The sequence below is a fragment of the Oncorhynchus keta genome, chromosome 22, assembly GCF_023373465.1.
Source record: "Oncorhynchus keta strain PuntledgeMale-10-30-2019 chromosome 22, Oket_V2, whole genome shotgun sequence".
Classification (NCBI taxonomy): Eukaryota; Metazoa; Chordata; class Actinopteri; order Salmoniformes; family Salmonidae; genus Oncorhynchus; species Oncorhynchus keta.
In genome coordinates, this window is record NC_068442.1 from 34422653 (window position 1) to 34552007 (window position 129355).

The 129355-nt window shown below is 43.4% G+C and overlaps 3 protein-coding genes and 1 pseudogene across 5 annotated transcripts; 2 read left to right on the top strand and 2 right to left on the bottom strand.

Moving 5' to 3' along the window:
• Positions 1-5260: 5260 nt before the first annotated feature.
• LOC118401383 (follistatin-related protein 3-like) lies at positions 5261-12332 on the bottom strand. Of its 2 annotated transcripts, none has more exons than XM_035798844.2 (5): positions 12036-12332; positions 11079-11264; positions 7292-7507; positions 6853-7124; positions 5261-6749 (listed from the first exon to the last, which is right to left on the bottom strand). In XM_035798844.2, exons 1-4 carry the CDS (start codon positions 12106-12108, stop codon positions 6853-6855), a joined length of 747 nt encoding a protein of 248 aa, XP_035654737.1. In that variant the 5' UTR covers positions 12109-12332; the 3' UTR covers positions 5261-6749. The 2 variants fall into 2 exon arrangements, with proteins under 2 accessions (XP_035654737.1, XP_035654736.1); XM_035798843.2 differs by having other exon boundaries at positions 6897-7124; positions 12036-12331.
• Positions 12333-13873: 1541 nt separating this feature from the next.
• Positions 13874-72108, top strand: LOC118401384 (serine/threonine-protein kinase STK11-like; annotated as a pseudogene).
• A 3548-nt stretch (positions 72109-75656) lies between these two features.
• Positions 75657-103413, bottom strand: LOC118401385 (voltage-dependent calcium channel beta subunit-associated regulatory protein-like). 2 transcript variants are annotated; one of them, XM_035798845.2, is made up of 11 exons: positions 103220-103413; positions 102044-102214; positions 101313-101385; positions 99404-99552; positions 96377-96438; positions 92643-92814; positions 86746-86917; positions 86199-86369; positions 85147-85375; positions 84226-84427; positions 75657-83132 (listed from the first exon to the last, which is right to left on the bottom strand). In XM_035798845.2, the coding sequence occupies exons 3-11, from the start codon at positions 101358-101360 to the stop codon at positions 81938-81940; spliced, it is 2400 nt and encodes a 799-aa protein (XP_035654738.2). In that variant the 5' UTR covers positions 101361-101385; positions 102044-102214; positions 103220-103413; the 3' UTR covers positions 75657-81937. The 2 variants fall into 2 exon arrangements, with proteins under 2 accessions (XP_035654738.2, XP_035654740.2); XM_035798847.2 differs by lacking the exon at positions 102044-102214.
• Positions 103414-104072: 659 nt separating this feature from the next.
• Positions 104073-120369, top strand: LOC118401386 (ATP synthase subunit delta, mitochondrial-like). The gene is made up of 5 exons (XM_035798849.2): positions 104073-104299; positions 105264-105417; positions 114689-114777; positions 118713-118856; positions 120230-120369. Exons 1-4 carry the CDS (start codon positions 104183-104185, stop codon positions 118833-118835), a joined length of 483 nt encoding a protein of 160 aa, XP_035654742.1. The 5' UTR covers positions 104073-104182; the 3' UTR covers positions 118836-118856; positions 120230-120369.
• The last annotated feature ends 8986 nt before the right edge of the window (positions 120370-129355 follow it).

Below are 129355 nucleotides of genomic sequence, written 5' to 3' on the forward strand. Positions count from 1 at the left end.
GCCAGGTGCTGGGGGCTACAGGGTCTGGGTTAACCTCTACATCACCAGAGCAACAGAGGAGGAGGTTAAGGGTACGGCTCCAGGCTATAAGAACTGGTTGTCTAGTGCGTTCGGAACAGAGAGTAAAAGGAGCAGATTTCTGGGCGCGGAAGGATAGATTCAAGGCATAATGTACAGACAAGGGTATTGTAGGATGTGAGTACAGTGGAGGTACACCTAGGCATTGAATGACGATGAGAGTAGTATTGTCTCTAGAGGCACCATTTAAGCCAGTGCATGTGTGGGGGTGGAACAAACGGGCTAGCTAAGGCATATTGAGCAGGGCAGGAGGCTCTACAGTGAAATAAGACAATAATCACTAACCAAAACAGTAATAGACAAGGCATATGGACGTTAGGCAGAGGCATGTGTAGCCGAGTGATCATAGGGTCCAGTGAGTAGCTTGGCAAGCTGGAGACACAACGATTCAGACAGCTAGCGGAGCCGGGGCAAGCAGACTAGCAGTTGGGCCTTTGGGGTACGTCGCAACGGAAGAGCCTGTTGAAACCCCCTCGGACGGTTAGCAGACCAGTCGTGATGGATCGGCGGGGCTCTGTGTCAACAGTAAAAGGGTCTAGGCCAATTGGCAAAATAGGTATTGTAGCCCAAGAATTGGTTGAAGGACCTCTTCGGCTAGCTGGGAAATGGGCCTAGCTCAAGGCTAGCTCCAGGCTAACTGGTGCTTGCTTTGGGACAGAGACATTAGCCAGGGGTAGCCACTCAGACAGCAGCAAGCTAGCTGCGATGATCCGGTGTAAAGGTTCAGAGCTTGGGGTAGAAATCCGGAGATGTGGTAGAGAAAAAGCAGTCCGATATGCTCTTGGTTGATATAGCGCTGTGCAGACTGGCAGGAGGCTGGCTGATGTCCGAGTTAACGGTGATGTCCACTAGCAGTGGCTAACTGACTAATAGCTAGTAGCTAGTTAGCTGGCTCGCTGCTGATGGGGGTTCTGGTTCCAAAGTGTAAAAAATTGCAGATCCATACCACATTGTGTGAGACGGGTTGCAGGAGAGTATGTTCAGTCCGAAGATGAAAATTGAGATTAAAAATATATACGAAATATATACGAAGAAAACAATACTGCATATACATGGGACGGGACATGACAAAACAAAACAGACTGCTACGCCGTCTTGGATTTTTGAGTAGTCAGAGGAAATGGATCCAATATGGCTCCAGGAGATCACTGGGGGTGTATTGTTCCTTTGGAATGAAAATGGAATTCTCTGCAGTTGCTTTTGCGATCAGTGTTCTTATTGTTAAGCTATCAAGTTGTTATAAATTGGCACCTTTTACTTGCATTTTCTAAATGTTGATTTGGGATGCTGAATGTTCACTTGTCAAAAGGTTATGCAAAAAATACAACCAACTTTCGGTGGTAAATAGGCAGGCATTTTGGCCATTTCTTGCTTATAAAATAGTTACTGCATGTGTCTTAGTTAGCCCACCTGAAAGTAGGGCAGTGATGTTGCTGATGGTGTGAGCAACAACCTTGCCAGGTATGTACAGATCTACTCAGTTACGTAAGTTGACTTTGGGTAAGACTGGGAATATTCAGTTAACATACTGTACTTCCCCCAATGATGCATTCAACCTGTGCCCACACATTGGTTCAATCAGTGACCTTGTCATCACAGGGTGCAGAGGTCAACAGTAATCCTATGCCATTCCTAGACCAAACAAATGGTTTTCAGTCGCAGCTGTAATGTATTGCTAAGAATCTGTGTACATTATATCACACACTATATCACACTCCAGCTACCGTCTTCACTGACTCCATCAAGCCACACACACACACACACAGCCAGGCTGTCCCAGTAGACGCATCCAGGAAAAAACAAGTTGCATAATTGGGGACAATTTTATTTTGCGCAACTTCCTTGTCTTGATGGTCTGATTTCCCCCTCAAAATCGAAAGCATGGCCCTCAATTGCTAATATGTTATTTTTTGTCACTGTGGATGACAAGTTTATGTTGACCACTTATTGAGAGATCTCAAGGCCCAGTGATCTATATATATATATATTTTTTTTATTGTTTAATTTCACCTTTATTTAACCAGGTAGGCTAGTTGAGAACAAGTTCTCATTTACAACTGAATTGGCCAAGATAACGCAAAGCAGTGCGACACAAACAACAACACAGAGTTACACATGGAATAAACAAGCTTACAGTCAATAACACAATAGCAAAAAAGAAAGTCTATATACAGTGTGTGCAAATGGCATGAGGAGGTAAGGCAATAAATAGGCCATAGTAGCGAAGTAATTACAATTTAGCAAATTAACACTGGAATGATAGATGTGTAGATGATGATGTGCAAGTAGAAATACTGGTGAGCAAAAAGAGCAGAAAAGTAAATAAAAACAATATGGGGATGAGGTAGGTAGATTGGATGGGCGATTTACAGATAGGCTTGTTGATGGAATCAAAGGGATACATCCCTTGCTGTACTTGAAGTCAATTGCAAACAGACTCAAAGTTAGGTGCATACTCCTCATTATATAAAACAGCTATCTGCTATGCTACTAATGCAAAAAAGGTAATATTCTAAATGTATTGGGCCACAAATTATATTAGGCTAATTTATTTGAATCCATAAATCATTTTTCGAAGGAGATTTTTGCATATAATATCTATACACTTTGGAGACCTATATGGAAAGGAAATAAATTGGAAGGAAGTCACATCGATCAGTTTCAGATGTGGGGTTGGGACTGTTTAAATCAAGGCGTGATGTGGAGAGTGGGTGGTCTCTGGGAGCACCCCAGCATGTTTTCGTCAGGACGTCTACGCTGATCAAACTGTTGGGCATAACTTACTGGAAGTTGTCAGTCAACTGCAGCACCAAGACGACAAGAAATGGACAAAAAGAGGCATGGAGAGTGAGCAATGAAGACTTTTTCTGATCAAAATAGATGGACCCAACATCTCTCAAACTTGAGTGTTTGAGTTGCTTCAAGTGTTTGTTTGAAAGTCTAAACATCTTACTTGGAGCTCATGAGTCATGACAGAGAGGTTTGTGCAGTGTGCATCTGTTGGATTCAGAGCAACAAATCAGTGTGTTCTGGTCAAATCCACGGCAGTGCATGACACAATCTACAGCAGGATTGCAGACTCCTTCCATTCAGGAAGTGAAGGGAATACTTAATGGCCTTCAGAACTGCCCCCTTACATGTAGAAAACAGATGACACTGTGGACCTCCTGATCATGGTGTGCTACGAATCTCAGAGATCTCACGCTAAACCTAATTACAATTGCTTTGAAATGCCTCATATGGTCTGTGCACTCTGAAGTTATACCTCCACTTTGGGATTGGGGAACATCATTTCCGTTGTGACTCAGAAGACATTAGCTGTAATAATACACTGTGTTTGGGATTAGGTTGTTCTTCCTGAATGTATATTACAAAACAGGTGGATGGCTGTTATGGTGGCCCACGTTGGTTTATGAAGACTTACACATGAACCCGATAAAGAGCTTCATTGCCAAAATCTCAAACTATCCCTTTAAAGCTGTTCCTGGGGGACCAGGGATGGCAGTAGACTTGAGGTTAGAGAGCCAGACCATGGTTCAAGCCCCGGGCTGGGCAACAGAAAAATGGGAATGGACATGAACTGGCATTTGGAAGGCTGCTGATCTCTGATCCCATGTAACATTTCCTGCCTTCGTGACCTTGAGCAAGGCACTCAACCCCCCACAATTGCTCTCCATCCAGGGGGTGCTGTACTGCTGCTGACCCTGTGCCTCTCAATGTGTGTGTATGTGTTTGTTTGTATCTAGGGGTGTTGAGAAAGGAAGGCAGAATTAACATTTAAGTTCTAACCAAGTTACAATGAAATTGTATTCTATACTACTATTGGGTCACAGATACTCCTTTGGGTCACAGTTTAGTCTAGAATGGTTAAACATCGGTTTTGTTTATTGGGTGGGTCACAAGACAATTGAAATGGCTTTACATGGGTTACTCATATCCCAAAAATGGTCTGGGAACCATGCCTTAAACATTTCATTTTCTCAGGCATTCTCCATAATGAAACTTTAATTGAAATTCCTTACATTTTAGGGAGGATCTTTCATATATTGTACTTTTATATGCTGATTATCACTATATGAAAAACTGAGCTGGCATGAGAGCTCCTTCTTCCTAAGAATTGGAGCGTTTAGATAGAAAAAAAGAGTAGTGCATGCCATTGGACCACATTGAGGTCAGGTCTGACAAGATCATCAGACCATTACAGTTTGTACCAGAACTCTATAAACTAGGGAATGGGTGGGTTCCCTCTATGCCATCTGATAGTGTAGCATTTAATTACAAAACAGAAAACAAAAGAACAGCATTTACAATAGAGAAACGGTAGAATAAAAAAGCAGAAATAAGATGCATGCAAATCAGAAAAACAAACACTTTTCCATAACATTGTTATTGCCTGTTCGAGCAAACCTTTCATTCCATTATCAATGTATTAAAAGGGTGCTTGGATCACAATATAACATATCGCAAAGTTAAACCAGATGCTGGCCCAGTCAGGCCAGATGTTGGCCCAGTCAGTCTAGGAGTGGTTTTCAGTCAGAGCAGAGAAAACAAGGACAATATTTCATATAGGAAAGTGAGTCAGTCAGTGGCCCTCTGTCACTTACCTCACCCACCTCCTCTCCTCCAGAGGAGGCTCCTCAGGAACAGGAGATGGGATGCCTGTGCCCTTGCTTTAATGCTCCACCGCCCCTCTTCACTGGTCTCCTCTCCCATCCTCTGAGGCTTGTCAGTGGGATGTCAGTTGCCAGGGCCATTGCACGCACAGAGGTTGCAGCATAGTAAAAGCCGTCCAACATTCTAGCCCACCTGCTGCTCCTCTATGTGGGTAGTTAAGGTAGACGGTTCATAACCATGGCCATGATCTTCTTTAGGCAGTAAGGGATAGACGATGTGCATATAAGCTTGTCACGACCGCCCCACGGGGCTTGAAATGACTCCATTGATAAATGCCTTTACTATTGTGTGTATTTTTAGACTGACAAAAGTCTAGAATCTAGAATGGCAATTACTGTGCATACAGTATGTTTTTACTGTAAGTGATATTTTGTATGATAGAGAATTAATAACAGAGGGTAGGACAAAGCCTATCTGGAATTATGCACTAGACTAGAGAGATTATTCTGACTAGTATAACATGAATTTAATGACTGTCGAAGTTGCACCAGAAATGAAAGAGGCATCATGACAAATACTATAGTTTATGTTGAGATAAAATGGCAGTACAAAAATACAAAAATAAGTAGATACATTTGTCATTCAAATTTCACAGTAGGAACACAGGTACATGAAATTGAGTTCTATTTTCAAGAAACTAGTGTAAATTGTTCAAAAACAGTATTTGTTTTAATTAAAAATCTATTACATCATCTAGAATAAATGGGTGGGCAGCACTATTCATTCATATCACAATAACCAATAGCTATTTGCAAATAGCTATCTGCCCATTTGGTTCAAATAGCCATGAGTACTTAAACGTTGAACAGGTACATTCGGCTGTGAGTTAACTTTGAGTGAATTAATGTAATTTGGCATTATCATGTTTTCAATTTGATAAGGCTAACAACATTTGTCAGATTTTGCAGTTACACTATATTACAGTGTATTCAACAACCGGAATGGCATTATATTGGTCTCATATTACCCACAAACATACAAAATAAACAAAGCCAAGACTTCAACAGTGGGGGTATTGTAAAGGCTTGGGGTTCAACCAACAGTCTAATAAAATTGCTGCACACTGAACTAAACTGTTCATTTGAGTGATCAGTGGGAGGCTTATACATTTTATTGGGCTCCAGCATAAACAGTTTCATACTCTGTGCAAGCAGAGTTAGAGGAGACATACTGTGCACTTTTGTTTTGGCTAAGTCTCTCATCACCTCCAAACAAACACTGAAGTACAGACAGCAGTTACCCTGTTTTGCTTCAAGTGACTTGAAACAAAATATGTTGTCATCCTCTAAATGTGGTATCCAGTATCCAAACAAATTTAGTTTTTTTTGTCATGCTGCTTTTAAGGGGACAATGCACTTTATTTAGGGATATGAAAAATACACAAAAATAAAAATAACTTGCCAAAATAAAATAATTCCAGTGGCCATTCAAATACATGTACCTTAAAACCAAATACAATAAATACAGCTGACCTATTGATATATGGATTTGTATACAGGGTCAAAACATAAATAGAACAGATTTGATACCTTCTTCAATAAATAGTAGCAGTATTTACTTACAATATACACATATTTTCCTATACTTAAAGCCCCCTACATATTTCTCCACAGTTTCATGAGCAAATTATCCTATTTAACATACATTGCATGCATCAACAAATACAGTATTGGTTTCCTTTTGGAAGAACAAACGGCTACTTCCAACGGGTTCCCCCACATCAAATGTATCATTGTTCTATGTACAGGGGGGTAGGGATGGAGGGGATAAGTGATTGTAAAAAAAAGTAGTCAACATAAATCAGAACTTGGTGAGTGAACATCGGGACAATTTTGGTTCACGTATCGAAGGTGATCTCTTGGAAATCTTCGTACCGGGTGGACTAAGCTAAGTCTAGTGCCAGGTGGACTGAAGTACCAGTTGGACCACACAAGAACTGTCCCTTTAGAGTGAATTCTCCTCACTGCCCTCCAAAGCCAGGGTGTTTCTTGGAACACCTGAGAGAGAGAACACAAGACAAAACACATCCAACACATGCCAAAATCTCTAAAGTGAGAAAATCCATTCAATTTAGGTTGTTTATTAATTTATTGATTATACTTAGGCTATGTGTTGACAGATCAGGAACGGTGAAGGGGATTTACTAGTGCAGTTGCCATAGTGACGCACTCCTATGGAGCGCCCCAGGAAGCAGGTGGCTCTACGGAGGTGGCAGGCGCTGGGGTAGGTGATGTTGTCGTTGCCACATATAGGCATCTCGGACTTCAGCGGTATTGGGCAGGGGGTTGTGCGGCACATGACACAGTGGGCACTGTTAGTCTGATCTGTCACACAGGTGTGGGTACCTGGGCACACCACATTGGAGCAAGACTCTGGACAGAACATGAACATAGAGCATTAGTAATATAGTTTCGCTACAAAGGAATACTGATTTGAATCCAAGAATGTGTGTAATATTGCTGCAGTAGCACAATTAGTATTTGAAATAACCAAACTGCTGACATGCAAGATAACTCTTGAAGTACAGGCGTGTCCTCACTTTTGCATTCTCCCTGGTACATGACCTCCAGATCAGGGTGTCCCTTACAGCGGGCCATCAGGAGGACACACTCGTCACGATAGGAGTTCCCATCGCTGCCACACACAGCATGCTTTTTGGAGATGTTAGTGCAGTCGGGAGAGCATGCACACTGAGGACGTCCAGCATTCAACGTACACACCTTCCCTGGGCCGCAGTTCACACCATCACAAGTCTCTGCAAAACATAGAGTAAAAAGTCAGTATTACTGTCGAAGCATTTACTCATCTTAAATGGCTGTCGTTAAGTGATCCATTTCCACCGCTGCTTAAGATTCATTGTCAACAAAACAGAACACATTTCTGAAAACTTTTGTCTTTAACCGCAGCATGATTTAGCCAGAAAAACATTTACAATAAACGCATATTTTGTTTATGGTCATACACAAGGATGTCAAGTCTGTAAGAATGTGTCTGAGGTTGTGCCTGTTTCCACGACTGTAGGATCCCTGTAATGATGAAAGCAGGGCTAAGTCTTAGATGGATGGAAGGGTGTTTGAGCAGACCAACCAGTTCAAAGGCCTGTCACTGGGTATTACAGGCTGAGAGATGTTGCAGGAGGAACCGTTGACTCTCCAAGGCCCAGCCTGGTCAATAGGAAGTCACCCAGTACTGTAACCCTAAAACAACACAGGCATACCATCGCCACCTTTCAACAGGCTTCTCAGGACCTGTTTGATCCTAATAGAGAGTGATATTCAGACCCGATCCTGTAAAACGCAGCACTTTATTGCCTTTCTCTGCGAGCGCTTGCTTTAATATCCTGCTATTCTCCATCTCCAAAGAGGCCAACTCTGATACCTCTGGATTTCTCACACGAGTATCAGATTCATCCCCATTCCTCCCAGGGAAATCCTCAAAAATCCCTTTTTCTGTTATGTTTTGCTCCGGTTCACTGGCAGCTCGTTGCAATTCATATACGTTTTCACAAATCAATGCAGATTTAAATATAGGTCAGACATGGAGCACTAGTCAACACCCAGGAATGCTTTGAAGCACTGTAAATCAGTAGCCCCAATGGGGAGGATCAACTGTTGGGCCCAGTCTGACTCTGACAGGCAGTACTATGATAATAGACCAGCACTTCCCCGCAGTATCACATGTACATTGATGCTGTAGTTTTGTTCTTTCAGTCTACTTAATGATCCAGATAGTGCTCCACATTATGAAAAACAGACGTCTGGGCATGTGGCAAACATTTCTCCTGTGGTAAACAGAAATTCATTTTTTTTATTTTCTGAGGGGAGGCAGCCAGGCCTGCGTCTCAGCCAGCATTGGGAAATAATTTATGCAGAGTGAAAAAGAAGAGGGAGGAGGAGAAAGAGGTGGGTTATTGTCCATTTATTTGATTATTTCGATTTTATTCAATTGCACTGCAACTTGCAGGGACATTTTGTGGACCAGTTCCAAGGTGGGATGGACACACCTCTCGATATATGCCATACAGTGCCTTCAGAATGTATTCATACCCCTTGACATTTTTCACATTTTTTTTACTTTACAGCCTTATTCTAAAATTGATTAAATAGTTTTTCCCCCTCATCAATCTACACACAATACCCCATAATGACAAAGCAACATTTTTGTTATTTTATTAAAAATAAAAAACTGACATATCACATTTACATAAGTATTCAGACCCTTTACTCAGTACTTTATTGAAGCACCTTTGGCAGTGATTACAGCATTGAGTCTTCTTGGGTATGACGCTACAAGCTTGGCACACCTATATTTGGGATGATTCTCCCATTCTTCTCTGCAGATCCTCTCAAGCTCTGTCAGGTTGATGCACAGCTATTTCCAGGTCTCTCCAGAGATTTTCGATTGGGTTCAAGTCCGGACTCTGGCTGGGTTTACTCAAGGACATTCAGAGACTTGTCCCGAAGCCACTACTGCGTTGTCTTGGCTGTGTGCTTAGGGTCATTGTCCTGTTGAAAGGTGAACCTGCTCTGGTTCATCTTTCCCTCAAACCTGAGGGAAAGTCTCCCAGTCTCTGCCGCTGAAATACATCCCCACAGCATGATGCTGCCACCACCATGCTTCACCGTAGGGATGGTGCCAAGTTTCCTGCAGATGTGATGCTCGGCATTCAAGCCAAAGAGTTCAATCTTGGTTTCATCAGACCAGAGAATCTTGTTTCCCATGGTCTGAGTGTCTTTAGGTGCCTTTTACTGAGGAGTGGCTTCTGTCTGGCCACTCTACCATAAATGTCTGATTGGTGGTGCTGCAGAGATGGTTGTCCTTCTGGAAGGTTCTCCCATCTCCACAGAGGAACTCTAGAGCTCTGTCAGAGTGACCATTGGGTTCTCAGTCACCTCCCTGACCAGGGCCCTTCTCCCCCGATTGCTCAATTTGGCCGGGTCGGCCAGCTCTAGGAAGAGTCTTGGTGGTTCCAAACTTCTTCCATTTAAGAATGATGGAGGCCACTGTGTTCTTTGGGACCTTAAATGCTGCAGACATTTTTTGGTACCCTTCCCCAGATCTGTGCCTCAACACAATCCTGTCTCGGAGCTCTATGGACAATTCCTTCGACCTCATGGCTTGGTTTTTGCTCTGACATGCACTGTCAACTGTAGACCTTATATAGACAGGTGTGTGCCTTTTCAAATCATGTCCAATCAATTGAATTTACCACAGGTGGACTCCAATTAAATTATAGAAACATCTCAAGGATGATCAATGGAAACAGGATGCACTTGAGTGAAATTTTGAGTCTCATAGCAAAGGGTCTGAATACTTATGTAAATAAGGTATTTCTGTTTTTTTATTTTTTATTTTATAAAATTTCTACAAACCTGTTCTTGCTTTGTAATTATGTGGTATTGTGTGTAGATTACTGAGATGTGTATTTATTTAGTCCATTTTAGAATACGGCTGTAACGTAACAAAACGTGGGAAAAGTCTAGGGGTCTGAATACTTTCCGAATGCACTGTAGCTAAATCATTGACGTTTATAGCTTGTCTTTTACAACTTGTCTTGTTACTTTTGTCATTCTAGATCACTTGAGGATATCCAGTTATCATTTAAGCACATAATTGATGAGAACATTTCATTATTTACTTTTGCTGTTATCATATAATTATGCTTGTTAATTCAACTAGGATTATATTGCTATTTGGTACATGCTGGCTTCAGCCTTGCTGACACTAATCATCCTCACATGGTTTAAAATAATCCACTACCCTGGCAAGAGATCACAAGGACTTGTTAAAGTGCCACCGCAACCTTAGTTTATAAAAAAGGAATATATCCTTGAGTGAGCCTGAATACTCATGGTGAAGGCTTCCAATAGTGGAAGCCACTCAAAACAGCTGTACAGAGTTAGATGGAATGACTGATCCACATTTCACAAAATTTAGAAACCTCTGGAAACTAACTTGACTTGGAAATTCCATATGGGTCAAAGTTATCCCAAGAAGAAGACAGGTGGTCTAGTTATAGCCAAATTACCTGCCATTTGGAACTATGATCAAAATGTGACCCCTTAACGTCTTTGCTTCATTCATTGCCAGTTATGAGGGGACCAAGTGGACAACCTAAAACCATCTAACTTGTCTGAGGCACCTTTGGTACACTACCAGTGATGGTGGTTTGCCATAACAAGAGTCAAGAAATCAGCATCTACTTCTGTTAGTCAAATGGTTTGAGAAATAGCAAAACACCCGTATATTAATGATAGGGATATGATACTGTAATTTTGTTAGTTGGTTCACAGCAAGTAACTCTGCAAGTTCTACTGCGTTGTTACCTTTGCAGGGTTTGCAGGACACGATTCCCAGGAAGCCCAGTAGGCTGACCTCATTGATAGGCAGACTAGTGTTGGACCAGGCCGTGTCCAGACGGCCCCCGGAGCAGCATTCCTCCCTGCTGACCCCACGCATCAGCACCATGTCACAGCGCTGCTCTTGGCTCTGCTGCAGCCAACACATCCCCGCTGAACACACCACAACAAACACAACAACGGATCTAGTTGGAGTTTTTCTACATAATTTATATACATGATTGACATATTTAAAGTATATATACTTTGATGTATACAATGGCCTACTGGAAATACAAATAGCCCACTTCAGAGCCATAATATAGATTTATGGCTCTGGCCCACTTGTACAATAGCCAGGACTCTGTTTACTTTACATCAAACTGGACTGAATGGACCAGACGAGTCCCTAGCCAGACCTGGCTGACCTCACTGTCCACACGCAAATACACTTTAGCAGCATATAATCCACCAATTCATACAGGAGAATAGAGACCTTTTGCACAATCGTGGAGTTTTGTTTAAAGGTTTTAGGACTCATCACTGCCACAATCCATAAACTCTCACGTATCACTTTGTAATATATAAGGTATTCCAACGTCCCTAAATGAGAGAATAAAGTTACTTTGGAATAAACATGCAGTTCTGCATACTAATGCAAACCAGTGATTACGGTAAGTAACTGTTTGCACGTTACAAAGTAGTAACACAATGCGCACCTGCACTCTGTAATTCTCAGTATCAAGCAAGCAAAACTATGGTTTAACTTGGTTTAATGGTCATTATTCACAAATCATGTCAATCAAGTATCTTCGAATGTTTTAAGCGTTTTAAATTAAGATATCAAAGCTAGACTTCTTAAAGCAAAAATTGTTCCAGAATTATTTCATAATTAGTCTACATATCAAACGTAATTTTTGATAAATAAAATAATACTTTACTCACCATTTACAGTATATCTTCCAAACATTTGACTCAAAGCAACTGTCACACCGAAAAGAGCAATCAAAAAGCCCATGGTGATAAAAAAATATATAATAATAATTGTAAAATAAAACTTTGGTCAAAACTTTCAAAATGTCTGTTTGTTCTTTTCCAAACGTTTTCAAATAATGTTAACTTGGCAATGGAGAAGTTCGCAGTGTTCTCTGACGTGAATGAATGTGTTGTAAATGAAGGTCGTTCCCCTCTATATAAATATTTAGCCCAGACGAAATTATGCTGCTGGGATGGGCGATGCTCTCAGCCAGTTATAATGCTGGAACAGGGCTGGAATTGACAGTGTTCTACGTGTTCTGCGTGTTCTGCGTTCTGACTCAATTTCCAGACAAGAGACGTCCCCTCACCAGAGTGCATCAGACGCAACTGGACCACGCGTCTTCTGATTACGGTGGTGTTGTGAACGTAGAGTAGGCCTAGCATATTTCGAATAGGTTTTACATATTTTCAAAGTATTATATGCGAATAGATAATTTTTAAAAAATCATTAAAATATTTCAAATAATGTAGAAAAACTTCAGAACTTTTCAGTCCATATCATATAGCTTTCAATTGTATTACAAGGAAATAATTATCAGTCTCAATACCACTAAGTTAGATGTGGTTAGATAAATACCAACATGTTAGAGATGGGGTATAAGCCTTTAGCCTTTTTCAATTTTTATGAGAGGACACATTAAAGCTAATAAGTGATAAAATACATGTGTGGCCCCAAGTCAGTCTTCAACAGCAGCAGGGACACCAACACAGAAGAAGCAGATGCAAAGCATCAGTGAGAGCGATGGCAGGTGATTGTGATGGTTAGGAGGCACTCATTTCACTGATAGAACCCCTACGTGAGAATGTCAGAGTGAGCCTGAGTGTTATTTCATCCACATGTAGACCTCCATCTATCTTCCATCCCCTGTCTTTCTCTTGTCCCCTATCACCGCCTCTCTTCTGTGGCGTATGATATTGACTGGGAGCCAAAATTGTGCCAATCTTCCCATCTGTCTGTCTCCGGCTTGTAGTCCCTTTGGTGGTGGAGAAAATGAAAGTATCATATGCTGTTTCTGTAAGTCGTGGTGAATGATGTTGCCTTCTGTTGCTGTACAGAGATCCCCAGGGCACAGCTGGAATGCTGACCCTGCAGAGTGGTGCAGTGGGTGGGCTCGAGAACTGGGTCACTGCAGCAGCTCACATGGTTTGGATCATTGGGCCACACAGATGAATAGGCTACGGTTTGGCAACCCAGACTAACCACTTCTTATCGCTATTATTTATGTATCTATGGCAATGCAATACTGGTGTGACATTTCAAGTTGAAGAAATGTTGTAAAACGACATGACTATGAAGCATGTGTAGAATCTAGGGTTTTCTAAAAGTTATATGACTATAGTTTAAGGACATATTCCATCAATCATAATTCTGTTTGTATTTGTCTGTCTTTCTCTGTTTAATGTGCCACTGTATCATTGCTGTGACTATGCATTTGGTCCAGAAAAATATAATTTACCAGTGCTGCCATCAACTGGGGAGTGTTAAACATCACATCCACATAAGGGAAAGCTGAATAAAATATGTTTTTATAACTATTAGCATAATCCAATAATTTGTTCACACAGCCTCAGAAACAATAATCACCTGTGATAGTGACATGACAGGGCCCATCTCCCCCTAATAAACAACGTTTGAAATATGTTCTACCCTTTTGTGGCTGTGAGACACTGACTTTAATCACAGAGTGAAATTTTAACCCCAATGGTCCTGTGGTCATAGACAGAAGTTTGCATTGAGGTCAACTCACTGAAACCGTCCTGTTTCTACAAGAAACTACACATTTTGTAAAAATACAGTTTTTAAATCTTGTTTTTTTTTGTACCATAACCAACCTTAGTAGCAGGCAGCCTGCATCGTATGACTTCGTATGATATCGAAAATTGTAACCTCTCGGAGGATCGCATGTATTCCTGTACCACAATTCTTAGCTGTTGCTATAGATTTTCGCATTGTGAATTTCTATAGATAATGTAAACAAGATGGAGGCGTTTCTGACAGCCAACACTTCTTCATAGGCAATCGATGACACCGGTAAATGAGCATACAAGGTAAAGTTGACCTCTTTCAACATACAGACAATATACCCCATACCTGAAAATGTAATGCAAAATGACAGGACAGGAAATTAATGTAGCGTTAGCTAACTTAATAGCTTACTAAGAGACAGCTAAATACTAAATCTATAACATTGCTTGGTTTGTGGATGTAACTGCAGTAGATAAGATAGTTATCTGGCAAGCAGGCTCGTTGGGGAGATGTTTATTGCACAAGAGTCGGCTGCTACAATGAGTCTTCTCGGATTTGTTATTGTTCCTTTATACGTGTGCCCTTATAGCAAAACAATGAACGATATCTAGCTAACGTTTGCTAGCCTTGCTGTTTCAATATGCTTTGTATTGTAACTCTAGCCGACTAAACTTACCGATTTACAATGGAGTTGAGCGGCAACTAGTGTGGGCGGACTGGTGCTCCGACATCACATCTACAATGAAAGTTTTATTCCAAACTATTGATTAAAACACCCAAATAATAGCCAGCAATTACACAGAACAATGTCGTGTGTAATTGCGGGCTAATCTTTGGGTGCTGAAATCACTAGTTTGGGATAAAAACTAGATTGTTTGGGACGCGGGAACTCCAGTCTTAACTGTTGTCGCCGCTCAAATCGTGAAATTGGGTTTATTCAGCTATGTTGTAGCTAGTCACGACAGACAGAGACCGCTGGTTTGCACTTTCTGACCTCACTCACTGACACTGATTATGCTATTCATGGCCTGCTCAGGGGCGAAAATCTGATATCAACTTTGGAGGGACAATTACATGAACATTTCTCAAGAGCAATTCCCGGAAACCAAAAGTAGTGCTGTAACACATAGCCTACGTTGTAATATGTCAAATGTATATTGAGGAACCATAATTACTACTACTGGATAATTGATAGGTACAGTAGTTAACTGAAGGGTTGTCCCAACTTGTTAACATTTTTAAATCATTATAATACTACTAATAATAATAGTTATAGCAGTGTTGCTTATCACTCCAGTATGCAAGCAAGTGTTTGTATTTACAACCAGCAATACCAAGCAAGGCCAGTAGGTGGTAATGGCACTGTACACTGACTGTATGGGTGCAGGTTTCATAAATGCAATGAACATGGTGCGATCTCATCTCAAATAATCTCCATTGAGAACCATCACAAAGTTGGTCTCCGCACTGAACGGACCTTTTTATGGAACTTTTTCTGATTCATTTATATAGTCATTAAATATGTGCCACTGGTTTGAGACTATTACAACATCTTTCTTTACAAGAACAAAACGCTCAGAATAAGTACAGTTCTAAAAGCAAAATAAAAGCAAAATAACTACTTCAATGGAAAAACCCAAACAAATCAACCAAAATATCCTTCAGAAATACTTAGTTATTGTTCAGTCAGTGTCACAACTCTTCAAAACAACAGCTATGGACAAGTATGTCACACAAAGTATGCAATTTTAAATAAAATACATAATTTGTAAGTGTACTTTCATACTAAAAATGACTAAACAAAATAACAAATAACATACTATACACCAGGGGTTCTCAAACAGGGTAGGTGGACCTCTAGGGGTCCCTGGTGTAATGGCAAGGGGTCCATGAAATAAAAAAGTGTAATGAACGTATTCAGCAGCACAAGGATTCCACTAACTTTACATATAATATAGAGGGGGTGGAGTGAGGACCACTCAAAACCTTGCCTGCCTTTCCTCAAAATATGCAGGGGTTCCAGTACTCAAAAAAGGTTGAGAACCACTGCTATACACACTACTGAACAAAAGAACCGAACATATGTTTGAGGGTTTCAATGGATCCAACAAATTGCTGGCAGATATTTTCCCTCAAGACTGTCCAGCCTGTCTTTATGTACATTACAGACATAATTCTGATCAGCACCTCAACTTGGTGAACCAACCCCCGCACCTCCACAACAAGGTTGACACCTGGTCCTGCCATGGCTGTGCCACTGTCCCCTATACTGGTGCAGCTGGCAACAAGGTTGAAACCTGGTCCTGCCGTGGCTGTGCCACTGTCCCCTATACTGGTGCAGCTGGCAGCAAGGTTGACACCTGGTCCTGCCATGGCTGTGCCACTGTCCCCTATACTGGTGCAGCTGGCAACAAGGTTGACACCTGGTCCTGCCGTGGCTGTGCCACTGTTCCCTATACTGGTGCAGTGCAAGGTAGCTTTCTTCATTTCTGCTGTTTACCCCACGCGCTGGATAACTGGACACTGATTGGATTTAGCTGGTGTGCTGTTACAGTTACACAGTGGCGGTGGGTTTGGCAGTTTTGATGTGCTGTGAATTTTACAATGGCTTTTCTCCAGTTCCTAAATCCTGCACTAATGAAGGCAGCATCTGCTATTTGGCCAAAATATGGCTGGCTTGAAAACCCTTGGCTACAGTGAAAACACAAAACTCCTTTTATTGATGGATTATAATGTAGCCAGGGGAAATCGCCAAACCATCTCTCTTGAAAGGACAACACTGTTAGCAAGAGTTTGGGGTTCTATAAATTGTGGGTGTGGCTGATATAGTTTTGTGCCATCACTGAGGTAACTGGACAATGCTGTGCCACTGTCCCCTATACTGGTGCTGCCGGCAACAAGGTTGAAACCTGGTCCTGCCGTGGCTGTGCCACTGTTCCCTATACTGGTGCTGCTGGCAACAAGGTTGAAACCTGGTCCTGCCGTGGCTGTGCCACTGTTCTCTATACTGGTGCAGCTGGCAACAAGGTTGACACCTGGTCCTGCCATGGCTGTGCCACTGTCCCCTATACTGGTGCAGCTGGCAACAAGGTTGAAACCTGGTCCTGCCGTGGCTGTGCCACTGTTCTCTATACTGGTGCAGCTGGCAACAAGGTTGAAACCTGGTCCTGCCGTGGCTGTGCCACTGTTCTCTATACTGGTGCAGCTGGCAACAAGGTTGAAACCTGGTCCTGTCATGGCTGTGCCACTGTCCCCTATACTGGTGCTTCTCGCAACAAGGTTGACACCTGGTCCTGTCATGGCTGTGCCACTGTCCCCTATACTGGTGCTTCTCGCAACAAGGTTGACACCTGGTCCTGCCGTGGCTGTGCCACTGTTCCCTATACTGGTGCTGCTGGCAACAAGGTTGAAACCTGGTCCTGCCGTGGCTGTGCCACTGTTCTCTATACTGGTGCAGCTGGCAACAAGGTTGACACCTGGTCCTGCCGTGGCTGTGCCACTGTTCCCTATACTGGTGCAGCTGGCAACAAGGTTGAAACCTGGTCCTGCCGTGGCTGTGCCACTGTTCCCTATACTGGTGCAGCTGGCAACAAGGTTGACACCTGGTCCTGCCATGGCTGTGCCACTGTCCCCTATACTGGTGCAGCTGGCAACAAGGTTGAAACCTGGTCCTGTCATGGCTGTGCCACTGTTCCCTATACTGGTGCTTCTCGCAACAAGGTTGACACCTGGTCCTGCCATGGCTGTGCCACTGTCCCCTATACTGGTGCAGCTGGCAGCAAGGTTGACACCTGGTCCTGCCATGGCTGTGCCACTGTCCCCTATACTGGTGCAGCTGGCAGCAAGGTTGACACCTGGTCCTGCCATGGCTGTGCCACTGTCCCCTATACTGGTGCAGCTGGCAGCAAGGTTGAAACCTGGTCCTGCCATGGCTGTGCCACTGTCCCCTATACTGGTGCAGCTGGCAACAAGGTTGACACCTGGTCCTGCCATGGCTGTGCCACTGTTCCCTATACTGGTGCAGCTGGCAACAAGGTTGAAACCTGGGTCTGCCATGGCTGTGCCACTGTTCCCTATACTGGTGCAGCTGGCAACAAGTTCGAAACCTGGGTCTGCCATGGCTGTGCCACTGTTCCCTATACTGGTGCTGCTGGCAACAAGGTTGAAACCTGGGTCTGCCATGGCTGTGCCACTGTTCCCTATACTGGTGCTGCTGGCAACAAGGTTGGAACCTGGGTCTGCCATGGCTGTGTCACTGTTCCCTATACTGGTGCAGCTGGCAACAAGTTCGAAACCTGGGTCTGCCATGGCTGTGCCACTGTTCCCTATACTGGTGCTGCTGGCAACAAGGTTGAAACCTGGGTCTGCCATGGCTGTGCCACTGTTCCCTATACTGGTGCTGCTGGCAACAAGGTTGAAACCTGGGTCTGCCATGGCTGTGTCACTGTTCCCTATACTGGTGCAGCTGGCAACAAGGTTGAAACCTGGTCCTGCCGTGGCTGTGCCACTGTTCCCTATACTGGTGCAGCTGGCAACAAGTTCGAAACCTGGGTCTGCCATGGCTGTGCCACTGTTCCCTATACTGGTGCTGCTGGCAACAAGGTTGAAACCTGGGTCTGCCATGGCTGTGCCACTGTTCCCTATACTGGTGCTGCTGGCAACAAGGTTGAAACCTGGGTCTGCCATGGCTGTGCCACTGTTCCCTATACTGGTGCTGCTGGCAACAAGGTTGAAACCTGGGTCTGCCATGGCTGTGTCACTGTTCCCTATACTGGTGCAGCTGGCAACAAGGTTGAAACCTGGTCCTGCCGTGGCTGTGCCACTGTTCTCTATACTGGTGCAGCTGGCAACAAGGTTGAAACCTGGTCCTGCCGTGGCTGTGCCACTGTTCCCTATACTGGTGCAGCTGGCAACAAGGTTGAAACCTGGTCCTGCCGTGGCTGTGCCACTGTTCCCTATACTGGTGCAGCTGGCAACAAGGTTGAAACCTGGTCCTGCCGTGGCTGTGCCACTGTTCTCTATACTGGTGCAGCTGGCAACAAGGTTGAAACCTGGTCCTGCCGTGGCTGTGCCACTGTTCCCTATACTGGTGCAGCTGGCAACAAGTTCGAAACCTGGGTCTGCCATGGCTGTGCCACTGTTCCCTATACTGGTGCTGCTGGCAACAAGGTTGAAACCTGGGTCTGCCATGGCTGTGCCACTGTTCCCTATACTGGTGCTGCTGGCAACAAGGTTGAAACCTGGGTCTGCCATGGCTGTGTCACTGTTCCCTATACTGGTGCAGCTGGCAACAAGTTCGAAACCTGGGTCTGCCATGGCTGTGCCACTGTTCCCTATACTGGTGCTGCTGGCAACAAGGTTGAAACCTGGGTCTGCCATGGCTGTGCCACTGTTCCCTATACTGGTGCTGCTGGCAACAAGGTTGAAACCTGGGTCTGCCATGGCTGTGCCACTGTTCCCTATACTGGTGCTGCTGGCAACAAGGTTGAAACCTGGGTCTGCCATGGCTGTGCCACTGTTCCCTATACTGGTGCTGCTGGCAACAAGGTTGAAACCTGGGTCTGCCATGGCTGTGTCACTGTTCCCTATACTGGTGCAGCTGGCAACAAGGTTGAAACCTGGGTCTGCCATGGCTGTGCCACTGTTCCCTATACTGGTGCTGCTGGCAACAAGGTTGAAACCTGGGTCTGCCATGGCTGTGCCACTGTTCCCTATACTGGTGCAGCTGGCAACAAGGTTGAAACCTGGTCCTGCCGTGGCTGTGCCACTGTTCTCTATACTGGTGCTGCTGGCAACAAGGTTGAAACCTGGGTCTGCCATGGCTGTGCCACTGTTCCCTATACTGGTGCAGCTGGCAACAAGGTTGAAACCTGGGTCTGCCATGGCTGTGCCACTGTTCCCTATACTGGTGCAGCTGGCAACAAGGTTGAAACCTGGGTCTGCCATGGCTGTGCCACTGTTCCCTATACTGGTGCAGCTGGCAACAAGGTTGAAACCTGGGTCTGCCATGGCTGTGCCACTGTTCCCTATACTGGTGCAGCTGGCAACAAGGTTGAAACCTGGGTCTGCCATGGCTGTGCCACTGTTCCCTATACTGGTGCAGCTGGCAACAAGGTTGAAACCTGGGTCTGCCATGGCTGTGCCACTGTTCCCTATACTGGTGCAGCTGGCAACAAGGTTGAAACCTGGGTCTGCCATGGCTGTGCCACTGTTCCCTATACTGGTGCTGCTGGCAACAAGGTTGAAACCTGGTCCTGCCATGGCTGTGTCACTGTCCCCTATACTGGTGCAGCTGGCAACAAGGTTGAAACCTGGTCCTGCCGTGGCTGTGCCACTGTTCTCTATACTGGTGCAGCTGGCAACAAGGTTGAAACCTGGTCCTGCCGTGGCTGTGTCACTGTCCCCTATACTGGTGCAGCTGGCAACAAGGTTGAAACCTGGTCCTGCCGTGGCTGTGTCACTGTTCCCTATACTGGTGCAGCTGGCAACAAGGTTGAAACCTGGTCCTGCCGTGGCTGTGTCACTGTCCCCTATACTGGTGCAGCTGGCAACAAGGTTGAAACCTGGTCCTGCCATGGCTGTGCCACTGTCCCCTATACTGGTGCAGCTGGCAACAAGGTTGAAACCTGGTCCTGCCGTGGCTGTGCCACTGTTCCCTATAATGGTGCAGCTGGCAACAAGGTTGAAACCTGGTCCTGCCATGGCTGTGTCACTGTCCCCTATACTGGTGCAGCTGGCAACAAGGTTGAAACCTGGTCCTGCCGTGGCTGTGCCACTGTTCCCTATACTGGTGCAGCTGGCAACAAGGTTGAAACCTGGTCCTGCCGTGGCTGTGCCACTGTTCCCTATACTGGTGCAGCTGGCAACAAGGTTGACACCTGGTCCTGCCGTGGCTGTGCCACTGTTCCCTATACTGGTGCAGCTGGCAACAAGTTCGAAACCTGGGTCTGCCATGGCTGTGCCACTGTTCCCTATACTGGTGCAGCTGGCAACAAGGTTGAAACCTGGTCCTGCCGTGGCTGTGTCACTGTCCCCTATACTGGTGCAGCTGGCAACAAGGTTGAAACCTGGTCCTGCCATGGCTGTGTCACTGTTCCCTATACTGGTGCAGCTGGCAACAAGTTCGAAACCTGGGTCTGCCATGGCTGTGCCACTGTTCCCTATACTGGTGCAGCTGGCAACAAGGTTGAAACCTGGTCCTGCCGTGGCTGTGTCACTGTCCCCTATACTGGTGCAGCTGGCAACAAGGTTGAAACCTGGTCCTGCCATGGCTGTGTCACTGTTCCCTATACTGGTGCAGCTGGCAACAAGTTCGAAACCTGGGTCTGCCATGGCTGTGCCACTGTTCCCTATACTGGTGCAGCTGGCAACAAGGTTGAAACCTGGTCCTGCCGTGGCTGTGCCACTGTTCCCTATACTGGTGCAGCTGGCAACAAGGTTGAAACCTGGTCCTGCCGTGGCTGTGCCACTGTTCCCTATACTGGTGCAGCTGGCAACAAGGTTGAAACCTGGTCCTGCCGTGGCTGTGTCACTGTCCCCTATACTGGTGCAGCTGGCAACAAGGTTGAAACCTGGTCCTGCCGTGGCTGTGCCACTGTCCCCTATACTGGTGCAGCTGGCAACAAGGTTGAAACCTGGTCCTGCCGTGGCTGTGCCACTGTTCCCTATACTGGTGCAGCTGGCAACAAGGTTGAAACCTGGGTCTGCCATGGCTGTGTCACTGTCCCCTATACTGGTGCAGCTGGCAACAAGGTTGACACCTGGTCCTGCCGTGGCTGTGCCACTGTTCCCTATACTGGTGCAGCTGGCAACAAGGTTGAAACCTGGTCCTGTCATGGCTGTGCCACTGTTCCCTATACTGGTGCAGCTGGCAACAAGGTTGACACCTGGTCCTGCCGTGGCTGTGCCACTGTTCCCTATACTGGTGCAGCTGGCAACAAGGTTGAAACCTGGTCCTGCCATGGCTGTGCCACTGTTCCCTATACTGGTGCAGCTGGCAACAAGGTTGAAACCTGGTCCTGCCGTGGCTGTGTCACTGTCCCCTATACTGGTGCAGCTGGCAACAAGGTTGAAACCTGGTCCTGCCGTGGCTGTGCCACTGTCCCCTATACTGGTGCAGCTGGCAACAAGGTTGAAACCTGGTCCTGCCGTGGCTGTGCCACTGTTCCCTATACTGGTGCAGCTGGCAACAAGGTTGAAACCTGGGTCTGCCATGGCTGTGTCACTGTCCCCTATACTGGTGCAGCTGGCAACAAGGTTGACACCTGGTCCTGCCGTGGCTGTGCCACTGTTCCCTATACTGGTGCAGCTGGCAACAAGGTTGAAACCTGGTCCTGTCATGGCTGTGCCACTGTTCCCTATACTGGTGCTGCTGGCAACAAGGTTGAAACCTGGTCCTGTCATGGCTGTGCCACTGTTCCCTATACTGGTGCAGCTGGCAACAAGGTTGACACCTGGTCCTGCCGTGGCTGTGCCACTGTTCCCTATACTGGTGCTGCTGGCAACAAGGTTGAAACCTGGTCCTGTCATGGCTGTGCCACTGTCCCCTATACTGGTGCAGCTGGCAACAAGTTCGAAACCTGGGTCTGCCATGGCTGTGCCACTGTTCCCTATACTGGTGCAGCTGGCAACAAGGTTGACACCTGGTCCTGCCATGGCTGTGCCACTGTCCCCTATACTGGTGCAGCTGGCAGCAAGGTTGAAACCTGGTCCTGTCATGGCTGTGCCACTGTCCCCTATACTGGTGCAGCTGGCAACAAGGTTGACACCTGGTCCTGCCATGGCTGTGCCACTGTTCCCTATACTGGTGCAGCTGGCAACAAGGTTGACACCTGGTCCTGCCGTGGCTGTGCCACTGTTCCCTATACTGGTGCAGCTGGCAACAAGGTTGAAACCTGGTCCTGTCATGGCTGTGCCACTGTTCCCTATACTGGTGCTGCTGGCAACAAGGTTGAAACCTGGTCCTGTCATGGCTGTGCCACTGTTCTCTATACTGGTGCAGCTGGCAACAAGGTTGAAACCTGGTCCTGCCGTGGCTGTGCCACTGTTCCCTATACTGGTGCAGCTGGCAACAAGTTCGAAACCTGGGTCTGCCATGGCTGTGCCACTGTTCCCTATACTGGTGCTGCTGGCAACAAGGTTGAAACCTGGTCCTGCCGTGGCTGTGCCACTGTTCTCTATACTGGTGCAGCTGGCAACAAGGTTGAAACCTGGTCCTGCCGTGGCTGTGCCACTGTTCCCTATACTGGTGCAGCTGGCAACAAGGTTGACACCTGGTCCTGCCGTGGCTGTGCCACTGTTCCCTATACTGGTGCTGCTGGCAACAAGGTTGAAACCTGGTCCTGTCATGGCTGTGCCACTGTTCCCTATACTGGTGCTGCTGGCAACAAGGTTGACACCTGGTCCTGCCATGGCTGTGCCACTGTTCCCTATACTGGTGCTGCTGGCAACGAGGTTGACACCTGGTCCTGCCGTGGCTGTGCCACTGTTCCCTATACTGGTGCTGCTGGCAACGAGGTTGACACCTGGTCCTGCCGTGGCTGTGCCACTTTTCCTATACTGGTGCAGCTCGCAACAAGGTTGACACCTGGTCCTGCCGTGGCTGTGTCACTGTTCCCTATACTGGTGCAGCTGGCAGCAAGGTTGAAACCTGGTCCTGCCGTGGCTGTGCCACTTTTCCTATACTGGTGCAGCTCGCAACAAGGTTGACACCTGGTCCTGCCGTGGCTGTGACACTGTCCTCTGAAGTCTCTCTCCCTGGCTCTTTCTCTTTCACCACCCTCACTACCTAACAGCCTGTCTCTAGAAAATAAATAAAGGTGTTTGCCGTACTCCTAACTATCTGTACCAAAAACTACACAATTAATCACAACAGCAATACCATTGCCTTAAACACATCTTAGTTCAGTCACCAGTTTAAGTTGAGAGTGGGGTTATCCATGGCATTTTCCTATTATGTCCCTATTATGTCCCTATGTTGCCAAACAAAGACTCAACAAACTTACCTGAGACTCCCTGTCTCTGCCAGTCTGTCCCTGCCCATCTGCCCCCAGCTCTGCTGTCTGTGTGCCCTCTGTTGCCTGATCTGCCTAATGACATCATTGTGAAACATTTCCATGAGCATTTCACTTCTTTCTTATGAAATATGATCAACTACTCTAAGGCTACTAGGGTTCTTGCTTTGCGTTTACTGAAAAATGTACTGAAAAATATATATATATATATTTTTTTAAAGAATACATTTTTCTACCTGGCAGGCTGGCTAGCTGCACAAATTAGGAGATGTGCTTCTATCATCTTATCTTCTATCATTCTATATGGGCTTCGATCTAAAAGGTAGCTAGCAAATGTGAAACGGATTGCAGCGACAAGAGTTGACAGCTGTATGAGTTCACCATTTACACAACATATGCTGCAACCTTTTGTAATTTGAATAGTTTGTTTCATATTGGCTGGCTTCCAACAATAGCTGAATTTGCAAAGCTAGCATGCACCAATTCCGTTTCTGTGGTGTTTGCTATAATCTTTGCTATCGTCAGTTTACTCTAAGATCGGCACATATGTGCTTCAAAGTCCCATAGCGACATTTGAGCTTTTGCAACGAGACCATTAAAGATATTTAAGAATATGGTAGAAGAGAGTGTAGTTCAGTTGGGAGTTCAGTTTATCGCTAACCTTATCACAGGGACTTTGAAGCACTACAGCTGTATGCTGATCTTGGAATAAACTGACGATAGTGCATGCTCTTCAACCGATCGCTACCTGCACCTGCCCGCCTGTCCAACATCACTACTCTGGACGGCTCTGACTTAGAATACGTGGACAACTACAAATACTTAGGTGTCTGGTTAGACTGTAAACGCTCCTTCCAGACCCATATCAAACATCTCCAATCCAAAGTTAAATCTAGAATTGGCTTCCTTTTTCGCAACAAAGCATCCTTCACTCATGCTGCCAAACATACTCTTGTAAAACTGACCATCCTACCAATCCTCGACTTCGGCGATCTCATTTACAAAATAGCTTCCAATACCCTACTCAACAAATTGGATGCAGTCTATCACAGTGCAATCCGTTTTGTCACCAAAGCCCCATATGCTACCCACCATTGCGACCTGTACGCTCTCGTTGGCTGGCCCTCGCTTCATACCCACTGGCTCCAGGTCATCTACAAGAACCTGCTTGGTAAAGTCCCCCCTTATCTCAGCTCGCTGGTCACCATAGCATCTCCCACCTGTAGCACACGCTCCAGCAGATATATCTCTCTAGTCACCCCCAAAACCAATTCTTTCTTTGGCCGCCTCTCCTTCCAGTTCTCTGCTGCCAATGACTGGAATGAACTACAAAAATCTCTGAAACTGGAAACACTTATCTCCCTCACTAGCTTTAGCACCAACTGTCAGAGCAGCTCCAAGATTACTGCACCTGTACATAGCCCACATATAATTTAGCCCAAACAACTACCTCTTTCCCTACTGTATTTATTTTTCTCCTTTGCACCCCATTATTTTTTATTTCTCCTTTGCACATTCTTCCACTGCAAATCTACCATTCCAGTGTTTTACTTGCTATTTTGTATTTACTTTGCCACCATGGCCTTTTTTTGCTTTTACCTCCCTTCTCACCTCATTTGCTCACATCGTATATAGACTTGTTTATACTGTATTATTGACTGTATGTTTGTTTTACTCCATATGTAACTGTGTCGTTGTTTGTGTCGAACTGCTTTGCTTCATCTTGGCCAGGTCGCAATTGTAAATGAGAACTTGTTCTCAACTTGCCTACCTGGTTAAATAAATGTGAAATAAATCAATATAAATAAATAGTGCAGATTCCATCTTTAACGACGCCACATAAATGGAATAGGTACTAGCAAGCTTAATAGTTAATGTTTGCCTGCTAGCTCTGCAAATTCAGCTAGTGTGTGTGTAAACCCTGCCAACATAAAAAAAACATTGCTATGGCGCGATTGACTGGATTAACCTCACGTCAATTACGTGTATTGAGTGCCTGCCAGATAAGGAACTGGCAGTGGATCAAACCATTGTGAGGCAAAGGGCGGGGGTCGCAATCTTTTGAAACTTTAAAACCTCACTATTAAGTGTCTATAATTAGCACAAGTGCTTTCATTGTATATTATTAATATGATTGAAATTACATAGTTATGTTTACAGTGATATATTGGGGGGGACAAATCATATTTTTCCCAGGATAGGGGGGTTGCGTCCCCCCTGGGATTTCCGCCTATGGGCCTGCTATGTTGTTGAGTGGATGTGATGTTCATAAAAATATTCAGCATTGTTTGTTGTAATGATAGGAGCTAGTGAACTAGTATTGAAATGTATACCGTTATGATAGCACATCCGCATCATTGGTCATGTGTATTGACATGGTAGTATCGTAGTGTGTATAGACATGGTAGTGTACAAATGCATTTGCACTTTCCATGCATTTCAGTCTCGTGAATTTCATCAAAATGCATATGCATGTGATTGTGCATTTGTATTGCAGATCTGAGGATCCCTACAATGATTCATTGAAACTGGATGGACAGTTGTGCAGGCTTGGCAAGTACCCAGGATTTATTCAGAACATGGATGGAAGTAGAACATTCGATTACCCAAGCTTTGTAAATACCTCGTTGAAAATCTATCATCATACACCACATTCACAATTCATTATTACACTTGAATAATAGCAATTATGCAAACAGAACGTAATTACATGGTTTGTCCAAAACATGATTACATTAACCAACAACCAAAGCACTCATCAAAGCAGTTTCCAGGTGTCACAAGGACATGGCTAAGAAGGATGGAATAAGCCTGTATCATCTGAGCACATAGACAGAGAACCAAACATTCCCTCTTATCAGAGCCAAACTCTGTAGACCTGTAATATTGGACACCAGGTCCACTCACCTCTCTGGTCACCATACTCAAGCAGTGCTACATTGTCAGCAGGTTAAGGCGAATCTTCTGTTGCATTTCTGCAGTTGCAGCATCCCACATTTCAATACATTAGTCTGCATTCGTATTCATTGTAGGAGTATTGTCCGACCCAGGATATCCAGAAACATACAACACATAAGTATTAAAAACAATCACGTCGCTCAAAGGGGAAACTATGAGTGACGGGGACTTCCATGAACACATGGACTATTTGGAGAATCACCTGACCATGGACACCTTCGTCCATCGCATCGACTCCACAGAAGTCATCTACGAGCCGCGGAGGAAGAGGACCAAGCTGATTGGGAAGTACCTGATGGGAGACCTCCCTGATGGGAGACCTGCTCCTATGGGAAGGTGAAGGAGATGCTGGACTCTGAGACACTCTGTAGGAGGGCTGTCAAGATCCTTAAGAAGAAGAAACTGAGACGCATCCAAAATGGGGAGCAAAATGTCAAAAAGTATGTGAGACGCTTTGCAATGGTCTTCACAATAATTTTAGTGTTGATAGATGCATAATAGACTATTCTTGTTTGTTTGGTGTGTGAATGTGCTTCTAATCAGTGCATGTACCTCAGGTGTTACTGTGCCTTTTAAGAATCACTGAGAGTAATAGTAACCACTATTAGTTGAAGTGATTCAATTTAGCTTTTTAAGAGTAATTATGGTTTTCTCACTAAATCCTGCCTTTAGAAGGTCAGAAGATAAAACAGCGTTGAGGTTGTTCAAATTACTTTGGCCCTCTGTGTTTTTTGTTGTTATCAGTGCTGATGAAACTGCATAATTATTTCGTAGTGAAATTAATTCACTTTTCCCAATGCCATATATCTAAACAGTTTAAAAAAACATTTTCCTTACAGAGAGATTCAGCTGTTAAGAAGATTGAGGCACAATCATATTATCCAGTTGGTCGAGGTTTTGTATAATGAGGAGAAGCAAAAGATATGTCCTTTAAAAATGATGATTGTGTTTTTATTCTTTAGCAGGAGTCTATCTAAATCATAGTGATGTCTCATTAGTTGTACAAATCGTACTAACGAAGACTTCAAAGCACTGCATAAGATTTGTCCAAGCATTATAATGTGTGGATAGTGGGATATGCGAGTCTATTTTGCGGCTACTTTTCTCACAGTATGGGAATTATTGTTTTCCCATGGAACAGTAGAGTAAGCTATGCATATCAACTGTAAAGACAAGTGTGCACTGTCCTTCAAATGAGTTTCAATGCACCAATAGTCACTTTCACCGGAAATGTCATGTTGCTGTAATTCAGTGGTATGACCAGACGAGGTCTCTGTTGTCCTGTTGGGGGAATACAGCAACATGACCCTCAGTATTAGATGGACTAACTAACTTCACAAGGCCTTTACCTTCTGCTCTCTTCCTCCCCCCAACTCACTCACTCTTTGATTCTAATAATCTCTGGCTTGTCCTTAGAAGTCTGCCGCTCTACACCACATAAAACACTCATTACCCTTTGTTGTCGGACATTAAAAGGCTCTCCCCAATTGATTTAGTACAGTTTAGACCATGAATGATTCAGCCAATGTTCAGTCAAGTAAAAAAATAAATCCCAATTTACATTTTAGACCACGTAATTGTTGAGGTGAGAACATATTATAGGAAGTTATGACATGGTTTTCATTTTAGTTGCTGAGTCATACTAGCTAGATTGACTTAATGGAATGGCTCCGCTTTGTCTAGCGACACGTGTTTGTGTTTATAATTTAGTGTCAAGGGGTCTGTTCTTTTCATCTGCAGCATGCTCTGTTGGAACATTGTGGCTCACAGGTCACTTTGCATTGCGGCTGTAAAAGAGCAGTGATGAAAAACGTGACTGAGTTATTTGTCTGGAACACAAATCTGTTAAGGGCGTGAGAGCTCTGGCTTCTGCTTCTAAAAAAACTCTGAGAATAGTTGCAAAAAAGTTTCTAAAAGCAACACGGAACCATATGTTTTTGTTACCTGTCTTTTTGCACAGAGCCAGAAGTGTGAATACGTAGAATTCTACCTTTAAAAACACAAATCATTTGCCTCTCAAAAATGTTCTTTCCGCCCGCCCGGCCAACCCCTGTCTGAAAGCCCATGGCTCCTACGTCAGATGGGCCCAGCAGTGGTGAGTGCTCCTTCAGCCCCGTCTGACTGCAGCCCAGCTGCATCATCTATTCACTCAATTTACTCCTAATGTGTGTTACTGATTGAACCGGCAATGAGGGCAGCCCCCCTCTCCCTTCCCTTTTCCTCTCTCCCGCTCCTTCCTGTGCCTTTCTCACCGGTCATGTGAAGTCCCTCCAGCGGTTAGTTAATGGGGGTTCTAATATGGGTGTGAAGCGCATACTGTGGGCTGACTGGGCCCCCCCTCCCCCTCCTTGGGAGAGAGGAACACTGACGCAGTCGTGACTAACTGCCTCCTACTGTCATAGACCTGCCTGTTTACCCAACCAACCAGCCCTCCCCAATCCAACAGGATGGAAATATCCCCACCTTTCATGTCTCTCTCCTCCCTGCTCTTCTTCCTCTCTGGCTGGGGCTGCTGGTTAGATAAGTGCCTTCTATAAGTGACCCTGAGAATTGTGAATACAGAATTTAGTATTGTTTTGACATTCAATTTCACAATCCATTTGTACACTTTCATTGTCTCATCTTCGGTCCATTCAGGAAGATCAATTTATTCTCAGGGCAAATATTTTTCCAGAGTTATCTTGGATTGACAATATTTTGTGTGTCTAGCTAGTTTGATGGATTAGTAACTAGTCAGTCAACCACATATTGATCAGTAATGTAGACAGGATTCAAGGTCATTTGTGTTGAATTAATACAAATCCTTTGGTGATGAAGATATAGCACTTTCGTTTTGATACCTTGCTAGGTTACCAGTATGAAACAATTGCCACCTTGTCTCTTTTCCTTGACTCTGCTTACGTATATGGTGATGGAAAATTGTGTATGTGGAATGCAGGAGATGTTGGACAGTGTTGATGAGAAAAGGTTTCTAGTTTTTCAAGCTCATGGGTATGTTTATCTTTCATCTCAATTCAATAATTGTAGATATGTGGCTTGAAGATATCTGACCAAACACCAAAGTTAATACAGACACAGTTGAAGACAGAAGTTTACATACACTTAGGTTGGAGTCATTAAAACTCCACAAATTTGTTGTTAACAAGTCGGTTAGGACATCTACTTTGTGCATGACACAAGTCATTTTTCCAACAATTGTTTACAGACAGATTATTTCACTTATAATTCACTGTATCACAATTCCAGTGGGTCAGAAGTTTACATACACTAAGTTGACTGTGCATTTAAACAGCTTTGAAAATTCCAGAAAATAATGTCATGGCTTTAGAAGCTTCTGATAGGCTAATTGACATAATGTGAGTCAATTGGAGGTGTACCTTTGGATGTATTTCAAGGCCTACCTTCACACTCAGTGCTTCTTTGCTGACATCATGGGGAAATCAGCCAAGACCTCAGAAAAAAAATTGTAGACCACAAGTCCTTGGGAGCAATTTCCAAATGCCTGAAGTTACCACGTTCATCTGTACATGGAATAGCACGCAAGTATAAACACCATGGGACCACGCAGCCATCATACCTCTCAAGAAGGAGACGTGTTCTGTCTCCTAGAGATGAACGTACTTTAGTGCAAAAAGTGCAAATCAATCCCAGAACAACAGCAGAGGACCTTGTGAAGATGCTGGAGGAAACGGGGACAGAAGTATCTATATCCACAGTAAAAATTAGTCCTATATCGACATCACCTGTAAGGTCACTCAGCAAGGAAGAAGCCGCTTCTCCAAAACCACCATAAAAAAAGCCAGACTACAGTTTGCAACTGTACATGGGGACGAAGATTGTACTTTTTGGAGAAATGTCCTCTGGTCCGATGAAACAAAAATATAACTTTTTGGCCATAATGACCATAGTTATGTTCGGAGGAAAAAGGGGAAGGCTTGCAAGCCGAAGAACACCGTCCCAACAGTGAAGCACGGGGGTGGCAGCATTATGTTGTGGGGGTGCTTTTCTGCAGGAGGGACTGGTGCACTTCACAAAATAGATGGCATCATGAGGAGGATAAATTATGTGGATATATTGAAGCAACATCTCAAGACATCAGTCAGGAAGTTAAAGCTTGGTCGCAAATGGGTCTTCCAAATGGACAATTTTATCATTTTTAATTTTTATTTATTTTACCTTTATTTAACTAGGCAAGTCAGTTAAGAACAAATTCTTATTTTCAATGACGGCCTAGGAACAGTGGGTTAACTGCCTGTTCAGGGGCCGCCAGCATACTTCCAAAATTGTGGCAAAATGGCTTAAGGAAAAATAGGTCAAGGTATTGGAGTGGCCATCACAAAGCCCTGACCTCAATTCTATAGAAAATTTGTGGGCAGAACTGAAAAAGTGTGTGCGAGCAAGGAGGCCTACAAACCTGACTCAGTTACACCAGCTCTGTCAGGATGAATAGGCCAAAATTCACCCAATTTATTGTGGGAAGCTTGTGGAAGGCTACCCAAAACGTTTGACCCAAGTTAAACAATTTAAAGGCATTGCTACCAAATACTAATTGAGTGTATGTAAACTTCTGACCCACTAGGAATATGATGAAAGAAATAAAAGCTGAAATGAATCATTCTCTCTACTAGTATTCTGACATTTCACATTCTTAAAATAAAGTGGTGATCCTAACTAACCTAAAACATGATTTTTACTTGGATTAAATGTCAGGAATTGTGAAAACTGAGGTTAAATGTATTTGGCTAAGATGTATGTGAACTTCCGACTTCAACTGTATACATTTCTCTTTTTACCCAGGTACTTTTGTCAGCTGCTAGATGGCTTGGAATATTTGCGTCTGCTAAATGGCATATATTATTATTATATATTATTATTATTATTATATTATTTGCACAGCCAGGGAATAGTTCATAAAGATATTAAACCAGGGAATCTACTGCTGACGACGGACGGTGCACTAAAGATCTCTGACCTGGGTGTAGTAGAGGTAATTATATTCTCTAATAGTTTTTGATGTCAACTTTATTGCATTTCAATTTGGGCATAGTTCAACATCAGTGGGCTACATTTGCAAACCCCAAAACAAGAGACTTGCCCAAGAAAAGCTCTGAGCCCTTCTGATGATGTCTGTGTCCCCCTGGTGTTCTCCCTCTCAAGCGCTGCACCCGTTTACGGAGGACGACACATGTACGAGCCAGGGCTCTCCTGCCTTCCAGCCCCCAGAGATTGCCAATGGCCTGGACACTTTCTCAGGGTTCAAAGTGGACATCTGGTCTGCTGGTGTCACACTGTGAGTGGCCACTCGCAGATTAATGGTTTCAGATGGCATATTTATTTCATGCCTGATTTTATTTTAATTTTATTTTTGGAATATATTGAATTTTTACTTTCAGATATAACATAACAACCAGCCTGTAACCTTTTGAAGGGGATAACATATATAAGCTGTTTGAGAACATTGGAAAGGGACACTACAGAGTTCCAGAGGAGTGTGGCCCTCTGCTCTCTGGCCTGCTAAGAAGTAAAAGACTGACTAACACTACTGCTGGCACTCCCGATATTCTATTTCATGGTATTAAACCTTATTAGAGATGAAAGCATTAGTTCCAGTAGTAAGAGTATTACAAGAAGGGTATGACCACAGAATTATAGATTTTCCTCTTTATTGGACTTAATTCGTCCACTCAAATGTACTTTATAGTAAGTAGCGGTGATTCAATCTTGGAGGTTTTTCTTTAGGAGCTGTAGATGGCACTGTGGTGATTTTACATTAGCACAACAATTATCATTTTGATGTATCATGAATATGCAGTTGATAGAAAATGCATTTCTAAGGTTAAGATGGGTTTAATTGACACCCTTTTTTCCTTGATGGAAATGGTCATTATGCACAATTGTCTTTTTCATTGTTTTCAAGAAGCCCTGATTTGAACACAGCACAAAAATAAGGAAATAATGAAAGGAATAAATGCATCTCATCAAATGGTTACAAAGCGGTCAATAATTTATTTTGTATTTTTCTTCCAGGAATGCTTGAGTATGACCCTGAGAAGAGGTTCTCAATACAACACATTAGACTACACAAGTAAGTCATCGTACTCCCTTTGTCTTTGAAGCAGAATATGTGCTGAAGAGAGTGCTAGAAGTAATTGAAATTGAAAAGGAGATGAACTGGGGAAAACAGCAGTCCGGTGATGAGCGGTGTCCAATCCATTTATTTTCAACACACGAGGATGAATGTAATATGAATCTCTTATGTGATAGATTTGTTGTCATTTGCATCTGAGCTCCGCTGAATGCCAATTTGTCTCATTTTGATAATGGTGGGTAACAGGGTACTGGAGGAGAAAAAAGAAAATGCACCTCCTCACTCTATCATTTGCAGCTCTTATGGGAGGCCCATTGTGTTGGAACAGGCTTTTATGATCATTTAGCGCATATCTGTTTGTTTTCTGTCTCTTTTATCTGCATATGTGTGTGCGCTTGACCAAGCCTTCAGCTCAGTGTGGAGGCAGACTCCTGTCCAGTGGTAAAGAGGAGCTACAGAAGGTCAACAACCTTCCCCTCTCTGAATCTCAGTCACGACATGCTGCTGCTTACAGATTCACATATTCATCTCTTTTCATGATGTTGACCTTACTTTTCTTTGGCCTTGCCCAAGGAATGCACTTTCTAGTCTGGAACACCAAGTAGACAATAGTTTGGCAAATTTATTAGGCTTTACTGTGATGTTGTGGGGACAAATGGGGAATGACGTGGTGTTAATTTACACACCAAAAGGAAATATTCACATTTGCTAGTTAGCACAAATGCTGTAGTTTGTTATAGCCAATTCATCTTCCAATCTTTTGTACGCCTCTATCTAACATCAGAACATCAGAGAACTCATGTAGTAGTATTTGTTGGGAAGTGAGGGCCTCTGATGAGCTGTAGTTAAAGGCCCAGTGCAGTAAAAACAGGATTTCCTGTGTTTAAAAAAATACATCTATATCTATATCCACACACACACACACACACACACACACACACACACACACACACACACACACACACACACACACACACACACACACACACACACACACACACACACACACACACACATTCTTCAAAGTAGCCACCCTTCGCCTTGATGACAGCTTTGCACACCTGGAATGCATTTCAATTAACAGGTGTGCCTTGTTAAGTTAATTTGTGGAATTTATTTTCCTTCGTATTGCGTTTGAGCTAATTAGTTGTGTTGGTAGGGGTGGTATACAGAAGATAGCCCTATTTGGTAAAAGACCAAGTCTATATTATGGCAAGAACAGCTCAAATAAGCAAAGAAAAATGACACTCCATCATTACTTAAAAACATGAAGGTAAATCAATCTGGAAAATTTCAAGAACTCTGAAAGTTTCTTCAAGTGCAGTCGCAAAAACCATCAAGAGCGATGATGAAACTGGCTCTCATGACATGAGGCCTTCCACAGGAAAGGAAGACCAAGAGTTACCTCTGCTGCAGAGGATAAGTTCATTAAAGTTAATTGCAACCAAAATAAATGCTTCACAGAGTTCAAGTAACAGACACATCTCAACATCAACTGTTCAGAGGAAATTGTGTGAATCAGGCCTTCATGGTCGGATTGCTGCAAAGACACCACTACTAAAGGACACCAATAAGAAGAAGAGACTTGCTTGGGCCAAGAAACACGAGCAATAGACATTAGACCGGTGTAAATCTGTCCTTTGGTCTGTTGAGTCTTCATTTGAGATTTTTGGTTGCAACCGCCATGTCTTTGTGAGATGCAGAGTAGGTGAATGGAGCTCCACATGTGTGGTTCCCACCGTGAAGCATGGAGGAGGAGGTGTCACGAATCCCGCTTCCTGAGTCTGTGTTTGCCTGTGTTTCTGTCCTGGAGTGTGTTTCCGGTGTCCTGGAACGCACCCTGTCTGGTTGCCGGGCGAATTAGCTTGTTGGGAGATCGATGTTCACCCGCACCTGTATCCCATCAGTAATCTGCACACCTGTCCTGATCATCACCTCTCCCCTTCAAAAGCTCTGACCTGACATCCATTCCCTGCAGGATCGTTAGCCATGAACAGTATGTTGTGCCCACGAACCAGCCTCCAGTTTATAGAGTTTGTTTTGTTTTGTTTTATTGTTTTGTACGTCTTGCTTGCCTTTAACTTACCACCGTTTGTTTTGTCTACAGCCATTCACCCGGAACCCATACCCCATCCCTGTCATACCCCATCCCTGTCATACCCCATCCCTGTCTGCTCGTCGCCAGTGTGTTGTTATCCATTGGATCTGCCTATCCACTCCCATCAACCCACCTCCGCTGCCCGCTCCTCCACCCGGAACTATCTACCTCCACGTTCTCATTGATTAATAAATACTCACCATCTTTATACTCACCTTGTCCTGGTCTGCTTCTGGGTCCAATTCTGGTAAACCCTGACAGGAGGTGTAATGGCATGGGGTGCTTTGCACAATCACCCGACCTCAACCCAATTGAGATGGTTTAGGATGAGTTGGACCGCAGAGTGAAGGAAAAGCAGCCAGCAAGTGCTCAGCATATGTGGGAACGCATTCCAGGTGAAGCTGGTTGAGAGAATGCCAAGAGTGTGCAAAAGTGGCTAATTTGAAGAATCTCAAATATAAAATGAATTTTAATTTTTTTGTTGGTTACTACATGATTCCATGTGTTATTTCATAGTTTTGATGTCTTCACTATCATTCTACAATGCTGAAAAAAGTAAAAAATAAAAACCCTTGAATGAGTAGGTGTGTCCAAAATTTTGACCGTGTGAGTGTGTAATAGAGGTCGACCGATTAATCGTAATGGCCGATAAATGAGGTAATTGTGGACGCCGATTTTTATTTTTTATTTATATATTTTTTACAGGCAAGTCAGATTCTTATTTTCAATGACGGCCTAGGAACGGTGGGTTAACTGCCTTGTTCAGAGGCAGAACGACAGATTTTTACCTTGTCAGCTCAGGGATTCAATCTTGCAACCTTACGGTTAACTAGTCCAACACTCTAACCACCTGCCTCATTAGGAGCCCACCTGTTACGCGAATGCAGTAAGAAGCCAAGGTAAGTTGCTAGCTAGCATTAAACTTAATCAATCATAATCACTAGTTATAACTACACATGGTTGATGATATTACTAGTTACTAGCGTGTCCTGCGTTGCATATAATCAATGCAGTGCGCATTCGCAAAAAAGGACTGTCGTTGCTCCAACATGTACCTAACCATAAACATCAATGCCTTTCTTAAAATCAATACACACAAGTATATATTTTTAAACGTGCATATTTAGCTAAAAGAAATCCAGGTTAGCAGGCAATATTAACCAGGTGAAATTGTGTCACTTCTCTTGCGTTCATTGCACGCAGAGTCAGGGTAATGCAACAGTTTGGGCCACCTGGCTCATTGCGAACTAATTTGCCACAATTTTACGTAATTATGACATAACATTGAAGGTTATGCAATGTAACAGGAATATTTAGACTGATGGATGCCACCCGTTAGATAAAATACGGAACGGTTCCGTATTTCACTGAAAGAATAAATGTTTTGTTTTCGAGATGATAGTTTTTGGATTTGACCATATTAATGACCTAAGGCCTGTATTTCTGTGTGTTATTATGTTATAATTAAGTCTTTGATTTGATAGAGCAGTCTGACTGAGCGATGGTGGGCACCAGCAGGCTCATAAGGATTCATTCAAACAGCACTTTCGTGCGTTTTGCCAGCAGCTTTGCTGTTTATGAATTCAAGCCTATCAACTCCCGAGATTAGGTTGGTGTAACAATGTGATGTGAAATGGCTAGCTAGTTGGCGGTGTGCGTGCTAATAGCGTTTCAAACGTCACTCACTCTGAGACTTGGAGTAGAGACTTGCTCTGCATGGGTTACTCTCACTACACCTGGAGTGGTGGGTGCGGAGTCAAACGCAGAGAGCAGAGGATACTGGGGAAGCCAGACTTTATTTCAGTTTCCAATGCTAACCCCCAAAACAACAGGTGAAATAATCACAAAAATGTCCAACCCAACACAGGGCACAAACGGACAGGAACACTACACGCACAACCTGACTAACAGAAAACAAGCCCGCACAAAAACAGGCGGGCCTAACAGGCGCTAATAGTCCTGAATCAAAAACAAAATAAGAGACAGGTGCAACCAATAAGATAAAACATAAAACAAACAGAAAAGGAAAAGGGGATCGGTGGCAGCTAGTAGACCGGCGATGCCGAGCGCTGCCCGAACAGGCAGGGGAACCACCTTTGGTGGGAGTTGTGACAGTAACGCTGCTATGAGGGTGGCTGTTGTCGATGTGTTCCTGGTTCGAGCCCATTTAGGAGCGAGGAGAAGGACGGAAACTATACTGTTACACTGGCAATACTAAAGTGCCTATAAGAACATCCAATAGTCAAAGGTATATGAAATACAAATGGTATAGAGAGAAATATAATTTTTGCCTATTTATCGCTGCCTCTCTCTCTCCTAACTTTCCAGTCTTTTTTACAGCCCTTAAAGACTCTTGACTACATGAGCTGTTGCTTTGGCGAATGTCGGCTGCAGTTACCATGGCAACAAATGACTGAAGCATATCTGTGTGCTGGTGTGATGATAGACCACTGAAAGAGAATAGAGAGGGAGGGGCCGTGGGCGTCTCGAAACTGCTTTAAAATCATATTTCATTTTGGCTCACTGTATTGGGTGCTAAAAGGAATTAGAAAAAAATTATGAAAACCGGCAGATTCTTGTAGAGTGTAGTCACACACACACTTGTAATGAACTACACTAGCGTTCAAAAGTTTGGGGTCACTTAGAAATGTCCTTGTTTTTTACAATAATGTTTTGTCCATTAAAATAACATAAAATTGATCAGAAATGCAGTGTAGACATTAATGTTGTAAATTACTATTGTTTCTGAAAACAGCATTTTCATTTTCTTTTTAATGGAATATCTATATAGGAGTACAGAGGCGCATTATCAGCAACCATCACTCCTGTGGCACGTTGTGTTAGATTATCCAAGTTTATCATTTTAAAAGGCTAATTGATCATTAGAAAACCATTTCGCAATTATGTTAGCACAGCCGAAAACTGTTGTGTGTCACGTTGGCATGAAGGATCGGGAGACAGAAGCAGGAATGCGTTTTATTTATTTTTTATTACACCCAAAATGACGGCGTGCCGTGTAAAGGCACGGGGACAAAGACCAAACAAACATGTTCACAAAATACAGGGTTGAAACCCAAACAAAAGAGCGAGGAGTACCTCGAATAAATAACACATGCACACGATGATTAACTCACGGGATGAGACCTGTAATCATCTGTGCAATCCACAAGGGCACGAAAGCCCAAAACGCACAGGACAGGTACTCACACGCACAAACAGACATTGTAACAATAATCGACAGCACCACGGTGAACAAAGGGCACATACAGTGGGGAGACCAAGTATTTGATACACTGCCGATTTTGCAGGTTTTCCTACTTACAAAGCATGTAGAGGTCTGTCATTTTTATCATGTGTACACAAAAATCCAGAAAAACACATTGTATGATTTTTACGTAATTAATTTTTATTTTATTGCATGACATAAGTATTTGATCACCTACCAACCAGTAAGAATTCCGGCTCTCACAGAGTTAGTTTAGTTTTTCTTTAAGAATCCCTCCTGTTCTCCACTAATTACCTGTATTAACTGCACATGTTTGAACTCGTTACCTGTATAAAAGACACCTGTCCACACACTCAATCAAACAGACTCCAACCTCTCCTCAATGGCCAAGACCAGGGAGCCGTGTAAGGACATCAGGGATAAAATTGTAGACCTGCACAAGGCTGGGATGGGCTACAGGACAATAGGCAAGCAGCTTGGTGAGAAGGCAACGACTGTTGGCGCAATTATTAGAAAATGGAAGAAGTTCAAGATGACGGTCAATCACCTTCGGTCCAGGGCTCCATGCAAGATCTCACCTCGTGGGGCATCAAATATCATGAGGAAGGTGAGGGATCAGCCCAGAACTACACGGCAGGACCTGGTCAATGACCTGAAGAGAGCTGGGACCACAGTCTCAAAGAAACCCATTAGTAACACACTACGCCGTCATGGATTAAAATCCTGCAGCGCAGTCAAGGTCCACCTGCTCAAGCCAACGCATGTCCAGGCCCGTCTAAAGTTTGCCAATGACCATCTGGATGATCCAGAGGAGGAATGGGAGGTCATGTAGTCTGATGAGACAAAAATAGAGCTCTTTGGTCTAAACTCCACTCGCCGTGTTTGGAGGAAGAAGAAGGATTAGTACAACCACAAGAACACCATCCCAACCGTGAAGCATGGAGATGGAAACATCATTCTTTGGGGATGCTTTTCTGCAAAGGGGACAGGACGACTGCACCGTATTGAGGGGAGGATGGATGGGGCCATATATTGCGAGATCTTGGCCAACAACCTCCTTCCCTCAGTAAGAGCATTGAAGATGGGTCGTGGCTGGGTCTTCCAGCATGACAATGACCCGAAACACACAGCCAGGGCAACTAAGGAGTGGCTCCGTAAGAAGCATCTCAAGGTCCTGGAGTGGCCTAGCCAGTCTCCAGACCTGAACCCAATAGAAAATCTTTGGAGGGAGCTGAAAGTCCGTATTGCCCAGCGACAGCCCCGAAACTTGAAGGATCTGGAGAAGGTCTGTATGGAGGAGTCGGCCAAAATCCCTGCTGCAGTGTGTGCAAACCTAGTCAAGAACTACAGCAAACCTATCATCTCTGTAATGTAACTAAATATTAAGTTCTGCTTTTCTGATGTATCAAATACTTATGTCATGCAATAAAATGCAAATTAATTACTTAAAAATCACACAATGTGATTTTCTGGATTTTTGTTTTAGATTCCGTCTCTCACAGTTGAAGTGTACCTATGATAAAAATTACAGACCTCTACATGCTTTGTAAGTGGGAAAACCTGAAAAATCGTCAGTGTATCAGATACTTGTTCTCCCCACTGTATATATACAAATACAATCAGTGGAAATAGGGGCCAGGTGCGTGCAATGAAAGTTCCAGAGGGATCCGTGATATTGTGCTGATTTTAAAGAAGCAATACAACTGGCCTCCTTTAGACTAGTTGAGTATATGGCGCATCAGCATTTGTGTATTTGATTACAGGCTCAAAATGGCCAGAAACAAATAACTTTCTTCTGAAACCTCTCAGTCTATTCTTGTTCTGAGAAATGAAGGCTATTCCATGTTAGAAATTACCAAGAAAGTGAAGATCTGGTACAGTGCTGTATACTACTCCCTTCACAGAACAGCACAAACTGGCCCTAACCAGAATAGAAAGAGTGGGAGGCCCCGGTGCACAACTGAGCAAGAGGACAAGTACATCAGAGTGTCTAGTTTGAGAAACAGATGCCTCACAAGTCCTCAGCTTCAATAAATAGTACCTGCAAAACACCAGTCTCAATGTCAACAATGAAGAGGCGACTCCGGGATGATGGCCTTCTAGGCAGATTTCCTCTATCCAGTGTCTGTGTTCTTTTGCCCATCTTAATCTTTTAATTTTATTGGCCCGAGAATTGAACCCTGTGGCACCCCATAGAGACTGCCAGAGGTCCGTACAACAGGCCCTCTGATTTGACATACTGAACTCTATCTGAGAAGTAGTTGGTGAACCAGGCAAGGCAGTCATTAGAGAAACCAAGGCTTTTGAGTCTGCCGATAAGAATGCGGTGATTGACAGAGTCGAAAGCCTTGGCCAGGTCGATGAAGATGGCTGCACAGTATTGTCTTTTAGCGATGGCGGTTATGATATCGTTTAGGACCTTGAGCCTGGCTGATGTGCATCCATGACCAGCTTGGAAACCAGATTGCATAGCAGAGAAGGTACGGTGGGATTCGAAATAGACAGTGATCTGTTTGTTAACTTGGCTTTTGAAGACTTTAGAAAGGCAGGGTAGGATAGATATAGGTCTGTAGCAGTTTGGGTCAAGAGTGTCTCACCCTTTGAAGAGGGGGATCACCGCGACAGCTTTCCAATCTTTATGGATCTCAGACCATACGAAAGAGAGGTTGAACAGGCTAGTAATAAGGGCTGTAACAATTGCGGCTGATAATTTTTAGAAAGAGAGAGACCAGATTGTCTAGCCCAGGCTGATTTGTAGGGGTCTAGGTTTTGCAACTCTTTCAGAACATCAGCTATCTGGATTTGGGTGAAGGAGAAATGGGGGGGGGCTTGGGCAAGTTGCTATGGGGAGTGCAGAGCTGTTGACCGGGGTAGGGGTATTTATGCTGCAGTAGTTTGTGTCGGGGGGCTAGGGTCAGTTTATTATATCTGGAGTACTTCTCCTGTCCTATTCCGTGTCCTGTGTGAATCTAAGTGTGCATTCTCTAATTCTCTCCTTCTTTCTTTCTCTCTCTCGGAGGACCTGAGCCCTAGGACCATGCCCCAGGACTACCTGACATGATGACTCCTTGCTTTCCCCAGTCCACCTGGCCATGCTGCTGCTCCAGTTTCAACTGACCTGAGCCCTAGGACCATGCCCCAGGATTACCTGACATGATGACTCCTTGCTGTCCCCAGTCCACCTGGCCATGCTGCTGCTCCAGTTTCAACTGTTCTGTCTTACTATTATTAGACCATGCTGGTAATTTATGAACATTTGAACATCTTGGCTATGTTCTGTTATAATCTCCACCCGGCACAGCCAGAAGAGGACTGGCCACCCCACATATGCTCTCTCTAATTCTCTCTTTCTTTCTCTCCCTCGGAGGACCTGAGCCCTAGGACCGTGCCCCAGGACTACCTGACATGATGACTCCTTGCTGTCCCCAGTCCACCTGACTGTGCTGCTGCTCCAGTTTCAACTGTTCTGCCTTATTATTATTTGACCATGCTGGTCAAATGGTGGAACAAACTCCCTCACGACGCCAGGACAGCGGAGTCAATCACCACCTTCCAGAGACACCTGAAACCCCACCTCTTTAAGGAATAACTAGGATAGGATAAGTAATCCTTCTCACCCCCCCCCCTTTTAAGATTTAGATGCACTATTGTAAAGTGACTGTTCCACTGGATGTCATAAGGTGAATGCACCAATTTGTAAGTCGCTCTTTGAACATCTTGGCCATGTTCTGTTATAATCTCCACCCGGCACAGCCAGAAGAGGACTGGCCACCCCACATAGCCTGGTTCCTCTCTAGGTTTCTTCCTAGGTTTTGGCCTTTCTAGGGAGTTTTTCCTAGCCACCGTGCTTCTACACCTGCATTGCTTGCTGTTTGGGGTTTTAGGCTGGGTTTCTGTACAGCACTTTGAGATATCAGCTGATGTACGAAGGGCTATATAAATACATTTGGTATTGGCTAGCTGGTGCTTGCTTCGGGACGCAGGCGTTAGCTAACAGTAACAGCTAGCTAGCTGCGATGATCCAGTGTAATGATCCAGAGCAGCAGGAATCTGGTGATGTCATACAGAGAAGCAGTCCAATATGCTCTGGGTTTATATCACGCTGTGCAGTCTGACAGGTGTTATCCGAGCTAAGGCTGGCTGATGACCGAGAAAAAGGGGAAGACCACTAGCCGTTGCTAACAACGACTAGTAGCTAGTTAGCTGGCTAGCTCCTGATGGAAGCAGATCTGTACCACATTGGGTGAGGCGGGTTGCAGGAAAGTATATTTAGTTCGTAGATAGAATGTGAGATTAAGATGTATTCGAAAAATACTGGATAATTACACTGGATAAGACACGGTATTAGACAAAGTCAAATACACACGTCCTACTGCTTCGCCATCTTGTAGTTGAGTGTAGTTTTTATGTAGATGTAGATATTCCATAAAAAAACAGCTGTTTCCAGCTACAATAGTCATTTACAATATAAACACTGTATTTATGATCAATTTGATGTCATTTTAATGGACTAGAGGGATAAAAAATTGCATTTTCAAAGATTTCAAAAACAAGGACAATTCTAAGTGACCCCAAACTTGAATGGTAGTGAATGTTGAGGAGTTGAGGAGCCTAGTTATAGAAACATTTGTCGTTATTTTTTACATTGGAAGTTTCTCATGGTTTAGATATGTCTAATATATGCTTTTTGAATATTCAGTTATTAAAATAGGTTATTCGTGGTTTTTTAACATGGTAGCAAATGTAACTCATCTGACCTCAAACTGTAGCCCTGTATGCCTTTCTTTTATTTCCAAAACACTTAAGCGTTCTGTCTCTGATAAACTCTTGTTATCTCTCTCAGAACGATCTTCTTGACCCTAACCAGGACCGGTCTTCTGTGTCACGGAGGCTCTGCACTGCCAAAGCTGGCTCTCGCTCCTCTGTTCTCATCCTCCTAGATCTATGCGCTGCCTTCGACCCCGTAAACCATCAGATCCTCCTCTCCACTTTCTCAGGACTGGGTGTCTCAGGCTCTGCACACTCTTGGATTGCAGCTTACCTGGCAGGTCACTCCTACCAGGTGACGTGGTGAGGATCTGTGTCTGCACCACGTACTCTCACTACTGGTGTCCCCCAGGGCTCTGTTCTAGGCTCTCCCCTCTTCTCTCCATATACCAAGTCACATGGCTGCGTCATATCCTCACATGGTCTCTCCTATCATTGCTATGTGGATGACACTCAACTACTTTCCACCTGGCACCCAGGTGTCGACACGCATCTCTGCATGCCTGGCAGATACCTCAGCTTGGATGTCAGCCCATCTCCTCAAGCTCAATCTCGACAAGACAGAGTTGCTTTTCTTCCCGGGGAAGGCCTGTCTGCTCAAAACCTCTCCATCACAGTTGGTAACTCAACAGTGTCGCCCTCCCAGAGTGCGAAGAACCTTGGCGTGACCCTGGACAACACCCTGTCATTCTCTGAAAACATCAAAGCATGCTCTACAGCATCCGTAGAGTACGACTCAACCTCACACAGGAAGCGGCAAAGGTTCTAATCCAGGCACTTGTCATCTCCCGTCTAGACTACTGCAACTCGCTGTTTGCTGGGCTCCCCACTTGTGCCATCAAACCACTGCAACTTATCCAGAACACTGCAGCCACTCTACCTTCAGGCTATGCTCAAACCCTACATCCCAACACAGGCACTCTGTTCTGCCACCTCTGGTCTGTTGGCCATCTCACTCCTATAGGAGGGTAGTTCCCGCTCAGCCCAGTCCAAGCTCTTCTCTGTCCCGGCATCCCAACGGTGGAACCACCTTCCCTCTAAAGCTAGGACAGTAGAGTTCCTGCCCATCTTCCAAAAGCACCTGAAAACCCTACCTCTTCAAAGAGTATTTTAAATAACGCCCCCCCTTTGAGGAAACGTGTACTTACTATGCTGGTGATATGTAAGGGTCCCACCTAGCCATCTTAAGATAAATGCACTAACTGTAAGTTGCTCTGGATAAGAGCGTCTGTAATGAGTTTACCTTGAACAGTTTAACTTGAAGTTTATTTCACTTCCAGGTATAGAGTAGACACCATGCTAGAATGTGGTGTGTCCTGTGTCACCTAACCTATTTTAGTGCATGTTAATACCAAAGTTAATAACAATTAATACATCAGAATCTAATCAATCTCTCCTTAACATGTGGTCCTTCCACGTGTGATCATGCCAAAAGGCGAAAGGAAGGATAAGGAGGAGTAAATAGAAGCTGTGGAAAAAGAGCTGTATAAATATTTCACCTGGCAAAAGGGCAGATGGGTCTTTAAAATGAATTTCTAAGCTCTGCAAATATTAACATTAAGGGGAATTACAATGGGTAGAGTAGCCATGCTGAGTCAATGCAACTGTAATGTCCCGGCTCCTGAGGGGCACCCTATTCTTAAGGTGTAGCAGCTTCACTAGGCATTATGGAGGCTTGATAACTTATTATCCCCCACACACACACACACACAAGGCCTTGCACAGACCGGGATCAAGTGCTCAAAACAAAAACAGGGCGCACTCGGAGCTTGAAAAACAATTACTGTCATAATTCATACTGTATGTCTAAATTCCCAACTTACCAACTGCCTCTGTAGCAAGTAAAAATTTGGCGCATAGGCCTGTTTATTTCTGCAACAACACACATCACAAATTGTAAGCAAGCTAGTTACATTGCCTCCTAAAGACATGACTGACATTGGGGAAAGAGAGTGGGCTATCAGCTGATCGCAGATTTTTTTTGTGTGTGATTTATCTTCAGTGCTCTTAAAATTCTTACATAACTTCATATTATTAATAATAATCTTTTAACTCTGGCTAACGCTGGCTGGTCGGCTAGTTGCTTGTGTGGATATTTTAGTGTATGGTGGTTAGCTAGTGTCTAGACTAGCTGTGTTGCTACTGCCCTGACACACATGTGCAACTCCCGACTGAAGGAGGGATGGAGTTGAGTCGGAGGGTCGCTGATGCAGCTGCTCCTTTCTCTGCGGCGCATATCAGCCAACCAGATCGAATATTGATGATGATGATGATTTAAATCAGGTGTTTTTAAATACTACTCAAACGTTATGCTTCTTTGGCAGTACTGTTGATATTGAAACTGGGTAGCTAGCTACACACACTCGACCGGTGGCATCTCAAGCCATGCATGTTTGCATGTTTGGATACTGGGCGTCCGCAATCTCCGTACAGGGCAGACGATGTCACGACGACTTGTGGGTTCAAAAACCCCAATGACAAAAACTATCTACAGTACCAGTCAAAAGTTTGGACACACCTACTCATTCAATGGTTTTTCTTTATTTCTACTATTTTCTAAATTAGAATAATAGTGAAGACATTAAACCTATGAAATGACACATGGAATCATGTAGTAACCAAAAATGTGTTAAACAAATAAAAAAATATTTTATATTTGAGATTCTTCAAAGTGGCCACCCTTTGCCTTGATGACAGCTTTGCACACTCTTGGCATTCTCTTAACCAGCTTCATGAGGTAGTCACTTGGAATGCATTTCAATTAACAGGTGTGCCTTGTTAAAAGTTCATTTGTGAAATGTATTTAGTTCTTAATGTGTTTGAGCCAATCGGTTGTGTTGTGACAAGGTAGCCCTATTTGATAAAAAAACCAAGTCCATATTAGGGCAAGAAGAGCTCAAATAAGCAAAGAGAAATGACAGTCCAATCAAACACACACACACCCACTTACTATCATACCCCACACACAGCTTCTAATCCTACACACACATTTTACCGGCCATCTCTTAACTGCACACCACAGTTATACATATCAGTTGTTTTAAGTAACTGCTTATTCCATTGGTTAGCCTTCTTTATACACTGAACACAAATACAACAGAACATGTAAAGTGGTCCCATGTTTCATGAGCTAAAATAAAAGATTCCTGAAATGTTTCATACTTACAAAAATGTTTCTCTCAAATTTCGTGCACAAATTTGTTTACATCCCTGTTAGTGAGAATTTCTCCTTTTCCAAGATAATCCATCCACCAATGGCATATCAAGAAGCTGATTAAACAGCATGATCATTACACAGGTGCACATTGTGCAGTGGGCAATAAAAGGCCACTCTAAAATGTGCAGTTTTGTCACACAACACAATGCCACAGATGTCTCAAGTTTTGAGTGAGCGTTCAATTGGCATGCTGACTGCAGGAATGTCCACCAGAGCTGTTGCCAGAGAATTTTAATGTTAATTTCTCTGATATAAACCACCTCCAACATTATTTTAGAGAATTTGGCAGTGGGTCCAACCGGCCTCATAACTGCAGACCACGTGTATGGTGTCATGTGGGCGAGCGGTTTGCTGATGTCAACGTTGTGAACAGAGTGCCCTATGGTGGCGGTGGGGTTATGGTCTGGGCAGTCAAAGCTACGGACAACGAGCACAATTGCATCTTATCAAGATATCGTGACCAGATCCTGAGGCCCATTGTCGTGCCACTCATCAGCATCACCTCATGTTTCAGCATGATAATGCAAGAACCAATGTCGCAAGGATCTGTAAACAATTCCTGGAAGTTGAAAATGTCCCAGTTCTTCCATGGCCTGCATTCTCACCAAACACGTCACCCATTGAGCATGTTTGGGATTCTCTGGATCGATGTGTACAACAGCATGTTCCAGTTCCTGCCAATATCCAGCGATTTCGCACAGCCATTCAAGAGGGGTGGGACAACATTTCACAGGCTACAATCGACAATCAGATCAACTCTATGCAAAGGAGATGTGTCACGCTGCGTGAGGCAAATGGTGGTCACACCATTTGACACCCCTACCTTTTTTTAAGGTATCACTGTGAAATCCATAAATTAGGGCCCCAAAAATGGTTTATTCAATTGGCTGATTTCCTTTATGAACTGTAACTTAGTAAAGTCTTTGTTGCGTTTTATATTTTTGTTTATAACTACATAGCAAGCGGATTTGGAAGTGGATGAGAATGGCTGTTAGCACTTGGATCAGAGAATAGGAGTGAGTAGGAGTGTGTCCTGTCATAATAAAGGAAAAAGTGATCTCTGGGGAAGATAATGTTGCTTCGTTGGCAAACTTAATGATGGTGTTGTAGTCGTGCGCAGCCACGCAGTCATGGGTGAACAGAGAGTACAGGAGGGCACTAAACACGCACCACTGAGGGGGCCCTTGTGTTGAGGGTCAGCATGGAGAATGAGTGGTTGCCTACTCTCACCACCTGGGGGCGGCCCATCAGGAAAACAAGTTGCAGAGGGAGGTGTTCAGTGCCAGGGTCCTTACCTTAGCGATGAACTTGGAGAGCACTATGGTGTTGAACACTGAGCTGCAGGAGATGTAATGATGACACATACTGCACTGAGAATGACAATGAATAAATATTTGATCAATTTGGGGTGGCAGGTAGCCTAGTAGTTAGAGCGTTGGGCCAGTAACCAAAAGGTTGCTACAGTAGATTGGAAAAATCTGTCTTTCTGACCCTTAACAAGGCAGGCTGTTCCTAGGCTGTCATTGTAAATAAGAATTTGTTCTTAACTGACTTGCCTAGTTAAATAAAATAAAAATTGTCATGACACATCTCTCAATTTCTGTGCGTTGCAGCTCTTCTTTTGTTGTCCTCAATCCACCCTCTTATAGTCTGCCCACTTCAGAGCAAACCCTGCCTGGCTGCAAAGACTTTGTCAACTCTGTCAGTTGGTTGTCCTGTATTTAGACCAATGTGAGAAGAAAGGAGGTTTTGGCTTCAAAGCTGGCTTGAAGAGTAGGCTTATTAGACTGAACAATCTCGGTATTGTACATCAGAATAGTATTTGAGTATTTCCATGTAAAATGATTATGACTGTAATGGAGGACCGGGTGTCTCCTTATTATGCAATATTTAAAAGGCCTGCGCTATTGGGGAAGACCAGCTGTTTTATTATTTAAAAATAATGTGTATATATATTTTGACCATTATTTTGACAGGGAAATCATACTGACACACTCTTTTTCAGATGATCCCTGCATAAATACATCAAACACACTACCGTTCAAAAATTTGGGGTCACTTAGAAATGTCCTTGTTATTGAAAGAAAATCAACAACAACAACAAATCCATTAAAATAACATAAAATTGATCAGAAATACAGTGTAGAGATTGTTAATGTTGTAAATTAATATTGTAGCTGGAAACTGATGATTTTTAATGGAATATCTACATAGGCATACAGAGGCCCATTATCAGCAAGCATCACTCATGTGTTCCAATGGCACGTATTTGTTAGCTAATCCAAGTTGATCATTTTAAAAGGCTAATTGATCATTAGAAAACCCTTTTTTAAATTATGTTAGCACAGCTGAAAACTGTTGTGCTGATTAGAAGCAATAAAACTGTCCTTCTTTAGACTAGTTGAGTAATCTCAAAAAAGCTCAAAATGTCCAGAAATAAAACGTTCTTCTGAAACTCGTCAGTGTATTCTTGTTTTGAGAAATGAAGGCGACAAATTGCTAAGAAACTGAAGATCTCGTACAACGCTGTGTGCTGAGAAGTATAGCGCAACTGGCTCTAACCTGAATAGAAAGAGGAGTGGGAGGCCCCGGTGCACAACTGAGCAAGAGGACAAGTACATTAGTGTCTAGTTTGAGAAACAAACCCCTCACAAGTCCTCAACTGGCAGCTTCATTAAATAGTACCTGCAAAACACCAGTCTCAACGTCAACAGTGATGAGGTGACTCCGGAATGCTGGCCTTCTAGGCAGAGTTGTAAAGAAAAAGCCATATCTCAGACTGGCCAATAAAAATAAAAGATTAAGATGGGCAAAAGAACACACACTGGACAGAGGAACCCTGCCTAGAAGGCCAGCATCCCAGAGTCGCCTCTTCACTGTTTTCTAGTGATTAATTAGCTAACACAACGTGCCATTGGAACACAGGAGTGATGGTTGCTGAAAATGGGCCTTTGTACGCCTATGTAGATAATCCATAAAAAATCTGCCGTTTCCAGCTACAATCATCATTTACAACATTAACAATGACGACACTATATTTCTGATCAATTTGATGTTATTTTAATGGACAAAAAATGTGCATTTCTTTCAATAACAAGGACATTTCTAAGTGACCCCAAACTTCTGAACGGTAGTGTATATACAACATATATAGTTGAAGTCGGACGTTTACATACACTTAGATTGGAGTCATTAAAACTCGTTTTTCAACCACTCAACAAATTTCTTGTTAATTAACAAAGTATAGTTTTGGCAAGTCGGTTGGGACAAAAGAGAGTGCATGAAACAAGTAATTTTTCCAACAGATTATTTCACTTATAATTCACTGTATCACAATTCCAGTGGATCAGAAGTTTACGTACACTAAGTTGACTTTGCCTTTAAACAGCTTGGAAAATTCCAGAAAATTATGTCATGGCCTTAGAAGCTTCTGATAGGCTAATTGACATCATTTGAGTCAATTGGAGGTGTACCTGTGGATGTATTTCAAGGCCTACCTTCAAACTCAGTACCTCTTTGCTTGACATCAAGACCTCAGACAAACAATTGTACACCTCCACAAGTCTGGTTCATCCTTGGGAGCAATTTACAAATGCCCGAAGGTACCACGTTCATCTGTACCATGAATAGTACGCAAGTATAAACGCCATGGGACTACGCAGCCATCATACTGCTCAAGAAGGAGACGCGTTCTGTCTCCTAGAGATGAACGTACTGAGGTGCGAAAAAGTGCAAATCAAGCCCAGAATAACAGCAAAGAACCTTGTGAAGATGCTTGAGGAAACGGGTACAAAAGTATCTATATACACAGTAAAACGAGTCCTATGTCGACATAAGCTGAAAGGCCGCTCAGCAAGGAAGAAGCCACTGCTCCAAAACCACCATAGAAAAGCCAGACTGCGGTTTGCAACTGCACATGGGGACAAAGATTGTACTTTTTGGAGAAATGTCCTCTGGTCTGATGAAACAAAAAGAGAACTGTTTGGCCATAATGACCATCGTTATGTTTGGAGGAAAAAAGGGGAGGCTTGCAAGCCAAGGAACACCATTCCAACTGTGAAGCACGGGGGTGACAGCATCATGTTGTGGGGGTGCTTTGCTGCAGGAGGGACTGGTCTATAGATTGCATCATGAGGGAGGAAAATGATGTGGATATATTAAAGCAATATCTCAAGACATCAGTCAGGAAGTTAAAGCGCAAATGGGTCTTCCGAATGGACAATGACCCCAAGCATACTTACAAAGTTGTGGCAAAATGGCTTAAGGACAACAACGCCAAGGTATTGGATTGGCCATAACAAAGCCCTGACCTCAATCCCATAGAACATTTGTGGGCAGAACTGAAAAAGCGTGTGCGAGCAAGGAGGCCTACAAACCTGACTCAGTTACACCAACTCTGTCAGGAGGAATGGGCCAATATTCACCCAACTTATTGTGGGAAGCTTGTGGAAGGCTACCTGAAACGTTTGACTGAAGTATAACAATTTAAATGCAATGCTACCAAATACTCATTGAGTGTATGTTGACTTCTGTCCCACTGGGAATGTGATGAAAGAAATAAAAGCTGAAATAAATAATCATTTTCAGAAGTGTGTCACGACTTCTACCGAAGGTACCTCCTCTCCCTGTTCGGCTGCACTCGGCGGTCAATGTCGCTGGTCTACTAGCCATCACGAGACCATTTTCCTTTTCTGATTGTTTTGTCTTAGGTTCTTTTTCCCACCTGGTTTCATTTGGGTTAATTTCTGTGTGTATAATTGTAACCTGTTGCCTGCCTAAATTTGTGCGGGATTAGTCGTTGATTGTGAGGTGCTCGGTTAAGTATTACCGTTATTTGTTTTCACGGGTTCTGATGTATATGAGTGTCTGAACTTTGTTTGTTCCTCGTAACTTTGTACGGGGTTTCTGTTGTCGACAGGGTTGTCCTTTTGATTGTGCCATTCCTGTGTTGGTGGACTTTCTTATTAAACACGCTTCTCAGACATCCCTGCTCTCCTGCGCCTGACTCCTACACCTACCACTTGGACGCACGTTGTCACAAAGTCATTCTCTACTATTATTCTAACATTTCACTTTCTTAAAATAAAGTGGTGATCTTAACTGACCTAAGACAATTATTTTTTACTAGGATTAAATATCAGGAATAGTGAAAAACTGAGTTTTTATGTATTTGGCTAAGGTTTATGTAAACTTCCGACTTCAACTGTATAACCTTGAAACCTATCTTTGTGTGGTTACAGCTGGTTGAGGAAGAAACACCCTGCCATGGAGCCTCTGGTGCCAATGCCCCCCAGTGCTGATGGGAGGGATGCGTGGCGTAGCATGACTCTACTGCCTTACCTGGAGCACCTGCACGGCTACACCGACCAGGACGACCAGGATGATGATGAACTCTTTGACGGAGCTGGAGACATCTACTCTCAGGGGTTCACTATGCCAGGTGAGATACAGAGATATGGAGGGAGATATGACTTAATAGAGTGATTTTATAAGGACTAGGATAACATTTCCAACCAGGGTTTTGCTATGCAAGGTGAGAGACATGAGAGGGAGGTGGAGAGATGTTGAGGTGGAGAGTGAGGGTTATTGGGAGAGAGAATTTGAGAGATAAATAACATTTCTTTGTCACATTCTTTGCAAACAACAGGTGTAGACTAACAGTGAAATGCTTACTTACTGTACGGGTCCTTTTCCAACAATGCAGAGTTAAAGATAAACTATTTAAATAGTGCCGTCAGGAATAAATACACAGTGAATAACAAATAACAATAACGAGTAAAAATAACATGGCTCTATACAGGGATTACCAGTACCGAGTCAATGTGCAGGGGTACGAGGTAATTGAGGTAGCTATGTACATTTGGAGTATCAGTCAAAGTTTGGACACACCTACTCCTTCAAGGGTTTTTCTTTATTTTACTCTTTTCAACATTGTTGAGTAACAGTGAAAACATCAAAACTATGAAATAACACATGAAATGCCTCGTTAAATAAAATGTAAAAGATCATGTAGTAACCAGAAAAGTGTTAAACAAATCAAAATAGTTGCTGGCATCTTTGCCTTGATGTCAGCTTTGCACACTCTTGGCATTCTCTCAACCAGCTTTACCTGGAATGCTTTTCCAACGGAGTTTCAAATAACATTTTATTGTTGTGTAGCAAAATGCTTGTGCTTCTGGTTCCGACAGTGCAGTAATAGCTAACACGTAATCTAACACCTCCACAACAACTACCTAATACACACACTGAAAGGGGTGAATGAGAATATGTACATATAAATATATGGATGAGCGATGGCCGAGCGGCATAGGCAAGGTGCGATACGATAGATGGTATAAAATACAGTATATACATATGATATGAGTAATGTAAGATATGTTTATTTTTATTCATTTATTTCACCTTTATTTAACCAGGTAGGCAAGTTGAGAACAAGTTCTCATTTACAATTGCGACCTGGCCAAGATAAAGCATAGCAGTTCGACAGATACAACGACACAGAGTTACACATGGAGTAAAACAAAAACAAAATATGTAATCATTATTAAAATGGCATTATTTAATGTTCCACACATATGCTGAGCACTGTTGGCCACTCGCAAACCATCTCAATTGGGTTGAGGTCGGGTATTGTGGAGGCCATGTCATCTGATGCAACACTCCATCACTCTCCTCCTTGGTAAAATAGCCCCTACACAGCCTGGAGGTGTGTTTTGGGTCATTGTCCTGTTGAAAAACAAATGAGAGTCCCACAAAGCGCAAACCAGATGGGTTGGTGTATCGCTGCAGAATGCTGTGGTAGCAATGCTGGTTAAGTGTGCCTTGAATTCTAAATAAATCATGACATTGTCACCAGCAAAGGAAACCATCACAACTCCTCCATGCTTCACGGTGGGAACCACACATGCAGAGATCATCCGTTCATCTACTCTGCGTCTCACGTAGACACGGCGGTTGGAATCAAACATCTACATTTTGGACTCCAGACCAAAGTAAAACATTTCCACTGGTCTAATGTCCATTGCTCATGTTTCTTGGCCCAAGCAAGTCTCTTCTTATTATTGGTGTCCTTTAGTAGGGGTTTCTTTGCGGCAATTTGACCATGAAGGCCTGATTCACGCAGTCTCCTCTGAAGACAGTTGATGTTGAAATGTGTCTGTTACTTGAACTCTAGCATTTATTTGGGCTGCAATTTCTGAGGCTAATGAACTTATCCTTTGCAACAGAGGTATCTCTGGGTCTTCCTGTGGCAGTCCTCATGAGAGCCTGTTTCATCATAGCGCTTGATGGTTTTTGCAACTGCACTTGAAGAAACTTTTAAAGTTCTAGAAATTTTCCAGATTGATTGACCTTCATGTCTTAAAGTAAAGATGGACTGTCATTTCTCTTTGCTTATTAGAGCTGTTCTTGCCATAATATGGACTTGGTATTTTACCAAATAGGGCTGTCTTCTCTATACCACCCCTACCAACACAACTAATTGGCTCAAACGCATTAAGAAGGAAAGACATTTCACAAATTGACTTTAAACAAGGGACACCTGTTAATTGAAATGCATTACAGGTGACTAACTCATGAATCTGGTTGAGAGAATGCCAAGAGTGTGCAAAGCTGTCATCAAGGCAAAGGGTGGCTAATATGAAGAATTTCAAATATAAAATATATTTTGATTTGTTTAACACTTTTTTGGTTACTACATGATTTCATGTGTTATTTCATAGTTTTGATGTCTTCACTATTATTCTACAATGTAAAAATAAAGAAAATCCCTAGAATAAGTATGTGTGTCCAAACTTGTGACTGGTACTGTAAGTAGGGGTAAAGTGACTAGGCAACAGGATAGATAATAGACAGTAGCAGCTGTGTGTCCAGTGTGCGTGTCCAGTGTGTGTGCAAGAAAGTTAGTCCAAAAAGGGTCAATGCAGGTAGTCCGGGTAGCCATTTGATTAGCTATTTATCAGTCTTGTTTAAAAGTCTTATGGCTTCGGGGTAGAAGCTGTTCAGGGTCCTGCTGGTTGCAGACTTGGTGCATTGGTACCACTTGCCGTGTGGTAGCAGAGAGAACAGTCTATAGCTTGGGTGACTGGAGTCTTTGACCATTTCTTGAGCTTTCCCCTGACACTGCTTGTTGTAGAGGTCCTGGGCAGAGCATGTGAGCGGAGCTGGAGTAGATCAAGGTGTGGAGTGTGCCCGATTTGACTGGAGCGCAGAGCGAGTTTGACAAAGGCTGGACCATCGGCCTTCTTGCACACTCCAGTAGTGCTCATTTCACGAGCTCTGGGCATACCCAGCCCAGCATGCATTTGTAGGCTACTTGTGTGCTGCTATAGCCCCTTGCTTTAGCTACTGTCATTGAGTTCGCTAAATATTTTCATAAAGAAACTGATAAAGCAAACAGGTTAAAAATAAAGGTGACTTACAAAGATGAGGAGGACCAAGAGCAAGAGAGGGAGTGCAATGATGTAGTGTCTACGACTAAATAATCATTGTGAGATCTGAAAAGACACACATCCCGCAAGTATGATGGGTACTTTGTCACGCCCTGACCTGTAGAGAGCTTTTTATGTCTCTATTTTGATTTGGTCAGGGTGTGATTTGGGTGGGCATTCTATGTCCTTTTTCTATGTTTTGTATGTCTTTGTTTTGGCCGGGGATGGTTCTCAATCAGGGACAGCTGTCTATCTTTGTCTCTGATTGGGAACCATACTTAGGTAGCTTTTTCCCACATGGGTTTTGTGGGTAGTTATTTTCTGTTTAGTGTTTGCACCTTAAGGGACTGTTTCGGTTTAATTTATTCTCTTGTTATTTTGTATTAGTGTTCAGTTCAATAAACAACGTGAACACTTACCACGCTACGCTTTGGTCCGACTACTCTTCCTCATCTGACGACGAAAGCCGTTACATACTTACTATGTGTACATGCTAACAGAAAGGAAGGAGGTGGCTAGCTAGCTAAGTGTATCATTGTAGCAAAGTATTTCTAAACTAAAAATCAGATCTCTTAAAAGTGTTCATTTTCGTTCTGTTATATATACTGAATAAAAATATAAACGCAACATGTAAACCCATTTTTCATGAGCTGAAATAAGATCCCAGAAATGTTCCAAATGCACAAATGTTTCTCTCAAATTTTGTGCACAAATTTGTTTACTTCCTTGTTAGTGAGCATTTCTCCTTTGCCAAGATAATCCATCCACCTGACAGGTGTGGCATATCAATAAGCTGATTTAACAGCATGTTTATTAAACAGGTGCAACTTGTGCTGGGGAAAATAAAGGCCACTTTATAATGTGCAGTTTTGTTACACAACACAATGCCACAGATGTCTCAAGTTTTGAGGGAATTACATGCAATTGGCATGCTGACTGCAGGAATGTCCAACAGAGCTGTTGCCAGAGAATTAAATGTTCATTTATCTTCCATAAGCCCCCTCCAATGTCATTTGAGATAATTTGTCAGTACGTCCAACCGGCCTCACAACCGCAGACCACGTGTAACCACGCCAGCCCAGGACCTCCACATCCGGCTTCTTCACCTGCGGGATCATCTGAGGTGGAGGGGGATGCTGAGGAGTATTTCTGTCTGTAATAAAGCCCTTTTGTGGGGAAAAACTGGGTGGACCCGGCTCCCAAGTGGGTGGACCCGGCTCCCAAGTGGGTGGGCCTATGCCTTCCCAGGCCCATCCATAATATATAAATAATAATATATGCCATTTAGCAGACGCTTTTATCCAAAGCGACTTACAGTCATGTGTGCATACATTCTACGTATGGGTGGTCCCGGGAATCGAACCCACTACCCTGGCGTTACAAGCACCATGCTCTACCAACTGAGCTACAGAAGGACCACCATCCATGGCTGTGCCCCTGCCCAGTCATTTGAAATCCTTAGATTAGGGCCTAATTTATTTATTTCAATTGACTGATTTCCTTATATGAACAGTAACTCAGTAAAATCTTTGAAATGGTTGTGTTATATATATTTTTCAGTATATATAATACGCTGTCATTGATTTTGCCCCTGTAGGCCTGAAATATTACCTCTTTCAAGCTTTCTGTTTTATTAGGGTTATTTGACCTAAATACCTTTTTTTTTAGGCCTAACTATAGAAGAAAAAAATACAACTTCACATCCCTGCCCAGTCTGGCAAGAGTGGCCCGAAGGGCCTCCCGGGTGGGCGCTGTACTGCAGCGCCAGCTGTGCCATCAGAGTCCCAGGGTTCGCGCCCAGGCTCTGTCGTAACCGGCCACAACCGGGAGGTCCGTGGGGCGACGCACAATTGGCCTAGCGTCGTCCGGGTTAGGGAGGGCTTGGTCGGTAGGGATGTCCTTGTCTCATCGCGCACCAGCGACTCCACGGTGTACCCTCCGACACATTGGTGCGGCTGGCTTCCGGATTGGATGCGCTGTGATAAGAAGCAGTATGGCTGGTTGGGTTGTGTATCGGAGGACGCATGACTTTCAACCTTCGTCTCTCCCGAGCCCGTACGGGAGTTATAGCGATGAGACAAGATAGTAGCTACTACAACAATTGGATACCACGAAATTGGGGAGAAAAAGGGGTAAAAATTCAACAACAAAAAAACAACAACAAAAAAAGAGTGTCCCGAAGGCTATTTAGCATCCCCAGTGGCTTTGCAAGTGCGGAGAGAGTATTCTCTGCTGCTGGCCTACTCTCCAGGCACCATCACATGAGTCTGAAGCCACAGACTGTGACCAAACTCATGCCTAATAAGGTGTTTCTTGTTTCATTTTTCATTCTTAAGTCACAGCCTATATGCGCAATTTATGGACTATAATGATTTAACACAATGTTTAAATGCTGAGCACTATAATGTTCCTGCCAGCCTAGTGTGTCGCACTCGCAAATACTTCAGTTTATTTATTTGTCGACTATAGCCTTGAAATAATAGGATAATAATATAACCTAAATAATTGAGTTTAATGTCTGGCCAGTTCAATCAATGTGGATGTCTATGATTGGTTCAGATTTGGTCCGGTCTGTCTGTTGAAATCAAGGAAGGTCTAGACCCCACCATTTATTTAAAAAATGTACATTGGCGTTGGTCCGTGCTTACTGTGGTGTAGTCTACAGTGTCGACCCACAATTACATTTTATTAATGGCCATCCATGTGGTAGGCCTAACGTTTGTGAAATGGTTAGTTGCATTGGCTTTATTAGTCCTGATTCCTGTGACTAATCAATTTGGCTATTTAAAGATACAATATACAGATATCTCTCCACCATTTCCTGATTTCTAAAATTCCAGTTGTGCTTCTAATTTCAGTTTACTGTATGTGACAAAAAAAGCAGTCATTGTGGAGAATCATTGTAACATCTAAACCGCTGTGAAATATATTTTCCATAAATTAAAATATTGTATTTTAGCTGTTTGAAACTGGTGTACAAAACCCGAAAGTAAAAGACTCCAAAACAAAATGTAAGAACGGGCAGCAATAAAATCGAGCACATAGAACAGATCTACCGCTTCTTAGGCTTGCTTTCAATGAGAATGGCAGATCTGTAACTCACATTTTCTATGTGAATCACCCAAAAAGTTACATATTGCAGCTTTAAGCTCTGAGTGTCAGCTGTCCAACTGTATCAGGAGTTATCCTGAGCCTGTTTTCAATGAGAATCAATGTGTTTACACAGCGGGTAATGCAGAAGTATTGTGTTTTTCCCTATGATCACCCTGTCAAAAATGTACGGATACAAACTCCATTACGTGTTGTCCATTTTACTTTGACCTGTCCTGTTTTTGGAATATGATTGTTAAAATGCCATATTCACATCAAAGCACATTTTTTATCTGAAAGGATGTTTAAAATATGAGCAAAACATCAAACAGCAGTGTTGCGTCAGCCGGTTCTTACTTCTGTGTAGACCTGCTAGACCTATTAGTTTCCCAAAATATTTCACCTTAATGGAGTTAATGAAGTCCCTCCACCCCCTCTCTTTTCCTCCCCTCTCCTCTTTGTCTCTGTCATAATAATGTGATGTTGCCAATAGCCAGAGCCTTATCTAGTGCAGGAGAGGAGACAGCCAGGTCTGGTGGAGCCAACCAGATGCTGCTGATATTGTGCAGCACTAGGACCTACTTGGGGAACCACACTAAGACAAATGTCAATGTTATGTGTTTTCTTTTGGATATTTTTTTATTTTTTGAATGACAAAAGCACTGTTTGGCATGGATGCACAATCCTTTGTCTGTTAGCCATCTGTAGTGGTGTCATTAACACGCCAGTTATGTCATGCGTCAGAGCCCACATCCTCAAATCAAAGTTTTACTCGCTTCTCACTGAACATTTTTCCTTTGTATGGATTGGATTGTTATCTCTCTGTGTGTGTTCTGGTGTGTCCTTCACTGCAGAGGATCTGATCAAGCTGCTGTCTGTCAGTCTGTCTGTGATTGTGTCAGCCTAGTGCGTATGTGGGCTGGTAGCCACTATGGACCAGTGAGTCACTTTGCCCAGGCTGAGACTAGTGATTGAACAAGGTCAGAGCTGATAGGAGAGGAGTCTGGAGGAGGAGGGAGCAGAGCAGGTGAAGTTGACTACATCAGGTTCAGAGAATGTCCATGGAGGAAGGAGCAGAGCAGGTGAAGTTGACTACATCAGGTTCAGAGAATGTCCATGGAGGAGGGAGCAGAGCAGGTGAAGCTGACTACATCAGGCTCAGAGAATGTCCATGGAGGAGGGAGCAGAGCAGGTGAAGTTAACTACATCAGGCTCAGAGAATGTCCATGGAGGAAGGAGCAGAGCAGGTGAAGTTGACTACATCAGGTTCAGAGAATGTCCATGGAGGAGGGAGCAAAGCAGGTGAAGCTGACTACGTCAGGTTCAGAGAATGTCCATGGAGGAGGGAGCAGAGCAGGTGAAGCTGACTACGTCAGGTTCAGAGAATGTCCATGGAGGAGGGAGCAGAGCAGGTGAAGCTGACTACGTCAGGCTCAGAGAATGTCCATGGAGGAGGGAGCAGAGCAGGTGAAGCTGACTACGTCAGGTTCAGAGAATGTTCATGGAGGAGGGAGCAGAGCAGGTGAAGCTGACTACGTCAGGCTCAGAGAATGTTCATGGACGAGGGAGCAGAGCAGGTGAAGCTGACTACGTCAGGCTCAGAGAATGTCCATGGAGGAAGGAGCAGAGCAGGTGAAGCTGACTACGTCAGGCACAGAGAATGTCCATGGAGGAGGGAGCAGAGCAGGTGAAGCTGACTACGTCAGGCTCAGAGAATGTCCATGGAGGAAGGAGCAGAGCAGGTGAAGTTGACTACATAAGGTTCAGAGAATGTCCATGGAGGTGGGAGCAGAGCAGGTGAAGCTGACTACGTCAGGCTCAGAGAATGTCAATGGAGGAAGGAGCAGAGCAGGTGAAGCTGACTACGTCAGGCTCAGAGAATGTCCATGGAGGAGGGAGCAGAGCAGGTGAAGCTGACTACGTCAGGCTCAGAGAATGTCCATGGAGGAGGGAGCAGAGCAGGTGAAGCTGACTACGTCAGGCTCAGAGAATGTCCATGGAGGAAGGAGCAGAGCAGGTGAAGTTGACTACGTCAGGCTCAGAGAATGTCCATGGAGGAAGGAGCAGAGCAGGTGAAGTTGACTACATCAGGTTCAGAGAATGTCCATGGAGGAGGGAGCAGAGCAGGTGAAGCTGACTACGTCAGGCTCAGAGAATGTCCATGGACTTGGTCACTGGGATCATTTCCACTTTCCATGAAAGAACTCATTTCTTTCTCTAATCACTCAGTCAACTTCTCTCTTATTAACACAAGGCAGATGCTGTGATGTGCTCGCCTGGACTTTCACATGATATCTGATTCATTATATTGGATGACATTGGCACTAACATTGTTGAATGTGACAGGCTGGTATAGCAGTAGTTGTGGCCTGAAGGTGAACTTATGTTGCTGTCTTGTACTTGTTTTGTAACATAAGGTGCTAGAAGCACTCAATATGTCCTCGCCTGCCTTGGCTAATTACTGCATGTTGTTGGTGTCATGGCTCTGGTTAGAGACACAGTATAGTCCTTCTTGGCCCACTGCTAAAGCCCTAGACACTGGCTGTGATGTAGGGCACACTACACAGAAAACAATGTATTTCAAGGCTATAGCCTACTATACATTTCAGAACCTCAAAACGGGAGGGATCCAGTATTGAATGAATACAAAAAGCACATCGGGCATTTGACATCAAAAGATTAGATTAGATTCCCAGATGCCATACAATCTGAAATCTGATTCTTCCTTTGTCCCTGTAATCTTCAGATTTTTCACTGATATCAGTACATTTGATACATGCCATAAGACCATACAGCTACTTGCCTGTTTTAATGACTCATTTTAGTGGTTAGTTTTGGGTTAATTTGCAAATTTTTCCTATTGACTGCAGTGATTAGCCTACCTGAGTCATCATATAAAAGACTGCCCAAACTGCCTCCTCTCTGATAACACAGGGAAGTTCAAAATCAACACTCATTCAATCATTCCTAGTTTTTCTTTCTTGTCTTATATTAGAGATAAGAAGTGATGGAAATTGTTTTATTATATTAGCTATCAAGTAAATTACTTTATTCATCTTTCCACAATAGAGTTTTATGAGCTTGCTTGAACTGTGATAAGGTGTCCAATCTGGCCTTACCCAATTACATGAGGACAACATGGAGAGAGACTATCCATCACGTATTTCTCCTTTCCATCAATTACCTTTCCTCCCCTAAACAGCAGTCTTTTATTTTGTCATTTGTCTGCTGAGGTTTCTTGTGCATTGTGTGTTGCCAATTAATCAACGTTAAGCCCATTTAAACCTGAATCTTGTTTATGTTGGGGGAAATGTCATTCCCACCTCTCCCCTTCAAAGGGAAGCACAAAAAGCTGATTTTGTATTTTCGATTTGATTCACCGCTGCTTCCGCTGTTGGGCGGCCTGTGGAAGGTATTTGTGAAATTATACCCACTATACTTTCCTTTTCCCTTGCTGCCGTCTGTTGTGTGTTTGCTCTCTGTGCCATGCTGTGGCTGTTAAAACATGTAGAATAGAGCTTAAAAATAACTGGAATCACAATCATTTGTACTAGCGTGGCTTTGTAGGGCAATGCCTGTTGGGAGGCTGATTTGTGAGAAAGAAGAACTACAGTTAGTATGTAGAAGTGTGATAGAAATGTGCAAATTCAATTGAGTTAAATTTGTTCATATAGTAATCTATTTTCCAGCCCTACTCCTCCCCAGTCTGAGCCTCCTATACTGCACAACACACAGTCCTGTATTCTTCATCATTCCTCCATTCCTCTCTCTCTCACTCTCTCGTTGTCATTCCGCTGAAGGCTGAAGCATTAAGGGGTTTTAGAATTCCTATGGGGTTTATATGTGTGTAGGGAAGCTCAGTATACCACCGCTGCTTATCTAGAGACCAGAAACCAGCCCTGCAGCACCAACTCTTACTGTGCAACAATGCATCCCACTATAGAGGGAGCCATAGCTTGACTACATTAGAGCGGTGAGGTGTTTTTGAGAAAGAGAGGGAGGTGTGCATATGGCCTGTGGTGTATTTGACGTCAAACGTCCTGGTTTGTGACCCCCGTATCAGCCTTTCTTGCTCAGTTTGTGCCCACACACAACACCACCACCACTTATTTCAATGATTTCCGCAAACATACATTCCCCCTCCTCCCTCCGCTCGCCGGCTCCAGAAGCAGCCGTTTGAAATTGCCGATTAGAGAGTAGCAAGTGTTTAAGTTGCCATGGCAACTGGGTGAGTCATCCCTCTGCGGTCAGTTTAGTCACACTTGCACTGTATATCCCTCCCTCTTCCTTCTCTCCCTCCTTTCCTCCCTCTTCCTTCTCTCCCTCCTTTCCTCCCTCTTCCTTCTCTCCCTCCTTTCCTCCCTCTTCCTTCTCTCCCTCCTTTCCTCCCTCTTCCTTCTCTCCCTCCTTTCCTCCCTCTTCCTTCTCTCCCTCCTTTCCTCCCTCTTCCTTCTCTCCCTCCTTTCCTCCCTCTTCCTTCTCTCCCTCCTTTCCTCCCTCTTCCTTCTCTCCCTCCTTTCCTCCCTCTCGCTCTGCTCTGACACCGTATGACTCTACCTTTTCTTTTGTCACCTTTGCTGTGGTCAGAGGGGGTGGCAGATGCAGGTCTTTACAGGTCAGCCACTGTTAGAGTCGTGAGTCAAGGATGGTAGAGAGGCGCTGTGACGGGGAGTTTGATGAGGGCAACCCGAGTGTCGCTGTGCTGCCTTTGATTACTTATTTATGGCCCAGGCTAATCAGTAAGCCCAGTGTCGACAGCTTCACAGGGGGGGGATAAAGGAAGAGAGAGCGCGCCCAGACAGACTTCATTTAGCTGGTCTTCATTTGCTGAGAATGCCCAGAGCGCTTGGATTTCTGATTGAACAAGTCTAATAATGTGCAGATGTACATTTTGATTAATTGTGGGGATGATTGTCGTTATGAGTGTGGCTTTAGTCATCTGGTGCTTTGAACCTGTGTTCACATGAACCTGTGTTCACATCAGGGCCAACTCATTGCCCAATTCATGAAAAATCATGACTCTTTATTATTATTAATGTCATGTAGTTTGAGTTTTATGTTCCTATTTCAACTTGGCATATTTTACTTACCTGTTAGACACTTTGTAATCTTGGTTCCTCAAGCAACAGATGACTGACAGATGTAACATGTTCTGCTCTCTATAATGAAGTGAAACCAGCTGCATATTGCTGCTGCTGTAACTACTGCTGCTACTCTCTATACTAGTCTGTTTTCTGTTAGCTCACCTGCACCCCAGCCTGCTCCTGTTTGGCTGCTTTTCTTCTCAGATGGGAATTGGTATATACAGTGCCTTACGAAAGTATTCGGCCCCTTTGAACTTTGCGACCTTTTGCCACATTTCAGGCTTCAAACATAAAGATATAAAACTGTATTTTTTTGTGAAGAATCAACAACAAGTGGGACACAATCATGAAGTGGAACGACATTTATTGGATATTTCAAACTTTTTTAACAAATCAAAAACTGAAAAATTGGGCGTGCAAAATTATTCAGAGAGAGAGTTTGCTGCACTGAAAGTAAAGGGGCAAGTAGTTGATTAATAATGGTAATAATTGATTGAGCTCCCCTGAAGGAGCAGAGCCTAATGCCAAGACCACATGTGTTGTCATCTAATATGTGGGTTTCCTGTCTGAAGTTCTGTTGTTGAACAACTTCAGTTTGGATCAGCTACTCTACACTAGGGGACGGTTTACTGGGACACAGAAGTCTAGTCTTGGACAAAAAAACACATTTTCAATTAAGAATCTCAATTGAACATGATTTTTAGTTTAGGACTAGTGTCAATCTGTGTCTGGGGAAACTGGCACTGTATGTAGATAGCTGTGCTCTGTGCTAGTGGGAATACGGTTTGCTATATGTAGATAGCTGTGCTCTGTGCTAGTGGGAATACTGTTTGCTAAATGTAGATAGCTGTGCTCTGTGCTAGTGGGAATACTGTTTACTATATGTAGATAGCTGTGCTCGTGGGAATACTGTTTACTATATGTAGATAGCTGTGCTCTGTGCTAGTGGGAATACTGTTTGCTATATGTAGATAGCTGTGCTCTGTGCTAGTGGGAATACGGTTTGCTATATGTAGATAGCTGTGCTCTGTGCTAGTGGGAATACGGTTTGCTATATGTAGATAGCTGTGCTCTGTGCTAGTGGGAATACTGTTTGCTAAATGTAGATAGCTGTGCTCTGTGCTAGTGGGAATACGGTTTGCTATATGTAGATAGCTGTGCTCTGTGCTAGTGGGAATACGGTTTGCTATATGTAGATAGCTGTGCTCTGTGCTAGTGGGAATACGGTTTGCTATATGTAGATAGCTGTGCTCTGTGCTAGTGGGAATACGGTTTGCTATATGTAGATAGCTGTGCTCTGTGCTAGTGGGAATACGGTTTGCTATATGTAGATATCTGTGCTAGTGGGAATACGGTTTGCTATATGTAGATAGCTGTGCTCTGTGCTAGTGGGAATACTGTTTGCTATATGTAGATAGCTGTGCTCTGTGCTAGTGGGAATACGGTTTGCTATATGTAGATAGCTGTGCTCTGTGCTAGTGGGAATACTGTTTGCTATATGTAGATAGCTGTGCTCTGTGCTAGTGGGAATACGGTTTGCTATATGTAGATAGCTGTGCTCTGTGCTAGTGGGAATACGGTTTGCTATATGTAGATATCTGTGCTAGTGGGAATACGGTTTGCTATATGTAGATAGCTGTGCTCTGTGCTAGTGGGAATACGGTTTGCTATATGTAGATAGCTGTGCTCTGTGCTAGTGGGAATACTGTTTGCTATATGTAGATAGCTGTGCTCTGTGCTAGTGGGAATACGGTTTGCTATATGTAGATAGCTGTGCTCTGTGCTAGTGGGAATACTGTTTGCTATATGTAGATAGCTGTGCTCTGTGCTAGTGGGAATACGGTTTGCTATATGTAGATAGCTGTGCTCTGTGCTAGTGGGAATACTGTTTGCTATATGTAGATAGCTGTGCTCTGTGCTAGTGGGAATACTGTTTGCTATATGTAGATAGCTGTGCTCTGTGCTAGTGGGAATACTGTTTGCTATATGTAGATAGCTGTGCTCTGTGCTAGTGGGAATACTGTTTGCTATATGTAGATAGCTGTGCTCTGTGCTAGTGGGAATACTGTTTGCTATATGTAGATAGCTGTGCTCGTGGGAATACTGTTTACTATATGTAGATAGCTGTGCTCTGTGCTTGTGGGAATACTGTTTGCTATATGTAGATAGCTGTGCTCTGTGCTAGTGGGAATACGGTTTGCTATATGTAGATAGCAGAAGAACTATATCAGCTGTAAATGAAGCAGGCTGTTTTGGGTTGTGCTTTCACACAGTGAAGAGCACAGAAATAGCATGAAACACTTTGAAATTAAATATATTCTCTGTAGGCGAGACATTTTAATTTTCATCAGCAGTTAATGTGTGAATGTGCTTTTTCTTGTTTGTGAATTGCAGAGTTTGATTTCTATGCAAAATGTCCTAATAAAATAATCTTAGAAATTAGCCAGTCAGTCAAAAGCGCCTGTCATCAACCATCTCTGTAAAAATGCAAACCACAGAGGCACAAGTTAAAAAATAAGCCTACATTTTGTAAAAGCACACAGTAAAAATAAGCCTACATTTTGTAAAAGCACACAGTAAAAATAAGCCTACATTTTGTAAAAGCACACAGTAAAAATAGGCCTACATTTAGCAAGTCTCTCAGCACTTTCTGTCTGTCTACAAACTGTTGTTCAAAGCTGCTCTGTGCTCACCTCCCTCATTATTTTGATTACTCTGACCTGTTTCTAACAGTGTGTGGAGGTGAGAAGGAAAAAGTTAATCCTACTAGACACTTACAGTGTCTGACACAGATCTAATGTCAATTTGTCATTTCCTCCTAATGGTAAGCTGATCCTAGATTTGTGCATAAAGCCGATTTCTACCTGGAGTCTAACAAGATGGCTGACAGCATACTGTATGTTTCTCTAGTGAGCCATCTCAGACCGCTGACCTCTAACCCCTGCCTCTCTGTGTCTTCTCCTCAGGACGGGTGCATGAGGACGGGCTGGAGCAGAACGGGTACCAGGGGGGGTGTGTGGGGCCGGGGCTGTGGCTCAGGACCCTGTGTGTGAACGGCACAGACACAGAGACAGACCAGGACCACTACCCAACCACCAGCAGAACCAGGTCCCGATCAGAACGCCTCTCCAGCTCCTCCTCCAACCCCTCACGCAAAGGAGTGTCCACCTACAGCCGCATCCGCAAGCTGTCCAACTGTAAGCAGCAGTGAGAGCAGCCCCCGAGTCCCCCAACCCTGAACACACACTGGACAGGTGAAGAGAAGGAGTAGTCATACAGGACACCTGTACAATGTTGTGGTCTACATCTAATTATAAATTGGGTGGTTCGAGCCCTGAATGCTGATTGGTTGACAACCGTGGTATATCAGAGTGTATACCACAGGTGTGACAAAACATTTCTTGTTACTGCTCTAATTACATTGGTAAACAGTTTATAATAGCAATAAGGCACTTTGGGGGTTTGTGGTATATGGCCAATATATCCACTCACTCTGTGTTGTGAATAAGAACAGCCCTTAGCCGTGGTATATTGGCCATACACCACACCCCCCCGTGCCTTATTACTTAAGTGTATGGAGACACCCTTTGGGGCTGATCCTGTGACCTTGAGATGATAATGCTACTTAATCCAACTAAAATGTTGTCTTATCTGAGATGTTCTCTTCTCTGAGATCCTTAATAAATACAAATACAAGGATGAACTGATCCCTTGATCCCCTACTGAAACATACAGCTAATTGAAAATGTATGCCCCCACCCAACATATCAGGGAAATAAGATTGTGATTTTGTCTACCTGGAGTAATTATTCATCAGTGCCTTGATTTCTTTCTTCTGAGACACTCTCTATGTAAACAACAGGCCAGAAGAGTCTGAGTGTAATTATGGAGCCAAATAGAACAGTGGAGTGGTGCTGCCTGGGTGTCTCCAGGGAGAGAGAGAAGAGGAGAGGCAGGCTGGTTTGGTGGAGAGCCTGGATGGGGGCTGGATGACGCAGTTTAGGGTGCTGAGAGGAGTGGGGGAGGCAGGAAGAGCCCTGACTGACGCTGATGCTCTGTATGGATGGAGAGGAGGGGAGGAGGAGTGTGTGGGCAGACTGCGTGGAAGGGAGATGCAGCATAATCAGCTTTTTTGAGTGTTTTCTCTTCTCCCTCTTTTTCTATATATTTTTCTCTCTGTCGGCCCTTTTTGTTTTTCTCTTTCCCTCTCTCCGCGCTCCCCCTGTGGCACCTGCTTATTCATGTGGGTTCCTCTCTTTCTTCCTCTCTCACTCCTTTCTTTCTCTCCCTCAGTCTCTTTCTGTGAGTCATTCCTGAGTACGCGCTCTGACTCTTTAACAAGCTCCCCCTGCCTCACGCCTCACATTCCTCTTTCTGAAGGAGGAATTAAGGATCCCATCAAATGTGCTGCTGTACTCCTGCCTGGTTAACAGGATCGTACAAATGCTTTGTGTTCCAACACAAATACCCTCACACCACCTCCCGTGCCAATAGGGGATTCTGATGCTGATTGAAGAATTACTTCTGATACTAACAATATTCCTTCCTAACCCACATGTTTTTGGCCATTTTATCATAGTTTACAACATTGTGATGGTACTATATGAACAAAAACTATTTGTCTGACAATTTGTTCAAAATAATGAATTAAAAATAAAATAGTCCGGAGAACTAATTGTATTGTCATATTTGAAATGCCACATCATCTACAGTACTGTATGTAATTGAGTGTGACTGATAAGATGACATCATCTCCAACTTGTTTTTATGCCGTCAGTCACATGGATGGATCTGGGACCACAGCTAATCAGTGAGAAATGGAATAGCTGTCCAATAGCAGCAACGAGCCAAGCGGCATCCTTTCTGAGTCATCGGCATGCAGGCTTCTCCCACGCAGTCTGCCGAGGGGGAGAGGGTGATCACTCCTCCACAGCATCATCCCAGAGACATCCGTGAATACTGAGAAGCCTTTTCACAATAAGGGAGAGAAGGGTGGAATGGAGGACGTGGTGGTGGGGGAGGAGGGGGACACCATCCAATCTATATTAGTTTGTGCAATGAATGACTCACAGCCCGGCTGAGACTGGGCGTAATGGACTGGACAGGATATTGTGTTTGGTAAAAGTCGGACTGATCGAGGTCCTGGCTGCAGTCTGGAGCCTGCTGTCTGACAGAATGTCCAGCAGATTCCAGCTGTAACAGCCTGCTGTCTGACAGAATGTCCAGCAGATTCCAGCAGTAACAGCCTGCTGTCTGACTGAATGTCCAGCAGAGTCCAGCTGTAACAGCCTTCTGTCTGACAGAAAGTCCAGCAGATTCCAGCTGTAACAGCCTGCTGTCTGACAGAATGTCCCGCAGATTCCAGCTGTAACAGCCTGCTGTCTGACAGAATGTCCAGCAGATTCCAGCTGTAACAGCCTGCTGTCTGACAGAATGTCCAGCAGATTCCAGCAGTAACAGCCTGCTGTCTGACAGAATGTCCAGCAGATTCCAGCTGTAACAGCCTGCTGTCTGACAGAATGTCCAGCAGATTCCAGCAGTAAATGCCTGCTGTCTGACAGAATGTCCAGCAGATTCCAGCTGTAACAGCCTGCTGTCTGACAGAATGTCCAGCAGATTCCAGCTGTAACAGCCTGCTGTCTGACAGAATGTCCAGCAGATTCCAACAGTAAATGCCTGCTGTCTGACAGAATGTCCAGCAGATTCCAGCTGTAACAGCCTGCTGTCTGACAGAATGTCCAGCAGATTCCAGCTGTAACATCCTGCTGTCTGACAGAATGTCCAGCAGATTCCAGCTGTAACAGCCTGCTGTCTGACAGAATGTCCAGCAGATTCCAGTTGTAACAGCCTGCTGTCTGACAGAAAGTCCAGCTGTAACATCCTGCTGCCTGACAGAATGTCCAGCATATTCCAGCTGTAACATCCTGCTGTCTGACAGAATGTCCAGCAGATTCCAGCTGTAACAGCCTGCTGTCTGACAGAAAGTCCAGCTGTAACATCCTGCTGCCTGACAGAATGTCCAGCATATTCCAGCTGTAACATCCTGCTGTCTGACAGAATGGCCAGCAGATTCCAGCTGTAACAGCCTGCTGTCTGACAGAATGTCCAGCAGATTCCAGCAGTAACAGCCTGCTGTCTGACTGAATGTCCAGCAGAGTCCAGCTGTAACAGCCTTCTGTCTGACAGAAAGTCCAGCAGATTCCAGCTGTAACAGCCTGCTGTCTGACAGAATGTCCCGCAGATTCCAGCTGTAACAGCCTGCTGTCTGACAGAATGTCCAGCAGATTCCATCAGTAACAGCCTGCTGTCTGACAGAATGTCCAGCAGATTCCAGCTGTAACAGCCTGCTGTCTGACAGAATGTCCAGCAGATTCCAGCAGTAAATGCCTGCTGTCTGACAGAATGACAATCCAGCAGATTCCAGCTGTCTGACAGAATGTCCAGCAGATTCCAGCTGTAACAGCCTGCTGTCTGACAGAATGTCCAGCAGATTCCAGCTGTAACAACCTGCTGTCTGACAGAATGTCCAGCAGATTCCATCTGTAACAGCCTGCTGTCTGACAGAATGTCCAGCAGAGTCCATCTGTAACAGCCTGCTGTCTGACAGAATGTCCAGCAGATTCCAGCTGTAACAGCCTGCTGTCTGACAGAATGTCCAGCAGATTCCAGCTGTAACAGCCTGCTGTCTGACAGAATGTCCAGCAGATTCCAACAGTAACTGGAATATGAATAGTAACCTATTCAGTCTGTCTACAAACAGGCTCTCAAAGTGCTTGATAGGAAGCCCAATAGCCATCATCATTGTCACATCCTTAGAAAGCATGAGCTCTTGAGTTGGGAAAATCTTTTGCAATACACCGACGCATGTCTTGTATTCAAGATCCTTAATGGCCTGGCTCCCCCTCCACTCAATATTTTTGTTAAACAGAAAACCCAGACATATGGCAGCAGATCCACAAGGTCTGCCATGAGAGGTGACTGTATAGTTCCCCTAAGGAAAAGCACCTTTAGTAAATCTGCATTCTCTGTGAGAGCTTCCCATGTCTGGAATACACTGCTATCAGACACATATAACTGCACCACATATCACACTTTCACAAAATGCTTGAAGACATGGCTAATGGTCAATCAGATTTGTAAACATGGTCCCTAGCTGTGTGTTACCACTTTCCATGTTGTCTGTTGTCTGTAGCTTGTGAGGTGTGGAAACACTTTTTTGCTTTTATGAATTTTGTCTTGTTGCTTTTTGTTCTATGTTGCTCTGTCTGTATGCTACGTCTTGCTTGTCCTATGTTGCTTTGTCTGTATGCTATGTCTTGCTTGTCCTATGTTGCTATGTCTTGCTTGTTCTATGTTGCTATTGTCTATATTGTAATTGTTTTTAATAACCTGCCCAGGGACTGCGGTTGAAAATTAGCCGGCTGGCTAAAACCGGCACTTTTACTGAAACGTTGATTAATGTGCACTGTCCCTGTAAAAATAAAAAATAAACTCAAACTCAAACTCAACTGCCTGCTGTCTGACAGAAAGTCCAGCAGATTCCAGCAGTATCTGCCTGCTGTCTGACAGAAAGTCCAGCAGATTCCAGCAGTATCTGCCTGCTGTCTGACAGAAAGTCCAGCAGATTCCAGCAGTATCTGCCTGCTGTCTGACAGAAAGTCCAGCAGATTCCAGCAGTATCTGCCTGCTGTCTGACAGAAAGTCCAGCAGATTCCAGCAGTATCTGCCTGCTGTCTGACAGAAAGACCAGCAGATTCCAGCAGTAACAGCCTGCTGCCAGGTTGGTTCACAGAGGGAAATCCTCCACATCTGTCTCTGCGTGTCACGCTGGCTGATTCTGTGTGGGCGGCATCCCACTCACTGAGAGTGGCCACAGGGAGGATTACAGCGCCAACTGAATGGCTGGACAGATACAGATGCAGGACACTATGTATAAAACCTTGGTTCCATTGGTGTCATAGACTGTAATACTATGTGAATCCTCCATTATTCAGACATCACTAACTGTATTGTGTAAATGTTAAATGACTGACTGAGTAATACTGTAAAAGTCTTGAGCTAATTGTGTGTTTTGGTTCCCTCGTAGGTCTCTAATTCCCTGCTCCTGATGTTGGGGAGATTAATGTTTTGACAGCCTGCCCTACAGGATGCGATAGCAGGACATGCTGCACTACAGTGGTTTGTTTCACTTGATCTGCCTGTCTGAAGACTGAAAACATAACGATGATGATGATCCAAGAGTGAAGCACCAGAAAGAAATGAAGAAGAGGGTAGGAGGACTAGGACTAGGACTAGGATTAGTTTTAGACTACTACACTGTTTATCCTACAGTTACTCTGTATTAATGTAACTCGGACTACTACACTGTTTATCCGACAGTTACTCTGTATTAATGTAGCTCGTTTTAGACTACTACACTGTTTATCCAACAGTTACTCTGTATTAATGTAGCTCGGACTACTACACTGTTTATCCGACAGTTACTCTGTATTAATGTAGCTCGTTTTAGACTACTACACTGTTTATCCGACAGTTACTCTGTATTAATGTAGCTCGTTTTAGACTACTACACTGTTTATCCGACAGTTACTCTGTATTAATGTAGCTCGTTTTAGACTACTACACTGTTTATCCTACAGTTACTCTGTATTAATGTAGCTCGTTTTAGACTACTACACTGTTTATCCTACAGTTACTCTGTATTAATGTAGCTCGTTTTAGACTACTACACTGTTTATCCTACAGTTACTCTGTATTAATGTAGCTCGTTTTAGACTACTACACTGTTTATCCTACAGTTACTCTGTATTAATGTAGCTCGTTTTAGACTACTACACTGTTTATCCGACAGTTACTCTGTATTAATGTAGCTCGTTTTAGACTACTACACTGTTTATCCGACAGTTACTCTGTATTAATGTAGCTCGGACTACTACACTGTTTATCCGACAGTTACTCTGTATTAATGTAGCTCGTTTTAGACTACTACACTGTTTATCCTACAGTTACTCTGTATTAAAGTGCACATCGTGGTGTGCATTGGATGACATTGATAATTTCAATAAATTACATTATTGGTAAGAATAATGATCATTTATATAAAATGCATAAACTGCATGCCATGCAGGCTAAAAGAAAGGGATCTATAGATACGCCAAGCATACATAACTATTCAGGAATGTCTTGGCTTGGTTTTTAATTTTGGGTCTGGGTTTTGTTTCGGGTTTTTTTCCCCACAATATGTTTTTCATTATTATTTATATAAAACGCACCCCAACCTCACCAGCTGTGTTTCTTCAGTGATTTCTCTTTATTTGTGGCTGTATTATAAATGTATCTGGTCAATCAAACAATAGGCAGTTTGAAACTTTAGAACCTCGACCCCAGGCTCAATTTCTAGGTTCAGAGAGAGAGAAAGAGAGCTGACTGATGGGCGAGATTACAAACCTTATGACATTTCACTGACATAAATTAATTTGGTCTGCTTTTCACTTCTCCAGCTTCTTTAATGAACAGCTGTAATTGGTTACATGAGTTTCTGTTGCAGTCAACCCTGCAGGCTGCTTTAGAGCCACAGCACTGTACTGCAGATCGCTTTACCTTGACTTTGATGTATTATTCTTACTGGTCTATTGGCTGGTGGGAGGGTTTGCTGCAGCCTACTTTGATAAGATAATATGTGGCTCATGCTGTGACGGGCTTGTTTTAGTAGAGCTGGCCTGGCCAAGGTATTGATCCAGGGTGTTACTTTATCCTGAACATGGAGCACAAAAGAGGAATCTTCACACAGACCCAACATGCTTCTCAAACTATGCAACAGTAGATTTTTCATAAAACCAAGAACAAAATAGAAAGAACAGAAGTTATAGCTTTGCTGTAGGGTGGTAAGTAAATCCACACATTAGTGCTAATCTAGGGTTGCAAAGGGAGGGTTTATTACTAAAATCTTTCTAAGTTTACCAGTAAATGACCATCATTTTGGTAACTTTAAAGTTTTTGGGGAATTTTATCGGATGACATCTTGTGGCCTTTTTGGGTTCTTCAGATTATAACAGGTGTGGTGTAACTATCTCTGGCCTTCTGTGGCTCTAGCAGACTATATAAAATAATCTTATGAAATGATTCTAAAATAAAACAGAATGACAAAGCTGTAAAATATTATCCTAAATATAAATCATCAACTTAGTGAATACCATTGGTGTTTAAATATGAGGGTCTCTCAGCATGAAATATCCTTTTTTTGTGCACTTTTATTTATTTATAGAAATATGTCTTTGTTTGAAATGTTTTGGCGCCATATTGGTGGCAGTTGTGAAAAAAGTCAATTGTTGCAAGAGTTCCAGAGTTAATTTTAAATAATGCCATTGTTGATTAGATGCTTTTTAAATTAATTTGGCTATTTTTCTTAAATCATACAGTATGGTTTATCTACTAGAAACTCATGGACAATATAAACAGATATAATAAATGAATAGTATATATGAATACATGTTTTAAAAGTTACCATAGATTCTATTAATTACTGAAGATTCCGGTAACATTTGGTAAATTACCAGTAGTTTAGCAACCCTAGTGCTAGTGGTTTATTATTTATTATAGTGATAATGTGACTAACATTTACTCCAATGATTAAAATAACCTATCAGGGAATCTGATGGAATGCTGGCATTTATCATTCTGTCATATTTGCTGATGTTGGCTATTTGCTGATGTTGGCTATGTTGGATAAGGTTCTTATGGGCTGGGTTTACACAAGCAGCCCAATTTGTTTCCACTAATTGGTCTTTTGACCAATCACATCAGATGTTTTCACAACAGCTTTTTTCCAGAGCTGATCTGATTGGTTAAAAGACCAATTAGTGAAGAAATATCTGAATTTGATTGCCTGTGTAATCTCAGCCATGAAGGCTGAGACTGCTACCATACTTTCCCTCCCCTCTGCTATAGACTGGGAATCCTTATCACTGTGGAATCATCATTAATTGATGTGCTTTGGCTCTGGTGTATACAGTGCATTCGGAAAGTTTTCAGACCCCTTGACTTTTTCCACATTTTGTTACGTTACACTCTTATTCTAAAATGTATTAAATTGTTTTTTTTTTCCCTCATCAATCTACACACAATACCCCATAATGACAAACCAATAACAGGTTTAGACATTTTTGCAAATGTATAAAAACTGAAATAACACATTTACATAAGTATTCAGACCCTTTACTCAGTACTTTGCACCTTTGGCAGCGATTACAGCCTCAAGTCTTCTTGGGTATGACGCTACAAGCTTGGCACACCTGTATTTGGGGAGTTTCTCCCATTGTTCTCTGCATATCCTCTCAAGCTCTGGAAGGTTGGATGTGGAGCGTCGCTGCACAGCTATTTTCAGATCTCTCCAGAGATGTTCGGTCGGGTTGAAGTCCAGGCTCTGGCTGGGCCACTCAAGGACATTCAGAGACTTGTCCTGAATCCACTTCTGCATTGTCTTGGCTGTGTGCTTAGGGTCATTGTCCTGTTGGACGGTGAACCTTCGCCTCAGTCTGAGGTCCTGAGCACTCTGGAATAGGTTCTCATCAAGGATCAAGGACGATGCCAGGACAGCGGAGTCAATCACCACCTTCCGGAGACACCTGAAACCCCACCTCTTTAAGGAATACCTAGGATAGGATAGAGTAATCCTTCTCACCCCCCTTAAAAGATTTAGATGCACTATTGTAAAGTGGCTGTTCCACTGGATGTCATAAGGTGAATGCACCAATTTGTAAGTCGCTCTGGATAAGAGCGTCTGCTAAATGACTTAAATGTAAATGTAAGGATCTCTGTACTCTGTATTATGGTTTCATCAGACCAGAGAATCTCGTTTCTCATGGTATGAGAGTCCTTTAGGTGCCTTTTGGCAATCTCCAAGCAGGCTGTCATGTGCATTTTACTGAGGAGTGGCTTCTGTCTGGCAACTACCATAAAGGCCTGATTGTTGGAATGCTGCAGAGATGGTTGTCCTTCTGGAAGGTTCTCCCATCTCCACAGAGGAACTCTGGAGTTCTATCAGAGTGACCATCGGGTTCTTGGTCACCTCCCTGACCAAGGTCCTTCTCCCCCGATTTCTCAGTTAGGCCGGGCGGCCAGCTCTAGGAAGAGTCTTGGTGGTTCCAAACTCCTTCCATTTAAGAATGATGGAGGCCACTGTGTTCTTGGGGACCTTGAACGTTGCAGATCTGTACCTGTGTTCTTGGGGACCCAGATCTGTACCTCGACACAGTCCTGTCTCGGAGCTCTATGGACAATTCGACCTCATGGCTTGGTTTTCGCTCTGACACACTGTCAACTGTGGGACCTTATATAGACAGGTGTGTGCCTTTCCAAATCATGTCAAATCAATTGAATTTACCACAGGTGGACTCCCAAGTTGTAGAAATATCTCAATGGATGATCAATGGAAACAGGATCCACCTGAGCTCAAGACTCATAGCAAAGGGTCTGAATACTTAGGTAAATAAGTTATTTCTGTTTTTTAAATTAGATGAAATTTCTCTAAACCTGTTTTCTCTTTGTTATCATGGGGTATTGTGTGTAGATTGATGAGAACATGATAATTGAATCCATTTTAGAATAAGTCTGTAACGTAACAACATGTGTCGACCCTCAACACCTGGAGGGAACAACACACTGGAGTGGGAAGGAAAGGTGGGAGAGAGAAGTGAGGGAGGTTGGAGGAAAGACTTGTAGTCACCGTGCCTTTCTCCTCTTCTCGTCCTCCTCCTCCTTTTCCTCCGAGTACCATTAAAGGTTGAAATGAGACAAACCACAATCATTAATGCTTCATTCATTTATTTACTGATTGGAAAACCCCAAAATAACATTTTCAATTGTTTGGTCCCTCAAGGCTCAAATAGGTAGGGGTCAACAAAGGCTAAGTTGTTTATAAAGCTCTACTTTTTTGAACTAGTTCTTCGAGAAATTGAGCAGTAATAACTAACAAGCAGGAATACAGAAATATATATATTTTTCTTTCATGGAAATAAATCTCACAATCATAGCATATCAGTTAGCATTGCATGACTCCTAAACAAAAGTAAATGTCATAGAATACAAAACCTCTAGAAGTACCAGTGCTGATTTAAATGTCTATGTTCTGCCTCAAAAGTGTCGACCAACAACCATGGAATCATTTGGTACAGTAGTTCTGAGAAACATGGAGATACGTATTAAAATGGTTAATTGTCATGCAAACCTATGCACCGTAATGCATCAATGCAGTGGACAGGCTACTTGTTCATATACAAAAAGTATTTGACCAGTGTTCCCAGTTACGTCTACACCTAATAAAAGACATAGACTACATTAGCTCCTCCAACATTGTGCTTGTATCTCACAACAAAGTAACTTTTTGTACAAATGTACTAATTTGTTCACCCCTCTAGTCTTTTTCATTAAGTTGGTGTTATCACCCCCTTTCTTCCATCAATTCAACTAAATGGCAGAAATGATGCACTATTCCTCTAATTTCTGACAATAATCAGAAAATGTTAAGTAACCAGTAACCTCAAAGGCATCTGATCTTGTTTGTTCCTAAGATGACTGGCTGAAATATCGGTCTTTTTCCTTCCTTGATGATGTTCCAACACCTCCATAAAGGCACCTGGTAATAACACAAAATGGTGCTGAAACATGTGAAGCCCCTGGGTTTCCCATGGTGACGTAATGTGCACTGATGTGTGGGCTAAGTGAAGGGGACAGAAAGGAAGGATATCACTAGCCTCTCCACACTAGAAGACAAATTCAAGCCCTCTCACCACCTTTCATCTTGACCATTCTTTGTCTAATGAGGGAAGGTGCCTTCTGCCTGTGAGTCCACTCTGCTATAACAAGGAGCTGTCTGATCTCCATGTTAGAGGAAACAGATCTGATTCCCCAGTGCTGTGAAGTAGCACAATCACACCCAAACATAGGGAAATGACAGCTAGAAATATCTCCCTCTTTCCCAATTACAGAAACGTCTATCTTTATTGCAATGGCAGGTAGCCTAGCAGTTAGAGAGGCGAGCCAGCATCCGGAGGGTTGCCAGTTTGAGTCCCAGGTCTGCTGGGAAAAATCTGTCAGGACTGGAGCTGGCAACCGGAGGGTTGCTAATATCAAATATTAGATGCCATTGCCTGTTGTTGTGCCCTTGAGCAAGGGACTTAACTCCCCCAACAACTGCTCCACAGGTGCCCAGTGTGGCAGCCCCCTGCTCCAACCTGTGTGTGTGTATATATATATACTGTATATCTATATACAGTGCCTTGCGAAAGTATTCGGCCCCCTTGAACTTTGCGACCTTTCGCCACATTTCAGGCTTCAAACAAAGATATAAAACTGTATTTTTTTGTGAAGAATCAACAACAGGTGGGACACAATCATGAAGTGGAACGACATTTATTGGATATTTCAAACTTTTTTAACAAATCAAAAACGGAAAAATTGGGCGTGCAAAATTATTCAGCCCCTTTACTTTCAGTGCAGCAAACTCTCTCCAGAAGTTCAGTGAGGATCTCTGAATGATCCAATGTTGACCTAAATGACTAATGATGATCCACCTGTGTGTAATCAAGTCTCTGTATAAATGCACCTGCACTGTGATAGTCTCAGAGGTCCGTTAAAAGCGCAGAGAGCATCATGAAGAACAAGGAACACACCAGGCAGGTCCGAGATACTGTTGTGAAGAAGTTTAAAGCCGGATTTGGATACAAAAAGATTTCCCAAGCGTTAAACATCCCAAGGAGCACTGTGCAAGCGATAATATTGAAATGGAATGAGTATCAGACCACTGCAAATCTACCAAGACCTGGCCGTCCCTCTAAACTTTCAGCTCATACAAGGAGAAGACTGATCAGAGATGCAGCCAAGAGGCCCATAACCACTCTGGATGAACTGCAGAGATCTACAGCTGAGGTGGGAGACTCTGTCCATAGGACAACAATCCGTCGTATATTGCACAAATCTGGCCTTTATGGAAGAGTGGCAAGAAGAAAGCCATTTCTTAAAGATATCCATAAAAAGTGTTGTTTAAAGTTTGCCACAAGCCACCTGGGAGACACACCAAACATGTGGAAGAAGGTGCTCTGGTCAGATGAAACCAAAATGTAACTTTTTGGCAACAATGCAAAACGTTATGTTTGGCGTAAAAGCAACACATCTCATCACCCTGAACACACCATCCCCACTGTCAAACATGGTGGTGGCAGCATCATGGTTTGGGCCTGCTTTTCTTAAGCAGGGACAGGGAAGATGGTTAAAATTGATGGGAAGATGGATGGAGCCAAATACAGGACCATTCTGGAAGAAAACCTGATGGAGTCTGCAAAAGACCTGAGACTGGGACGGAGATTTGTCTTCCAACAAGACAATGATCCAAAACATAAAGCAAAATCTACAATGGAATGGTTCAAAAATAAACATATCCAGGTGTTAGAATGGCCAAGTCAAAGTCCAGACCTGAATCCAATCGAGAATCTGTGGAAAGAACTGAAAACTGCTGTTCACAAATGCTCTCCATCCAACCTCACTGAGCTCGAGCTGTTTTGCAAGGAGGAATGGGAAAAAATTTCAGTCTCTCGATGAGCAAAACTGATAGAGACATACCCCAAGCGACTTACAGCTGTAATCACAGCAAAAGGTGGCGCTACAAAGTATTAATTTAAGGGGCTGAATAATTTTGCATGCCCAATTTTTCAGTTTTTGATTTGTTAAAAAAGTTTGAAATATCCAATAAATGTCGTTCCACTTCATGATTGTGTCCCACTTGTTGTTGATTCTTCACAAAAAAATACAGTTTTATATCTTTATGTTTGAAGCCTGAAATGTGGCAAAAGGTCGCAAAGTTCAAGGGGGCCGAATACTTTCGCAAGGCACTGTATATGTATGTATGCATGTGTGTGTGTACAGGTAACTGCCAAAATATAGGAAACACCAACATAAAGTGTCTTAATAAGGTGTTGGGCCACCATGAGGCAGAACAGCTTCAATGCACCTTGTCATAGATTCTACAAGGGTCTGGAACTCTTGGAGGGATGCCACATCATTCTTCCATGAGAAAGTCCATAATTTGGTGTTTTGTTGATGGTGGTGGAAAACACTGTCTCCCGCACCGCTCCAGAATCTCCCATACTGTAAGAGTTCAATTGGGTTGAGATCTAGTGACTGAGATGGCCATGGCAAATGGTTCACATCGTTTTCCTGCTCATCAAACCATTCAGTCACCACTCGTGCCCTGTGGATGGGGGCATTGTCATTCTATGGGAGCGTTTCCATGGTAGCCAAAATAATGGCCTCCCCAGCACTTTTATACATGTATTTATTTTAAATTGTTATTTAACCTTTATTTAACTAGGCAAGTCTGATAAATGACCCTACGCATGCTTGGATGTTAATCGTTTAACTCAGAAACCACACCTGTGTGGAAGCACCTGCTTTCAATATACATTGAATCCATCATTTTTGCAGTTATCTGTATGCTTATCTTTCGGGGGGGTTGGGATAAAGCAGAAGTCAAATTTTGGTTGGATCTTGTCACCAATTGACCAATAAAGTGATCTTAATCTTAATTGTGTTACACCCTCAGCCAGAGACCATATTCAGCACCTTTTCCTGCAGCACTTTCCTCTAAACGTAAAGCAATAACTAGCTTCTGCGGAAACTGGGGATAAAGTTTACAGTAATGTACTGTTAAACCAAAGTTTATTTTGAATTTACGGTAACATACAGTACCTTTTATTACAGTAACTTACAGGTAACTGGCTGCCAGTAAGTTACCGGAAAAACAACAGGATTATTTTTACAGTTTGGGTCAGAGAGCTGGGAGCCGGAACTGCTGACTGTAGCATGTGGGAGATGCAGCACACTCCCAGCCATTACACAGCTAAGTGCAAAATAGTTTCCAAGGTACTTCTGGAATGGGCATGCCATTCCTTGCCTTCTTTTGGCCCATAAAACATAATCTGATAATGTGGTTATACTTGAATGGCAGCATTGGGTGGCAAAGTCTACACAGAGGAAGTCAGAGGAGAAAATGTGGAATTTGTTCTGGTTTGGAAGTGCAGTCCTTATAGCCCAGGGGGATCGCTGCTGCGTTGTCTACTTTCACAGGAGAAGGAGGGGGAAACAAAAGAATATAAGCAAACAAAAAAAGCCTGTTCGGTGAACCCATGCACGAGAAAGTATGAAGAAATTCAATGAACGCAAATGTCTGCGAGAACAACATTGGCCCCATTCAAAGCCTTAATTGAAACTGTTACAGCTATAGACCTGCACTAACCAACACTGTTGGGGGAGGCCAAAGGAGCCTGCCTTTGATATGTGCTCCTAACAGAGTTGTCAGTAACACTATTGCGATCCCTCTATTTGCAGACAAGGTTTTTCTGGCACAGAAATTAGGCAAAAACCTGGAATTTAACTCTCCCCCTGGCCTCCTGTAAGCCACTTATTGTCACAAGCAGAGGAAATATAAAACGAGCATAGACACATTTAAATCAAATCTGTCAACAATAAATACAACGGCATTGAACAACATGTCCTAACAACCAGAACGTTTCTGGAAAGCAATTTTCCCCTTTAAGAACATCTTTGAATAGAAACATGAGTCCAGACATTCAGCGACAAGGACATTTGACGAAGGATAATGCTCTGATCCAGAGTGGACATGATGAGGCTGTAATTATATAAATGCTGTAATATAGTTAGTGTCCAAATTAGGAGAACCTCGGCCCTCGTCATATCCATTTAATGACAGCGTATGAGAAACAATTCATCTTCATCATCAAATCCATGGTCGACTGTTTTCTGTTCCTAGTACCATAGATTCTGATTCAATTACATCAAGATTCAACAGAAATCTGTCCGAAAGCATTCGATCATACATTACAATTTACAGGATTGCTTCAATTAATGACCAATACGGTACTGAAGTAGTAGATTACTATATTCATATGTCCCGAGAAACATGTGGACAATGTCAAATTTGGCTTCGAAAAAATATCAGGGATACCTAATTATTTGTAAAACAATTATGACGACTTCAAGAGTCAAAATGCCACATAGAAAGAATTTGATATGTCAATGGCCAAAGACAACAGATATCCAGAGCCATATGTAAGAAATGAAGTGATGAAAAAGTGATGTAAACATAGATAAACTTATTTTGATATTCAGCCAGGACTGGCCTATAGGGCCCAGATAAACTTTGTATCCAGATCTTTAGATGATTAATAGCACCTGGTTTCACAGTGGATAGACTAGTTCAGAGGGCATACGGGCTCTTAAAGGGAAAATCCACAATGATTCTACTTTCTTTTCATTGATCAGCTGTTGATACAGTCCCAAAATGTTATTGGCCTTTCAAGAAGCAAAGCGTCATCATGATGATGTGGCCGGTGACACTTTGCTTTTTGAAAGTCCAATATCTTGGAAACCAGACTGCTGACATGCAAAACATTTTGGTACTGTATCAACAGTGGACTAATGGAAAAAAATACCAAATGATAGTTTTAGTGGTGTTTCCCTTTAACATCGTCACTTCTCTCAGAGGAGAAAGGAATCATAGCAGTCAGAGACACCACGGTACTGTAGACACTATCTAGGGGTGGATTCTTCAGCTAGCCTACATGACACTGTATAGTGTAGCCTGTTTTCATGTAACGGGTCTGGAACATGCTAATTCAGACAGATACAGAGACATCGCAATTACCTGGCGCAGACTGAAATCAAATCAAACACAAAGATCAGGGAGGAGTGGAGGAGGACTGGAGACATGCTACACTGGGCTGTGGTCGGGGGAGGCGTGAGTGACTGTCACCACACACTCAGTTACCGCCTCCGGGTTCTTTGTCCGTCGCAGGCCCGTGTACAGCCGCTCGTCCAGGGTGGCGCTCAGCTTGTCCGTCAGCTCGGCTGTGATGGTCTGTGGGCCGTAGCCCTTGTCAGGGGGCTGGGGGGGCTCATCAGGTGGCTCAGGGGGGTGTTCTGCCTGCCTAGTGTCGTCCTGGGGGTCGGGCTGCTCCCATAGCAGACCCTCTCTCTCCGGGGGAGGGGAACAGGACGCCATCCCTTTGTCGTCTGTGATGGTCACGGTGCTACTGCCGGGACTCTCTCTCCTGTCTCCTTCCTGTACCTCGGCACCTTCTGCCCCTCCCGCCACCACCGCCTCAGCCTTGGGCGTCTGGGGGTGCTGGGGGTCCCCTCGCTGGCCTCCTCGTCAGGCGCACTGATGATGCGTGGAAGCGTGCTGTGGTAGCCTGTGTCCAGCGGGTAGTTGACGCTATCGCCTCGTCGGAGGGGGTTCCGCTGCCTCTCAAAGGAGTGGTACTGGTAGCGAACGCCTGGGTCACTGTACTGCTTGTGGCGCTGCCACTGCTTGCGGAGGTGGATGCGCGAGCGATGTTTCTTGGGCGTCTCCTGCTGGTCAAACTGGGGGTCGTGGCGGAGAAACTCGTGGAAGAGCGCGTCCGTCTTCTCGTCGATGCTGTAGTCACGGTGGTGAATTGATAAGGGGGGGTGGGGGTGGGGTTGGGGGTGCGGCTGCGGCTGCGCCTCTCGTGGGGTGAACATCTGACCGTACGGAGACCAGCCCAGGGGAGACCTGGCCGTTTCTATGGTCATGCCGCCCATTGCACCCGCCGGCGTCTCCTCGTCTGGCTCTTCCTCGAAGATGCGGGCCTCGAAGCTCTCGACCACCGTGCCAGTGCCCCCTGCACTGGTGAAGTAGTGTCTCTTCTCCAGGGCAGACCTGTCTGTACTGCCACTGCTGCCACTACTGCCAAACAGTCTCAGCTCCTCTGGCGCCCGTGATGGAGCCTCTATAGACGTATAGCCACTGTCCATCTGCATTAACTTACGGTTCCCTGACTCCCCGTCACTGCCCCTCTCTGACTCCACACTGTCCTGCTTCCCCCCTTTCTCCTTCTCTCCCATCCCTACATCCATGGGCAGCTCCACATCCCCCTCGGGCCCATCCCCGATGTCCTGGGAGAGGTAACTGGTTAGCCCCCCCCTCTTGGTCGGCCCCCTCAGAGAGCAGACACTGTCAGCATCGCTGCGGACAGAGTCCCTGTCGTTGATGTGGTCTGAGGAGCCATACTGCTCCAGGGAGGCCCGGAGTGTCCAGATGTCTCTGTACAGGGCCTGGTGGTCTGATGCCGAGTTTTCCGGTCTACAGTACCCCAGGCTCGCTGCCTCGTCCTGGGGCTCCGGGGACAAGCCGATCACCTCCAGCCCCTGGCCCCTGCTGCAGCTGGGTTCCACCACCACCTCCACCTCTAACCTGTGGTGACACACACGAGTACGAAGACAGGCGCACACACACACACACACACACACACACACACACACACACACACACACACACACACACACACACACACACACACACACACACACACACACACACACACACACACACACACACACACACACACACACACACACACACACAGTACAAGAGTCAGTCACAGAGCACTCTCATGATGCCCATACACACATCTGATGTCTGATGTTTGCAGCCGCTGTGATTACAAGTGGTCACCATGACTTGAAATGGTATTAGCATGTTTTCCACGAACCACTGAATTGCAATGCACCAATGTCATGTGCTTTGCAAATGTGTTGAATTTCCCTACATTGTGATCTTACTGGTCACGGTTATTTAAGAGGAAAATGTTTTATTCCTACAATTTCCGAAAGCTAACCAAACAAAACATCATTACTTTTACGAGACGTGTTTGTGCCGTCATGTGCATTAGTAGCACAATTTAACTTATTTACATTTGTTTTTACCTACACTTGTATGTTGACTCCATATTGACGTTAAGGTTTTAAGTTGACTGACTTTTCATAGAGGATGTACAATCATCGCAAATTGAATTATGAGGCGTTTCAGGCCCCAAAGTGAACGTAATTGTACATTCGTAAACTCCATTAAAAACGAGGGCTGAGGGCTTTACATTGCAAACTTCCCTTGTTTGGCTAATCATTTGGACCGACAACAAAATATGGCCGCGGGGATTCCCCCAAGGGCATAAGTGAGGGTAAGCAGACGAGGGTGTGCCTTTTATGAGTTGAAACGTAGTCATTGACCCTGACAACTATTCCTGTCCATGACATCACTCTGCGTCAACGATGGAATGGGCTAGCTTGTTAAGCAGCTGTGGGTAAAAGTTGCCGGTAGGCACAGATCTAGGATCAGCTTACTCTCCCCAAATCCTGACCTTAACAGGAAAAAAATATGCAAAACTGACCTATCAGTATCTAGAGGCAACTGTGACTAATTCTACCGTTAAGGAGAGAGGCACTATCTACCGTAGTAATGACGGAGGCAAAGCAGTGGGGTGGAAGGATGGCGAGGGAATTAAAGATACCTGCCGAGGGAGGGTGGTGGCGTGGAGGGGGAGGAGTGTGGCAGGAGGCAGGCCGAGGCGGAGGGGCGGCAGGGGTGAAAGGTGGCGTCCTGGGTCCTGGCAATGTACTGGATGAGGTCAATGTGGTGGGCATCGCTATCCTCCTGGTCCATGCTCTCGCTGGCAGCGCGCTGCCGCTGGAACTGTCTCCTCTTAGGGGACCCTGACACACAGAGACAGAGGACCTTAGACATTAGTCCGACGGTACAGAGGGACATGGGATGGAAAATGACGTTGGCACAAACATTCACCATAGTGAATGTTCAGCATATCTGAAGACAGCATAAAAAAAATTGATCTGGAGGTGACATATGTGTCACAATGATGTCATGAAGAGATCCCAGCAGGCTTTGAGATATTTTGGGGGTGTTAGTCCTGTGTGCTCTGTTGTTCCCTGAGTATAGGGGAAGCGGGAAAGGGAGTGGTATGTGTGTTTGTGTATGAGGGGATCTGTGAAGTGGCTTCAGTTAGACTCACAATGCCTTGGAAGAGAAGAGCCCTACGTCATAAAGCCATCTGTTAGAGTGTGAGCACAGTGTGAGAGCCCTGTGTACATGTTTGTGTGTTATTGTGCACTATGCACCTTGCCAGTCCAGTGAAGCCTCTTAAAGTGGGACCTCATTCTTAAGAGGCATTGTCTTTTTCCACAAGGGAACATGAGCCGGTTTCCCAAAAGCATCTTAAGGCTAAGTTCATTGTGGTTCTAATGATGAACTTAGCCTTAAGATGCTTTTGTTAAACCAGGCCCAGATAGAAATAGAATTTGTACACTAAATCCAAAAAACAAACGATCATGTAAATCCAAGCTGATGCTCCATCAATCTGTACATAAGCATATCATCATAACATAATAATAGATATTAAAAGTCAAGTGTCCTGTACCTCTGGTGTCCAGACTGGAGGCCCGCTGGCTGCTGTCTAGCTTCCACTTCTTGAAGTATGGGCTGGCTCCCTCCAGGCTGGCGTGGCGCCTCAGCTTGGTGAAGAACTGCAGCACCGGGCCCTGCCCCACCCCTGCGCCAGGAGATGCACCTGTCACAGACGTCACCGACGCCCCTTCACTCAAAGACGGACTTCCCCCATTCCTGGAGCCAGACACCATCACCTCAATCTGGGGGAGAGAGGGGAGGGGATATAAAAGGGAGTTGTCCATATTGTGTGGATAACAAAATATGACAGATACTCTAAGGACAAATGGAAGATGATATAAATATGTGATTTTAATCTCTCTCTCCTTCCTCCCGAGGTTAAGAAAAACTAAAATTATACAATTTTCCATGCAACTGTTAACTTTCTCCTATCTACCACGGAGAGGGAGAGCGGGGCCGGTGAGTAGCCAGGAACGATGAGCAAATGTGGAGAGCAGCGGTGTCTGTAATCTCCCCTGACAAGGCTGTTCCGGAGGCTCTCCCTGATTTATCCATCATCCTCCACCACTGTTGTCATTAAGACAGAGAGACTAGGGACACTGTGGATGCACACTCCTTACTTCTCCTCTCACACATCAGAGGCTTCATAATAACCTCTTCGCTTCAATGTTCACTCAAGCTTAGTGTGTGCTACTGTGTGTGCAACACATTTGTATATTGCAATCATGTCAAATCTCTATTTAAATGATCTAACTCCAATTTTATATGCACATTTCAAAGCTGATCCAAGACATTAATAAAATAAAAATGATATTCTCTATTCAGACCCATCATACACATGATTAGTGGCTAACTGTATTCCATAGTAAAATGTTAATTAAAACATAAAGGTTTAGATTCAACCCAACAACGCTGTCATTCAGACGGTCATATGTAGGTAGACACTTTGTATGTGATGATGAATAATTAACCGAGTCCCTTAACGTAGTGTTCAATATTGCACATAATTTTAAATGTGAATGGTTGATTGTTGGGTTGATTGACAGATAGGGGTAAGTGACTCACGCTGCTGGTGCTGGGCTCCTTGGGACCCGGTGCCAAGGGACTCTCAATGAAGCTGGTGTCCACCACCGAGTTAAGGGTGTCCCCAGGGAGGGCTGAGCTGGGGCTGACACTCAGACTGGTCAATGCTGTCTGGGGCAGGGGACACAGTGGCTGTCGGGCACACAAAGGCGGCTACACACACACACAAACATACGCGCAACACATGCACATAGACAGAATACACACCATCAATGCAGGATACAAGGAGGATACAGGAGGATACAAATACACAGACCGAATTCTACATCGGGACTGGGAGAGGTCGTTGGCCTACTAGCTAGTGACAAATCAAGTTCAAGCAAGTCCATTGCAAAATGACTGAGAAACCTCAGACAATTGCAAAATCAATGTATGGCCCATTGGAATGAGGAAGCAGAATTATCCATGGGCTGCATTTGATAGGCTTGATACATGTTGTGGATGATCCATATTGATGGATGACCTAATGGGCCCAGTCATGACTAATGATGTATCATTGCTAATAGCAGCACAGTAGACCGGCTGTCACCTGGAAGATGGAGAGGCTGGACTTGGCGGCAGGGCAGGTCGTCATGGCGATGCTGTTCTCAGATGACTCACACTCGTGGATGGTGACGATCTTGAGAGCCATCGGCGAGATGTGGAGGTGTGTGAGCCGCGCATTCTTCAGGTGGTGGAAGTCACCCTCAGTCAACGTAAATCTGAGGTGGAAAGGGGTTGAGAAACATAACAAACAGTTCAGAGAGTTGGAGGCTGACACAATAGAAGTGCTGCTTTCAAGGAATATTATTCTATCCTACTCCTTGGGACCTGCAGGGAGTGAAGGCTTTTCTTCTCAACTATCACTACACCTGATTTCACTAATCATCAAGTGTTTCATTTGTTGGATCAAGCCTTTTAGTACTGGGCAGGAACACACTGAGGAATTCTCACTTCAAACTCAAGGCTCAGCTGTATTGTGTATTTTGCCCTACAGAGTTTGTCTCAACCTTATTTGCATATCAGAATGAGGTGGGGCTCAAACAAAGAATTAGGACAGTCAGAGAGAGAGAGTGAGAGAGAGAGACAGCACATGAGTGGAGAAGGACTGCCTCCTCTCAATGAAGCCACGGATGTTCAAGGCCGACCTAGGTACCGCAGGCATGGTTAGCAGAAAACAGGATCCCCCATTATAGTGAATGGAAAAATGTCAATCTTCATGGTCAATGTTTATGTAAATAAAAAAACATTCAAAGACAATCATGGTACCAATAATTGCTTCTAAAAAAAACAGATATAAACTACATACACAAGTATGTGGACTAGAGGTCGACCGCTTATGATTTTTCAACGCCTTTATTTCTTTATTATATATATATATATATATATATATATATATAATGACAATTACAACAATACTGAATGAACTTATTTTAACTTAATAGAATACATCAATAAAATCAATTTAGCCTCAAATAAATAATGAAACATGTTCAGTTGGGTTTAAATAATGCAAAAGAAGAAAGTAAAAGTGCAATATGTGCCATGTAAGAAAGCTAACGTTTAAGTTTCTTGCTCAGAACATGAGAACATATGAAAGCTGGTGGTTCCTTTTAACATGAGTCTTCAATATTCACAGGTAAGAAGTTTTAGGTTGTAGTTATTATAGGAATTATAGGAGTATTTCTCTGTATATGATCTGTATTTCGTATACCTTTGACTATTGGATGTTCTTATAGGCACTTTAGTATTGCCAGTGTAACAGTATAGCTTCCGTCCCTCTCCTCGCTCCTACCTGGGCTCGAACCAGGAACACATCGACAACAGCCACCCTCGAAGCAGCGTTACCCATGCAGAGCAAGGGGAACAACCACTTCATGTCTCAGAGCGAGCGACATCTGAAATGCTATTAGCGCGCACCCCGCTAACTAGCTTGCCATTTCACATCGGTTACACCAGCCTAATCTTGGGAGTTGATAGGCTTGAAGTCATGGTTGAAGCACAGGGTAGAGCTGCTGGCAAAACGCACGAAAGTGCTGTTTGAATGAATGCTTACGAGCCTGCTGGTGCCTACCACCGCTCAGTCAGACTGCTCTATCAAATATCAAATCATAGACTTAATTATAACATAATAACACACAGAAATACGAGCCGTAAGTCATTACTATGGTCGAATCCGGAAACTATCATCTCGAAAACAAAATGTTTATTCTTTTGGTGAAATACAGAACCGTTCCTTATTTTATCTAACGAGTGGCATCCATCAGTCTAAATATTCCGGTTACATTGCACAACCTTCAATGTTATGTCATAATTACGTAAAATTCTGGCAAATTAGTTCACAATGAGCCAGGCGGCCCAAACTGTTGCATATACCACTGCCTGACTCTGCGTGCAATGAACACAAGAGAAGTGACACAATTTTACCTGGTTAATTTCTCTCTGCTAACCTGGATTTCTTTTAGCTAAATATGAGGGTTTAAAAATATATACTTGTGTGTATTGATTTTAAGGCATTGGTGTTTATGGTTAGGTACACGTTGGAGCAACGACAGTCCTTTTTTGAGAATGTGCACCGCATCAATTATATGCAACGCAGGACACGCTAGATAAACTATGTGGCTATTTCAGCCATATCGGTTGCTGACAGGTGTATAAAATTCGAGCACACGGCCATGCAATCTCCATAGCAACATTGGCGGTAGAATGGCCTTACTGAAGAGCTCAGTGACTTTCAACGTGGCACCGTCATAGGATGCCACCTTTCCAACAAGTCAGTTTCAAAAATTTCTGCCCTGCTAGAGCTACCCCGGTCAACTGTAAGTGCTGTTATTGAGCAACAACGGCTCAAACGCAAAGTGATAGGCCACACAAGCTCACAGAACGGGACAGACGAGTGCTGAAGTGTGTAAAAATCGTCTGTCCTCGGTTGCAGCAGTCACTACCGATTTGAAACGGTCTCTGGAAGCAACGTCAGCACAAGAACTGTTCATTGCAAGCTCCGTGAAATGGGTTTCCATGGCCGAGCAGCGGCACACAATCCTAAGATCACCATGCACAATGCCAAGCATTGGTTGGAGTGGTATAAAGCTTGCCGCCATTGGACTCTGGAGCAGTGGAAACACGTTCACTAGAGTGATGAATCACGCTTCACCATCTGGCAGTCTGATGGACAAATCTGGAATTGGCGGATGCCAGGAGAACGCTATCTGCCCGAATGCATAGTGCCAACTGTAAAATTTGGTGGAAGAGGAATATTGGTCAGGGGCTGTTTTTCATGGTTCGGGCTCGGCCCCATAGTTCCAGTGAAGGGAAATCTTAACGCTACAGCATACAATGACATTCTAGAAAATTCTGTGCTTCCAACTTTGTTGCAACAGTTTGAGGAAGGCCCTTTCCAGTTTAAGCATGACTATGCCCCCTGTGCACAAAGCGAGACCCATAAAAAAAATGATTTGTTGAGATCGGTGTGGAAGAATTTGACTGGCCTGCACAGAGCCCTGACCACAACTCCATCGAACACATTTGGGATGAATTGGAACGCCGACTGCGAGCCAGGCTTAATTGCCCAACATCAGAGCCCTTCCTCACTAATGCTTGTGGCTGACTGGAAGCAAGTCCGCACAGCAATGTTACAACATTTAGTGGGAAGCCTTCCCAGAAGTGTGGAGGCAAAGGGGAGACCAACTCCATATTAATGCCCATAATTGTGGAATGAGATGTTTAACGAGCAGGTGTCCACATACACTACATGACCAGAAGTATGTCCTTAAACCAATTAATTTTAAAAAATGTATTAAAAAATAAATAAAATCGCACAAAGAAGAAGTAATAAGGATAATTTATTTTCTAATGGCAGCCTGTAGTACTTCAGTCGCCCTTCAACTTGATTTACTCATTGAGAAGGGGTAGCACTGTGATAGCCTGCAACATCACTTCCTGGAGTAGCTCAAACTGCACGTTATCAAAGATTGTCAATTATATTGACAAGATAGTCAAGTGACCGCTCTAAGAATGGAAATACATGTCCTCAAAGATGGAAGGCAAGCAGGAGTGGGCAAGATCAGGTAAGACCGTTCTAACCATTGAGAGGGTAATTATGCGTATGAACAGCAGGCCATAGAAATAGATATAAGAGTCATCTTTGTAACTGTACCATTATAGCATCTGTGACAGTGCCATTTAGGCCTTCTTATTTTTCATTGGCTGATTTCTCCCAAGTCATAGGAATCCCCACGCAGTTGCCTACTTTAAAATGGTGGAAGCCCTCAATGGCAATGTCCATGCTACAGGCACAACTCCAATATTAAAAGTTTTTTTTCAAAGTTGCATTCTTAACAACCTACCCATTCTGAAACTTCTACAAGAAACTTCTACAGTGCCTTGCAAAAGTATTCGGCCCCCTTGAACTTTGCGACCTTTTGCCACATTTCAGGCTTCAAACAAAGATATAAAACTGTATTTTTTTGTGAAGAATCAACAACAAGTGGGACACAATCATGAAGTGGAACGACATTTATTGGATATTTCAAACTTTTTTAACAAATCAAAAGCTGAAAAATTATTCAGCCCCTTTACTTTCAGTGCAGCAAACTCTCTCCAGAAGTTCAGTGAGGATCTCTGAATGATCCAATGTTGACCTAAACGACTAATGATGATAAATACAATCCACCTGTGTGTAATCAAGTCTCCGTATAAATGCACCTGCACTGTGATAGTCTCAGAGGTCCGTTAAAAGCGCAGAGAGCATCATGAAGAACAAGGAACACACCAGGCAGGTCCGAGATACTGTTGTGAAGAAGTTTAAAGCTGGATTTGGATACAAAAAGATTTCCCAAGCTTTAAACATCCCAAGGAGCACTGCGCAAGTGATAATATTGAAATGGAAGCAGTATCAGACCACTGCAAATCTACCAAGAACTGGCCGTCCTTCTAAACTTTCAGCTCATACAAGGAGAAGACTGATCAGAGATGCAGCCAAGAGGCCCATGATCACTCTGGATGAACTGCAGAGATCTACAGCTGAGGTGGGAGACTCTGTCCATAGGACAACAATCAGTCGTATATTGCACAAATCTGGCCTTTATGGAAGAGTGGCAAGAAGAAAGCCATTTCTTAAAGATATCCATAAAAAGTGTCGTTTAAAGTTTGCCACAAGCCACCTGGGAGACACACCAAACATGTGGAAAAAGGTGCTCTGGTCAGATGAAACCAAACTGTAACTTTTTGGCAACAATGCAAAACGTTATGTTTGGCGTAAAAGCAACACCCTGAACACACCATCCCCACTGTCAAACATGGTGGTGGCAGCATCATGGTTTGGGCCTGCTTTTCTTAAGCAGGGACAGGGAAGATGGTTAAAATTGATGGGAAGATGGATGGAGCCAAATACAGGACCATTCTGGAAGAAAACCTGATGGAGTCTGCAAAAGACCTGAGACTGGGACGGAGATTTGTCTTCCAACAAGACAATGATCCAAAACATAAAGCAAAATCTACAATGGAATGGTTCAAAAATAAACATATCCAGGTGTTAGAATGGCCAAGTCAAAGTCCAGACCTGAATCCAATCGAGAATCTGTGGAAAGAACTGAAAACTGCTGTTCACAAATGCTCTCCATCCAACCTCACTGAGCTCGAGCTGTTTTGCAAGGAGGAATGGGAAAAAATGTCAGTCTCTCGATGTGCAAAACTGATAGACATACCCCAAGCGACTTACAGCTGTAATTGCAGCAAAAGGTGGCGCTACAAAGTATTAACTTAAGGGGGCCGAATACTTTGCAAGACACTGTACATGCAAATTAGCAATTGCATTTTTTTTTGGACCAAATTCGACACTCACTCATTGACCTCCATAAAAAAAATCCAAACTTCGTGGGCTTATTTTCGTGGACAGATTTTGGGGTTAAACCTCTCGCTTCACCTCTTCCTCTCTGATTTTATGTCTCCCTGAGAAGCCATCATAAACGACATTTGGTTTCAATGCGCTATTGAGGCTTCGCATAGGAATGAATGGTGTCATGTGATCGATGGCTTTGTCCATTCATTTATTCAGTCATTGGATCATACAGAGCTTTGTTACCATACCATACATAATACATTATGAAAGTAGGCTACACTGCACAATTATGTTATGAGAGTGTCTGCATTTTTGAAATCCTTTCTATGAATAATGTGTGTATGATGCATTTTCAGTACATCAGTCCCTATTATTATAAAGCATCATAACAGCTCTTCCAACTGCCTTTATAATGTATTACACAGATGGCTCTTACAAAGTGTCTCAATAATGTCTTCTAATGTAAGAGCCAATCTTTTCACGGGTTTTAAACACACAACCAGCTTGTTGCTAAGGCCGTCGTTGTATTATATTGTAGAATATGAGTGTATTCAGAGTAGTCAACTGCGGGGAAGTGAGTGGGTGTCTGGCGGAGGAATCTGTCTGACCTACGGCCTTTCTCCTGGGCCTTCTTGCCGTGGTCGAAGAGTGCCACCTCATTGAAAGAGACGCGGCGGCCACCGTGGGTGCCTGTGGACAGGAAGCGCTCTGTCTCCATGTCCACGTGGGAGCTGGCGGCCGATAGGCAGTCTGACTCGTCTACACGGATGGTGATCTGTCCTGGGGGGGTGAGAGAGGGAGGGAGTTCAGGGTCTGACGTAAGGTTGGTCCCATGAAGAATCGAACCTATGACCCAGGCAAGCACCATGCTAAGTGTGTGCATGTATATATGTATGACATGTACTTTTCAAAATAGAACTTTGTTTGTTCTAATATATTCAGGAAAAAGCAGATCTGATATTGTGTACTAAGTGTCCCTTGCTTTAGGTAATTACTTTGTCTCACGTAATGAATGTAAATGTACTCCCAAATTATCATACCCAGGAAAGAGCTGAGATCCTCAGATAAACCACATTGAAATGTCTGTATATACAGTGCATTCGGAAAGTATTTAGAGCCCTTGACTTTTCCCACATTGTTACGTTACAGCCTTATTCTAAAATCGACTAAATTGTTTTTTTCTCGTCAATCTACACACAACATCTCATACTGAGAAAGCAAAAACAGTTGATTTTGTTGTCTGCAAATGAAGCCAAAAATAAAAAATAAAAAACTGAAACATCACATTTACATAAGTATTCAGACCCTTTACTCAGTTCTATGTTGAAGCACCTTTGGCAATGATTACAGCCTCAAGTCCTCTTGGGTAGAAGCATGTGTTTCAGACATAAGGAAGTGGATGACTGCAAACTTTCTACTTTTAAACTCTGACAAAACAGAGATGCTTGTTCTAGTTCCCAAGAAACAAAGAGATCTTCTGTTGAATCTGACAATTAATCTTAATGGTTGTACAGTCGTCTCAAATAAAACTGTGAAGGACCTCGGCGTTACTCTGGACCCTGATCTCTCTTTTGAAGAACATATCAATACTGTTTCAAGGACAGCTTTTTTCCATCTATGTAACATTGCAAAATTAGAAACTTTCTGTCCAAAATTGATGCAGAAAAAGTAATCCATGCTTTTGTCACTTCTAGGTTATACTACTGCACTGCTCTACTTTCCGGCTACCCGGATAAAGCACTGAATAAACTTCAGTTAGTGCTAAATACGGCTACTAGAATCCTGACTAGATAATATATAATAATAATATAATAATAATATAATAATATAATAATAATAATAAATGCCATTTAGCTGACGCTTTTATCCAAAGCGACTTACAGTCATGTGTGCATACATTCTACGTATGGGTGGTCCCGGGAATCGAACCCACTACCCTGGCGTTACAAGCGCCATGCTCTACCAACTGAGCCACAGAAGGACCAGAAGGACCAGAACCCAAAAAAATTATCATATTACTCCAGTGCTAGCCTCCCTACACTGGCTTCCTGTCAAGGCAAGGGCTGAGAGACGCAAACTCGGTCTCAACCTTTAAGTCTTTACTGAAGACTCAACTCTTCAGTGGGTCATATGATTAAGTGTAGTCTGGCCCAGGAGTGGGAAGGTGAACGGAAAGGCTCTGGAGCAACGAACCGCCCTTGCTGTCTCTGCCTGGCTGGTTACCCTCTTTCCACTGGGATTCTCTGCCTCTAACCCTATTACAGGGGCTGAGTCACTGGCTTACTAGGGCTCTTTCATACCGTCCCCGATCTTTGTGGGCTATACTCGGCCTTGTCTCAGTATGGTAAGTTGGTGGTTGAAGATATCCCTCTAGTGGTGTGGGGGCTGTGCTTTGGCAAAGTGGGTGGGGTTATATCCTTCCTGTTTGGCCCTGTCCGGGGGTGTCCTCGGATGGGGCCACAGTGTCTCCTGACCCCTCCTGTCTCAGCCTCCAGTATTTATGCTGCAGTAGTTTGTGTCGGGGGGCTAGCGTCAGTTTGTTATATCTAACTTCTCCTGTACTATCCGTTGTCCTGTGTGAATTTAAGTATGTCCTCTCAAATTCTCTCTTTCTCTCGGAGGACCTGAGCCCTAGGACCATGCCTCAGGACTACCTGACATGATGACTCCTTGCTGTCCCTAGTCCACCTGGCCGTGCTGCTGCTCCAGTTTCAACTGTTCTGCCTGTGATTATTATTATTTGACCATGCTGGTCATTTATGAACATTTGAACATCTTGGCCATGTTCTGTTATAATCTCTACCCGGCACAGCCAGGTTCCTCTCTAGGTTTCTTCCTAGGTTTTGGCCTTTCTAAGGAGTTTTTCCTAGCCACCGTGCTTCTACACCTGCATTGCTTGCTGTTTGGGGTTTTAGGCTGGGTTTCTGTACAGCAATTTGAGATATCAGCTGATGTACGAAGGGCTATATAAATACATTTGATTTGGTTTGATTTATGACGCTACAAGCTTGGCATACCTGTATTTGGAGAGTTTCTCCCATTATTTTCTGCAGATACTCTCAAGCTCTGTCAGGTTGGATGGGGAGCGTCACTGCACGGCTATTTTTTAGGTCTCTCCAGAGATGTTCGATTGGGTTCAAGTCCGGGCTCTGGCTGGGCCACTCAAGTGTATTCAGAGACTTGTTCCGAAGCCACTTCTGCGCTCTTGGCTGTGTGCTTAGGGTCATTGTCCTGTTGGAAGGTGAACCTTCGCCCCTGTCTGAGGTCCTGAGCGCTCTGAAGAAGGTTTTCATCAAGGATCTCTGTACTTTGCTACCTTCCCAGTCCCTGCCACTGAAGACATCCCCACAGCATGATGCCGCCGCCACCATGCTTCACCGTAGGGATGGTGCCAGGTTTCCTCCAGACATGACGCTTGTCATTCAGGCCAAAGAGCTCAATCTTGGTTTCATCAGACCTTTTAGGTGCCTTTTAGCAAACTCCAAGCGGCCTGTCATGTGCCTTTTCCTGAGGAGTGGATTCCGTCTGGCCACTCAACCATAAAAGCTTGATTGGTGGAATGCTGCAGAGATGGTTGTCCTTCTGGAAGGTTCTCCCATCTCCACAGAGGAACTCTGGAGCTCTGTCAGAGTTACCATCGGGTTCTTGGTCACCTCCCTGGTCCTTCTCCCCCGATTTCTCAGTTAGGCCGGGCGGCCAGCTCTAGGAAGAGTCTTGGTGGTTCCAAGCTTCATCCATTTAAGAATGATGGAGGCTACTGTGTTCTTGGGGACCTTCAATGATGCATCATTTTTTTGGTACCCTTCCCCAGATCTGTGCCTCGACTCAATCCTGTCTTGGCGCTCTACAGACAATTCCTTTGACCTCATGGCTTGTTTTTTTCTCTGACATGCACTGTCAAATGTGGGACCTTATATAGACAGGTATGTGCCTTTCCAAATCATGATTGGACAGGAATTTGTCTATATAAGGCTATTGTGTGTAGATTGATGAGGGGAAAAAAATGGAATGAATTTTAGAATAAGGCTGTAACGTAACAAAATGTGGAGAAAGTCAAGGGCTCTGAATACTTTCCGAATGCACTGTACATGGCATGACTGCGTACTGTAGCAGAGGAGCATGGCTTCACTTTGACAGAAGCTTTTGTTCTTGGGTTAGTACAGTACATGGCCAATGCCCATGGGTGTTTACTGGAGACGACAAAGAAACCCTGATGGAGGCAAGCCGAAACATTTGTGACTTTAAATCAATAATTTGCATTGAAGCAAGAGTATTTTATTCAGCTTCTATACATTATTTTTGACAAGTGCTGACAAATGAGGAACAGGGTTTTTTTATTTACCATGTACTGGCTGAGACTCCTCCATGTAGCTGGTGTTGGTTTTCTCAGGGTCATCGCTGGCCCTGCAGCACAGAGGAGCACCGATCAATGCACATACATCTTTACCCCTGAAGTCTGTAGCTACGTCTCAAATCACGCCCTATTTTGTAAGTAGTACATAACTTCTGACCAGAGTCGCATCAAAAGTGTTGCCCTACATCTAGAATAAGGTGACATTTGAAATATAGCCATATGCTTAGCCCTAGACTGTAGGTGAGCTGACAGGAGAACATAGAGAGGACAAACATACTCTCACAGCAAGGTCAATCTGACTAGTAGCAGCATAATCAATGCACATGTAAATCATGTCAGGTGACATGGAAACCTTCAGGGAAAATGGGCCTCTTGACCTCTTCAGTAGAGAATGGGATGTCAGTTCTATACTATTGGTTTTCTTTCTAATACTAATATAGAGTATTATTTTGACTAATACATATTACAAATGCCTACTGATACAAATGAAATATATGCAGTTCTCTTCGTTATAACTTCTCTAAGTGGAGGAATTCTCCCTATTATATTATCTGTAATTGCCCTAAACTCACTGATGCACTGTGTTTTTGACTCCCACCACAGCCTTATTCTGGAGCAGTAGAGCAGCTGAGATCTCTTCTCTGTCAGTGTCTGTGGTTCCTTTAGGCTATATTAGAATGCTGATCATCGACACCATAGTACCCTCCAAACTCGTCATCAAGCTCGAGACCCTGGGTCTCGACCCCGCCCTGTGCAACTGGGTCCTGGACTTCCTGCCCCAGGTGATGAGGGTAGGTAACAACATCTCAACCCTGATGATCCTCAACACTGGGGCCCCACAAGGGTGTGTTCTCAGCCCCCTCCTGTACTCCCTGTTCACCCACGACTGCGTGGCCATGCACGCCTCCAACTCAATCATCGAGTTTGCAGACGACACTACAGTGGTAGACTTGATTACCAACACCGATGAGACAGCCAACAGAGAGGAGGTGAGGGCCCTCGGAGTGTGGTGTCAGGAAAATAACCTCACACTCAATGTCAACAAAATAAAGGCGATGATCGCGGACTTCAGGAAACAGCAGAGGGAGCAGCCCCCTATCCACATCCACGGGACAGTAGTGGAGAAGGTGGAAAGTTTTAAGTTCCTCTGCATACGCATCACAGACAAACTGGAATGGTCCACCCGCACAGACAGCATGGTGAAGAAGGCGCAGCAACACCTCTTCAAACTCAGGAGGCTGAAAAATTTTGGCTTGTCACCAAAAACATACAAACTTTTACAGATGCACAATCGAGAGCATCCTGTCAGGCTGTATCATTGCCTGGTACGGTAACTGCTCCGCCCACAACTGTAAGGCTCTCCAGAGGGTAGTGAGGTCTGCACAACGTATCACCGGGGGAAAACTACCTGCCCTCCAGGACAACAACCACCCAAGCCACTGCCTGTTCACCACGCTATCATCCAGAAGGCGAGGTCAGTACAGGTGCATCAAAGCGGGGACCGAGACAGAAGACAGAAAAACAGCTTCTATCTCAAGGCCATCAGACTGTTAAACAGCCATCACTAACATTGAGTGGCTGCTGCCAACATACTGACTCATCTCTAGCCACTTTAATAATTAAAAAATTGATGTAATAAATGTATCACTAGCCACTTTAAATAATGTTTACATACCCTACATTACTCATCCCATATGTATATATTGTACTTTATAGCATCTACTGCATCTTGCCTGTGCCGTTCGGCCAACACTCATTCATATATTTTTATGTACATATTCTTATTCATTCTTTTACACTTGTGTGTATAAGGTAGTGAAATTGTTAGGTTAGATTACTTGTTAGATATTACTGCATGGTCAGAACTAGAAGCACAAGGATTTCATTACACTCGCATTAACATCTGCTAACCATGTGTATGTGACAAATAACATTTGATTTGATATTTCAGTAAAAAGGCACGAGGGCGTGTGGTATATGACCAATATACTACGGCTAAGGGCTGTTCTTAGGTACGACGCAACACGGATGACTTATTGCTATTATAAACTGGTTACCAACGTAATTAGAGTAGTACAAATAAATGTTTTGTCATACCTGTGGTTTAAGATCTGATATACAATCAGCATTCAGGGCGCAAACCACCCAGTTCATAATATCTGTGTGAGAATGACTTGAGGGATTTCTCTGGCTGCCCGGCGCTGTGCTTTCATTTCCTCTCTCTGTGTGTGTGTGTGTGTGTGTGTGTGTGTGTGTGTGTGTGTGTGTGTGTGTGTGTGTGTGTGTGTGTGTGTGTGTGTGTGTGTGTGTGTGTGTGTGTGTGTGTGTTACAGCTAGAGCTTATGACAGTGTGAGACGCAAAATGAATCAGCGTTGATGGCTGCTATGAAATCTCATTACACTCATCATTTGTACCAGTCTGCACTACTCTACCCCGGCCAGCCTGCAGCCTGCCACTGCCTCAAATCAAATCACTCTGTTGCTGTGTACTGAAAAGAGGGGCGCATGGAAATGGAATAAACATATCCTATACAAATAGATGTCTGTATCTCTCAGACATAACAACAAAGGTGCTATTTCTAAATGAAGACGATTAAAAATCACTTACAAATTAATATAAAGATGTTTCCATGTTAGATCAACAATGGTCTGTAGACAGACAATAGAACTCAATAATAACAGAATGCACTGTACAGTCTTTTTTTTACCATACTTACAACATGCATTGTTACATCTCTGCATGCACTCTTTATGTCAGAAGGATGGACACATGTGCATACAGGATTTGAATGGTCTCCATCTCACTCATAGACATGCATAGTCACTAAACCATGCATACTAGTGCCGTGGTTACTGTACCACCAACGGAGTACTCTGCCCGGAGTACCCTCTCATGTGCATTTTACCACTAAGCCTATGGTCTCATGAGTCTTCTCAAGTACCCCGTGTGGATAGGCCAAGTACCCCCAGGGTCCTAGTACCCCTGGTTGGGAACCACTGGACTAGTGGTCTGACCTGGCATGGCGGCAGTCTCCATCACAGCAATGTCTGCAGATGATCAGCAGGACAGACAGCAGGACCAGTGTTCCCCCCAGGAAGATGGACAGGAGCACCAGCAGTAGGACGTAACCATCCTGTTGTTTACCAGGCTCAAATGGGACCCCCTGGAAAAAACATGGGAGAGAGGATGAGGGAAAGCAGGAACTGTAGAGACTAGAGACAAAGCTGTAGGGATGTGAAGGACTGATGGAAGAATGGAATATAATAGAACTAATCAAGGTGGTTAAACCAGGGATAAAAAAGAAAAGAACCCTTGGAACTTTAAAACATGCCCCCCTTCAGACAATCACATTTAATCTCCATATATTATTCAATCTATTGTTTCAGATTGAGGTTTGGTAGATCATACCCTGCCTGTGTGTCATTCTACTGTGGTTAGCGGTGAGTGGGTGGAGGGAGAGTATACACAGGTGTGCTCATTGTTCTGGGGTTGAGATGATAAGTGCACGGCTATAAGATCCTGAGAGGTATGGGGGTTTACTGAGAGGGAGACGGGGCCGGAAACCTGAGTCACTAAGACTGTGTGTGTGTGGAGGGAAGAGAAGAGAAAAAACACCGAGCCATGCATCTTCCCCATGAACATCAAAGCCCAGAGAGAAGCCACTTGTAGAAGGGCCTCTTGGCTAACTGTTCCCGTGGTCCCTTTGTGAGCAGGCTATTCAGGTGAGACAAGGCAGCAGGAGCACTAAATGGAAGAAAAAAAGCAACACTGCACTTCTCTACACTTCCCTCTGTAACAGCTTTTCTTTTAATTGCTTTATCTTGTTAGAGAGCAATTATTACACTCCATACATACTTCTTTCTACCTATTGCGTAAGACCAGGAATGGTTAGACTGATCACAAAAAAAGCCACATCTCAGTCAGGAAGTGTTCGGATGTGAAAAACACACAATGCTATGAGAAAGGCCTCCCTAAACAGCCCACTGGGCAGAGGCAATTACAGCATGCAGCTTAAAGCCATTGATTTACCCCCACTGGTTTGTGCACCATGAATCTATAAACGCCACAGAGGTATTAATCCATTGGGGCATGTGCTATTAACCCGTCTGCACCTAAGACAGGAAAAAAATGCTCTGATGGGTGGGCTGGAACTGACTGAATACAAAAGGGAGGAGATTTTAGGGTGTCTCGCTGTCTGACAAAGACACAGTTTAGAGTTTATCAAAAATGTCAGACTCTGAAAGAGGTTGGACTCTATATAATTACGTGTAGTCTATCTAAAAGCTTTTGGATCAGCCAAGGCAGAACAACTTTTCCACTGGCCAGATAGTAACATTTTACCTTGCCAACAGCACATCAAGTCACTCTGGCCCTAGGGTGTGTGCTGTGTGTGGGTAATTGAAAAGTTAACATAGCTGAGCATTGGCATCTGCTCTGTTGATGCCCTACTATCAAAAGAAAGGCTTGGAAACTAGCTAGTTCAATCAGAAACTAATCCTGCAGCTTCTTTGATCCATTGCATTGTTAGATGCAAACCGCTCAAGAGAAGCAGCAGTACACAGCTGTTATACAGTGGTATGCTGCTCATGTACATCTGTTTAATACCACAGACACATAGTAACCAAGATTAACAAATGTACCATAAACTCAGTAATATGCATGTTACCCCAGCATTAATGACCGCTGACACTGATGTCAGATTGTAAATTCTCTAAAAGGGGATATTAAACTGCAGATTAGATCAGGGATTCAATTATTTCAGGCACAGACCAGGATGTTCTCTCTATTAGCCAGTCAGGCTGTATAGAAGGAGAACACAGTCACCTCGAGCAGTTAGCAGAGCACACACAAACACACAGGCACGCACACACGGCTCACATACAACGGAAGGAGGATGAGGAGGGGGTCTTGGCAATGACTTACGGTGGAGTTGTCGGTGAGGTTGATCCAGACGGTAGACTCATTGCTCATGGTCCAGGCGAGCGTGAGCGTCCCCCTGAGACAACAGGAAGTTAGGAAGCTCCCAGAACACACCACAAAACACTCCACAGAGATTTGGATACCGGTTCTGCTCTCCTCACAGTCAGAACACAGGCAGCTGGGTAGAAATTTTTGTTTGATATCGCAGATATCTACTGTAAATATATCTGCAGATACTTGTTCCTCTTTAAAATAATTTATGAATATGCAGAAAAGCAAACATAATAATTCAACCCAGTCATAGGCCAACTTTATCAACCTGTTAGAAAAGTGCCTTTTAAACTGAACAAACACAGTAAAGAACATATACCAATATATATGTACATATACTGTAACTTCACATATTTGTCCATACATGAATGACTATAAATGTCAACATTTCCAGGCATGAGAGCAGAACCAAAACTAGCTTGTGCCTGCTGAATGGTAAAAGAGTCATTAGCCAGGCAGCCTAGCATCCATGTAAATTTCTCTCTCTCTCCTCTCTCTCTCTCATCACATTACTGTGAGATAGCTGTGGTGGTCCAACAGCTGAGGCCTGATGCGTTCCCTCACACACAGCAGATCATAGCCATTACTGCTTCCAACCACACTGCATACAGTGTACACACACGCACACACACACACACACACGCACCTGACATGTGCTGGAGCTGCCTGTCGGGGTGTCTTACCCTGATGGAGGGCTGTGTGCAGCAGTTGTTGGTGTATCCCTGCTCAGATCTTCCTCAGCTCCCTAGCTGCATTCTCAGCCTGCCTCTGCCCACCCACCTGGCTGGCCAGCCTCCTCAGGGCTATTTTGTCCTCTCAGCATAGGCTTGCCTATACTCTGACCAGAAGCTCAGCTGCTTAGGAAGCAACAACAACAAGGCATCGGCAATCAGACATGGGCCTGGTTCCCAAGTAGGTGGGCCTATGCCCTCCCAGGCCCACCCATGGCTGTGCCTCTGCCCAGTCATGTTTCATAGATTAGGGCCTAAAGAATGTATTAAAATTGACTGATTTCCTTACATGAACTGTAACTCAGTAAAATCGTTGAAATTGTTGCATGTTACTTTTATATTCTGCCTGTATGTTAAGTAGCCTACTGTAAAACCATGCATGCAAATAAGTCACTCATTATTTATAGTTCACCACCTGTCTGAATGCTGTTACATGCATAATAATCCATGATGTCTATGATTTACAGTGTAACTGCTCAATTGACTGCTTTGGTGGTAGTAAACTGAAAATTATTATTGATAATTCTCCACTAGTCTTTTACACCTCAAATCAGCCTTCTCTTCTCTCCCTGGATCTGCTGCATTCCTCATAAACTGCTACGCAATAGACATTTCAAAATACCTTGAATCCCAAATGTTACCTTATGTTGTTTGCATTTGTTGTTATAAAGAGCACATAACATCTGAATTGATCGTCTCTTTCTGATATTTCCTTTGTACAGTCCATGACGTTGGGATGAATTGGTTTTGATCAACATAAAAGTATAGCGATCGCTAATAGCGTATCGACTGTATATTCCTATAGCAAGAATGTGTCTCTGTGCGTGCCTGATAATCTACAGGCTATTCTATTCTATATTTGATTATATTTATGTCAAATAATTTTAGAAAAACGGCCTTTGCGCTGCCAGCTGTTTCCATTCTTTCTACATGGACTGTCTGCAATATCAGCGATTTAATCTGGTATTCAATGAAAATAGTGAGATGGATTTTGAAATCTTCATGCGGACAGTAATCGATTAAATAGAATACTAAAATCTCCTGATTTTAATGTGGAACCGATAGGCTAAGGTTTGATGTCCATCACAAACGTGAATTTGCAAAAAAAAATAAAGAAATGCCACTCACCTAATTAAAATTGAGGTGGTCCATGTGAGGGAACTTAGGCAGAAGCCAATAGCGCCAAAACCTTCGCGGAACACTTAAAGTCTGATTTAAAAGCAACAACTATTTATGAATGAAACCCTATGGCTGAAGCCACACCCACCACCCGGGACGCACCACGTGACGTAAGTGATTGAAGAGCTGGAGGAGGCGTGCAATCATCAGCATCCATCCCTTCAAAGGTAGGCTGTTTGGGGGGAGGGTAGGAGACCTTATGAACACGCTTCTGGTGGAACAGAATGAAAATATGTAAATTCACATTATTTTCCGAATGAAGAATTCTAATAGGGCTAGAATAAGGGTTGATACGTTTCCGTTCTGAATTTGTAGGCTATACCTAATATTCCTTATTATTTATAATATTATATATAGAGCTCTAATATTTTATTATATAGACTATACTTTATATTAAACATTATTATCTGAGCAACCATAGTGGATACTGTAGTATCAGGCTCTGTATTATTTTGCAGCTTTTGGTAAAACAGAATAACACTTTAACTTTGATTCTGTTCACCTTGATGGGTCAGTGATGATCTTATCAATCATCTCATCAGTGGATCCTGTTAGACATTCTATCGGCGCCACCCCCTGGCTGTGAAATGTTGCACACTGCCACATATGTCTTCACTTTGTTTCAATAAATCTGTCTATTTACAACGGCAGATAAACCAAAATATGAAATATTCCGTGTTAAAGATCACACCGAACGAGACACATTTTCAGATTGAACACTGAGGGATACGAATCCTTGGGTTGAATGTGTTGCCTCTAGAAAATAACTACATTTCCCGTCATCCTTTGAACGCTCAAAAGGCATTGTTGTTCGGGTCAATGTCCTTGTCCTATCAGACGCACACTGTTTGACTGACTTCGCGCAAGGGCTTGGGGATTCGTTTGTACTTGAATTATATTCATTCAAACAAAATGATGGCAGCAAGGTTTCTCCGTTGCTCTCTCCCTGTATTGAGGCAAGCAAGATGCTACGCCGACGCACCTTCAGGTTCTGCCCAGATGTCATTCACATTTGCCTCGCCAACGCAGGTAATATAGTCCGGGGTTGACAAGGCTTATGCTATTGGCCTACGGTAGAGTCTTAGCTAGCTATCTCCATTAATATAACCAAAGACCGATATAACGTCACTCTCTTAATAATAAAGACACATTATCTAACCATACGCATGTAGTTAGCTAGCGACAAATCCCTGTGGCGTGCACACCGCTCAATGGCTACCTAGTTTAACTTGGTAACGTTAGCGTACCTTCTTTTTACCTGTGCATGTAACAGTTAGTTGTAAATTGACGCTCGCGCGTGTATATTGCTCCAACCAAGCCTCGCCAAATCAATTTGGCATGCCTAAATTGTTCTGTGCAACAATGTGTCCCTGTCTTGCCACTTGTTAGCTAACGTTAGATTGCAATAAATAACCTGTTTGTCAAAGCTAGTTACCACAATGGATCACAGGCCCTTGCACTTTCTTATGATTTCACCTTGGGACTATAAATGGATTACAGTACTCTTCAATTGTTAGCAACCATTTCTGATTTAATAATTAGATTGGCTAAATCTTCAGGAGTGTGCTGACTCTACCTTCTTTGTCACCCACATAACTAGCTGGCTATTCTGTTAGTTAGCTAGGTACAAGTTAGCGTTAAAGCTAGCTAGATGTCACTGAAGTGCATTTGACAGTAACTTGCTAGCTAGTTGGAAACAGTCTTACCTAGTTACATAAGTCAACATTAAATAAGATAATTGTTTACTTTTCAACCTGTCAGACACTAATGGCATATTATATCACGTATGATAACATAACTGCAATGTACCTTACCAGAACCTCATTGACAACTAAAATATAGTAACATCTCAGTAAATATGCATGGACTTTATCCATTAGAACAATTATCTAGTACTGCATGCAGATACTGTATATTTCCACAGATAATATTAAACTTCAATTCTAAGAAAATAAATAATAGTCAATGTAATGCATGTTTCTCCTTCTCCCAGGTGTACTTCAAGGAGGCCAGTGTGAAACAGGTTGACGTGCCCACGCTGACTGGTGCTTTCGGTATTCTCCCTGCCCATGTCCCCACGCTGCAGGTTCTCCGGCCCGGAGTGGTCACCGTGTTCAACGATGATGGCTCTGCAGCAAAGTTCTTTGGTGAGATTTTGCATGATGGCTCAGTGGTCTGATAACCTCATGTGATTTTATAATTCAAACATAAAGGGCAAAGATGAGGCTCATGAGTGTACCGGTTGGACGCATGAGGTGTGAGTAGCTCTGTTTTGTACGGTCAACTGTGGTTATATGTAGAAACCAGATAACAAAGTTAAAGCAAGCCCCTTGATTAATCAAGTCTCCAAGAAACTGGGAGAGTGAGCAATCCATTTGTTAAACAGCGCCGCGACATGAATCCAACAGACCATTGCCGCCTTCGAAGGAAATGGCAACTTGGAGACTCAAACAAAAGTTATGAAAAGTTAAATGCTGTCCAGGAAAACATAGCTTTAATGCTCTCAATGCACACCAAAACTGCTACAATTGTTGAAGAAAAAAATAGCAGATTCACTCAGACAGAGGATATTGTGTCAGATACGCACAATCAAGGCGTGTGCATGAATTAACAAAATTAGGCTTTTGGGAACAAGGTTGTGAACTTGAGGAGAATTGGACCAGCAAGAAAACACAATCCGATCTAACATGAGTATTGTCCTGACCAGAAGATTACGAAAAAGGAGAAATTCCAGCAATGTGGTCAAGCTGTTATCAGAGGAACTTGTCACGGGTATATCACCTAAGGATCTGGAATGATACCACTGGATCTTAGTGAAACAGAACAATGCTAAATACCCACTCATGGGTATCATCAAACTATGGAACTTTCATACCAAAGTCAAGGGGTATGTTGGTCAAAATCCAAGGCCAGACTATTTGATTTGTCCAGGACCTGTCTGCTATGGAGGAAAGAACTGGGAGCTGGAGAGGGACATTTTTGGCTTGTGAAAGCAGGCAAGAAGGATTTATCTATGAACATTTTATTTTCCTTTATTGCTATGTCAAACGAGATGACTGATTTAGGTCACCTGCCAAAATAATCTATTTTGGGTTTGCTCTAATATAGCATGATTTCTATTGCTATCTGAACTCCAGAGTTGACATCTGAATGAAATCTGAATGACAATGAAATCTGGGATATCTGAGGTGTTCACCAGGTTTATTTGCAGTGTTTTATTTTTGTTTAACCTGTAGTTTGGCTCTCTTCAAAATTAACATATCATATTCTGGCCTATGTTCAGAAATGTTATTTTTTTTTATCTTGTAAATACTTTATGGGCCTTTTCTAACATTTAGTGTTTTAAAAAAACTTTACTCAGATTTAACTTGAACTGAGTATGACATTATCATTACCCTAAAGAATGCATAAAAAGGATCCCAAATTATGTCATCTGTTTGCTTTCCTCTGTCTACATTTGTAATGCTAAAAGGTCTTTATTTTTACGTTTACGCTTACGCATTTAAGAAATTTAGCTCTGTTTGTTCTCCATATTCCTTCACTAAGTGCATTTTCAACAGACTTTTCTGTTGGTGTAATTCTGCATGATACAGGAGAATGATCCTATATCATGGCTCTTTGAAGACTGTAAATTTGTTTTAAATAAGTCTTGGTAAGTTTTAATAAGGTATTGAAAATATATTCTCTGAACATAACAATTTTAAAAGCCTCTATAGTTAAGATTTATCAGCAGACCAAGAATCTAACAATAAATATCACCCAAAAATAAATAAATATACGTGCTGTTACAAAGTTCAAGGCAAAAAGTATGGACTGCTTTCCCGTAGAATTGAGTTGACATTCTGGGACAGAAGAAGCTCCCCTATTTACTCAAATGATGTCACACATCACTCAAGTTGGTGCTTCAGAGTTCCATGTATCAAACCGTTATATTAAATCCACGAAAATCTGGATTCAGCTTTCAGACCCATAAGTGGCAACGAAAATAATGTAACTCGTAAGCAGAATGGCAAGTCTTACCATACAAGAACATGTTTCAATATAATACACTTAACAAAATTAATGTAGATATATCAATAATGGCTGTTGTTGAAAGTCTTGAATAGCCTTTTCTATTCAAATCTTCAACTTTTCAGCTCAAATGATACATTTCTTAAAAATACACTGATTTTAAACTGCTTTAGAAATGGGCACGAGACAGGAATGCCCTCTCTCCCTCATCCTGTTTGCACTAGCAATTGAACCGCTTGCAGAAAGAATTAGACAGGACCCAAACGTAACAGGTATTGGTAAAGATGAATATAAACTAAGCTTATTTGCCAACAATATAACTGACTTATTAAACTAAATGCCCCCTTTAAAATTTTGAAAATAATTTTATATCCTGAGATGGAAAAAAAAAAAACTATATGGAAAAAGACAACTTCAGGGTCTACAGAAATCCTTCAACACTAGAACTGCCTGGCCTTTCAGGCTATAAGTACCTGCTAGAGAACATTGCCGGCCATCTACTTAAGCATATGCATCAGATGCATATTATCCTGACAGGTGCAGGAATCATAAGCGCCAATGCTTAATAAAGGATTAATTGCATGAATGAATAAATAAACTTGGCAAAAAAAGAAACGTCCCTTTTTCAGGACCATGTCTTCCAAATATAATTTGTAAAAGTCAAACTTCACAGATCTTCATTGTAAAGGGTTTTAACACTGTTTCCCATGCTTGTTCAATGAACCATAAACAATTAATGAACATGCACCTGTGGAACGGTTGTTAGTGTTTTAATTGCCTACCACCTGTAAGCTGTTACGGTCACAGTTATGAAAACTTAGAACACTAAAGAGCCTTTCTACTCTGAAAAACACAAAAATATGCCCAGGGTCCCTGCTCATCTGCGTGAATGTGCCTTAGGCATGCTGCAAGGAGGCATGAGGACTGCAGATGTGGCCAGGGCAATAAATTGCAATGTCCGTACTGTGAGACGCCTAAGACAGCGCTACAGGGAGATGGGACAAACAGCTGATTGTCCTCGCAGGGGCAGACCACGTAACAACACCTGCACAGGATCGGTACATCCAAACATCACACCTGCGGGACAGGTACAGGATGGCAACAACTGCCGGAGTTGCACCAGAAACGCACAGTCCCTCCGTCAGTGCTCAGACTGTCTGCAATAGGCTGATAGAGGCTGGACTGTTGTAAGGCAGTTCCTTACCAGACATCACCGGCAACAACGTCTCCTATGGGCACAAACCCACCGTGCTGGACCAGACAGGAATGGCAAAAAGTGCTCTTCACTGACGATTGGCGTTTTGTCTCACCAGGGGTGATGGTCGGATTCACATTTATTGTCGAAGGAATGAGTTACACCGATGCCTGTACTCTGGAGCGGGATCGAGGTGTAGGATCCGCCATGGTCTGGGGCGGTGTGTCACAGCATCATCAGACTGAACTTGTCATTACAGGCCATCTCAACACTGTGCTACAGGGAAGACATCCTCCCTCATGTGGTACCGGTCCTGCAGGCTTATCCTGACATGACCCTCCAGCATGACAATGCCACCACGCACAGAATGAGCCGTATGGATGATTTCCTGCAAGACAGGAATGTCAGTGTTCTGCCATGGTCAGCAAAGAGCTTGGATCTCAATCACATTGAGCACGCCTGGGACCTGTTGGATTGGATTGAGCCCCCCACACACAGAAATGTCTGGGAACTTGCAGGTGCCTTGGTAGAAGAGTGGGGTAACATCTCACAGCAAGAACTGGCATATCTGGTGCAGTCCATGAGGAGGAGATGCACTGCAGTACTTAATGCAGCTGGCGGCAACACCAGATACTGACTGACTTTTGATTTTGCCTTCCCCTTTGTTCTGGGACACATTATTTACATTTACATTTAAGTCATTTAGCAGACGCTCTTATCCAGAGCGATTTACAAATTGGTGCATTCACCTTATGACATCCAGTAGAATAGTCACTTTACAATAGTGCATCTAAATCTTAAAGGGGGGTGAGAAGGATTACTTACCCTATCCTAGGTATTCCTTAAAGAGGTGGGGTTTCAGGTGTCTCCGGAAGGTGGTGATTGACTCCGCTGTCCTGGCGTCGTGAGGGAGTTTGTTCCACCATTGGGGGGCCAGAGCAGCGAACGGTTTTGACTGGGCTGAGCGGGAACTGTACTTCCTCAGTGGTAGGGAGGCGAGCAGGCCAGAGGTGGATGAACGCAGTGCCCTTGTTTGGGTGTAGGGCCTGATCAGAGCCTGGAGGTACTGAGGTGCCGTTCCCCTCACAGCTCCGTAGGCAAGCACCATGGTCTTGTAGCGGATGCGAGCTTCAACTGGAAGCCAGTGGAGAGAGCGGAGGAGCGGGGTGACGTGAGAGAACTTGGGAAGGTTGAACACCAGACGGGCTGCGGCGTTCTGGATGAGTTGTAGGGGTTTAATGGCACAGGCAGGGAGCCCAGCCAACAGCGAGTTGCAGTAATCCAGACGGGAGATGACAAGTGCCTGGATTAGGACCTGCGCCGCTTCCTGTGTGAGGCAGGGTCGTACTCTGCGGATGTTGTAGAGCATGAACCTACAGGAACGGGCCACCGCCTTGATGTTAGTTGAGAACGACAGGGTGTTGTCCAGGATCACGCCAAGGTTCTTAGCGCTCTGGGAGGAGGACACAATGGAGTTGTCAACCGTGATGGCGAGATCATGGAACGGGCAGTCCTTCCCCGGGAGGAAGAGCAGCTCCGTCTTGCCGAGGTTCAGCTTGAGGTGGTGATCCGTCATCCACACTGATATGTCTGCCAGACATGCAGAGATGCGATTCGCCACCTGGTCATCATTATTCCACTTCTTGTTCAGTTTGTCTCAGTTGTTGAATCTTATGTTCTTACAAATATTTACACATTAAGTTGGAAAATAAACGCAGTTGACAGTGAGAGGATGTCTTTGATTGCTGAGTTTATAAGTGGGAATATATGTTTGAAAGAAGTTATTTGTTAGTCAAGGATATGTTTAATATAATTCTACAGTCCTAGAAAAACAATGCCTGTAACTTATTTTAGTTTCCCTTACAATAACATTAGTGCAATCCATTTGATCAACTTTATTTGTTGATTTGATTAGTTAAGTGAAGTTACAGCTTCTTTTGACATTGTAGAAACAATGTATTAATATAACCAGACAGGTGCCAAAGTTAAACACAAGCACCAGTGCATGAACAATTGTAAGGGATGAATTACATAAATGGCATATTTTTGGTTAGTATCCAGAGCAACGCTGCTGTGTGAGCGGTCGTGCTGAAGGCATGGACAGCGCGCATATTCTTGCAAAAAGTGACATTTGGAAATAGAGCTGCACCTCTTGAATTATGACAAAGGTAAGTGTCATCGAAACACCAGATTCTGCTTTCTAATACGGTATAGAAATCAAGGTTTTACCTGCATGTGACTGAAGGAGGATTTGATCGGGATAATACTTTCCTGCATCTTTAAATTTAACGGTGCGTCCATCTCTTTATGTACAATCTGACAGCTGTTAAGCCTAATATTGTCACTCATCAGATTGTCAATTTAATCTTGTCTATAGGCTCTATTGTGTGAAATTAGTTTCGATGTGCATACTGACTGGCATATTTTGATTCCCGCTCAAGTTGGATAGAGTCAAGGATATGTCTTGCATTATTGTGAAGGCCTACTGCAACACATTGTTTTCATTTCTATTAGAATACATTTGATTAGTAATGGTTACAGTAAAAACTATCCTGTAATTGCTTATTTTTACAAAGTTAAATGTAAAAGAGAAGTGTCAACCCGCACTGTCAAATTATTTGTTGCTGATTTTAATAGGCATAACACTCCTTACACAATTTGTCTTTCTAAGTTTAAATCAACCTCTTCACCCTCATCATTCAGTTAGGCCTAATTTTAAATTGAATTGTGAAGTAAGGTGCACAATTATCACCTGTTCATCCATTTGTCATTCAGCGAGGAGTGTGACACTAGCACCTGGATGGGTACCACCAATCTACAGCACGTGATAGAAAGGTGTCCTAAAATTCAGAATCAAATGGCATAACGATCCATAGTATTTCTGAAATTCGCCCACATGGAAAACCTAACATTGAAATAACATTTCAATGACAGAATTAAAAAGGAAATTTGGACTGACCAATGTCGACATTCACAAATACAGCTGAAGTCGTAAGTTTAAACACACCGTAGCCAAATACATCATTTCATATCATACTCATTTTTTCAGAATTCCTGACATTTAATCTTGGTAAACATGTATTTTCTATGGATTGAGGTCAGGGCTTTGTGATGGCCACTCCAATACCGTGACTTTGTTGTCCTTAAGCCATTTTGCCACAACTTTGGACGTATGCTTGGGGTCATTGTCCATTTGTGACCAAGCTTTAACTTCCTGACTGCTGTCTTGAGATGTTGCTTTAATATATCCACTTTATTTTCCATGCTCGTGTTGTCATCTATTTTGTGAAGTGCACCAGTCCCTCCTGCAGCAAAGCACCCCCACACATGATGCTGCCACCCCCCCGTGCTTCACGGGATGGTGTTCTTTGCAGGCCTCCCCCTTTTTCCTCCGAACATAATGGTTATTATGGCCAAACAGTTCTATTTTTGTTTCATCAGACCAGAGGACAATTCTCCAAAAAGTACAATATGTGTCCCCATGTGCAGTTGCAAACCGTTGTCTGGCTTTTTTCTGGAAGTTTTGGAGCAGTGGATTCCTTGCTGAGCGGCCTTTCAGGTTGTCTGTATAGGACTTGTTTTACTGTGGATATAGATACTTTTGCACATGTTTCCTCCATCTTCACATGGTCCTCTGTTCTGGCACCAAAATACGTTCATCTCTAGGAGACAACGTGTCTCCTTCCTGAGCGGTATGACGGCTGCGTGGTCCCATGGTGTTTATACTTGTGTACTAGTATTTGTACAGGTGAACATGGTACCTTCAGGCGTTTGGAAATTGCTCCCAAGGATGAACCAGACTTGTGGAGGACACATTTTTTTTGCTGAAGTCTTGGCTGATTTCTTTTGATTTTCTCATGATGTCAAGCAAAGAGGCAATGAGTTTGAAGGTAGGCCTTGAAATACATCCACAGGTACACCTCCAATTGACTCAGGCTAATTGACATAATTTATCAGAAGCTTCTAAAGCCATGATATAATTTTCTAAGCTGTTTAAAGGCACAGCTAACTTCTGACCCACTGGAATTGTGATATAGTGAAATATATCTCTAAACAATTTTTGGAAAAATTACTTGTCCTAACGGACTTGCCAAAACTATAGTTTGTTAACAAGACAATACCTTTTTTGGAGTGTTTGAAAAGTATGTAAACTTCTGACTTCAACTGTACATGCAACTTTTATCACAAGTTCAAGCTGATATCTTTTGGACATATAATTAACAAAATTACAGAACATTTTTAATGGGTATGTGAAACGAGGTTAGGGAGTAGAAATAGATGGTAGTATGAATATTGTATATCGTTATGTGGATCCATACCTTAACACTACACATTGCCCATCCTTACTTTAAAGGTGCAGTGCAGTCTCTTGTATTTTCCAGTTTTATTTATATAGAGCTACACCTCTCCATCCACGGTGATGTTGGAATAATACTGTGGATTTCTGAAAATGTATAATGCCCCTTTTTAGTGTAAGAGCTGTTTGTTTAAAAAAAATATATAAAAAAAATAAGTAAATTTTAAAAAATGCCTGAAATTTCAGCCTGTTTTGGTGGGCTGGAGTTTTGGCATGTCTGGTGATATCACCAGGTGGTAAATTATTTAATAGACATAACAGTTCAAACCCATCTACTAATAACGGCTCCTTTTCACTTTTCTCCACTCAAACCCAGTCCTAGCAACATTGCTTGATTGTTCTTTGCTATTTTTTACAAGTTGTTTTCAATGAATCACAAAGAGCCTTAATTGTTACCCAGAAATAATTTGATATTGAGAATTTCTTCATTGGACCTCTTTTAACATGGAACCTCCAGCAGGGGTCAGGCCTGTCTTGAATTGTGGGGATGACTGCACCCTAGACTTAGTGTAACACTTTCAAATCGTAGTTTACTTCCCTGGATTGAAATCAGCTCAAATAAAATGTTATGTTAGTGACTGTACTGAACTTTAAGAGACTGTTGCAGTCTGTGCATGAAGGCAATGCATTTATTTAATTTCAATAGGTTAAGTTGTCTACATGGGGCTGGGAGGTATATTTGATTTATTTAACCAGGTAGTCTAATTGACAACATTCTCATTTACAACTGCTACCTGGCCAAGAATAAAGCAAAGCAGTTCGACACATACCACAGAGTTACACATGGAATAAACAAACAGTAGAAAAATATAGTGTGTGCAAATGAGTTAAGATAAGGGAGTTAAGGCAATAAATAGGCCATGGTGCCGAAGTAATTACAATATGCCAATTAAACACCGAAGTGATTGATGTGCAGAAGATGAATGTGCAAGTAGAGATACCGGGGTGCAAAGGAGCAAGATAAATAATGAAATACAGTATGTAGATGAGGTAGTAAGATGGACTATTTACAGGTGCAGTTATCTGAGAGCTGCTCTGCTGTCAATGACTGGAACAAAGGAGGAATTGGCTTTGGGGGTGACTAGTGAGATATACCTGCTGGAGCGCGTGCTATGGGTTGGTGCCGCTATGGTGACCAGTGAGCTAAGGCAGGGCTTTACCTAGCAGAGACTTGATGTCACCAAACCCACTGGCTCCAGGTCGAGTATGAAGCGAGGGCCAGCCAACGAGAGTGTACAGGTTGCGGTGGGTAGTATATGGGGCTTTGACAAAACGGATGGCACTGTGACAGACTGCATCCAATTTGTTGAGTAGAGTGTTGGAGGCTATTTTGTAAATTACATAATTGAGGATCGGTAGGATGGTCAGTTTTACGAGGGTATGTTTGGCAGCATGAGTGAAGGATGCTTTGTTTTGCGAAATAGGAAGCTGATTCTAGATTTAATTTTGGATTGGAGATGCTTAATGTGAGTATGGAAGGACAGTTTACAGTCTAACCAGACACCTAGGTATTTGTAGTTGTCCACATATGGGTGTAAGTCAGAACCGTCCAGAGTAGTGATGCTGGACAGGTGGGCAGGTGCGGGCAGCGATCGGTTGAAGAGCATGCATTTAATTTGACTTGCATTTAAGAGCAGTTGGAGGCAACAGAAGGAGAGTTGTATGGCATTGAAGCTCATCTGAAGATTAGTTAAGTGTCCAAAGAAGGGCCAGAAGTACCATGTTTGCTTAGAGGTGGATCTGAGAATCACCAGCAGCAAGAGCGACATCATTGATGTATACAGAGAAGTCTGCCCGGTATGATGGGTGGGTGGCTGAATGGAATAGGTTGCTTTACTCAAATTCTGTCTTTCAGTGAGCAGCGGGTCAATCACAGTGAACGCAGACTCCTCGGTGCAACTACTGGCTGAAGAGGCTTTCCCCCTGGACCAGCTGGATGTGGCTGTAAGTACCCAGCACCCACTCATAGACCTATTATCTCTATGGCAACGGGTGGGCAACTCTTGTCCTGCAGGCCACAGGGTGGGCAGGCTTGTCTTCCAGGCCACCGCATCACAACTGATTCTAGTAATCAACTAATCATAGTTGTATAGTTGGCCTGGGGTGTATTTGTTACGGGAACCGTTTACCATTGAAGAAACAAAACGAAACGGAGGTTCCTACCTGAATTTATCAAATATAAATTAATTTTCGTTTTCCTTTTGGAGTAAACGGTTTCTGTTAAACGTTTTGCAACAGACAAAATATTTTTCAAAGCATCGGCGGAATGATTACACCCCTGGGGTGGATACAATTCTGTTGCGAAACATTTATTTAATTGAAGCAAACAACTGATGAACCTACCTGAATCTGTTGTTCTTTTTCAACTGTTTGGCTAATGGTTACACACCTGGTGTAGTGTGTTAGAGCTGAGCAGGAAGACGGGCCGCAGAGGGATACCTTGCGTTTCCTTTGCCAATGGGAGCAGAATGTCCTTAAATCATTGAACCAGAGCAATCACAAGATGCTCTTCATCAGAGCAATAACGATTGCATGAACATTTCCCATCCTCTACATTAGGATTGCTTTGTTCTCTGAAAAGCTAGGCTAGAATTGTGATTGGCATCATTCAGCCCATGCAGTCAGTCATTGATTGAAACCCAAACCCTTTTATAAAGATGTTAACTGTGTGCAGCTCTGCTCAGTCAGACCTTAGCCATAGTTTTGCAAAAGGAAACCTTCCATGAAATGACCAAATCCCTTACTCAACAGAATTCCGCACAGCATTGGCTCAAATGTCAGTCAAAATATGTATTTGTGTGTGATGTCCCTAAGGCCATGTTGCTCTTTACTTTTCACAGCCCCATCAGCCGACTAAACACGTTCATCGTAAAGGAGCTCGCTCTTTCGCTTTGACCCTGTCCTAAGAAGGGCACATACTGTCAAGTAGACTCCAAAGAAATTGATAAACTTTTTCTTTTTTTTCTCTGAGAACAATGCACAGGAGAAACCCTGCTGTTAATAAGGCAGGAAAGGTCAGTCACTGTTGAGTTATAGCAGATGTGCCAAGTTCCCACTGGGAGACCTTTAACTCCCAGCTATGTTTGGCATTTCTACGCTGTAATCGCTACTGTAACAAATGGGCCTTTCACAGGAAAGAGGCAATATGAATTTGCAATGCTAGTCTCTCTCTTCCAGACCTACCAACATGCGCACAATTTTAGGTTAAAATATGCTGGAATGAAAAGATGCCCTAAAATAGGCTTCTCGTTGGCACATTGTGGTTTTTGACCCAACTGTCTGAAGTTGGAACTGATTCAATCTGAAGACTTGGGCGAGGAGAAAAGGCATCATTACGACGAAAGTAGTTAGCTACAGCATTTAGTCCACTAAGAGAATACTTTCTTGTGAGTACTTAATCTCCGCAACTGTAGGTGCTAGCGCATTGGCGAGAAAGGAAATGTGGTGTTGCGATAGTTCAGTGTGCGTTTCTGCATGGATGGAGACAGTCATGGCAGAGAGCTGTTCTGCTGATACCATCCTTCACAAAAAAAATCAAATTTGCCTACCTTTAAAAAAAAGAAGAATATTATCCCTCTAGAGTCACTGTCTGCTCCCCGTGGGGAATCTAATTAGCATAATAAAATAATCCCCATCAATCTTGTCAGTTTAAAAGATGTTTTGCGTGGGCTGCGTCTCAATCCATCACATCTGCCAACGTTGCCCTTCCGCGTCTGCTGTGAAAGGTGACGAACTAGAGCGGTGTTCTCTCAAAGTCTGGTGCCCAAACGGTTTGGCCTACAACTATGACCCCACTATGGAAAGATTTGGCTCCCACAGACGTGTCTGAGAGCCTCACGATAGTACTCTATGACCCACAAGCATCATGGGACTCGTTTTGTAGTCGGTACAGCCGATCTGCCGTCCTCTATGTAGTGTCCGAACAGATTGGGCACACGTTAAGTTTGCTGAAAATTAATGCAGTTGACAGTGAGGATATTTCTTTAGTTGCTGAGTTTATATATGGAGATATTTTAATCCCTAAAATGTGTTATGCTTGTCAAAATAAATGAATAGCGATCCTTATCTGTCAGCTATAGGACAGACACTTCAGAACAAACTTCTATTTCCACATTTTTTAGTTTTTATCCATGTATGAAGCTGTTATTAAAGGGTTCTATGGGTGAATAGCACTAAGGCCAAATCCAATGTTTCATCAATTAAAAACAGTTCTGATTATTTTTAAGGGGTCCTAAAATTCCAATTCCAATAGCTAAATGATCCATGGTATGACTATCTTAAAACAATTCCATATTTTCTTAGTAGATACCCCCATGGCTTAGATTCTATTAATGTATTTTTTTGTTCATTCCTATTGCCCGTTGTGCAATTCAAGGACCTAAATAAAAATGTTGACAATATTCTAAATATTAATTTATAATTGTATCTTGTCAAAGGTATGTTTACTTCAAAGTGTAGGAAAAATATATTGTGCCTTCAGAAAATCCATAGGCTGTCAAGTTGATCTAGTAAAGCAGAAATGTACCAGGTTTGTTTAAACTTCCTATTCAATTAGTCTATCTTGCAAGGAGAGGACATGTTAGGGCTGTTACGCTGACCATATTACCGGCGGTCACAAGTCGTGACAGCAGTCAAATTGCCTGTGACTGTTTGGTCACGGTAACTAGGCTTCTCCAAGCTCTGATGCTTCTGATGGTCATTATTAGCCTACCGAACTTGTTAACTGCTTGGTACTCAACACACTATCAAATTGGTTGTTGGTCATTGCTAGACAACCATTTTCAGGTCTTGCCATAGATTTACAAGCATACCCATAAAATGATTAAGTCAACACTGTGCCTTAAAATATGGAGCGGTACTCAGTAATGTTGTATTTTTGGGGAAAATCCAGTAATGTTTGGTGTTCATGGAAGAAGAAAAAAAGTGAGTTATTGATACCAAGTGAGTTATTGATACCACCTCAATTTAATTTAGGATCAAACCCACTGAAAATAGTTTATTTGCCTGGCAGAAGCATAAAGAACAGGATGTCCTTTTTTAAAAATGTTCTATGCTCAAAGATTTATCCTCACAGGATTGGATTATGCAGCTTTAGGATTGGATTATGCAGCTTTAGGATTGGATTATACAGCAAGGCTGTGTTACTCATGCAGCCCAGTTCTTTTGCCCAGTTATTGGCATTAGAGTTGAATTGATTGGTCAAACGACCAATGGTGAGGCCTCCCGGGTGGTGCAGTGGTTAAGGGCGCTGTACTGAAGCGCCAGCTGTGCCACCAGAGACCCTGGTTCGTGCCTAGGCTCTGTCGTAACCGGCTGTGACCGGGAGGTCCGTGGGGCGACGCACAGTTGGCCTAGCGTCGTCCGGGTTGGTGAGGGCTTGGCCGGTAGGGATATCCTTGTCTCATCGCGCACCAGCGACTCATGTGGCGGGCCGGGTGCACGCTAACCAAGGTTGCCAGGTGCACGGTGTTTCCTCCGACACATTGGTGCGGCTGGCTTCCGGGTTGGATGCGCGCTGTGTTAAGAAGCAGTGTGGTTTGGTTGGGTTGTGTATCGGAGGACGCATGACTTTCAACCTTCGTCTCTCCCGAGCCCGTACGGGAGTTGTAGCGATGAGACAAGATAGTAGCTACTAAAACAATTGGATACCACGAAATTGGGGAGAAAAAGGGGTTAAAAAAAAAAAAACTAAAATAAAGACATGGTGAATTATTTCAGAATTTGGCTGCCTGTGTAAATGCATCCCAAAAACTATTAGCCTTAATTGGTTATTCAGTTGAATGAAAAAAAAGACTGGTACTGTGCTAGCATATTTAGTATGCATGATGTTAGTATGGATATTGGGTTATGGTTCTGTATTTGACCTCTCTGCTCTTTAGGCTGCCAAGGTCAACTTGGAGAAGGCCCAGTCTGAAATGGCGTCTGCGTCTGACGAGGCTGCCAGGGCCGAGGTCCAGATCAACATAGACGCCAACGAGGCAATCGTCAAAGCCCTGGAGTAGGCCGCGCGACTGGTCTTTGTGGTACGTATTGCAACCATGTACCTCTGTCAGGTGGTAGAAGTGTAGAGCATATGAGCTTCACATCTGACCTAGATGCTGTTGGAAAATCTTTAAAATGCATCCAACCCTCGCTCATATCTTCCTTGAAGCGATCAGTGTATTTTAAAGGCTTACACTTGCCGAGCTAATCGCCTACCAGCTATTTGATTTTGAAAGCAGACAGCACAGTGACTTAATGGATGACGAGTTATGCACATTTCAGCCACGAGGTGCAAGGTAGATCTTGTTACCAAGCTGTGACGTTGGCTAACAGAATTGCCAGCATGCGCTCTGTTTGAGATTTCCATGACTTGATCACTGATCTCACGCAAGTGAGTTTAGAGCTTGTTTCAGCATGGGCAGCGCTATTGAGTACATTCACCGTTTTGAAGTAGTCAACTAGGTGGGACCGTAGAGAATGATAAGAGGCCTCTGGTAGCCAAAAGGCTTTAATGGCATGGGTAGTGCCATTGAGGGATTATAATGTTTTAATATAGTCAACTGGGTTGGACTTTCTACTTCATTGGCTGATCCATCCTGGTGACCCTGTTGGAGTTATGTCCAATCGGGTCATCAGGAGGGATCGGACAATCAATTTTCAGCGAACTGAAAAGAGGAGTGACCCATGGCTATGTGTGCTTTGGGGACCTTTAACAGAATGTGACTGGCAGAACGGGTGTTGTATGTGGAGGACGAGGGCTGCAGTAGGTATCACCCTATCAAAAGCTTTGGCCAAGTCAATAAAAATAGTTTTTTTGTGTCAAGTTTCAGGAGCTCCTTTAGCACCTCAGACTAGGTGACTGCCTGCAGAGGGAAACTTTGTAGAGGGGCAGGGGAAAAGAGCGAAACATCAGGTATAATTGCTTTAGAAGGGGTGGGAGATGAGGAAATATTGGACTGGCAAGGAGGCATGGCTGAGGCATAGGAATCTGGAATTAATAGTGGTGATTTGAGCTCAGCCATGTGCTTCTTGTCAGTAAAAAACACTTCAACTTTAAGGGACATGGGCAGCTGTGAGGAGGGTTTATTTTCTTTAACCGTTTTCCAGAACCACTTGGGGTTAGACCAACAGAAGTGGAGTAACTGCCAGATCACAGACGAACCAGGGGCTGGACCTGTTTTTTTTATTTGTTTTCTTTATGGGGGTGTGTTTTGTTAACAATACCACTGGAAATATCAAAGGTCCAAGTGTCCTTGACCGAGTGGTTCAAGCTGAGTCTTCCATCTTATCTCTATGGTTCAGCAAGTATTTGAACGGGTTGTTGGGTCTTTGCACACCCCAATGTTATGTCAGACTGTTTTTATTTCTGGATGACTGTGTACTTACCGTAATCACATTTTCGCCTTTGTTCCAGGTGTCGTGTTGGTATAAAGGAAATGAAAATTCTCCAACTGTTTCCCGGACCAGTCGAGTCAGTAACTGCAAGATCTCATGCTTGCTTTGTACAGTGGAATGAAATGACCAATAAATTTATTTGGATTTATCTGCCAATAATTCTGTATTTTTGTTCCTTTTATGTAGGATTCAATGACTGATATTGTGTGCTAAATTTTGTAAGGGAAAAAATACCATGTTGACCATGTAAAGATCTCCATCACTCCCTCTGTCTCTCGGTGTGGGAATGTTCTTTGAGTCAATATGGTTACTTCAGGTTGTTGTGGTGCTGTCCATTTTAAAACCGCAATTAGTGTTAAAAAGTCCTCTGGTCTCAACCATAGGTTCCATCTTAACAAAAGCACTAATCATGTTCTGACTCAAGACTTTCAGTCCTCCAACCACAACCGGTTTTATTAATGTTTACTCTCACCAGGCCTCTAATAAATAATTATTGTGTGCAAGTACAGTTGAAGTCGGAAGTTTACATACACTTTAGCTAAATACATTTAAACTCAGTTTTTCACAATTCCTGGTCTTAGGTCAGTTAGGATCACCACTTTATTTTAATGTGAAATGTCAGAATAATAGTAGAGTGATTTATTCAGATGTTATTTCTTTCATCACATTTCCAGTGGGTCAGAGGTTTACATGCACTCAATTAGTATTTGGTAGCATTGCCTTTAAATCTAACTTGGGTCAAATGTTTCTGGTTGCCTTCCACAGGCTTCCCACAATAAGTCCTTCTGGGGTCCTTCTGTAGCTCAGTTGGTAGAGCATGGCGCTTGTAACGCCAGGGTAGTGGGTTCGATCCCCGGGACCACCCATACGTAGAATGTATGCACACATGACTAAGTCGCTTTGGATAAAAGCGTCTGCTAAATGGCATATATATATATTTTAAGTTGGGTGACTTTTGGCCCATTTCTCCTTACAGAGCTGGTGTAACTGAGTCAGGTTTGCAGGCCTCCTTGCTCACACACTTTTTCAGTTCTGCCCACAAATTTTCTATAGGATTGAGGTCAGGGCTTTGATGGCCACTCCAATACCTTGATTGATTTGTCCTTAAGCCATTTTGCCACAACTTTGGAAGTATGCTTGGGGTCATTGTCCGTTCTGAAGACCCATTTGCGACCAAGCTTTAACTTCCTGACTGTCTTGAGACGTTGCTTCAATATTTTCAGTTTTCCGTCATGCCATCTATTTTGAAGTGCACCAGTCCGTCCTGCAGCAAAGCACCCCACAACATGATGCTGCCACTCCCGTGCTTCACGGTTGGATGGTGTTCATAAACATAATGGTCATTACAGCCAAACAGTTATTTTTTGTTTCATCAGACCAGAGGACATTTCTCCAGTGTGCAGTTGTAAACCGTAGTCTGGCTTTTTTTTGGCGGTTTTGGAGCAGTGGCTTCATCGCTGAGCGGTTTTGCAATAGCATTGCTCAACAATATGTCATAACATGATGCCATATGCTGGTTAAACGTTTTGTCAGTCCCCCTTAACTGCACCAGGCTTATTGAACTTCTATTTCAGTCTATGCTGACAGATGGTGACTCATTTACTAATCTCATTTAACCCAAAACTAAAGTCTTGCATAAATGGTACTGTAGTTATGACCAAATTATGTTTATATAGTAGATATGTCTGTTCATGAGATGAGAAACTTCAGCCCTACAGCCACTCGAGTGTCTTTTTGGTATAAAAGCAATGTACATTTAACAAAAACATAAATGCAACAAGAGTTGGTCCCATATTTTGTGCACTAGTGAGCATTTTCTCCAAGATAAACCATCCATCTGATAGATTTGGCATATGAAGAATCTTATTAAATGGATTTATCATTACACAGGTGCACCTTTTGCTGGGGACAAAAGGTCACTAAAATATGCATTTTTGTCATAACACAATGCCACATGTCTCAAGTCATGAGGGAGTGTGCAATTGGCATGCTCACTGTAGGAATGTCCACCAGAGCTGTTGCCAGAGAGTTGAAAGTTAATTTCTCTACCATAAGCCACCAACATTGTTTTGCAGTACGTCCACCGGCCTCACAACCGCGGACCGCGTGTGGTCGAGTTGGTTGCTTATGTCAACGTTGCGAACAGAATGCACCATGGTGTCGATAGGGTTATGGTATGGGCATGCATAAACTACGGACAACGAACATAATTGCATTTAATCAATTGCAATTTGAATGCACAGCGATACCGTGATGAGGCACTGAGGCCCATTTTTTTTAAGGTATCTTAAACCAACAGATGTCTACCTGTATTCCCAGTCACGTGAAATCCATAGATTTGGGCCTAATGAATCCTCTCTGACGTTGTGCAGTACAAAATGGCTGAAAGGGTTTGTCTCTGTCTGGGTCTAGGCGTGGTTGTGACTTGGCTGGGGTCGATGTGTAAAATATCCCCGGCTCTTCCTGGGACTGCTGACAATGTTTTTGTTTCAGTGTTTCATTCCAATAGGAGGGGTGTCACATTCTAGAGGGATTTGGGGAGTGCCAGGGTGAGGCTGTGGGCACATGGGTCTAGAAGTGTGTTAACCCCCTCCACTTACTAACACTTGTGTGATTCACTGTGTAAGTGGGGGCAAGCACTCATCGAGCAAGCAGCATGTGCTTTCATGCTCCCACTAAAATTGTAGGCCTATGTACATTTAGATTTAGTCCAATAAATAGGTTGGTCGAAAATTACTTTGCAGCAGCGGTAAAAATATAACGTTGCATCAATGTTGTTAATTTGCCAAGCCATTCATGTCCAATTGGACAGTGATGTAATCATGTTTGGAGGGAGAGGGGACTTTGCGAAGGACGAACACTTTTATGTTTTTGTATGTCATAGTAACCTTTTCATCCTGTGATGTATTGTCATTACTGATCACGGCACAGTCAATTCTACGTGTTATTCACAGCGTATTACTACCATTATACTGCATGGCGGCCTGGCCCATTGGAAGAGCCTCTTCTAGGGCGACAGGTAGCCTAGCAGTTAGAGCATTGGGCCAGTAACCCGAAAGGTTGCTGGTTTGAATACCTGAGCCGACAAGGTAAAACATTTTCCAATGTGCCCTTGAGCAAGGCACTAACCCTAATTTGCTACAGGGGCGTTGTACTACTATGGCTGACCCTGTAAAACAACAAATTTCACTGCACCAATCCAGTGTATGTTACAATAAAACACAGAGAGAGAGAGAGTACCAGTCAAAGTTTTGGAAACACCTACTCATTCCAGGGTTTTTATTTTTCACTGTGCCTTGCAAAAGTATTTATCTCCCTTGGCATTTTTCCTATTTAGTTGCATTACAGCCTGTAATTTAAATAGATTATTTGGATTTCATGTAATGGACATACAAAATATTCCAAATTGGTGAAGTGAAATGAAAAAAATAACTTGTTCCAAGAAATTCTAAAAAGTAAAAACAGAATAGTGATGCGTGCAACACCCCCACCCAAATTTTTTATTATTTTTTTAAACATTTTTATTCCAAGTTGTAAGGCAACAAATTTGGAAAAATGTCAAGAGGGGTGAATTCTTTCGCAAGCCACTGTACTGTTTTCTACATTCTAGAATAATAGTTTTGATGTCTTCCCTATTATCACTATGAAATAACACATGGAATCATGTAGTCACCCAAAAAGTGTTAAACAAATCAAAATATATTTTAGATTCTTCAAACTAGCCACCTTTTGCCTTGATGACAGCTTTGCACACTCGTGTCATTCTCTCAACCAGATTCACCTAGAATGCTTTTCCAACAGTCTTGAAGGTGTTCCCACATATGCTGTGCACTTGTTGGCTGCTTTTCCTTCAGTCCAACTCATCCCTAACCATCTCAATTGGGTTGAGGTTTGGTGATTGTGGAGGCCAGGTCATCTGATGCAGAACTCCATCACTCTCCTTCTTGGTTCAACAGCCCTTACACAGCCTGGAGGTGTGTTGGGTCATTGTCCTGTTGAAAAACAAATGATAGTCCCACTAAGCGCAAACCAGATGGGATGGCGTATCACTGCAGATTGCTGTTGTAGCCATGCTGTTTCAGTGCACCTGAGTTCACTAGCCTTTGTCTTAGTAATATATTTTGGCTGTGTAGAGCTTTCCTGTCCAGTTACATCCCTCTCCTCCTTGGCTCTTCCTCCTCCAACTCTCCATCAGTCACTCCTATATGAGCTGTCCATTTTCCTCTGTATCAAGGTTACAGTACTAAGCTGGTTGCTCTCTCTCTCTTTCTGTAACACAGAGCACCACAAAGGAATGCATTGGTTACACACACCCAAGCGTGCGTCACACAGATACACAGGCACGCACAGACAGACATTAGGACTCAAGACAGTCAAGTGATGGCTCAGGCATGTCAGCGTACTGGTAGGTCCAGACAAGTATAATGTGGTTATATGATTGGAAGGAACTTTTATTGGGGGGTAGTGCCAGAGGGAACGGATACCAAGGGGAACACCTTTTTGGGTATCTTGTTTCTCTTTTCTGGCTCATGAATTATTTGGAAACTTTTGACAAGCAGTGAAGTTCACTGGACTTTAAAACAGAATTTACCCACAATGCGTGGTCTGTCACTCACGTCACCTCCTCCCCTCTCCTTGGCTCGCTAGGTGACTCTCCTCTCCCTGTGTGACTGAGTGCTCAGTGGTTCCCTAATCACATGCCTCTCTGCTGAAGCACTTGGAAAATATGTCATCGAGCTAGTTTCCACCGAGGACAACCAAGGCAGGCAAGCAGGCATAACTCCTTTAAAACGCTTAGACCAGCTCTGGCAGGGCCCAGATTCCAGCGCTGTCCTCCTCACGCCTGCATGCAACCTCCGTCCGACAACTTCCAGTCCAGGGCACAGTGGCGCAGGCACCAATGTCAGCTCCGAAGGCCTGTCGTGTGGCTGTGGCCCGGCACTAAGGGCACAGAGGAATACGGTTATCACAGTTATCACGTGCTGATTGGCCAGTAACACTTTGTGGGAAATGACAAAAACAACGATGACAGGGACGCCCATGCAGGGGTTTGGCAATATCTCAATTGATAGCAGTGAACCTGTTTGGACTGCAGGACTCCCCAAAGATAGACACGTGTAGATTGGTATAGGCTAAGAGACCACCACCAGCTTGTCCTTCAGAATGTATCCCTTTCAAAAGGGGGAATGTTCCATAGAGGATTCCCAATGATATCCGTCCTGCGTCAACCTCCTATACCCTGGCTCGGCTCACCCCCCCACGTCAGCCCATTTAGGATTTTCCACCCTCATGGTCTTGAAAACCACATTCACTGCGTATCTCTGCATATTATGGCCTGTGCCCTAGCGACCTAATATGTCAGACCAAACAGGGCTACAGGGACAGATATGGTCCAATTTGCCCCTTTCCATTGCAGCTATGTTTGTCAGAGGACATATTGTATTTCAGTGGTTATGAGTGCGTTCAGCCCCGGCCAGGGCGGTCAGGCATCCACAATATGCCGTCATTTGTCAATGCCCCACGTGTGTTAGGAAAGGACGGAGGTAATTCCAGAACTCCCTACAAATAGATTCTCAGGGGATTTTTCCGAAATGTTCTGAAAGATGGAAATGTGTGTTTGAAGTGGTACTTGGTACTTATCATTCATTGACAGTCAAAGTAAATAATGTAGTGTTGCATCTATGAGAACATACTGTTAGGTCAGGAGTATTACATTATCCATTATTAGGTGTCTGACTCCCTTGCCAAGTATTTTCTTAAATAATTCATTTGGCTAATATTAGGTCTGCATGATAAACACATCCTTAACAAGCAGTTAATGTCAGATGTCAACTGGACGGTAAAAATAGACACATCTGACTAATTAACTCTGAAGTTTTTGTTGGCTGACTCGCTGTATCAAGTAACGTCAACAGAAATAGTACACCAACCTGACTAAACATAGCCAGATAGCTATCTCGCTGGACTTAGTTTGCAGTATTAACCTTGACTAGGGTCTTTTACCCCCAGATTATTCTAGACAGTGTGAGGAGTTTGTGCAACAAAAGATCTGTTAATATAAATTATTCAGAGAATGATGCAATCTTTGAAATAAAACATTTAGAAGTGTCTCTGGTGCGGAGAATTCTCCCCTCACAAGTTTTATAGCTACGGGATGCTTTTCTCTGGCAGTGGGTAGTTAAGAAGTCGAGCCACAAATTCCTTTTTCGGCTGCTTATGAACTCAACTCTGTCCTTTTGATCTCTCAAGTCTCCCCTACATTAGTCATATGATATAATAGTGTAGATATAGACGGTAAGTTTGAAGTCAGAAATGATCTATTGAGAGCACTAAAAAAACTTTTATGGCTAGGGGTTTCGACAACATCCGGTGAAATTGCAGAGCGTGTAATTCAAAATAAATTATTAGAAATATTTAACTTTCATACAATCACAAGTGCAATACACCAAAATACAGCTTAACTTCTTGTTAATCCAGCCACCATGTCAGATTTCAAAAAGGCTTTACGGCGAAAGCAAACCATGCTATTATCTGAGGACAGCACACCATCAAACAAACACATGACAATCATAATTCAATCCTCCAGGCATGACACAAAACTCAGAAATAACGATATAATTCATAACTTACCTTTGAAGATCTTCTTCTGTTGGCACTCCAATATGTCCAATAAACATCACAAATGGTCCTTTTGTTCGATTAATTCCGTCGTTATATCCCCAAAATGTAAATTTATTTGGCGCGTTTGATTCAGAAAAACACTGGTTCCAACTCGCCCAACATGACTACCATTTACTAAATAAATTACCTGTAATCTTGGTCCACATTTTTCAAACAACTTTCCTAATCCATTTTTAGGGATTTTAAAACGTACATAATCGATCAAATTTAAGACAGAATACACTGTGTTCAATTGCGGCTAAAATGAAAGTGGAGCAAGCTTTAGGTCACGCGCCTCAAACAAAAGAGTACACTAGGCTGGACCCTCATTCTGAATAGCTGTACTTCTTCATTTCTCTAAAGAAAAATATCAACCAATTTCTAAAGACTGTTGACATCTAGTGGAAGCCCGATACATGAATGGGGCCATGTATCGTGAGATTTTGAGTGAAAACCTCCTTCCATCAGCAAGGGCATTGAAGATGAAACGTGGCTGGGTTTTTCAGCATGACAATGATCCCAAACACACTGCCCGGGCAACGAAGGAGTGGCTTCGTAAGAAGCATTTCAAGGTCCTGGAGTGGCCTAGCCAGACTTCAGATCTCAACCCCATAGAAAATCTTTGGAGGGAGTTGAAAGTCCGTGTTGCCCAGCAACAGCCCCAAAACATCACTGCTCGAGAGGAGATCTGCATGGAGGAATGGGTCAAAATATCAGCAACAGTGTGTGAAAACCTTGTGAAGACTTACAGAAAACGTTTGACCTCTGTCATTGCCAACAAAGAGGCATATAAAAAGGTATTGAGATAAACTTTTGTTATTGACCAAATACTTATTTTCCACCATAATTTGCAAATAAATTCATTAAAAATCCTACAATGTGATTTTCTGGATTTTTTTTCTCATTTTGTCTGTCATAGTTGAAGTGTACCTATGGTGAAAATTACAGACCTCTCTCATCTTTTTAAGTGGGAGAACTTGCACAATTGGTGGCTGACTAAATACTTTTTTGCCCCACTGTATATACATATGAAATGAGTAAAGCAGTATGTAAACATTATTACAGTGACTAGTGTTCCATTATTAAAGTGATTCCAAGTCTATGTATATGGGGCAGCAGCCTCTAATGTGCAGGGTTGAGTAACTGGGTGGTAGCCGGCTAGTGATTTCTATTTAACAGTCTGTGACATCGGGTGCTGTAGGTGTCCTGGAGGGCAGGCAGTGTGCCCCCGGTGATGCGTTGGGCAGACAGTACCACCCTTTGGAGAGCCCTGCGGTTGTGGGCGGTGCAGTTGCCGTACCAGGCAGTGATACAGCCCGACAGGATGCTCTCAATTGAGCATCTGTAAAAGTTTGTGAGGGTCTTAGGGGCCAAGCCGAATTTCTTCAGCCTCCTGAGGTTGAAGAGGAGCTGTTGCACCTTCTTCACCACACTGTCTGTGTGGGTGGACCATTTCAGATCGTCATTGACGTGTACGCCGAGGAACTTGAAGCTTTCCACTGTTTATCAGAGAAGGGGGAGAGAGAAAGTAGCTGGCAGAGGGAGAGAGGAAAGTCGGGGAGAAGAGGGGGCGCCCGGGACCAAACCAGAAGGAGACAGGAGTGAATGACGTCTCTCTCCAGTGACGATTGAGTGCTATTTGAAGCATGTGATAGGGAGAAGGCCGCAGCCAGCGCGCTCTACTCCCATGACGTCATAGATGAAATCAGGCTGCTCTGCTAGCCTTGACTGGCTGGGCAGGCGGGGCTCTGTGACTGATAATGACCTTCTGTATCAATGATTAGATTACTGCAGCCAGGAGAGAGGAGAGGATACAGGGGAAATGTCAGTTTGCTGCAGGTCTGCAGCCAGTCACTGCAGAGCAGAGCCCCTGCTCTGAGAGAGAACCATGAGAGTAGGAGATGCAGAGAAAGAGAGATTGCGAGGAGAAATGGAGTAAATAAAGACTGCATGAAGAGAGCGAGAGAAAAAAGGGGGAGGAGAAGTGGCCGTCCAGTGCTGATTAAATTAGCCTAGCTCGTCCAACGATAAGCCCAGGATAAGCAAAGATTAGTGGCCAGGGGATTCTGCAGAGTCCAGGCATGTAGGTGTGGATGTGTTCATGCATGTGTGTGGGAGGAGGGTGAGTGGGTGGTTTCTCAACTTGTTTGGACCAAGATAGGAAATGGGTGTATCTTGTACTGATCACATTGTGTACTGTACACAGTATATCTGTGCACAGTATCTGCATCTGCCTTGATACTGCCTAATTCAGCCCTGAACCTTAGTCACTGTTACTAGCCGGCTACCACCCAGTACTCTAGCCTGCACCTTGGAGACTGCTGTCTTATGTACATAGTCATTGAACACTGGTCACTTTAATAATGTTTACATACTGTTTTACACCCTTTACACGTATATACTGTATTCTAGTCAAGGGTCATCCTGTATAACTACTGCTGTACACACCTTTTCTATTCATATACCTTCCATACTGTCTATATTC

What these genes read in the sequence shown, in the direction of transcription:
- LOC118401385 (XM_035798847.2), bottom strand. Translation starts at nt 101,360, where the DNA reads ATGAGCAATGAGTCTACCGTCTGGATCAACCTCACCGACAACTCCACC. An exon ending in GCCCAGGAGAAAGGCCGTAG is followed by an intron (nt 86,918 to 92,642) that starts GTCAGACAGATT and finishes TTTCCACCTCAG; the next exon opens with ATTTACGTTGACTGAGGGTG. An exon ending in CTCCAGTCTGGACACCAGAG is followed by an intron (nt 84,428 to 85,146) that starts GTACAGGACACT and finishes TCTGTGTGTCAG; the next exon opens with GGTCCCCTAAGAGGAGACAG.
- LOC118401386 (XM_035798849.2), top strand. Translation starts at nt 104,183, where the DNA reads ATGATGGCAGCAAGGTTTCTCCGTTGCTCTCTCCCTGTATTGAGGCAA. An exon ending in CATTTGCCTCGCCAACGCAG is followed by an intron (nt 104,300 to 105,263) that starts GTAATATAGTCC and finishes TCCTTCTCCCAG; the next exon opens with GTGTACTTCAAGGAGGCCAG. An exon ending in TGGACCAGCTGGATGTGGCT is followed by an intron (nt 114,778 to 118,712) that starts GTAAGTACCCAG and finishes TCTGCTCTTTAG; the next exon opens with GCTGCCAAGGTCAACTTGGA.
- LOC118401383 (XM_035798843.2), bottom strand. Translation starts at nt 12,108, where the DNA reads ATGGGCTTTTTGATTGCTCTTTTCGGTGTGACAGTTGCTTTGAGTCAA. An exon ending in GTCCTGCAAACCCTGCAAAG is followed by an intron (nt 7,508 to 11,078) that starts GTAACAACGCAG and finishes TATGTTTTGCAG; the next exon opens with AGACTTGTGATGGTGTGAAC. An exon ending in TCACTATGGCAACTGCACTA is followed by an intron (nt 6,750 to 6,896) that starts GTAAATCCCCTT and finishes TCTCTCTCTCAG; the next exon opens with GTGTTCCAAGAAACACCCTG.